Here is a 144,179-nt window from a genome sequence, read left to right on the forward strand (position 1 = left end):
CACCAGTGCTGAGTTGAGTGAGTGAGGGGATATGAGGCCACAAAAGGATCCAGTAAGGCCAAACTTCTGACTTGGGGAACCCACTTAGCTCCCCAGGAATCCCCATTGCATCACTACAGCTTCCACTGAGTATTCCCCAGATGTCTCTGGAGCAGACACTTTCTGTTCTATTTATCCCCAGATTCTAGTAGCCATGGACATCAAGTTCTAGAGAAGTCACTCAAATTTCCTTTGGTCTCTTAGATGGAGAAAAAAACAACTTAGAAAAATCTCCTGTGAAGTGATTAGAACAAGCAGATATGGGCCTTCCCTTTCCTAACCCCATATCTTATCCTTTTGAGGTGAAGATATATGCCAGCAATATTTGGGACTTACTCCTTGCTTTGAAGTCAAGGATCACAAATGACCGGCTTGGGACACTTTTAGGGTTCCAGGAAAAACCTAGGTCAGCTGTGTACAAGGCAATTGTACTCAAGCCCCTCTAAACTTGGTCTTTAATTGTTAGCAGGACATGTGCAATATGACAGGTAAATGAACTTTAAAAAAAAAAAACACTGAGAGGAGTTGCTTTGCTGAGCATTTCTACAATCCTTTTCTTATCAGAAAAATAAAAATGACATACTAATAATTTTAGCTGTAGTTCCAGATATAAGCTTTTCTTTTATTCCTCTAATATAGCATCTTTTCATCAAAATAGGAGAAGTGGCCCTACAGTCAAAACTCGAAGCAAATGCTTATAGTCAACTGAAGATCTGAAAGCTGGAAGCCACAGAAAGTCACATGAGACTTCTAAATATACCCTTGCTACTACCTGCCTTGAAAGCTTATATGAAATAGCAGTCTTGATTAAACACAGATGACAAGATGTCCTGAGTTGATTTTTCTCATTTAACACTAGACTTTCTTGATTTCAGCAGCTCAGTAAGAGATGAGATATAATTAGGTCTTGCTTTTAATTAGATATATATAGAGATATTTATTTATATACTAGTTCCACTGAGAAATGGCTAAATTTTCATTAATGCTGCTAATTTTTTTCTTACCATTAAGCAACATTCTTCGCTCATCTTTCTTGAATGCAATTACCTGGGTGGTATTTATCTTGCTGGCTTTAAAGTTAATTTCGGTGTAGAACAAGTTTATTTATATTTTCCACACTCACAACACCCTTGTTACTGAACATTCACTGACAGTAACACAATTCACATTGTACTCTTATTTTAAAGAGAAGTGAAGGGTTGGTTTGAAGGGAGAAATGAGAGGGAGGTATCTATAAAAGTTTCTCACTTGGTAGCACAGAATGGTAATATTTTTAATAAAGAATCCAAGAGTGCACTTTTTTTAAAATTATAATTTATGATGTGACAGACCTTCTGTATTACTTTTCCCCTCAGAGACAGACGACAGACCAAGCCAAGATGCCAGCATAGTTCATTGCATTACCCTACACCCAGCATGCATAAACAGTGGACTATCTTATAATGGACTGTGACATACTGATTCCATACATATTTCTGGCCAAATGAAGAGCCAGAAGCTAAAACATTGACATAAGATTTCTTTATGCAAAGTAATTAACGTTGTAAGCATTAAAATTTCAGGAGAAAATGAGAGCTTGAAATGAAATTGGGTCCTTTTTTTTTTTATCAATTTCTGCACTCCAATAAAAGGACAGAGGATTGAGAACCCCTTTAACTGCTTCCCTCTTGAACCCTATATCATCTGCCATCATGAGTGTAGGCAGAAAAACAAATAAAAGCTATTAATTTATAGCATGTCTTTAGTAGTCTTTGTTGCTTTTGGAGAGAGATCCTTGGGTAGAAAGCAAAGTCTATTATTTTAGAGAAAAGAAGACAGATTTCAGTATAACTTAAGCCATCCCATAGCTTTCCTTCCACTTTTCAATTATGAAATATGTGCTTATATCTTTGATATGCATCTTCATCCCCATACATTTGGATTTAGTTTATGCTAGTTATTAATCTACAGCCTATTCTAAATTCTTCACTGCGTTCTACCTAGAGTGATCAGAGGGTCTATGCTTAACACCTTTCTATAAGCTTAGAAGAGCAGCCACTGACACAAATAAAGGGATGAAGTGAACATGCAGACAGAACCACCTCATGCTGCAAGAAAGAGCTCCTCTCCTTTCCTTTTCTCAGCATTCTCTGAAAGGGCAACTAGGATTATCCAATTGCTGTCTCTAATGTCACCTCCTGTCCTCTGTTTTTATGAATGAAACCAGACAGCATCCTAACAAGAATATTGTGCCTGGACGGGACTTCTCTGCAGTGTAGCTGTGGCTGTCATATCATTTTATATCCCCGGTCATTTTACATATTACTTGCTTCTTTGGCAATAAACCAACACGAGAAAGCACTTATTCTCATATATATTATGCTCATCTCCAGGCTGTCATGCTAAGTTATTTCCTCCTTAGCCAATGTTTAATGAAAGGAAAGAGAGAAATAGCTTCCATTTCCTGGATGTTTCTATCAGCCAGGCACTGTGCTAAGTACTCCACATGCATTAGGTCATTTAATCGTCACATTTAATCTTCATTTTCACAGATGGAGACTTAGAAACAGGATAGAGTTAAACAGCAAGCATGGGGTACCACCTCAGGATGGAGCGGCTGAAGAGGGCACTGTCTGTGCAGAGTGATCTGTGTTCAGCACTAAGAGCCTGAACCATGGACTGACGGCTGATCCCCAGGTTACCAGGGGCTCAGAGGAAATGACATGAGGAAATACAGGAGGCATCTTCCTCCAGGGGAAAAGAAATTTAGAAAAAACACAGGGGCCAGAGTGATGGTGCAAGTGGTAGGGCATCCAATATGGTCTCCCAAGCCAGGAGCAACCCCGAGCCTCACTGATGTGGCCCCAAGGCAAACAAACAAAGAAAGAAAATACTGATCCCATTGTGGCCTTCTCTGACTGTGAGAAAAATGTGTGGAACTGGCCTTTCAGACACTAATGACTGGGCTACTGAACATGGTTATTACTGTTTTCCAGACTGACACTTGGCCAATTCTTCATCTTCTTTACTTCCAGGCTAATGATTAGATTGCAATCCCTGACAGGCTTCTAATCATCAGCCCTGAAGGGTTCTAGGTTTCTTTACTATTGCTTGCAAAGATTTCACTTTTAAAAAGCCCTTTGAAACTCTAAATAAGTAACACTCAGCCACAGCTTAAAAAAAAAAAAATCTATTATCCTGCCGAGATTTTTGAAGAATGCATGCTGCTCTTTCTCCTCACCTTGAGCACACAACCCTTATTTTTATCTCTCATTTGAAAAAATAAAAATACCCAGGAGGGTCAAAGAAGGTAGACACCGAAAATGTTTTCTTCAACCATGATGCCACTCACTGCCAGGTTCATTTGGATGATATCCAGGTTCGAGGACTGTATCGACTCAGATTTTATTAAACATACATCTATTTTCTAGGGACCGGAGCGATAGAGCAGCGGTAGGGTGTTTGTCTTGCAAGTGGCTGACCCAGGAGAGACCTGGGTTGGATCCCCGGCATCCCATGTGGTCCCCCAAGACGGGAATGATTTCTGAGTACATAGCCAGGAGTAACCCATGAATGTCACAGGGTGTGGCCCAAAAACTAAAAAAAAAAAAAATCAATCCATAAATCTATTTTCTACCTATTGTAGCCATTACTGGGATGGTTTTGCTTGTGTATGTGTGTGTGGGGGGCATATAGAATTATTCTTTAGCTGAATAAATTAACCATTTTTTTTTATCCTTATTTTGTTTTGTTTTGTATCTGGGCCACACCCAGCAGTACTCAGACTCTGAGCTCAGAAATCGCTCCTGTTCAGGCTCAGGTGACCATATGGGAAGCTGGGGATCGAACCTGGGTCTGTCCAGGGTCAGCTGCAAATGCCCTACCGCTGTGCTATCACTCCAGCCCCTGAATAAATTAATCTTTACACCCTTAAATAGGTTTCTGTGAGCAAGCTGTGATCTTAGAGGTCACTTATCCACCTTTGTTCCATTCTCCTTGGACACACTTGCTGGTGAGTGGTAGGCAGAGAAAACTCTCTGGTGAAGGAGACCTTTTTCAAACAGGGGACTTGAAATCCTTTGAGGAAGTAAATGGAGTTATATAAATAAGTAGCTAGCTCAGGTGGCTATCACTGGCCTCATTAACAAGTAAAAGCCTCCCACGGGATCCAGTCACTCAAGGAAAAAATATGCTTTGAGATCTTCCCGTCACTTGCCATTACTCCTTTAGAGAATTCCAGTTGCCTTTGACGAGGAAAGCAAAGTTGGTCTGGCCACTGTCTCTGAGGGCTAACCATTCATTAAAGAAAAATTATTCTAGGGCCCAACATGGTGGTGCAAGCAGTAGGGCGTTTGCCTTGCACATGCTGTCCTAGGATGGACCTCGGTTTAATCCTCTAGCATCCCATATGGTCCCCAAGCCAGGAGCGATTTCTGGGCGCATAGCCAGGAGTAACCCCTGAGCATCGCCGTCATGGGGTATTGCCCAAAAAAACCATAAAAAAAATGAGAAAAAAAAGAAAAAGAAAAATTATTCTAGCTGGGAGGTCCAAGGCTGAGATTTAGTAACTATTTCTTTGATCTTTTTTTTGGGGGGGTGGTGGTGGCATATCTGGTGGCACTCGGGTTACTCCTGGCTCTGCACTCAGAAATTGCTCATGGATCGGGGGTCTTTTTTCTTTTTTTTTTTGTTTTATGGGCCACACCCATTTGATGCTCAGGGGTTACTCCTGGCTAAGCGCTCAGAAATTGCCCCTGGCTTGGGGGGACCATATGGGATGCCGGGGGACCGAACCGCGGTCCTGATCCTTGGCTAGCACTTGCAAGGCAGACACCTTACCTCTAGCGCCACCTTGCCAGCCCCTAAGATCGGGGGTCTTATGGGATGCCAGGGATCAAACCTGTGTCCGTCCTGAGTCAGCCACATACAAGGCAAGTGCCCTACAGCTGTGCCCCTTAGTAACTATTTCTGTCACAATCTTTGGCTAAAAGTTTTCTAGGAAACTATTTTGATTGGGGTAAGGGGGGACAGTGGCATATCTGGGGTGCTCAGGAATGATCCTGGCAGTGCTGCGGATTTCATGTACAGGGCTGGGGATTGAATCAAGGTAGGGAGGAAGCAAGACAAATGTCTTTCTAGCCTTAGAAAACTATACTGACTACTTACCCAGACACAAAATATAAGACAAAAATTTTTACTCAAGACATAAAAACAGAATCAAATAATGCTTAATTTTACATAATGTGTTTGAAAAGTTAAATTTGAGGGTTATCCTTTCAAAAACAATTCTTGTTGGCAATTAATAAATACCTTACACTATAGCAATTATAAAAGATAGAGACTCTATACTTTTCTGACAGCTTAGTATGGAAAAGAGAACACAAAGATAGATAAGACTTTTGGCATACATATTCCTACATTAGCTCCAGGGTTAATTTTTATTTTATTTACTGTTATCAGTACAATCTTTGTTGACATCTAGGTAGGTAGGTACATATATGAGGTTACATGGACTTTAGAGAATCCAGGAGAACAACATTTTAAAAATTCCAAGAGCTATATCTAAGCAATTCAACAGTGACAATTTAGTACTTGATAACAAGCCACAAAAATTTCATTGGGTAACCAAATATATGCATTCTGTAACTTGCAAAAATGAAGCTTATGATCATTACATTCTAAAAATGTCTGGTTGAGCAGGGGGAGGAAACTTCTCAGTGAGAGAGAAGTATTCCTGGAATGAGCTGCCTGGGAGGTGGGTTGGAGGCTAGCCACCTGCACTGGGGGGGTGGGGGGGACCTATTCATATAGCTGCTGAAAAAAAAAAAGGTTTAGCAAGGGATGACAGAGGTTCTAGAACTTTCCATTGCCCTGAATTGATTTATTTTTTTTGCACAAAACCTATTGCATCCACGATGAATACTATGAATAGTTTCACTTTAACCGGAATAAAGCTTATGACACCTTCTTTGAATCCTTAAAAAAAAAAAATCAAGAAAAGCATAATGAGTTGAACTAAACAGCTAAATTACTATTTACTTAAAAAATAAGTAGGGCACGTTCATGGACAGCTGTATGTGCTAAACAAATATGCTTAAGCTTTGCATTAAATCCACTGATCTAATGTCGACCAGTTTATAGTTGTCAGCCTAACTTAAAGGAATTTCACAGGCAACCCAAAGAAAATGAGAAAGCATAACAATAGCTGTCTTTTTTTGGAAAGCAGGCTTGTGCTCCAGATCATTATTATTTTTTCCCCGTGCCCCCCATTATTATTATTTCTACTAGATAAACTGATTCACAAGCCACCCCCTATTTTTATGGATCTCTCATAGGGAAAGGAACATCAACATTCAATATAGTATTTCCATAACATTTACAGTGCAAAAGTAACATGAATAAGTTTCACATGAGAGGAAACTCAGGTGAAGTAAGCAACATCATTATTTTAATGGGAGGCTCCTAGCACCTTAGTGCCATGCCAGTATTGCAAATTCTATGAGAAATAAAGCAACAGTTCTGCAAGTCTGCAAAACGAGCATCAAAATGGAGTTGATGGTAGTTTCCAGCTTTGTCCATCATTTCTCTTCAAATTGGATTACGAAGCATTTCTCTTCATCCAAGCTGGAAACATAGATCTGTTCTTCCCCAAGTGGCTAGCATCAAAGCTGCAAAGCTGTTGGCTTCGAGTTCAATCAGTAAATTAATAATTGCTAAATAGAGTTCTAATCATTAAATCACTATCATGTCTGTGTAGTCTTTAGTGCTATCTGTGGCACTGAATAACCAAGCCAGTTATCCAGGACTTAAAATATTTCATTTTCCTTTAATGCGATGGATGGGTACTTGAGTAAGAAGCTTATTACATAAACAAAACCACCCCGTCCAAAACCCAAATACGAGATGTAGAATTCAGCCAGACTTCCTTGTTAGCATGGTTTTAATCCCCGAGCTACTGGTGAAATCTGTGTCCTACACAGAGTGTTACCTTATTCCTTGAGTTACAGTAGTGCTTGAGTTACAGTAGTGTTGTACAAAAAAAAAATGGAGCTCCTGTTGCATTTTGGAAGCCTACACCTCTGTGGGGGTTCTAATCAGGTTCAGTACAGTTCTGTGCTACAGAGTAGCTTTCAGTGCAGGAGGTAGGCCATTAAATGCTTTCTGAACTCCATTAGTTATTCCTGCTGAGAATGAAAAAGTCCTCATAAATGCATAAAAATTAAATGGCCTATGAGGTAAGGAATGAGATGGTATTTTGCTGCCAAATATTATTTGCTGCTCAAATGCTGTACGGCCACACATATAATAGAGACCTAGAGTACATACCTGCAAGGAACAGAGCTCTGACAAGGTATCCAGTGCCTAAAAGTCTAATCACACCATCTCAATAATCCTGATTTTGCTTCAGGAAAATTTGCCCCATTCTCTCTCAGGCCCTCATTCCCCATCCCAGAGGGAGCAATACAATCTCTGTTTCAGGCTCTATAAGGATCTCAAATATTTGATGATATCAACCTCAGTGTGGCTGGGTCTCTATGCTACTGTCTGGTGTCCAGAAATTCAATTTTTCTTAGATTCAAGTTTTCCTTTGGGGGGCCACACCCGTTGACACTCAGGGGTTACTCCTGGCTATGCACTCAGAAATTGCTCCTAGCTTGGGGGACCATATGGGATGCTGAGGTTGGAACACAGGTCCATCCAGGGTCAGCCGTGTACAAGAAAAACACCCTACTGCGGCGCCCTACCCATCACCGGGCTCCAGATTCAGGTTTTCTTTCTTTGTAATCAAAATAGTCCTGATTGATACTCCATTCAAATGGAGAGATAGTTCAAAAAGATGCAACACATGTTTTGACTACGGCAGCCCAGAATGTGATCCTTGGCATCACATGTTCTGTTTCCATCCTAGTCCCAAAGGAGCACCGTTGGGGGAGTTACGCTGTATTAGTGTGCTCAGAATAGATCTAGAGCACTGCTGAGGGTGACCCAAATCCCCACCCAAATAAAACACCTACCAAAATAGGAACATTTATAATTGGCATTTCAGTGGTAGAAGATGCTCTTCTCATTCTACAGCTAGAAGGAAACACCGACTGAGCCACATTAAGAGGCTGGAGGCCAGAGCAGTGGTGCAAGCGGTAAGGTCAGCCTAGGACAGACTGCGGTTCGATTCCTGGCGTCCCATATGGTCCCCCAAGCCAGGAGCGATTTCTGAGCGCAGAGCCAGGAGTAACCCCTGAGCGTCACCGGGTGTGGCCCCAAAAACAAAACAAACAAAACAAAACACAAAAAGAGGCTTGTTAATGTGCCCTACCAGTGATGAGTCTATGAGGATGAAAGGCCAGTCTGGCTTCTTCAGCTGATCTTAGCCGAAAGGTTGAGAAGCGATCAGACAAGATTCTTATATGCTGTTTTCATTATATCGCAGAAAAAAATGGACACATTAAATTTATCAAAAAATAACTGAGGCTGTGGTAAATTGGGCCACACCTGGCTGTGCTCTGGGCTTATTCCTGGCTGTGGCTCAGATCACAAGGCTAAAAGGACCATATGAGGGATCCGGGGTCAAATCCGAACCTGCTGCATGTAATACAAGTCCCCTACTAGCAATACAATCTCTAATCCCCTTGGCTGAAAATTTATTATTTATTTTGTTTTTTGTTTTTGGGCCACACCCAGCGGTGCTCAGGTGTTATTCCTGGCTCTGCACTCAGAAATCACTCCTGGTTCAGGGGACCATATGGGATGCCGGGGATTGAACCTGCGTCTGTCCTGGGTCAGCTGCGGGGAAGGCAAATAAATGCCTCCTACCACTGTGCTATCACTTTGGTCCCTCTTTAGCTGAAAATTTTAATTAAAGTTTTGCTCCAATGAAAAGCTTTCTTAGTATTATAATTAAAAACAACAACAACAACAACAACAGCAAATTAGTACTAAAGTCAACTTCTGCATTATTGCCTAGAATATAATCTGAAAATTTACTAATACAATTTCTCAAAAATCTGCTTGTGGTGTGCAGATACAGCAATAGAAATAGCGCAACAAATTAGCTTAAAATGTTTTATTAAGTATATATAATATTACAGGGTATATTTACAAAGTTATTTTTTTAAATAAAAAAAGTACCTTGGCAAAGATTGCAGATATTCAAAGCTTCAAACAGTGATAAATTGATTTAATACATATAAAATAAACCTTTAACGGTAACACAGCTGTAAAACAACTTTGGTCTTTAAATCACTGCAAAAAATGGCTACTGACAAATAGCACACCTTTAATTGCTATGGAAAAAAGCCCCCAAGAGAGGATCCTGCACATAGCAACATTGGAGTTTCCTTTATTTAGAATGGTTAATGGATATTTATACGACATGGGATCTAATAATCAACAATGGCTTGCTGTAAATAATGCTCCGTCTAATAAAAACAAAAACGTTTCACCTCTCTCACCGACCACAATAACAACATTTTTAAGATTGCACGGACGTTGCCTTGCGAAGAATCTTATCAGAAGTGCTCTTTTTTTCCAAAAGGCAAAATTTAATGAGGAAAGCTGGTTTTAAAATGTTAAGTAAGAGCTGTTAAAAGCCAAAGGCAAGATAACTTCCTGTTTACTGCTTTTTCAAAGTTACCTGGATTATCTCCTACCAGCCATTTTAAATGGCAGAACAAAGGACACTCAGCGGGTAGACAGTGATTTTCAGAATGACTTACATCTAAAATCATTTTTTTCTAAAAACAAACTTGCAAATAAAACACAATAAAAAGATAAAGGATGCCATGAAAGAACAATCATTTCTCAGTTTCCAAGGACAGGTCAATAAACAGTATTTATTTCTGTACATACACTACAGTATGAACACTCATTTTAGACAAGAGAAATCTAGAAGGTGATACTCAAATTATTACTAATGAGATGGAATCATAAAAAACTTATCACTTTTTGAACTTTATAAACTTAAACTACAATTTGATGGTCACTTAGTAAACTGACTACAGCATTCTGGAAAGAGCAATAATCTCAAACAAGTAATAGTCCCATTATTTTATTTCTGACATTCTCAGAAATTGAAGCAGAATGGATCTGAACTTTCCAGGTCAAAATTATCACCTGTTAACCTTTTCAGAGCTTATGAGGTAAGAAGGAAGGAAGGAAGGAAGGAAGGAAGGAAGGAAGGAAGGAAGGAAGGAAGGAAGGAAGGAAGGAAGGAAGGAAGGAAGGAGGAGGAAGGGAGGGAGGGAGGGAGGGAGGGAGGGAGGGAGGGAGGGAGGGAGGGAGGGAGGGAGGGAGGGAGGGAGGGAGGGAGGGAGGGAAGAAAGGAGGGAACTCTAGCTCACCTTATTAAAAAACAGTGGGCAATTTACAAAGCTCTCAATCTTCCAACTTATGTACTCAGTGGTTAATGTATGTAAAACACTGAAGAGAAAAATAGGGATTAAAACTCTTGCAAAAAAGTTTTAAAAATAAAAGAGAAGAAAACAAAAAAAAATTTTTTTAAGCAGAGACAAAAGTTCTAGGAAAGGTAAGAGATGAAAGGGAGCTAGCAGATAGAGTTAGGTTACAAAAGAGAGCCATTGAGGGATCAAGGGCTGAAGGATGTTCTGAACGACTGGAAAATTTTGATCTTCTGGAGAAAGGATTAGAAAGGTGGCTGTAAACACAGGCATCACTCTAAGAATGAAATCATGAGTCATGGGAAAAACAGGAGTTAGTGTTAACAAAAAAAAAAAAAAGGGAGACTGGGAAATCAAATATATAATGCTCAAAAAGTCGTTAGCGATTCAAATTTGTTGTGTTAGAAAATTGGTGGCCTCTACAAGTTAGATTTCAAGAGAATGAAATGGCCCCAAGGAGGCTCAAGCAAGAGGGCTCCTGGCGCTGTGGTCCCTATTTTCAGAGGAGCTGACAGCTTTTAAGAGCAAGAGAGCAAGAGTGGATTTAATTTGGCATTTCTCCTGCTACCTCAAAGCATTGTCTGGGGCAGTGAATGGCCTCTGAAGACAGGCAGCATTAATGCTGAGAATGCAAGGGATGAAGAAGTCCCAAGACTGAACCTTAAAGAAATGAATTGACTACCTACAAGAAAAGGTATGCTTTTTCAGTTCATATAAAAGTTGGTACTAGAAAGATTTTTCAGACCTGACTTTCCCCTAATAAGAGAATAGAAATCTGGGATTTTTCAAATGCATCTGCTTTTTTTAATTTTTCCTCCTTTCATCAAAATTGATTTCTAAAGTAACAAATGATATTAGTAAAATAGAAATACTTTCAGAAAAAAAAAAGAGCAACAGAAATCATCACTTTGTAATAAAGGAACACAAGCTCCCTCTACACCTACTATGCTTTTTTTTGGACAGCAACACACTTAGGGAAGAAAACAGTTTTTCCTATTTTTCATTTTTCAAAGAAGAGCTGTCTTCGTAAGCGTGTGCAGTTTTCTGAGAGGCATCAGCAGGTCATAAATTGAGGTTTGACCTTGGCAAAACTCTTGGTCCCAACATGAAATGTGACGGTTAATTTGGCATAAAGGAGGCACATGAGAACATTCTGCGGACTACGCACTAACTATCAGTAATGCAACGACAAATGTGAATGTCTTCTAGTTACAGAACAGGAAGAATAATTAGTATTTTTAGAGGGTATAGCGAGCAGTCAAAAAGCTTGGCAAGTTACCTAGAAGTTTTAAGTGATCAAATATTTGCATCAAGTATAATTCCACCCAATCAAGATCTTTGTTTTTCAACGTTTTTACTAAAAGTATGAAATTAATATTTTGCTCTCCTGTAGGTAGGTACCCCACTTTTGTCCATACAGAAGAGGCATGTGCCTATCTTATACATGTGCACATATGAACACACACCCACAAAGGAGGAAAACGAGTGCTAACAATCTAAAAGTACTCCAGATGTTCACAACTGTCAGAATGTTATTTTTCTTCTAATGGGGAGAAGGAAACATGTGGATTTGTTTTACTTTTCAATCTTAGAATAAGGGGAGTACGAGGCAGGACTACAGAAGGAAGGTGATGAGTGTTTATCATGCAACATAGATACAACAGTAAGAAAACCACCCTTGCAAGGGCTTGGCCTGTTGGCCTGACGGTGACACACATCATGTTGCCATGCAGGAGACTTATAATTCAATTCTCAATCTTGTTTTTTTTTTTTTTTTTTTTTTTCATGCCCCAAATCAGAAAAGAAGTGAAGAAACACTGTAGATTGTGCCTTCAAATCAGAGGAAGGGAATACTTATGTTACATCCATCCTATTTTGTTGAAAAAATGTGAACAACATAGTTCTCTGGCTCCTTTCTGAGACAATGCTACCGTGTCGTTGGATCATGTTCAAAGAGGAGAAAAGGTGCTACATCTTGTACAGCAGAAGCAAATAACCGGAGGACAAGACAGGGTTTAAAGTCGCGTGGAATAAAAAATAAAAAAAAAAATCCATCAATAAAATTACCCTAAATCTGGACAGGATCTCTTACATTGTAAGTTGAAGGAAGAATGGGTGAATAGCAACCCCCAAGAATGAAGATCATGGTCTCCACTAGTATCATATTGCAAGTAGGTGGCAGACAACATTATTTCCATCTGATTAACTGTTCGTGCTTAAACCTGTAGTTCTTTGACCCAGTGGTGCCAGACATCTTATTCCATGAACACAAATGCCAAAGTCGCTGCAAACCTGCATTTGCTAAGGTTCAGTGGAAGCCACTGTTTTCATAGATATCTTTGGGAAGCCACCAGGTTAGTGCTAGGTCACTGTCACCTTAAACCAGTTTCAAATAATGAACCTAGAGTCTAGTGACTCTAGGCTGTAAAAGGCCAAGAAGCTACCTTCATTCTTGGAAGTTGCCTACTACTCCATTTTGACCCTAATTGAGGAAAAAAAATAATAACAAAAACTGAATCTCAATTGGGTACACACTACAGGTCAGAGTTCTTTTTATTAACTAAATTACAGATTCTTTGAATAAAAACTTAACGGTAACAAACATGTCAGGGTCAATGATATATTTCTCCCACACTCAAAAAAGTCAGTTATGTTTCTTGTTGTCTTCTCTCAAACAGTGACTCTTGGCCATGATGCTTAAACACAAGTGTATTCCTTTCACATCTTACTCATCTCCAATAAGAGTTCATCACTTCAGTTACTCTGGAAAATTGAAAAAAAGAAAAAAGAGAAAGAGAGCATGCAGTCACTATTCAGGTCTACTTTTTATGCATTTACAAGTTGACATACTACAACCTTTTCTTGTTTCAAGATACAACATTTAAAATAAAACCTTTAATTGTACATTTATAAAAGTGAGTCTTTTTAGTTTCAGTAAAGATATAACGGCAAATGAAAACCCAATGAGAAGAGAAATCAGTGAGGTCCAAGGCTCCAATTGCTGAAGTATCTCAGGAAAAGCCAAGTGTATTTTTCAAAGCAAAAATAAATATTCCCTCATCTTCACTTGATATCTACCACATTCATTTCATGAAGTGCAATAAACAGATGATGAGATTTCAGTGCAAGGGGCAAAGGTTTTACTGCTCCTAGAAAGGGAATTTGAATCCAGGCAGACGCCCTGTGCATTTTGAGCAGTTGTCAGCGAGAAACTATCTCCACACAAACATTTACATGATAATCTACACTTTTGAGTTATTAGCAAAATTGTGAAAATTTCACAGGTCAACTCAGGCTTCAGGTAGTCCGAATACAAAAATATTATATCTATACATACATACACTGATACAGTGATTCCAAAAGATATACCAGAAGGGAAATTAATGAAAGAAGAAGAACTTAAGATGCTTAGATTTGTTTTCTGAAAATTTCTGAAAATTGTTTTTCTGAAAAGTATGTTATCTTCATATCATACAAAAGAATGACACCACAAAAGAAAAGGGAATTAAAAAAAACAACAACAACAAGTGCCAGAGGGTAGACATGGAAGAACCATATTGTAATTTCAGGTACAAATTATTTTAATATATTTATTTTTCCCCTTTGTAATACATTTTTATAACCAATTAAAATTATTTCTCTAGAGGGAGGTGCTAGTTTGAGAAAACATGCATTTCTGAAATAAAGACTAAACTCATTTTATATCTTCTTGTTAAATACAAACTTAGGCATGCTTTAAACTTACTCCAGCAACACACAACTAACATGTTTTTAATCTTACAAAAAAATTAATTATACTCAGAGGAATACAGTCTCTTGAGTTACATGCTGCACTTTGCTGGAAAGGGAAACAGGTAGGATAGGGACTTTAAAACAGTAAAATAAAAAGTGAACAATTTACATGATCAAAGAATGACTGTACAGGAAAAGGTATAAAGAAAATTTTGTTAAGATAAAAACATGGCTATTAACATGTTGACAGAACTAAGAATTACAACATGTTAAACTATGGATAAAATAAAAATAAATGAATCAGAATGAAAGTTATGGTCACTAAATATCTCAGACTAACTTATCTTTACGAGATCACAAATCCCTTTGAAATCTTTGATAAATATTAAAAGCTATAAGCCCTGAATCCAAAATAAAGAACCATAAGTAGGAGTAACTAACCATTCTTCTCTTTAACAATAATAGCCTTTCTTAAAAGGTTAGAACCTAGTTTCTTATTTGAGAAAGCAGAAAATGCAAAGTCCCTTTGGATTGACTAGAACAAAATCAACCAATATAAACACAAAAGAAACTGTCAACATGATAAAGATTTGCACAAGATTACCTAAGAACCTTATAAAAAGAATTGGAAAGTTACAGTCAGCAGCCAATGCAGCTAGAAAATATTTTTTAGAAAGCAGTCATTTCTTTTTGCTATGACTAGTATGACTGAGGATTCTGATTAACGATACCTCTACAGCTTGTATATGACCAGTTTTGCAAGTTTTAAGACCAGATTTGTATTTATAAGTTCAGTGCAAACCTTTATGACTTGACAGAGTCCTTTCTATATAAAAAGTCCTTTGTATTAAAATATTTTTATTTATAAATTTATTTATAAATTCAAGGACCCATTTTCGCTTTACAATGCCCATAGTCTAACAAATCTACAATTATAAGTACAGTTTAGACTTACCATCATTCATTATTCCTTTTGGTTCTTTAAATGCTAAGAATTAGTTACAAGCCAAGCAGAGAGTTAGTAAGGTCACATAATTAGAAATTGCACTTAAGTAAACAAATATGCATGGATATCACGACAACTAGTCTATCATTATAAAGCCAAATTAAAATCTAAGATTAGAAATTGACCACAAAAGCTTGCTGTATATGTCTACAGAAGAAACAAAGTCAGCTGAAATTAGAGGCCAAGATTCATTGACAGTGAGAAGTTTAGGTACTATGGGTATTAATTTGTGGCAACAGCTTGCTTTAGAAATTGATAAATCAGAATAAGAAATTGTTTTAGATCCTTCTCTGTTATACTTCATCACGGCCATTATAAAAGGCAATGGGCCCCTCACCCAAATATCGCTTGGCTGAGTGTAAGTTACTTCGGTAACACAGTACATTTTTCTCAGCGGTGAAATAAATTATAAATAAATATAAATTATAAAAGACATTATAATTCTCAATCAACAATCAAGACAAGCTTGATGAAGGTATACAAGAAAGCCAAGATTTTCCCAAGGCATTCTCACTTCTTTGGGGCCCAGTTCAAATTATGATCTGGTACTGAATTTCTAAGAATATGCAAATGTATAACAGCCACATACCATTAAGGGGTTCCTCTACAGCTTTCTGGAAAACATTTAAGACATATTTACACAATAGAAATTTTTATCATAGACTTTTACATTCAAATTTATAAAACACTAATATTTTAAGGATATAGCAAGCGGTAAGCCTTGCACTCTAAAAAATATGACAGCAAAGGTTAAAAAAACAAAGCTTGCCAAATCTACCTAATAGTTTAATCATTACTATTATTGTCTCACTAGACTTTTCTCTAAGAACTTCCTGTACCATGCTGCCTTTCAGTTCAAGTAATTCTAAGTTTTCATAAAACTTAGTTTGTTGGGACAAACGTAAATATATCCACAAACTAAAAATTAATCCACAGTTCAACAAGAGGAAAGCAAAGCAGAATCATTTTAAGTCATGCAAACTGAACTTAGTTACAGGGAAAGAAAAGGTGTTAGGATTAAAAGGCACAATGGTTAGATAATCTGTAAAAGAGGCATTATGAAGATTGCTGGCTCTTTGTGATTAATGTAGCAAAAGCACCAATCTTTCCAGAATAAACACCAGTGGCAAGTCACTGTCCTCCCAAGCCCCTTCACTGGTTTTGCCACTGGATTTCTATCCTATCTGTTGAGGCTTATGTGACTTAGGACATATGTAATCTTCACTTCTTGCTAGAGACAGGTGTCTTGTTTCTTGTTTCGTTTTTTTTTTTTTTTTTTTTTTGGTTTATTATTGTTGCCGTTGCTGGTTTTTTTTTGGGGGCCATGCCCAGCGGTGTTCAGGGGTTACTTCTGGCTCTGCACTCAGAAATAACTCCTGGTTGGGGAACCATATGGGATGCTGGGGATCAAACCTGCATCCGTCCGGGGTCAGCTGCATGCAAGGCAAATGCCCTACCATTATGCAATCACTCTGGCCCCAGGAGTCTTGTTTCTGATATTCAGAATAGAGCCATCATTAATCCTTTTTAGGGAGATGAGTACAATATTGTTCCTTGTAGATATCGTTACCATAAAATAGCTCATGGGCCTGTCACCATAAGTTTCTATTTATAAAGGGTTTATTTTTTAATTATTTTTTTAAAACATTTGCCTCATCAATTCCTCTTAGTTTATCTTTAAAATAGGCTTTCTTGTTTTGGAATGTTCTCAGATGACTTAGGAAGACACTCAAGAGACAGTAGTCCTTCCTATTCAAACTTATGGTTTGACCACACTGTGGTCATTTACAATACAAAATTTTAAGTACAGTAAGATATTTTTGGAGCAACAATAGTCACCTAAGTTTAATTATAGTATGCTGTTACATCTGTTCTGTTATACTGATGTTGCTATCTCTTGCCAAACCTAACTTATAAGTTAACATTTCTAAGAAAATGCATATATGAGAAAAACATTTTGTGAATAAGGTTCACATGATAAGCAGTTTTAGGCAGCCACTAGTGTTCTTGTAAAATATCTTCACCCCATGTAATGAAAAAGCCAATCAAATGGGAGATGAGTACTATTCAACATGGGAGTTGAACTGAGACAATTAAAGGTCCCATGTCCTATGTATGTTACACTGGTCTGCCTACTCCAGAAGCCAGCCAAGAGCAAATTTCTGAGACAAATGTATTGCTAGACAATGTAGAGGACAGATGTGATTAAACCCAGTAAAAACATCCCCCTGAGTGTTTAGGATTTGAGGGGCAATAAACAGCCCCACATTTGTCTTGTAAGTTTCCAAAACAGTCGCTTGGAATATGTAATGGTCTATCTTTGTGTCATCAGTCACTCTTTGCCCTCTGTGTATGGGGACCCGTTTCAGATTCCCCCCTAGGTTATGACTAATTATAGAAGAGCCAGCCAGGAGGCTGAAAAACTAGTCTTTGGTAAAGAGACATCAATGGAGGATCTCTATGCTGGTTATCAACCAATCAACAAGTTCATTGGGTAGCGAAGTCCCTTGGCTTTGGATCAGAGGCACTAAAGGAGACAATCTCATATTGGCCATCAGCCTTGTGTAGAATGGAATACCTTGTATGTCAAATGCTAATGAGCAGTTGCAAGTGTGGACCTTCCTTTCTGTACTCACTTGAGAAGCTGTACATAGTGTCTGTGGTAAATGAAAGGAATGTTTGCTGCAGTAGATTGGCTGTAGCCATTGGCAGTTATGCTGAATACTAGTAGCCAGCTGAGAGTATAACAGTTTAAGCAGGGAGACGAGCCCAAGGATATGGATGGTTCACTTGGTATAGCTTCAATTCACTCTCTGCTACTGCAGAGCCCTGAAGACCAGTGGGTATGCCCCTATTAAAGGGGGAAAAAAAGGCTCGAGCACTTAAAGACCTTAGTGTACTGTTTCACAAGTGAGAAAAAAATTGCAATAAATTATGGTTCAAGCAGTTAAGACAAAGCCCAGTTAGGATGCTCAGAAATAGCTTGCCTGGGAACTTAGTGAAAAATTTCTTTTTTCTTTAAATAGCAATTACCCTGAAGCCCTCAGGACAAAACTTGCATTCTGCTGCTGCTTTAAATGGTAAATCTAATAGGTCGCTGAAAAGTGATATCCAGGAGAGATAAAGAGAAGCCACTGCACTGAAACTGAGAGGACCAGAGTCTGAGTCCAGATTACTGGAGCCTTCTTGGGATGGATAAAGCCCAAGCTCTGCCCTGTTGGAGGGCCCAAAATTCTACCCACCCGCATCTACTTTGGCCACTCTCCTTATGATTTGATTTCAAAGAAAAGCCTCTGCATGGAACCTGGTAGGCCTGGGATGCCACGGTGCTTAATCATCCAGTAATACAACTGTGTGTGGGTGTGAGTATACATACAAGCGTGCTAATCAGCTATGAAAAAGATTAAATACTCCATTGACTTTCTACATGCTCATTCTGGTGTATTAAAGTCCTTGAATAAGTTTTCTGCTTTTAATATTTTAGCTTAGTTTTCATACAATGAAAGAAAGAAAGCCTGCCATTATTGTACTCCTCATGCCCTTCCCTTTTGGAAAAATGTTAGGTCTTCTGTCAATACCCCAAACCCATAGGTTTATTTATTTATTTATTTATTTATTTATTTATTTATTTATTTATTTATTTCTGATTTTAGGCCATACCTGGTGGTGCTCAGGGGTTACCCCTGGCTCTGCGATCAGATTTTGTTCCTGGCAGGTACGGGGGACCAGATAGGATGCCAGGAATTGAACCTGGGGTTCATCCTGGGTTGGCTGCATGCAAGGCTGGCCCCAAGGTTTATTTTTATATTGTCTATTTATCAACTTTATATCCTATTCAGAACATATAGGTGAAACCATAAAATAACTTCTTTATTTTATTTATTTGGAGGTTGTTGGGCCAAACCTGGCAGCAGCCATGGGTTACTTCTTGGCTCAGAAATCACTCCTGTCAGGCTTGGAGGACTTTATGGGATGCTGGGGATTGAACCCAGGTTGGCCATGTGCAAGGCAAATGCCCTACTTACTATTATTGATCTGGGCCCCAATATATATAACCTTTTACTTATTAAGTTTACCTCACATGATCCCCTCAAGTTCTCTTTTTTGATGTCGAATAACCAACAACATGAAGATATGGAAGTCACTGGGAAACAGACATTGCCTCAGCTTTGACCAAGGACTATTATCCTATCCTGCTGAAAGCACCAAGCTCCATCACATTTTAGAAAGGGATGATCTACTGGAATTCATAATGATATGCCAAGGAAGGGGGCATTACTTTATACCTTGGACACAATGCTCATTGTGAACTTGTCATGCCTCCAAGGGGACCCACTTGAAACATATACAAAGACTTTAGCCTTTGAGACTTAGAAAAAAAAAAACATTATATGAGGAACGTTTACAGTTCAAGAAACGAGGAAAATGAATAAATAAGGCACACATTCAGTAGAAAGAAAAAAATAATAAAAGTCTAAAAATATTATTTAAAAAAGCCCTAAATGCCAATAAAAATAATTAGCCAAAAATCTGGGGTTTTTGTTTTTTTCTGTTTTTTTGAGCCACACCTCACAGCCTTCAGGGATCACTCCTGGCAGGCTCAGAATACTGGGATGCTGGGGACTGAACTCAGATTGGCTGTGTGCAAAGCAAATACCCTACCTTCTGTGCTATCACTCTGGCCCCCAAAGAGCTATTTTAAAAAGTCAACAAAATTTTAAAAATTTAGCTAAACTTGTTAAGATAAAGAGAAAAGAAATAGTAGAAATAGTACAGGATCTAAGGTCCTTGTCTTGCATGCAATCAATCCTGGTTAAATCTCTGGCTCTTCATAGGATCCCCAAAAGAATTCTATGAGGCACACATGATCACAGAGCCAAAAAGAGGACCCTAAATACTGCTAGGCATACATGCCCCTCTTCCCCCAAAAGAAAAAGAATCAAATAAAATTATCATAAATGAGGGCTAGAGAAATAGTATAGAAAATAGGGTGTTTGCCTTGCACACAACCCAGGTTCAATTCATTCTCCCCATCATCCCATATTGTTTCCTAAGCATCACCAGGAATAACCTCTGAATCCAGGGCAAAGAATAAGCCTAGAAAACCACTGGGTGTGGTCCCTAAACAGAACAAAATAAAACATTAAAAATTATACCCTTGATCTCTAACTACAGAAACTAAGATTGACAAAGGGCTAAGGGGTGAATTATGAAAGGTTTACTGGATGGCTGTGGAGGGATTTTAGCATTTAGAATTGGGTATGGAAGGATAACTAGCATATATTTCGAAGAGGTGTGAAACTCAACCACTTAAACATATACAATTAGGCAAGTCAATATTAACATAAACACACACAACTATATTTGTACACCAAAAATTAGAAAGCCAAGATTAAATAGTTAAGTATATATAAACATTACACATATAAACCCTTCTTTAACTCTGAAAAATTTTTTAAAAGAATAAAGAATAAACCTGAATTCCTGAAGAATAAACCTGAATTCCTTTTAGATATCACAAGTCTGACACCAAAAGAAAATTTGCACCACGAAAGCAAACAACTCCACCCCACAACCAATATACACCCATAAAATTACTAGTTAATCCCCCTCAAAATTACTAGTGAACATTTGGTAAATACTTATACAAAAATCTCCAACAAAATAACAGTAAATTAAATTCAACAACATTAAGGGATCATACACCATGATCAAGTAGGACTCATTCCATTGATACAAGTATGGTCCAGCCTATGTTAAAAAATAAAATTCTTCACATAAAAGACAAAACTATCAAATCAATAGATGCATAAAATATTTGGTAAGATTCAGCATCATTTATAACAAGTCAATAAAATGGGCATAAAATAGAAAGAATATAGTTAAATGTAATTAATGTCTTGAATTACAAACCCACAACTAAAATTATACTAACCATGAAAAATAGGTCTTTTCCTCTAAGATAAGTTAAGAAAAAAAAGCCCTCTCTCACCACAATTACTTAGCAAAGTATTGGAAGTTCTGATAAAAGATATTAAGTAAGAAAAAAAATATGTAAAATGTATTAAAATGGAATGAAGAAATAAAAATGTTACAATATGTAGGTGATATATAATACATTAATTCTAAGGACTACTAAAACATACAAGATATAACAAACAAATCTAGAAAGGTTTCATGCTAGAAAATCAATATACAAAATTATGTCATGCCTCAAGATACAATGAGCTAGCAGAACAAAAATAAAAATAAAATATAGTTTATAATTGCACCAAAATAAATAGTCATAGGCATAAATTCAGCAAAGTAAAAGACCTTTTCATTGTAAAGACATAAAATACATTTTACCAAACATAAATTCAATGCAGCCCTATCAAAACCACAGACACTCTCTACAAAAAAAAGAAAAAAATAGAACAAAAAATTCTAAACTTTGTACAGAACCATAAAAATGCTTTAAGATTAAAATATTGGGAGTAAAAAAGGCCAACATGCTTTCTGACTTCAAATTGTACAAAGCTATAGCAAAACTAATCAAAATAACACAATGCTGAAATATCAACAGTCAGAGAGATTATGGAATAGAATCATGAGCCCAGAAAAAAAAAAACACCCAGAAAAAATATCCTGCATAAGTATGGACAACTAATTTACAACAAAGTGGCCAAGAACACACAATGAAGAAAATCTTTTTAAAACATAATGACTAAAACCTGGTTAGTCACAATGCAAAAGGATGAAAATAGCTAAAATCTCACACTACCTAGAAAAATTAATTCAGGAATTCTAGTGACTAGCTCAGTGGTCTACAATATTTGCTTTAAAAACAAAATCTGAAGTTAAATTCCCGGTGTTGTCACATATGCCAAGTTTGATCCAGGTACCATTGCTCTTTTGAGCCTGGTAGTTTTGTGACTCCTGTCTGGCACCGAAAATGATGCAACAACCTGATGTTTGACTCCCTAGGAGTAGCAAAGTTCAGTGGGTATGTGACCCCTAATCATGACTCATGACAACAACTGAGGGAAACAAATATCAATGAGGGAAGGGGGGAATACATTTCTAAAAATTCAAAATTTAAAATGGACGAATGACTTGAGCATAAGACTTGAAACTATGAAATACATAGAAGAAAACATGGGTGACAAGCTGTGGGCATCAGACTTGATGTCTTTGTGGGCTGATTTCCACCAGCAAGGTAAAAACAATAAAAAAAAATAAACAAACAGGAGTCTACGAAACTAAATAGCTCTGCAATGAAAGGAACCATCATTAAGACAAAAAGCCTACTGAATGGGAGATGATATTTACAAACTGTATTATCAGGAAGGGGGTTAATATCCAAAATATATAAATAATTAAAAATCAGCAACCCAATTTAAAAATAGGTAGAGGATCTCAATAAGTATTTCAACAAAGAAAACATGCCAATTCTCAAAGAGACACATGTAAAAATTTCTTCATTGCTTATCCTTTGGAAATAAAATTAAAAAATAGCATGATTTCACCTCCCCCTATTAGAATGGATAAAGAAGCTGTAGCATATATGAACAAAGGAATAATGTTCAATGACTAAAAAATTAAAACTTGCCATTTTCAACAACATGATAGATCCTGAGATTAGATAAACACAGAAGAAAGGTAAAAACAGTAGGAGTTCATTTGTGTGCACTATAAAGAAACAGAACCAATGGACAAATCAAATAAACCCTGAGACACTGACAACAAAATGGTGGTATCAAAAGATAGATTAGATTCAGTGTAGCAGCAGAATAAAGAAAAAGGGTAGACTGCTGATGAATAGCAACAAGATCTCTGGCTGTGAATATCCAAAGCTGCATACCTGAAATTTATTATTGTTATAAATAAACAATATCTCAAGGGAAAAAAAAAAAGAAAAGACAAAACTTCCAGTTAAACCCTTTTTTGTAAATCTTTAAAATTTAGGAGGTGGAGGTATGTAACAATATTATGTATGTTGTTAGGTATGAACGTTGTCATATAGCCTAATGCTTCACTGATGTTATCTAATGTTACAATAGGTATATAGCATTGTTATTGGCCTCTATGTAACCTCCTTAATTTAAATGACAACCTATAATATGAAGTGGCTTTCCATTTTCTCTTGGTCTCTCTTTTCCCTAATATTATGGAGCCAAGTTCATACTCTGCCTGTATATAGTGATTCAGCACCAACCATAAATAAGGACTACTCTATAATGAAAAATACAGTATACTTTGCAGAAATAAAAAGTGCTTATAAAAAAATCAGGGACAAAGGGAAATTAATCAGGATTCATAACTATGCAGAACTATATTTTTAATCAATCTTTATATTTCTTAATGTAAAGAGATCAATGTAATATAAACCTCTCCATTACTTTTAAGCCTGAAATATAATTTTATATAGCACATCAAATTAACAGATGAGGCAATATGTAAGAACCAGCTTCCTTTGGCAGAGAAAATAACCATCATTCCTACACATAAACTTTCCTGTTACAGTTGTTAGAAGCTAATACAATCTTAAGTAATCATTTATTCTATCTCATTGCTATTTAGAAAACAAACACCAATTTTAAAATAGAACCGAATCTATTCATTTGGAGGTCAAGAAATAACTTCAATGCAAATTAATAGTACAGTAAACAAAACAGTTCAGTTTTTCAATTAGCATTTCTCAGTCTACACAGTCAAATGATCATACACAATTCATTAAGAGATTTTAACTTACCCTAGGAGGTTGTAAAGTTTTCTGATTGGAAGCTGATACAATAAAACAAAAGTATTAATAAATAAAAAAAATTAAGGCAGTATAATATGCAATTTTAAGATAAAATGACCAGGGCTAATGCTAGAGCTAAAAATTTCAAAATCTCCCCTGAAAAAGTTCCAGCTTAGTCTATAAAAATATAGAAATTCTTGATTACATGCGTTGACCGTATAAAAGGCAAATAACCCACCAACATTAAAAAATATGCTGCTCTTTCATTTTTGCATGCAATGGACTCCCTCTCAAATCACTCACTCCTTATTTACTTTGTAAGGGTGTGGGAGGAGGACAGGGAGAACACTATTATCTACTCACTCCCACCAGAGTCTTCATCTCTGCCACTTCAACCTAGAGACCCATTTCTACTTCATCAACCAAACTTAGCTCATTACTCTCATTTTGTAGCATGATTTTCTTTTGTGGGATAAGGGGAGGAAGTTTGTGCCACACCTGATCATGTGGCTCTGTGCTTAGGTGTTAATCCTCACAGTACACAGGGAATCATGCAAGTCTGGGGTGGGGGTTGAAGGTGGAACCTGGGCCTCCCACATTCAGAGCTCTTTAGCCTCAGTCTATTTTACTTCTTTCATTGTGCTAGTTTTCAAAGCCCAAGACAGACAAACTAAAGAAAATATTTCAGAGATCACTCCAAAAAAATTTTTTTTAAATATGGAACGCTTCACAAATTTGCGTGTCATCCTTGCACAGGGGCCATGCTAATCTTCTCTGTATCGTTCCAATTTTAGTGTATGTGCTGCCGAAGCGAACGCATGAGATCACTCCAAATTTAAAGAATCATTTTAAGCACCTAGATTTAGCCACAGTGGTCCTTAGCTTTCAGAGTTACTGCTTATAAATAAACAAGTTATAGAAGATAAAGGAATATAGGTAGAAAGAAAGTGACAAAAGGGAAAAGAGTTGTTCTAGCTGTGTAGGAAAGAGACCTTTTTTTCTCAAAAACCAAAAGAAGGAAAGACAAATGATAGTTCCAGAGTGCAAAAGAGGGAAAAAAAGTCCTAAATACAGAATCAGACTTTTATACCTAAACAACTATCAAGCAGTAACTATGGATCAATATGGAGGGGGTTGATGCTACTGGACAGTGTAGAGGATTTCACTGGTCTTTGGACTGGAAGAGAACTCTGGATGTTCTTCCTCAAAGATTAAGTCAACCTCCAGAGCTGCTCTGGTAATTTGGGCTATTTTTCTCACGTCTAGTTTATTCTATCCAGTTTCCAAAGATAATGAGAACCTGAGATGAGATCTAAAGCAACGGCTTCCTCAAATGGAAAATTGTGGTGACTAGCTCATAACATTTTCTCTTCCTCGAGAGTATGAAGAGTTGAGACAAAAGAATTGGGAAAGTTGGTGATGTTGTAAAGAAAGGTGAGGAAGTAAGCAAAGGGAAGCTTTAAGCTTAGAGTTACAGGCTAAGACAAGCTAACACATAAAAAAAAAACATAAATGGAGTGAACATTAATGATGTGCAAGAGAGACTAAGTTAGCAGGCTGAGGGAGAATGCAACTGTTAACAGGAAAAGTTGATTCTAGTTACTGAGAGGGCAACATGATGATTCAGTGCTTAAAAATATACTGTGTCCTTCCAGTTCCTAAAACAACTGACTCTTCTACTTTCTGAGGGCCCAGTTATGTTGCTCTTAGGAGGCATCCATCACTATTAGTGTCTGTTGCTCTAAGGTAAACTTCCCTTCCTGGAGACACCTGAGGAGTGCTTGGTCCTTAAAATCAAATGAAAAGGAGACCTTTTCTATTAAGTGTGATGAATAAAATGGGTAGGGAATATGAGTGATCCCATTTAGAATTCTTTCAAATAAATGAAGCGAAATAGTAGCAGCTAATTGGGGACCATCATAAAAGTTTTATGTGTATACAACTCCACTAAGTTACAGCCTGTATCAATTTTTCTAAGAGAACTGACTAGGTATCTACATTTCTGATCCCTAATGGGGAAGGTCAGAGGTATGATTTTATCTCTTTATTTAATTTAGGAATTGAAGAGCTCCCAAGTATACTCAGGAGGCCTGGGTCCCTCCCTAGTGATCGGACAGACAGATTGATGGCTCAAAACATAGCCCCCCCAAGCATATCTTGGGCCCTGCAGTGCCAAGGAGATAAAGTGGGTCTAAGGAGCATCCAGAGCAGAATCTTCCAGAGATACAGGGGGATCACATGGTGCTGGAAATAGATCCCATTTATGCACTCATGCTATACTATGTTTTGGTTCCAGAAGTTAAGACTTTAGAGTTATGCATTTGATTTCCTAAAAACATTAGTAAGGGTGAGTATTCAAGACTGCTAAGCCACTCCCCTTTTCTATGCTCAGTATCTTGTTTAAGGAATTAGTTTTAGGTTCCAATTCTCAGCTCCAAGAAATGTCAATTTGACTAGCTCATTCTGAAAGGGTTAAAAAAGAGATCTATAAAGACCAGTGATTCAAAAGGGCACCAGTCAGCTATGATCCTCTAATGTTATAAAACTAAACAATATAGAAGTTAATTTCACTTGAGTTATTCCTTTTCTATGGGCCTATGACCTACGTGACCAAAAAGGGATTGTGATTTATCTGCTGCTACTTCGGGCTTAAAGCACTGTCGGCCAAACTCGCTCACTTTCAGTCCTGCTTCTCAATTTGTTCTCTCCCGGAAATTCTTGCCCATATGACAGGAATATATTTCAAGGTTTTGAATTTTCAGTATTACTTTTCTATTGGTACCACAATTCATCTGTCCACATCACGGAGCAAGAACATATCACTGAATAAAATGATATATTCAAAGTCATTCTAAAATATACCTGAAATATAGTAAATGTGGTTTCTGACTACTATTAGATTGATTTGTGATCAAAACCTGATTCTACATTCTTTATTTTGTTGTTGTTGTTGTTGTTTTGTTTTGTTTTGGGGTCACATCCAGAGGCGCTCAGGGGTTACTCTGGGCTCTGCGCTCAGAAGTGGCTCCTGGCAGCCAAGGGGGACCATTTGGGATGGCAGGATTTGAACTACCATCCCTCTTGGATCAGCTGTATGCAAGGCAAACGCCCTACCACTGTGCTATCTCTCTGGCCCCGATTCTACATTCTTATGCTGAACAGGTAACAATGGATTGAAAAACAAACAAGTTACAGATATACTGTATAAGACGAAAGCACAATATGGTGCGTTTAATTATAGTTGGTACCAACTGCCCCCATTGTGTCTTTTTCTTTCCCTACATTCAGCAGTGCTTAGGGATCTGTGCTTGGGTATCCAGCTCTGGGCTTTTGAGTTACCCACATGCAAGGCAAGTGTCTTAATTGTTGTACTATTGTCTCCTCATGAGTGATAATCCCATTTCATCACTTGTCATGTTTTCACTTACTGTCCCAAATCTCTGATTTCATTTTGTAAAATTTAGATGTTTCTGGCAAAAAAATAAATTACAAAGAAATCTAATAGCTTTTATATAAAGGCCATAAAAAAGAAAAAAATCTAACTTTCTACAATAACAATTAAGGCTACAAATTTATAACTGGAAATAATAAAAACTTCCATTGGGATAGATAGTAATGGACTCATCAAGAGACAGTTTGAATATTAATTATTACTTTTTTAACACATGAGAACTTTATTGCAGTTACGTCAAGTCAATCATTAACAGTTTCCAAAACAAAATATTTGCAATGGAATAAAAATGACTTTGGAAACACAATTATCACCTCCTATACAAAATCTCAAATTTGCAACCTTAATGTTACATTTACTCAATATATACATTCCACTTATCTAAGAGAAACACATTAATTTTCCTAGTCTACCACATTATCTACAGAGCAACTTTCCTGTACCTTTTCTCTTCTTGCCTTTCAACTGACCGAAGGTGTGCCTCTGAACTCTGACAAGTTGATTTGAAAAGTTAATTTAGAATATTCTTTAAATGTCAACAAAATTGGAATAATAACTTCTTAACTTACATATAGTATACTTATATGTTAAACTATTAAAAAAAAAGGAAAATAACTTGGAGTGCATTTCAGAATTTCACTTTCGGCTTGATTTGATTTAATGTGAGGACGTTTTAATTCACCAATTTGATAAGCTTCTTAGAGATGTAAGCAGTGAAGAAGGGAGGGCAAGGTCAAAGGGGTGTACGAATGTCTATTTCCACATGAGTCAGCAACTCTAGACCCACTGGCGACTGTAGTAACATCATGATTTGTTAGATGTGAAGGCATGCGAAGCATGGAAGTACACAGAGGAGGATAATCCAGATAATGAGGGGATTAAAAAGAAGCAAGAGGTGGCCATCAGTCAAAGACACCTATTACTGCATTGCATTGTCTGGCTACTGAAGGTCACATACTGTTCTCACGTACTCAAAGGGAGCAACGTAATCTTAAGTGCCATCTTCAAAAACCAAGCAATGGTGATTAGATGATTAGACAAAAATAGAATATGTATCAGCATTCATAATGCGATACCCACGGTTGCTACTAACGGAATATTATTCTACTTGAAAGCCTTAAAATTGCATTTCATGGGCTTATGAAGTATGAACTAAGAAAAAAATTATTGAGAAAACTGATTTGTGAGCGCATAAACTGAGAGGTGATTTTAAGAGTTTTAATGATTTATTTCATGAGAATAATTAATTAGGGACAAAATAGATAACAGAATTAAACTCATGATTAGTCAGCAAAAATTGAACTTAAAAAATAAAAGTAAAACTTTGAAGAATGGAAAATTGTTTAACTTATAATAACTAAAATTTTATATTCATTTTCAGAAACACATTTTCCTCCTTACAGCAAAGCAAAAAGACTGTATTTTTAAAACTGCATCAACTTGAGGGTGTTAACTATCAATGCTTAAGAGTTTGTTTTTCTTTTAAAGAGAGACTAAGGAGACAAAATTGTAGCTTAAATACTAGGAAACATCTTTAACTTAACTCCAACAAAACATTAGTTTTAAGCACTATGATAGTTTAGATATTTTTAAAATATTTGTAAGTATGCGTTAGAAATAAAAATGTATACAGAAAACTTTGATCTGAAAATCTGTAATATAACACTCAAGTTTTACAAGAAATAAATACATTTTACGCTTATTTTTAGTAAAAGACTAAATCTTAAAAATAAACACATTGATTACATTGGTTTTCACCAAAAATATCTTGAAATGTGAGAGGATACTGTTTAATAAAATTGACAGTTCTGGATTTTACTATTTGTTTAATTAGAGGAGTCAAGAGTTGTAAAGACTACTACAAGAAGAGCAGGAGACAAGTTTCTCAATGAAAGTTCGATTAAAGAAACATTGGTCTAATAAAAATTGTGTTAATTAAAATTAATCCTCTTAGTACAAAAACCTCCATACATATTAAAATATAAAACTCAATATTCTAGTGAGTGATCTCATTTTTCATTGATCATGACTACTATCTTTTTATTACCCTCAAATCATGCTAACTTAATTATTTTAAAAATACAGTAGCATTAACTATACTTTCTCATTTTGGAGTTAACAATATATTTCTTTGCTTCTAAACTATAAGAATCATCCAAAAGTATTTTCAAAGTTATATATTTAAAACTTTTAGACTAGGTTAATAAAATATAAGGTTGACTTACCAACAAATTTCATATATACTAATCCAAGCAACTCTGCTAGAGCTATAATACCCAAACCTGCAATCAGAAGTGGGCCATGAACTGGAGTGCACTCTGTGAAAACAGGTGAAATTGTATGTTAGAAATCTCTGCGATACAACTGTTTTCCAAAATCACTGCCAAGAATATAAGAATATAAAAATAATCTACTTGTAAAGAAAGCTATTTTCTAAAGACCAATAAACAGGGCCCGGAGAGATAGCACAGCGGCGTTTGCCTTGCAAGCAGCCGATCCAGGACCAAAGGTGGTTGGTTCAAATCCCGGTGTCCCATATGGTCCCCCGTGCCTGCCAGGAGCTATTTCTGAGCAGACAGCCAGGAGTAACCCCTGAGCACCGCTGGGTGTGACCCAAAAAACAAAAAAAAACAAAAAACAAACAAACAAACAAACAAAAAAGACCAATAAACAAAAACTACCCTGCTTATGTATGCCATTAGATCAGCAAAATGACTTATTAAAAGAAAAAAGCCTTCATTTGCATATCACCAATCACATCATGACATCCTATATGAAGAATAATGGATGAGGGTGTCTACAGTCTAAGCACTAATCACTGGAGTGTGATGATTGTTTTTGGGGTGTGTGTTTGTTTGAAGCATATCCAACAGTGTTCGAGGCTTACTCCTGGCTCTGTACTGAGGGAACCCCCCCTCATTATGCTTGAGGGACCATATATGGTACTGAAAATCCTATCAGAGTCGACCTCATGCAAGGCAAGTACCCTAACACCTATTCTATTTCTCTGGTCAAATAATCTATGGTTTTAAAAACGTGTGCAAAATTAGAAATAGCAGTTTGGCACCTGGGAAAATTTATGTATGTAAAATACTCTCACAATAATGTAGAAAGTACTATTCTCAATAGAGATATACTAAAGTTAGAAAGAATAGCTCATAATAACAAAAGCTGGCAAGGATGAGAACTTCCACTCAACTGCTGCTGGGAAATAAGAAATGGTAGAAATACTGTAAAAAAGTTTAGAAATTTATTATAAAGCTAGATGTATATTTCATATAAAGCCCATCAATAGCTCTTGTGACCACACAAAAACATGCACATGGATGTTTATAATAGTTATATTCAAAATACAAATGTCAAAAACAACCAAGATACCCCTCAATTGGTAAAAGAATAAAAAAACTGTAGTGCCATCATACAACATTGTATTAATCAGTGATTAAAATAAGAAGCCATAAAAAGACAAAAAATAACCTTGACCTCATTTTTCTAAGTAAAAAAAGTTCATAGGAAAAGATAGTATAATTCCAAATACAAGGCATTCTGGAAATGAAAAAAAAATTTCTGGAGATTTTAAACTGATCAGGAGCTTAAAGGAAATGTAGACGAATAGGCAACACACAGTATTTTTAGGCACACAATATTTTGTATAATACATGCGTATGATCCATGTAATTATAGATGTGCAATAATCCAGAAGGTATAGCACCAAGTGAACAGTAAGGTAAATTATGGGCTCTGAATGATAATGTCAATACTGGTTCAACACTGTAATATATGTTCTCATCTTACCGAGGATGCGGACAGTTGAGAGGATTTTGAGTAGGTGTGGGGACACAGACTTCCCAATCAATTTTGCTATGAACCTAAGGCAGCTCTAAAAATAATGAAGTCAAGGTATTTAAAATGAGAGAAAGAATGTTCTGTCCTTGAGAGGTATATGACCTTTACCTGAGACGCAGAGGCTTAGTCCAACCAAAGAGAGCACATAGCCCAGCACCTGAAGGATCAATATAGCGATGGTAAAGGAGGACATGCCGATAGCTGGAGAAAGGACAAGCATGGTGAGAATATTTAAGAAGCAATCATTCCCAACTTATCTCCTACAATGGAGAATAATATCCTATGGCCATAAGTGACTCAATAATTCATTGTCAGGCAGTAGATATTTCCCCCAATGATCTAAATCTTGCCTTTCTATACTACTCAGTGCCAGATTTGTACATTCAGCCATCCTTGATTTTTATAGTGATGAATTGGACTGAAGTTTCAAGCCCAAACCTTGGAACCATGTTATTTTGCCAGGTTTTGTACTTTATAATGTAAGTGACCTTCAGGCAAGGCTTTTTTGTACCACACAAAACTACTCATGGAGAGAGTCAATATGCAAGCATGCCATTGTAAACATAATAATCTCTATCTTGTATTTTCAGATTTGTGATCTAATAATGAATGAACAATTTTTCAATGAACAGTAATCAGATACAGGCTCTAACGTCATAAGAAACATATGCAAACAGAAAAACAATGGTCTTAAATAAAAGATGTTAATAATTTACTCCCAAAATACTTTAAAAGTGCTACTAATTACATACTAGATGTTTATACTGATGTTAAAACTGATATAATAAGATTTATCAACACTGATATAGCATTTCTATTAATTGATTTTTTTTTTTTGTGGTTTTTGGGTCACACCCGGCAGTGCTCAGGGGTTATTCCTGGCTCTAGGCTCAGAAATTGCTCCTGGCAGGCACGGGGGACCATATGGGACGCCGGGATTTGAACCGATGACCTCCTGTATGTAAGGCAAACGCCTTACCTCCATGCTAACTCTCCAGCCCCGATTAATTGTGATTTATAACTCTATGTAGAACTAATATTTCTTGTTTTTGATTTTCAACTGAGGCTTAGCATATTCAGACAAAGTGTATTTTAATTTATAACTTAAAAAAGTAAAATAAGCAACTGAAGTAATAGTGGAGAATGCAGGCCATTTGCCATGTGTGCAGCTATCCCAGGTTCCATCCAACCACCACAGACAGGCCCCCAATCTCTGAGTTGCAATGCCAGATATAAGCCCTGAGCACTGCTGGATGGAGACTAACAGCAAACCCAAAATAAAAAGTAAAATAAGATATGAAAATAATAGATCATACCAAGAATTCTAAAATCTACTAATAATGTAAAATATGCATGAAGATTATTTAAAAAAACTGACAACCAGGGGCTGGAACAATAGCACAGTGGTAGGACATTTGCCTTGCACACTGCTAACCAGAGACAGACCAGGGTTCGATCCCCAGCATTCTACATGGACCCCCAGGCCTGCCAGGAGCGAGTTCTGATCATAGAGTCAGAAATAACCCTTGAGCACCACAGGGTGTGGCCCAAAAAACTAAAAACAGAAGAAGAAGAAGAAAAAAAAAAAGAAAACCAACCTGACAACCAGTTTAATTCCTTGTGTTAAGGTTTGACTGCATGATACTTTACTATCAGGAATGAGACACATTAATAAACAATCATTTCTCAAGGCTGCCATAATGAAATGTATGAGTCAACCTCCTAGCCCACAGGTACATTTTTTTTTTTACTTTGAGAATGAAAATGATTGATTTCCAAAATCCTTTCAAAAGAATTTGGGTCTTTCCTTCTTAGTATGTTCCCAGATCTTGGAAACCAAAGTGGATATGATCAATGGGATACACATAAAGACATTAAATTTTGGTGAATTCTAACAACTTTTAAAATATTTTTCTCTAAATATTTAAAACTTACTTTGTAGTATTGACTTTTTTTGTTTTTTGGGCCACCCTCGTTTGACACTCAGGTGTTACTCCTGGCTATGCGCTCAGAAATCACCCCTGGCTTGGGGGGACCATATGGGATGCCGGGGGAAAGAACCGCGGTCCTTCCTTGGCTAGCGCTTGCAAGGCAGACACCTTACCTCTAGCGCCATCTTCCCAGCCCCAGTATTGACTTTTTAATCTATTTATTTAAATTACTTATAAAAATGTATACATAGTTGACTTTCAAACAATTTCCTAGCATTGATCCTACCACCATTGTCAACTTCCCTCCCTCAGGGTTACCAGGTTCCCTCCCATACCATGATCCTTCTCTTCCACACAAGAGTGCCATCTTGACAGGTACCTTTTCAAATACGGTTATAAAAGTACGGTTCTCAGGATTTCAGGGATATTTACTCCGTGGTTTACATATTTAGCTCTTTCATTCCTTAACATCACCTGAATACCTTTGACTCCTGCTCCCATTACTTTTTTTTTTTTAACCCCTCTCCCCATTACTTTTTCATCTGTCTCTTCTTCTACCTCTCCTCTACACTATACTTATTTCCTTCTTCTCCCTCTAGTCTGGGATCAAGGTTGAGCTAAGCATCCCAAATCATTGCATTCCTTCATCCAGTTCCTATAAATACCACATGTATTTGATATCATCCTGTGTTTATCCTCCTCCTTCTGGCTTACTTCATTTAACATGGTATGTTCCAGTTCCAATAATGTTGCAGTGAATTGCTTTCATTGTTCTTAATAGCTGTATAATATTCCATTGTATACATATATCTATCTATCTTTCTTTCTTACCTCAATAGCTAAGTTTTGCAATGAATAGCAGTGTGCTCAAATCCTTTTGAATGGTTTTATATCCAGGGGATAGATACCCAAAAGTAGAATTGCTGGCAGCAAAATTCTGAGTTTACTGACAACCCTTCATACTGTTGTTGTTTTTTCTTTATTGAGGTTGGACCAAACAACATTCTCACCAGCAGTAGATGAGAGTTCGTTTTCACCACATCTCCGCCAAAAGATTGTTCCCACTACTTTTAATATGTGCCATTCTCACTGGTGTTAAGATGATGTCTCATTGTAGTCTTGATTTGTAGTTCCCTAATAGAAGTGGCAACAAGCAGTTTTTCATGTGCTGTTGGCCATCCAAAAGTTTCCATCAGAGAAGTGTTTTTCATTTCCTCTCTCCAGTTTTAGATTTTGTGGAGGGCTGTTCTTGGCAAGTACTTTATGAATTCTGGGTATCAACCCTTTATATGATGTATTGAGTACAAACTATTTTTTCCTACTCAGTTGTCTTTTAGTCTTCACGGTGTTTCTTTTGCCATTGATAAACATTTTACTTCGATGGAGTCACACTTGTTTAGCTTTGATTCTGTAGCCTTTATCATTGTCATTAATCATTGAAGATTCCTTTTGAGGTCTGGATCTTTAGAGTTCTGCATAATTTTCCTCAATGAACTTTATAGATATTCAGGGCTTATCCACAGATCTTCTTATCCACTTTGAGTTGACCTTTTTTAAGGTGTAAAATATGGATCCAGCTTTAATTTCTTACAAGGAATTATCAATTGTCCCAAAATAATTTGTTGAAGATGCTGCCTTTATTCCATTTCAGGTGCTCAATTCCTTTGTACAAAAATTAATTGACCATTCATAAGGGTGTATGATCTATCACTGCAACACCAAAATGCTATTTTTAAATGAAAAACAAAACTTGTATAAAATCATACTATTATCATAGATACTCACCTATCATGAACACACAGTACTGAAGTAATATTAATATCGCTGTAGGAATTACAATTAAGCCAAGTCCAGCAGCATTTTTTACTGAGTATTCACCTGTTAGTGAGTAAAAACATAGTATTTCTCTCTGTATTTCTGATTCCATAGGAAGTGAAAGTACTTAATTATATAAATATGTTAAGGTTACTTTTAAACTGTGAACATATTAGAGATAATCCCTCATTTTACCGCACTCCATAGATATTGCAGATCTCACTACCTGAAGATCTGCAGCAACCCTGTGTCAATCAAATCTATCAGTGCCTTTTCTCCAACAGCATGTGATGATGGTTAGCAAAAATAGTTCTTAATTAGGGCAACTACATTATTTTACTCAAATATGTTATCACACACTTACAAACATAATTTTGTGTGCACTTGCATAACAGTGCCCATAACTGACCTGCTATGATAACTTTTTTGTGACAGTGGGGAATTGACAGTGGGGAATAAAAATTACAGTATTTCAGAGGTATGCCTGTCATTTTTTCTCAAAAGTATCCAAAATAAGTGAAGAAAATTTATGATTCAATATTAAACTTAAAACCTTGAAATGTCAACATCTAAATCTCCACATGCTGAAACTCAATTGGCTTTCCTTCTTTTTAGCTTTATTACTATAGGTTTCCAGATGAGGAATTATGGCATCTCCCATGTCTCTTCATTTGCTCTATGAAGAGTCAAAACAGTTGTTCTTTAGTATATGTGCTGCCATGTACAGTTGTTCTTTAAAGTCATCTTCTAAACAGGCATTCTATTTCTCTCTCTCACTACCATTGTGATGGTTGGGGGGGGAGGAGAGAGATGGAGGGCATTGGTGGTGGGAATGTTGCACTGGTGAAGGGAGTTGTTCTTTTATATATATATATATATATATATATATATATATATATATATAAATAACTAAATCCCAACTATAAACATGCTTGTAATTATACTTAAGTAAAGATACTAAATAATAAATAAGTAAATAATAAAGTCATCTTCTACATACATGTCCTATACTGTTCATGTCCTTACTAATTCCAGCTACAGACAGAGCTGCTAATGTATGCTCCTAAACATGACGCTGTACTCTGCAAAATTTGTCATGTGCTAAATATTAATGTCATTCTATGGCCTGCACTTGGAATCCAGCTTATCTTTGCTGATCCTTTCATGTGGTCCCCTAATGTCCCTTCTCTCAATGCAAATTCTGTTTTAAATAGTTTTATTTTCCTATCAGTCCCATTTCCATGTATATGTATGTGTGTGTGTGAATGTGTGTGTATAGTATTGTGCAACTTGGTTTATAATGTTGTTAGTCAGAGAAGTGACTCAGCAGAAGGGGATATGCTTTATATGTGTGAGGCTCTGGGTTCTATTCTAAGCACCATAAAAGGAAAAAACAAAACTACAGTGGTGTTAATATTTATGCATTAGCCATACAATGCTACATCCCATCCATCACACTACAGGGTCCATATCCTCCATCCCCCAATTCCATTTCCTAATGGAGGTCACCTCCAGAATGGATTGGATAATATCCTAAAGATCTAACTCCTAATCCCGGTAATCTGAATATCAATTTATATGAAGAGAGTACCATATTATGTTAAACACCAAAAATATAAGTTAATATCTTGGGGTTTGTTTTTGTTTTTATTTTTTATTTTTGCTTTTTCAATCATAATCAGTGATCTTCAGGGTTGACTCCTGCATGTAAGGATCCCTCCTCGAAAGTTCATGTGGTGCTGAGGGTAAGGGGTTGAGTTAGGGTTATCTGCGGGTAATGCAAACACTTTTCCCATTATGCCATATCTTTGGCTTAAAATCAATTAGGATATGAAAGGTGCACTTATCCTGCATTGTTCAGGTGGGTCCCTACATACAGTGACAAGTACCTCTGTAAAAGAGAGGGAGTGAGAGATCAGACCCACACACAGAGGGAAAGAAAGGGCAATGCGACTATGCAAGAAAATAAAGTTACACTATCACAAATCAAGTAATTGCTGAAAAGGTCAGCACAGAGCAGAAGTTACAAGAGGCAGGGAATTGATTCACCCAAGAATCTCAGGAGAGGATGGCCCTGCTAGCAACTCAATTGCAGACTTAAGCCCTCCAGAACCGTAGAAAAATTTCTATTGTTCTAGAGAACCCAGTTTACAGCTATTTGTTACAGTAACACTAGCACATTAATAATATCTCCCCACCTTCCACTTAGCCAAACTCTATAACTCATCCATCTTCCCCCAAGGTAACTGGACATCTTACCTGGGACAAAAAGAATAGCTCCAATGACGACGACTGCAGTGAGCACTAGGCCAGCAACAAATAAAAGAATGGTTTTTTCCTTTGTATTACTGGATTTATATTTAAGTGCTGGAAGGAAACAACAACAAAGAATTTATGAACTCAAGCATTAGAACTCAAGCATATTTCTGTAACTTATAAAGTATAGCAGTAAACTTATACTTAGTAGAACTAAATAAGCTTTGAAGAGACACTCTTTTATTATCAGGTTAAGGCATCTAAAATCTTTGTAGTAGGGGCTGGAGTGGTAGCACAGTGGTAGGGCATTTGCTTTTCATGCGGCTAACCCCAGTTTGGACAGGGGTTAGATCCCCAGCATTTCATATGGTCCTCAGAGCCTGCCAGGAGTAATTTCTGAGTGTGCAGAGCCAGGAGTAACCCCTGAGCGCCGCTGGCTGTCGCCCCCCAAATAAACAAACCACAAAAGAAAAAATCAACAATGATTGTAGTAATATCAGTGCTAAATAATGCCACAAGACTGCAAACATGGATGTTAAACATCTTAGAGGAGTTGGGTTCCTTCACACCTTTTTATTTTTAAATTTAGTTTGTTTGTATGTCAGAGTAAAATTACAAAGCTACTCATGACTGTGTTTCAGTATAGCTTTAGCCCCAATCCCTTCACCAGGAGGGAATTACCCATTTCTATCAGTCAATTTGCCTCCCCCAATTTGCCTCCCACCAGTCTGCTACTATAGAAGGTGTTTTTATTTTTAATATAAAATTTGCACTGTGGTTTACAGTACTATTGTTGACAATGTTCCATACAAAATTTTACTACCTTTAAGCCTCATTTCCTTTTCTTGCTGAACACTTTCTTCCATGTAGGCCTTTCCCCACCCTGTCCTGTACTATAGTCTTTTCCAGGGGCTTGATTTCTACTGAATACCAGTTTTACATTCTCTGCTTCCATTTTCTTTGGGTATTCATTATTCCATCATTATTTTTCTTTATATCCCACATAGGAGAGAGATCATTCTGTCGGTCACTTTCCAACTAACTTCACTCAGAATTATACTTTTCAGGTCCCTCCATGTATCAGTAAATTGCATGACTTCAAATTTTCTTATGGCTGAGTAATATTCCATTGTGTTTGTGTACCATATTGTCTTCATCCAATTATCTATTCTTGGATAGTTGGGGTTGTTTCCAAATTTTGACTATTGTGAATAGTGCTACAGGAAACACAGGAGCACAAGTGTCTTTTGGGCCTTTGGGATATATTCTAAGAAGTAGAGTAGCTGGGTCAAAGGGAATCTCAGTTTCTGGGGGTTTTAGGAAGGTCCAGATTGTGTCCAGAAAGGCTGGACTAATCAACATTCTCAACACCAGTGAATGAGAATCCCTTTCTCCCCTTTCATCCAAGCCAGTCCTGGTAGTTCTTTTCTTTTTATGTCACATGTGTTTTTATTTACTCATTTCTAATATTTTTTATTTAATTTCTCTAAGATACAGTTACAAAGTTGTTTATGATGCAATTTTAGTCATAAAACATTCAACACTCATTCAGTGCACATTTCCTACCAGCCATGACCCCAGTTGTCCCGCCCCACTATCCTCCCCACTGCCTGCCTCTATGATAGACATTTTCCATCTCTCTTTTGCTTTTCCTTTTAAGATACTATAGTTAGCAATATTGTTATTGAAGAGGTACCATGCCTATCACTCTACCTCCTTTCAGCACCCAGTCCTTGTCCAGAGTGATTATTTTCAACTATCATTGTCATAGTGGTCCCTTCTCTGCCCTAACTCCACTCACCCACTCTTTTATTTTTTTAGGTTTGGTTTATTTTATTTTCACAATTACAGATTTGCACATGGTTTGAGTTTCTGTCCTACAAAGTTGGAGTCACTTCCCTCCCCAGGGTTCCCAGTTTTCTTCCCACCTTTCCTCTGCCTCTGAACAAGAAATTTTGCGCTCTCTCTCTCTCTCTCTCTCTCTCTCTCTCTCTCTCTCTCTCTCTCTCTCTCTCTCTCTCTCTCTCTCCTCTCTCCTCTCTCTCCTCTTCTCTCTCTCCTGTCTCCTTTCTGTTTCTCCCTGTGTCTCTCTCTTTTCTCTGTCTCTGTCCATCTCTATCTCTCTTTTTTATAATTTTTATTTTTATCTTTATTTATACACCTTGATTACAAATATGATTGTAGTTGGGTTTCAGTCATGTAAAGAACACCCCCCTTCACCAGTGCAACATTCCCACCACCAATGTCCCAAATCACTCACTCATTGTAGCAAGCTTGCTACCAAGGACCACTTCTCTTGGTCCTTGCCTGTCCTTTACACCTGTTTTCAAATCTCCCTTCCTCCCTCTTTTTTATTGTTATTACATTTACCAAATACTCCCACCATCACTTGTGATGTTCACATAGTTTTTTGTGCTCACCAAGGGGCATACAGTTGATTATGGGGTTTTCATACTTTTAGTTTTGGACTCCAAATGGCTGTACTGCTGAGATTATGCTTAGCATATATGGATGATTCTGGGGATCAACCTCATGGTATCACATTTGCAAAGCAGGCCAATTACCACTGAGCTATTATCTTTGAATATGTCATACCTTTCTCAATTGAGGCATTATTAAAATGTGAGGCCAGATAAAACATTCTTGGTAGTGGGGAGTAGATTTCTTATGTACAGAATGTCTGGTAGCTTTAGGATCCCTACATTAGTTTTCAATAAATGTTCACTGGTTGCACCAGTCAAAAATGTCTCCAGACCATGTCAAATGTCTGGAGGAAACAAAACTACCTCTAGTTTACAACTACCATGCAGAGTGATGAAATTCTTTTGAAATAAATGGCTATCAGTAACATCTACAAAGATATAACCTCTCTCTGCTTCATATAAAATCTGTAAGGCATCATAAATATATGTGTATTTTTTTTTTTTGGTGGGTGGCACAGAGCTCTGTATTCAGGGGTTGATTCTAGTGGTGCTCAGCAGACCATGTGGTGTAGGGATTCAAACCTGATCCTTCTGTATGTAAAGAACATGCTCAAGTCCATTTGAATAAATCAGACTCTCTTTCAAACCTAATGAGTTCAAATGCATACCATGCCTACTAACATAATTTCATGAAAGTAAACTCTAAACATTCAATGGAGGGGCCGGAGCCATAGCAGAGCAGTAGGGAACTTGCCTTACATGCAGCTGACCCAGGACGAACCTCAGTTCAATTCCCCAGCTCCCATATGGTCCCTTCCCCTCAACCCCCGCCCAAGCCAGGAGCAAATTTTTAGCACATAGGCAGGAGTAACCTTTGAGCATCACCAGGTGTGGCCCCAAACCAAAACAAACAAACAAAAATCCACAAACATTCAATGGAACTCATCAGACATGCTACTTATTTGAATGTTTGGGGGCATCACATACTCTCCTCATTTACTCAAAGTATATGGTGGTGCTCACATACTTGGTTGTTAAATGCACTCAAGGCCACACAATTAGTCTCAGGGATCATTCCTGGCAATACTAAAAGAAACATACAGTGTGCCATGGGTCAAATACTGGGCTGGCTGCATGCAAAACAAGTGACCAGCTGTTGTATTATTTATTTTGAGATAACTCCTATTTCCAAGTGTCTGGTTCCTACTCTGAAAGAATAATGTAATATAGAATTTAATATGGGTACCAGTAACAGATGACCTCCTGTTGGGTCCCAGGAGATCCAAGAGTACACAAATTAAAATGATGTACATGGAGGCTATAGCATGAAACTAGGAGTCCAACTTGTAAATTAGGGTGAGGGGGTTTGGTCACAAGAAAGAAACAAATTTGGAAGAGAAGCACTGTGGCATGAAAAAAGATGAGAAATATTGATGCAGTAAATAAGCATAAAACATGTATCTCTCTGGGGCCAGAGAGATAGCACGGCGGTAGGGCATTTGTCTTACACACAGCCGACCCAAGACGGACAGTGGTTTGAATCCTGGCATCCCATATGGTCCCCTGTGTCTGCCAGGAGTGATTTCTAGTGCAGATCCATGAGTAACCCCTGAGCACTGCCGGGTGTGACCCAAAAATGCAATAATAATAATAATAATAATAATAATAAAAACAAATGTATCTTCCTATAGTATATTCATATTAGAGGTTTTATCTTAGCTGATATCAAACTAAATTTTTCCAAGGAAGTTGTTAAAAAGTAAACCTAAAAGCAGTGAGCAGCAGAAGCAGAATGCATAATCAAAATTCTGTGTTTCATTCTCATGATAAAATTTGCGTGGCAGAGTTCAATAGAGATTGTCTTCAATTTTATTTTACTGAAAAAAATGTTTTTTAAGCATATTTCTAAATAATGATGAAATTATACTTAGGATTTATTGCATTCCACAAAACAAAAAGTAAAAGGGGTGTTGGGGATATGGTTCTTAAGTTACACAGCACATGGGCAGACCTTCGAGGTTCTATCCCAGGCACTGTATCGCTAAAGCACCATCCAGTACGGCACTACTGCTCCCTCAGCATGACCAGGTAGCCTCTATAATAATAAAACTTCTTAAGATTTTTGTTTGTTTGTTTTGTTGTTGTTTGGTTTTTTGGGGCCACATCCGGTGATGCTCAGGGGTGACTCCTGGCTATGCACTCAGAAATTGCTCCTGGCTTGGGGGACCCTATGGGACACCTGAGAATCAAACTGCTGTCTGTCCTAGGTCAGCTGCATGCAAGGCTAATACCCTACTATTGTGCCACCACAAAACTTTATAAGATTTTTAAATAAAACTATTTTCTTGGGGCTAGACTAGAGGATGGTTCATTGGCTTTAAATGTTTTCTCTTATGTGAGGTTGTGAGTTCAGTAAGAGCACCATTGTACAGACCACAATACCTGAGGCTCTGTAGTGTCTGTGAATCTAGGGCTATGCAACAGAGTTGGAGAGGGTGGGTGGGTGTGAGCCCCATAACAAAGTCAGGGATGGGATGTGTGAATGCCATATAGGTGTGTAGGAGAACACTGGCAAGCACTACAACTAAAGATGTCTGTACAGTATGGCCAGAAAGTAACACCCTTGGGTGAGCATTTTGTGAGCCCTACAATAATTGCAAGTAGAATGTGTGAAAGCACCACAATGGAGTGCTTTGTAAATCTGCTGCAAGCACCACAAACAAATACATGTGAGCCCTGGTTATCAGAGCAACATGAACGAGAAGAAAGAGGGGAAAAGAGGTAGTTAAAATAAGTAAAGCAAAATAAGTGATGATGTTAATTGTATGCCTAAAGGAATACAATCACGGTTTACATTACATTCTATAGATATGGTGTTCAGTGCTATAATACAGGCATCAGAAGATCTTTAAAACCTTCACTTTCTCATGTATAAGACTACAATCTCACTTTGTTTTCTTTTAATGGAAATGGAAGGTTAAGCAATAATCAATATGGAAGCTAAGTAAATCAAAATTTTATGTATTAGAAAAGAGTAAGTCTTCCAAGCTGTCAATCAGTACCCCCAATCTTGGAACTGACTGTGACTGAGTCAAGTCTCTGCCTTCTTATATGGCACAGCTTTCCTATTTTCTAAGCTCAAAACTGAGCAGAATAAAAAGCAGTGTGTGTGTGACAAAAGGTAGAGACACAAATAGAAAAAGAAAACTTTCTTGAGACATGTCAGGTTTTCCATTTTAATCCCAGGTATATTGTTATCTAAATAGAACTTGAGAGTTCTGCAAAAGGATTATAAAATAGAAGCTGTTTCAAATGTACCTCGCAATCAATCAAACATTCATAAGAGACTCTTTTTGGTTTAATTCAATACCTAAAAGCACTACCAAGATTAGGCAGAAAGAATTCACCTTAGAATACAGTAGAAGTTCATGCCAAAAAGCTGTCTTATACCGTGTTTTTTTTTTTTTTTAACAAAAGAAAGAATTTGCACCTGATACAAAATTCAACCCCTTCAGGACTTTAGAAGGGATTATAGGAGAAAAATAGTGCCTGCAGTAGCAAAAATTAAATCACCACAAAATACTATGGCTGACACTGTTTTAACCAAAGAATGGCCTACTTGAAACCATTGCAAATAAATACATTGCTGTTGAAAGTTCAACTACAACATCTTTTCAAAGCTATACAAACTCTTCCTTAAATTAAGCCAATAACTCTAACAAATAAAATACTGGAATCTATTGAGACTTCAAGCAAAAAGAATATTTTTGTGTGTTTATTGAACATTTAAAAATCTTTAGATTTATTTTCTTTGCTTGCAAGTTTGCAGGTCCCAACAAAGTGGAGAGAGGGAGCTTATTGGTGGCAAACCAGCATAAAATTGGTTTTGTTTTTTTTTTGGCGGTACGCATGGTGGTACTCAACACTTACTTGTGGCTCTGTGTTCAGGAATCTCTTTTGACGGGACTTGAGCACTATGTACAGTGCCAGGGTCAACTACATGTATGGTTAACACCTGAACTGTAAGCATGCTGTACTAAATCTCCAGCCCCAACTACCATTTTAAAAAAATGTAGCTGAAGGGTTAAGAAATAAAATATCGGGCCTGGAGAGATAGCACAGTGGTGTTTGCCTTGCAAGCAGCCGATCCAGGACCAAAGGTGGTTGGTTCCAGTCCTGGTGTCCCATATGTCCCCCGTTCCTGCCAGGAGCTATTTCTGAGCAGACAGCCAGGAGTAACCCCTGAGCAACGCCGGGTGTGGCCCAAAAAACAAAACAAAAAAAAAAAAGAAAAAAGAAAAAAAAGAAATAAAATATCTTCAATAATCTCAAAGATCCTTTATTGGTCACTTTTTGTTCTTCAATAAGAACATTTTAAACTTATTAAATCTATCAAAACTTTCCAAGAATTTTCTGGTAAGATAATTTAAAATGTTCTTAATGATAGACTCAACATATTTCCTGGCCTAATTTTCTGTTTTCTTGCCAAATAATCTATATACCTTTAAAAATACTGATGCTTTAACAGAATTCTTTAGCTAAAATTATTGAAATCAATACACAAAATCAGAGAAAGCAGTATTTATATTAAAAATATTTAAAGACCATTTTAGGTTCACCACTAAATTGAGAGGAAGAAAAGAGAACTCATATAGACTTTGCAAGTGCCTTCCTTGCTTTTCCAACTACCAACATCAGTCAATAAATGGTAATTTTTTTTCACTAAGAATGAATCCATATTGCAGGCCATAATTATGCACAGTTCATAGTTTATCTTAAGGCTTAGAAGTGTACATTCAGTGGGTTTGAACAAAGGTACAAAGACAAATATCCATCATTATATCATACAGCATATTTCCAGTGCCCCAAATACCCCATGTTCTGTCTATTTATCTCTTGTCCCACTCCACCCTTAAGTACCACTCAACTTTTTATTTTATACACAGTTCTTCCTTTTACACAATTTTTAAATTATTTTTAATTAATTTATTTTTTGGTTTTGGGGCCACACTCGGTGATGCTCAGAGGTTACTCCTGACTATGCGCTCAGAAATTGCTCCTGGCTTGGGGGGACCATATGGGATGCAGGGGGATCGAACCAGGGTCTGTCCTAGGCTAGCGAAGGCAAGGCAGAGACCTTACTAGTTGTGCCACTGCTCTGGCCCCAATTTTTTAATTTTTATTGAGACCAATGTGAATTACAAGTCTTTCACAGTTATAGTTAAGGTACATAGTGAGAGTGAATTAAGGCAATTCCCACCACCAGTGTTGACCTCTCTCCGCCACTGTTCCCAGCATCATCTCATATCTCCGCCTTAGTCCACCTGGACTGCTAATGTAACAGGCCCCTTTAGTGTAAAACTTTTTGTTTCCACACTTTCTTATAGGTGGGATTATAGAGTATGAATTCATATATTTAGAATTATGCAACTGATTCAGATAGGATTCTCTCACTTAGTATTAGTGAGATCCTCTTTTTTGGGTTTCTGGGCACACCCACCAGCACTTAGGGGTCATACCTGGCTCTCTGCTCAGAAATTACTCTTGGCAGGCTCTTTCATGTTTTAATATGCAATACTTAATATGTAATATGTAGATCTTTTAAACACGGAATGATATTTCATCGTTTACACGTATAACATTTTATCCATTCAGATATTAAAAACCTGTTTTTGTTGCTTCTAAGTTGGACAATACAAAATCGTACTCTGGAAGACTGTTTGGCAATTTGCTGCAATATTAAATAAGATCAAACAGTATAAGACCTTTTTATCAGTCCAAATTACGCAACCATATCAAAGCACAAGCCAATTACTTCATCCAACGATATCGGAGCACTCGTTATATGACACTTTCTTTTAAGTTTTGTCAGTGAACAAACACAAATGCTCCTGCTGTCTCAATCCCCTCATATTTCAATGTGTGTGTACAACGTGTGTTTTAGGGAGAAGTCAGGAGATACAGAATGTATTACTCCCTCCCAGATCCTCTTCCCCATTATGTAAAAGACCTCGATGTCCTCTAGCCTAAGAGAGTTATTTATGTATTTCACTTTTCATATTCATGTGATGAAGACATAATGAGGACCTTTAGCCACTAGTAAAAACAACTACTATTATGAACTGATACTCCAGGTATCTCTTGCGATTGATCAACAGCATGGAACAGATAGAATGTAGGTTGTGGCTGATGAAATCTTGTGAAGTCGGAAACTTCCATGTTCAACTTGGAAATAAAATGTATACTATTAGTTTTCATAATAATTCAATGAGGAGGCTGATAAACTGATGTAGGCCAATATAGACTATAATTAATTCAACATAAATCAATTTAAGTAAGAATGTACTGCCTGTCCAAAGACAAAACATTTAAATAGACATTTACTAAGTATTCTGCAAGTGAGCAGTGAAATAGAAGGGCTACCCAGTGAGGTAGAATGCATAACAAATCAAGAATAAATCAAAGTGAGAAATTTTATTTTATTTGATTATCATAGTGCTATTTTTGGAAAATTTTAGGAAATTAATTTTGAACTATTTTGGTATCTGCTGAGATGTAATTCAGCATTGTCTTTGATACACAGTAAAGCACATCTGCACACTTTTAAAATGAAATTGTAATTTCAAGTTCTTAATTACTTAAATTTAAATTTCTATTTAAAAATATTTACCGCCCCATTAAAAAACAGTAACAAAACCTTTCTGAGACTTATCCTGGAGAAAAGAAATGAATATTAAATCCAATTATTAATTGAATACTTGCCAGGCAGCAAGTAAAATAATGTTATTAAAATCTTTATGTTCTATCCGACTCGCTTTGATGAAAAACTTTGTCAAAATGAGTATCAGCTAGAAATCACAATGTCATTCTAAAGGACCCAGAAATAAAAGAGCACAGTCTTTGTTCAGCAAGGGCTTTGAATATAAAAGATTAAAGAATGAACTTCCTCTCCTTGGTTCCCTGGTCTTATGGTCTTAACTTCAGAGTATATGCAGGAAGTTGGAATGGATAAATATGGAAAGGGTCAAAGGAACAGTCGCTACATCTCTACAAAAGGTATATTGCTGAGTAATAGTTTTGTTCAGTTACTCAAAATAAAATTAGTCATACAAATATTAAATAATAATAAAAGATGAACAATCAAGAGTAAATACTGAGAATTCCAGATTATAAGATAAAATTCAGAGTAAACTAAACAGCAACACCCTATTAATATAGGCCATTGACCAGTCACAGGTTGATTTAATAATAGTTACTATATTTTACTTCTTGGAATAGAAATTTTCCGACTTTGGTAGAATACTTTTTCTGCCTTATAAAGATATTCCCCCTTAATTTCCTTCCTTCCTTCCTTCCTTCCTTCCTTCCTTCCTTTTCCGTCCTTCCTTCCTTCCTTCCTTCCTTTTCCTTCCTTCCTTTTCCTTCCTTCCTTCCTTCCTTCCTTCCTTCCTTCCTTCCTTCCTTCCTTCCTTCCTTCCTTTCCTTCTTTCCTTCCTTCCGTCCGTCCGTCTTTCCTTCCTTCCTTCCTAAATAGCAGCTTCTCCTGTCTTAATTATTGTAAAAGTCAGTCAGTCCTCATGTCTGGACTAATGAACTCATTAGGATCTCAAGGCTGTTGTGATTGAAGAGTCTTTTTTTTCAATTACCAAAAAATACCTTCTATAGGTATTACTAATCCCCAGACTAAATTGTTGTATTGCAATTGGTTACCATCCTATAAAAGGTCATGGAACTATTTTAAAATCTTTCTTCAGATAGGGGCTGGAGTGATGACGTAGTGGTAGGGCATTTGCCTTGCACATGGTTGTCCCAGGATGGACCGTGGTTCAATCCCCCTGGGTACCATATGGTCCTCCAAGCCAGGAGCGATTTCTGAGCACATAGCCAGGAGTAAATCATGAGCCTTATCAGGTGTGGCTCAAAATTAAAAAAAAAAAAAAAAAAAAAAAAAAAAAACCTTCCTTCAGATAAATTTCTTTAATTTATAATCAGTGCATGTTTTCTGTTTAAACCTAAATAGCCAGAATCATAAAAATTATTGGGGTGGTAGTGGTCTGGGCCTCAGGAGTTGCTTTCTGTGACTCTGTAAATGGAAAATATAATAAAGTCCTGATATAATCAAATACCTAAGTAGCTATCAAAAACAGTTCTGCTATAATCTTGAATGGAGATTAGAATTAAAAGAAAATGAGAGGCCGGAAAGATAGCATGGAGGTAGGGCATTTGCCTTGCACACAGAAGGACGGTGGTTCAAATCCCCATATCCCATATGGTCTCCCAAGCCTGCCAGGAGCAATTTCTGAGTGTAGAGCCAGGAGTAAGCCCTGAGCGCTGCCGGGTGTGATCCAAACAACAACAACAACAACAACAACAAAGAAAGGAAAATGAAAGATGGGGCCAGAGAAATAGTAGAGCAGTCAAGGCACATGCCTTGCACCTATATTCGACCTGGTATCACTTATGGTCCCCTGAGCACAACCATATGTGATCCTTAACCACAGAGGCAGAAGTAAGCCTTGAGCACCACCAGGTATAGCCCTAAAAAACGAGAGAGAAAGAGAGAGACAGAGAGAGAAAGAAAGAGAGAGAGAGAGAAAGAGAGAGAGAAAGAGAGAGAGAGAGAGAGAGAGAGAGAGAGAGAGAGAGAGAGAGAGAGAGAGAGAGAGAGAATAGCACATAGGGCACTTGCCTTGTATGACACCAACCTGGATTGAATCTCTGGCATTCCATATGGTTCCCCCCACCCCTACAAGCAATGCCAGGATTTATTCCTGTGTGCATAGCCGTAGGAACCCCTGAACATCAATTAATGTTGCCCAGCCCCCTCAAAAAAGAAGGAATAAAAGATGCTTGAGTATGTACATATTGAAAATAAATTACAATTTTCTTGACTGTTATACATGAATCTCAGTTATCATAATTTAGTTCATTATACAAGACCCTCCAAAACACAAATCAAATTTTAGTTACCTGCCATATCATATGACCTAAGCAATTGCCTAAAGTACAAACTTCACTCCTCTCTCATTGGTCTAGAAATAATCAGATAACTAATCAATAAACATCACAGTCAGTGACCAATCAAATTACTTCTTCAATGACTGTTGGTGATTGGTGACTGCCTCCATCATTCATTCATTCACACAAGGACAACTATGCAGAGGTTGAACCTTAATCTTCTCCAGGAACTACAAATTTTTGTGGGCAGCACTTAAAATTATATTTCACTGATCTAAATAATAAAGAGTACCTCTTGTATAGAAAGAACCCTGAAACTCATGAAATAACTGAATAAACAGAGTTGGTATCATTTACTTAACAAAACAGGTCATAGAGATTAGTTAGTTGGCTGGTTAAGGATAAGTGATCACAAAGCATAAGATTCTGCTTAGAAGTTGCTACATCATAGGCAAAGGTCTTTTGTAAGGGCACCCATCTTTAAAATTAGACAAGTGAGTCCGACCGATAACACAGGGGTAGGGTGTTTGCCTTGCATTGATGCCAAACTAGGATGAACCCAGGTTTGATCCCCAGCATCCCATATGGTCCCCGAAGCCTGCCAGGAGTGATTTCTGAGCAAAGAGCTAGGAGTAACCCCTGAGTGCTGCTGGGTATATCCCCCCCCCCAAAAAAAAAAACCACAAAACAATAACAACAAAATAAAAATAAAATGTGGATTTGGTAAATCCCTGGGCTTCTTCTTCAGTAGGATAAATGGCATCCTGAGACTCTGTTCAGCCTATGGTATAAGGGAAGTTCCTTAAAGGGAAGGCATAACTTATTATTTTGACTTAATTTCAGCAGAGAGAAGGTTCAAGTTTTATCAAGGACCACAAAAAAGACTGATATGCATAACCAGAATACCTCACCCCATGCAAACACCTCTGGTCCAATATAGGTAGTAAGTAGTGATAAACAAAAGCTTAAAAGAAGTAGAAATCTAGAAAACAAGTCATTAGTCTGAGTTATTAACATTTTGGAGCCTAGAAAAAAACCACACTCTAAAGAACAGATAATTAAACAAGGAAACAACAGAAATATTCTCCTACTTGATGGAAAACCCCAAGATAGGCAGACTTCACATAAAGGGTACCAAAGGAAAGTAGATTTAGGTCCATATCTATGTCAAAGGTAAAGCAGAAGGAACACAACATGACTACTTACATGTCTCAGTAGAAATATGTCTGCCACAAAGCCAGGGTCAATATTAATTTCACTTGCACATCTATAGCTTATATACAGACCAATACCCAGTTCTTAGTAATCAGTCAAAACCCTTCCAATAGGTATTTATTGAATAAACAAAGTAGTTCAACTTTCTGCTCTATCAGTAACAGTTTAATCTACAGTGTGTGTACCCAGATACAGTTTTACTTTAATAAATGTTTATAGCTTTTATGGAAGATAATTCTCAAAATTCACTTAGATTTAGAGTGCTTTGCATAGGGCCCATCACAGAAAGCATGAGTTGCACAAATATTTAGCTACCATTATCATAAATGCTTTAAATGTCAGCCTAGACTGAGTGAATCAAATCTATAAGCAAAATCTACAAACATACACACAATATACATATACACATAAAAGTATGCATATTTTTCCAAGAGCTTAAATTAAGAAACTGCCATCAAATTGATTCTTTAGGTTCAGAAGCATGACCTTTAGAATGGGACCAATCCAACAAATACAAAAAAGAGCATTCACTAATACTTCACTACACAGGAATAAAAATTAAAAGATGAATTTTTTTCAACCATCAAATTAGCCAAGATTTTAGAATTACAGTGATGCCAGGATTGGAAAGTGAAAGAAATTCTCATCTGCAGTAATTGGTACAATGTTTTTGGAAAACATTTTGGCACTATGTATCAAGAACCTTAAAATATCTCTGCAATTTCCAGTCTTTCATATCTTTAGAAATGACTGTTCATAGTATCAAAAAAATTGAAAACAACCTTAACGACATATCAATAAAAATGTTAAATAAATTACAGTGCATTTGCACAAATAAAGCACAAAGAGCTATAAAAAGATTTCTGAAAACATAATGATAAAATCAGAAAGTAAAAGTATATAAGCTATGTGAATCTATTATGGCTTTCTTTTTAAGACAGAAAACAAAATGCACAGAATAAAACAAAAGAAAGAGGCATAAAATTTACTAGAATAGAATAATTTCATTTCTAGGCTGTGTGGGACTTGATAGTTTTATTTTTTTATCCTTTATAATTTTATACATTATAGAAAATACAACCTTTATAAGGCAGAAAACATCCATAAAGTTTATTTTGTAGGAATATCTGAAGTTGAACAAACTCACTTCTGCTTTTTTCCACTAGAAAAATAGGTCAAAAGTAATGCCATGATTTGCAAATTTCAATCATTCATATGCAATATAAATGCTACCAAGAAATAATTTCATGATCTTAAAAATAAAAGGCTATTTTCTGGACAAATCACTTAATGTAGATTTTAAGGCTCAGATGTGGTTAATGGCTTTTAATAGTACTAGTGAAGACTGAAATGTCTTGCTGCTATATACCAGATATTCTTGAAAAATGTTTATTAAAATTCTAGGAAAATGTATCCCAAGGAGTAATGAATACTCTGAGTTCTGGAATGTCTTGACAATTATCCTCATTAGCCTCCCCCACTTTTTTTTAACCTTTCAGAGAAAAGCTTGAAAATCATAAAAATGCATAAAAATCACAGAGCAAGTCCAGAGTGAGAAGAGCCCAGATAAAGTCCTAGTTCTTCCACAATTATATGTTTCTTTATTTTTGTTTTTAAAGTTGATTGATTGATTGGTTACTCCTGGCTCTGCACTCAGAAACTGCCCCTGGCAGGCTGGGGAAACCACTTGGGATGCTGGGAATAGAACTGGTCCCTCCTGGGTTGACGCATGAAAGGCAAATGCCCTACTGTTGTGCTATCTTCTTTAGCCCCAGACTCCTATCCTATCTTAACATTGAGACCAACTCTTTACCAAAGAAATGCTGTGTGTTTAAGTATTCTATATACATTAAAATCCACATGAGTTTAAGACACTATTATAATTAGAATTTTTATTCTTTATTCTTTTTTTTTTTTTTTTTTTTTTTGGTTTTTGGGCCACACCCGGTGATGCTCAGAGGTTACTCCTGGCTATGCACTCAGAAATCACTCCTGCGCTCCTGGCTTGGGGGACCATATGGGATGCCAGGGGATTAAACCGCAGTCCATCCAAAGCTAGCGCAGGCAAGGCAGGCACCTTACCTCTAGCGCCACTGCCCAGCCCCTATTCTTTATTCTTATAAGGCTAAACACAATGCTTTTTAGAATAAAAGTGGAATATAGCAAATTTTAAGAGGATATTTTATATTTCAGGAACTATTTTAATACCATATGTCTTATTTAGCACATTGTCATACTTAAAATATTATAAATTTAAAGTATTTTAACAATATTACTTTCAGGAAGCAATCATTTAATCATTAAAATGGAAATTAAAAAAAATAGAAATACTTACTCACAATACCAAACTGTCCCCAGGATAGAAGTATGGCCAAAATTGGGAAAATCACAACTAGAATATTTTCATTTGGAGAAAACCATGACACTGGAAGAAAACAAAATCACAATTAATATTTATGAAAACATTTTAGGTACTAATCTAAAATGAAAGATCCACAATATATTATGGAGATAAAATATTAAAAAAATAATAAAGCTGTCACTGTTAAATAAGTAACATGGATAATAAAGTTAGCAATATGCAAAGGGATTTAAAATCAAACTGAATTCTTGTGAAAGGGTATAAGGAAGGGTCTACTAGCCTGGTAGCTAGGAAGAGCTGGGGATCTTGCCAGGGAAAGGTAATAGGTACTTTCTACAGAGGTCCCAACCTGGGGTTGATGTGGTGGCTTCTAAGTACAGTATCCTAGTTACATTTCAGTAAGTAGTAGTTTGGGGGAAATGGGTGGAAGTAGGGGTGCAACTTAGTTGGGTGGGGCCTTGCATGAGTGTTTCAGAGAAGTCCTGAACTGGGTGATATGGCAACTTAACTCTCAATAGAATAAAAATCAATGGAACTGTCCTCAACATAGTGAAAGCCATTCACCACAAGCACACAGCAAGTATTGTACTCAATAGAAAAAACAAAAATTTTCCCTCTAAGATCAGGCACAAGACAAGATTGTCTTCTCTTACTATTCCTATTCAATATAGAACTGGAAGTACTTGTCATTATCAATTAGGCAAGAAAATACTATATTAAGGTCATCCGGATAGAAAAAAAAGTCAAGCTTGTACTATTTGTGAATGATGTGATAATATGTAAAAAAGAGGTGAAATACCTATAGAAAAATACCTATAGACAAAACAATGAAAGAAATAAGAGGACATGAAGAAATAGAAATATCCCCAGCTCATAGACTGAAAGAATTCACATCATCAAAATGGCAATACTTCCCAAAACATCATACAGATGAAATGCAATCCCTATAAGGATATTCATGACAACTTTTCAAAGTAATAGATCAAACACTACTGAAATTCATATTCATATGGAACAATAACCCCCGCTTAATTAGACAAAGCAATCCTTCAGGTTAAAAAAAAAAAAAAGACTGGAGGTAACATTTTCCCAAACATCAAACTGTACTACAGAGTGATAATAATTAAAATAGAGTTGTACTGGAATAAAGACAGACTCACAGATCAATGAAATAGAATTGAAAATTCAGACACACAGCCTCAGGTATATAGTCATTTAATCTTTGATAAAGAAGCAAAAAATATAAAATGAAGCAAGGAAAAGCCTTTTAAATAGTGGTAATGGGAAAACTGGTCAGCCACAAGCAATAAAATGAACTCAGGACCTCTTTCTAATGCCATGTACATAAGTCAAATAAAAATGGATTAAAGACTTTGATATCAAATATAAATCCACAAGATACAGAGAGGAAAACATAGGCAGAATTCTCAAGACAATGAAGCCAGAGGCATCTTGAAGAAGGAAATGCCACTTCTGACACAATTGGAAGCAAAGGTAAACAAATGGCACTCCATTAAATTAAGAAGCTTCTGCATCTCAAAGGAAATGATGACTAGAATACAAAGACAACCTGCAGACTGGAAAAAAATTATTTGCTCACCAATCACCTGGTAAAGGGATAATACTCAAAATATATAAAACATTTGTAAAACTACAAGAAAAAAAATCCAATATCAAAAATGGGGAGAAAAGACGAATAAGAACTTCTTCAGAGAAATACAAATGGTCAAAATGCATAGGAGACAGAATGCTCTATGATCTGAGATCTCACCGCACACCACAGAGACTGGCCCTCACCAAAAGTAAGTGTAACAACCAGTTAGGCTAACATACAGTTAGTAAGGATACAGAGTAATCGGGGACACAGAGATGCTCCTTTACTGCTGGCAATGTCAACTGATTTAGCCTTTTTTGGAAGATAATATGGACATTCCTCAAAAAACTAGAAAATTAGCTTCCTTATCACCAAGCAATTACACTCCTGAGAATTACCCCAGGGCCCATAAATACAATGTAGAAAAACATTTACACGCTTATGTTCATTTTAGCACTATTCACAATAACCAAATCATGAATAAAACAACCCATATGCTGAAGAGCAGATGATTAGATAAAGAAGCCATAGCACATGTACATAAAGGAATATTACTTGGCCCTACAAAAAAGATGAAGTTGTGTAATTTGCTACTATATGAATAAATCTGGAGAGTATTATGCTGAATAAAAATGATCAAAATAAGTGATACATAACTTTTCTTAAAATATTGACTCTGGGTGTAATAAAAAAAAATGATCAGACCTAAATACTCAACCCAAAGTCAATGACAATAAAATCCAGAGACCCAAACAAGCTCTAAGCAAATGGGACCTATTACACTAGTAGTCTAAAGGGCTAATGGGAGGCATGCTGGGAACAGTAGCAGTGGGAGGTCAACAGGAGTGGTGGGAATGGCCCTAATTCACTGTCACTATGTACCTTAAATATAATGGTGAAAGACCTGTAATTAACACTGGTCTCAATAAAAATTAAAAAAAAAAATCGACTAGGGGAACCAAGTGAGAAAGTTGATTGCCGAAGGCCCCAACTATCTCCTTAATTTGGATGAGATCAATGAGTTCTATTTTACCTATTCTCAAACTTACTTTGAACAGAAAACAAACAAAATAAATGCACAAAAAGCACTTCATAATCTACTTATATTTGACCTTCAAAAATCAATTCTAAACACTATCCAAAGCAAGAAATAATGTTCCACTGCTCTGAAAAATCCCTATGCATTCAATTTCTTCACCACTCTGATTTTTTGTTGTCAATCTCAAGAATCTAGTAGTAATTGTAACCAAAAATTTCTTAGGCTAAACTTACAAAGTTATGCCCTCATCAACAGTCATAATAATCCCCAGTAATTCCCAGAATATAACTACATAAAATATGGCAAGAATAAATTAGATATCTGACAGAATTATAAACTTGAAATCAAAAGGTTTTTTGTTGAAGGTTCCAATAGTCATAACATAATTTAGTGAGTGAATGAAAGGGCATTTTTTTGATGCTAAGATGGTTACAAATCTCCACCAAGAGATAAATATTTTCAGTTTTCCTGATAAATACCAAATTTGTCAGTTATTCTGATGTATTTCTAACTATATTACTAATCATTTCCTTATACCAAAGACAACCCATTTCAATTCAATTCAAAATTCTAACAGAAAAAAGCTTTATGAATTATACCTGGATTTTCACATCTAATGTCTCAAGGTTCTGGCAAAAGTTTCATGATCTAATGATTATTCTTAAACTTTCCTTACCCATTTCTTAATTATTTTGTTCTGACGTAAACATATTCACTTCTCAAATTCCCACAATTACTACAAGATTAATTATTAACCCCTCCCTAAAAGCAAGAAAACAATGGACCATGATTGAAATTATTCTTAAATTTTCCTTACCCATTTCTTCATTATTTTGTTTTGACGTGAACATTCATTTCTCAAATTCCCACAATTACTACAAGATTAATTATTAACCCTGCCCTAAAATCAAGAAAGCAATGGACCATAATTTAAGTATTTCGATGTTCATGTCCAAATTGACTCCTGATACCCCGTCTTCCTCCCTTTTAGGTCTCCCCTCCTGACTATTCATTTCAATAGTAGTGGCTCTTTTTCCTGGTGCTCAGGCCTAATATCTTAGAGTCATTCTTGACTCCTTGGTTCCTCTCAGACTTTATATATGGTCTGGTAACAAATCCAATGAACACTGATAAAAGGATGGATGTTCCAATATTGTATGACAAAAATTCAACTATCAACAACTTTTTAACTCTGTATCTCATGATTTAATAGAAAAAAGAAAGACCAAATCTTATTGACTCATGGAAACATAACTAGTATCTTATCATAACAAGAAGAGCTGACAGAAAATTGCAGATCTAGCTCAATGGTGAAGCACTTGCTCTGTATGTGTGAGACGTTGGATTTGATCCCCAGCATCACCAAAAACATAAATCAAATTCAAAATGAGCTGACAATAAACTGTGTTTCACTGTCAACTTCTCTATACAGCAAGACAATCTTAAGTTATATAATATTTGCCTCAAGCCTGTCTGTTCATTTTTCACTTATTCTATAACATTTGTTCAAAAACAGCATGAGTGTACTTTTTGTTATTTTTTTATTAGGTTTGTGTGTGTGTGTGTGTGTGTGTCAGTGTTTGTGTGTGTTTGTGTGTAGTCCAAGAGTGAATAAGGCAGGTGAGGCCTTAAATTTCAGGAGGGAAGAAGCTGAACCAATACTCTTGTGGGTACTAAGGAAAGGTATCTAGGAATATGGATCTTATCCTTGCATGAAAAAAACAAAAAACAAAACAAAACAAACAAACAAAAAAAAACAGGCCAATAATTTAGGAAGATGTCAACGGAACAATAAGTTTAAGTTCAAGCAACCCAACAAGGCCTCTATGGCTAAAATTTACTGCTATGAGATGAAAGAGTATATATACTGGGGCAAGATTATATTGGATGTTAACAATTGCTAAAATAAAAGTCTGTGTTTTATTTAAAAACAGTAATGAGGGATTATTTAAAATCTCTGACAGCCATGTGGAGAATAGATCATAGGCAAGGCCTTACAAAAAAGTTACAGTAGCAATGGTGGGGGGGTAGCGGGAAGGTCCACCAATGCAATCTAGAATTATTTTTACTCAAAAGAAACAATAGTGGGGGCCAGAGAGATACCATGGAGATAAGGTGTTTGCCTTACATGCAGAAAGACAGTGGTTCAAATCTCGATATCCCAAATGGTCCCCCAAGCCTGCCGGGGCGATTTCTGAGCGTAGAGCCAGGAGTGGCCCCTGAGCACTGCTGGACGTGACCCAAAAACAAAAACAAAAGAAACAATAGTGAATAATTCCAAAATATGGTGACTGGAATAGGGATATTGAAACCATGAGTAATGTTTAACAGAGTTGAGAATTTATATCCTGGAGAAAACTAAACCTGAAAGAAACATCCACATGTACCTCCTACCAAAGAATGAAAACAGATCCAAGTTTTGGCCTGACTTAAGGAAAAACTGAAAGTGCCTGACAACAACTTAAGATCCTCTGAGAAGTTAGTGCCTCACAGTGTCAAGTGTTGAGGTAAAATAAATTTCTGTCTGAATGGCCTAAGGGGGTGATAGAAATAGCTTATATACAAGATGCTGAGAGACTAGATCACTACTGGATGACTTCAATTGTCTATGCAGAAGTAATGAGTCACATTAGTATCAGGAAGTGGTTGGGATTACAGAAAAAAAAATGATTTCTGTCTAAGTGATTCTTTACTGGCGCTTATGAGAATCATCTAGGAAATTTATTCACTCACCACAACTCTCCATTCTCAGCTCCCACTTCAAGATTTTTATAAACTCCTATTCTAAGTATGAGTATATATTTGGGATAAGGTGGTTGGATCCATGATTCTCTTGGTTTAAAATCACCCCTGAAGAAGCTGTAGAGAACATCCAAATGGCTGGAACTCATAAATAGCATACTTAAGACCTGAACATTTTATTTCATTTTATTTATTTTTTTTATTTCATTTTCTTCTATTTTTAATATTTTTTATTTAAGCACCATGGTTACAAACATGTTGGTAATTGGGCTTCAGCCATAAAATGCATACACCCTTCACCAGTACAACTTTCCTACTACCATTGTTCCCCCATTTCCTAACCCCCAGAAATAACTCTTGATTCTACGTCCCACATCAATTTCCTTCTTGTTTCCTCCATTTTCAGTAATAGTTGTTCAAAACAAAAATATAGTTGTGATTCCTATTTTCTGCTTTCTCCCTTCTTAACTAATGTCGCCTTTTTGATTTTGATTTTTTTAAATATCTTTATTTAAGCACCATGATTACAAATACGTTTGTGGTTGGATTTGAGTTTGTTGTATTACATAGTTAAAGATGGGGCTGGATGGCAATGGATGGCGATGGATCTCTTTCTGCCATCCCAGGCCACGTGGCTCAGCAACCCCCAGGAAGCCGGCGGGTTCCAAGTTAGGCGAACTGGCGGAATCAGACTCACAAGCAGGCAGGCCTCAGGAAGCATTATCTTTATTCATGCCCTAGCCACCACAGTGTGTGTGGCCTACATCATAACCTTTCAAGCATTCAGCCATTCTAGGCTTGCCCTGCATCTTATCCTCTTTTCAGCCATCTTCCCTTTGGGCTCCATGCGGCCCAAAGAGCCAAAGGGCCAAGGTCCAAAAGCCAGGGAGCCCAGCCGGGCAAAAAGAGGAACGGCAAAAGGCCCGAATCCCCTGGCTCAGAGGTTTATCTATTCTTTCCAAGACCCCTCCCAGGAACCTCCCAGGAATGGGCCGGGTCTTGCAAGTAGGGTTACACCTACTATCCGGTTCCCAAGACCCCTCCCAGAAATGGGTGGGTCTTGGGTACACTACATTTCCCCCCTTTCTGAAATATAAAGACCCTTTTTGTAATTCTGACTCCACCTTTAGCCAAAGGTGTGTTTATTTTCATACAACAACGTAATAAAGTGAAAATTAATATACCAGCCCTTTTCAAAAACATAACATTTTTGCAAAATATACTATACACTTGTAACCTAAAATTCTATTAATGCTTTTTTACCAAGCACTATTCCGGAACTTTCATGTTCCTATACTTTTAAACTATATTGGGGGAACTTTTTGTTCCTAAAAACCTTTCCTATACACAAGTACTACAGCATAAATGCTTAACATACATTTTAAAAGCAGGCTAAGTACATTAAAATACACAGTAAAACATTTTGCAATTGAAATTATTAACTATGAAAGACAACAAAACACATTTAAATTATAAAGAAAATGACTAAGACAAAGATGCAGGTGGTTAGAAATCAGATGTTTAAATGGGCTAAACTGTATTACCTCCCTTTTATTTTTATTTTTTAACCACTAACTAACTAAAACTTATCCCATTACCAACTATGAGTAAAATATAAGACTACCCGCTTAGTTCCTATACTTAAAATGATTAATTTGTTCCACGCTGATCTCACCACGTGGCTTTTGTAAACTTTTAAAGTTCAGATGCTGGTTTGTCCCACGCTGATCTCACCACGTGGCTTCTGTAAACTTTCTGCAGGCCGGTTCGCTCGAGCCACTTCACCTTTGTAATTTGGAGGGTGGAGCCGAGCCACCGCTTGGAGCTTTTCACTGCTTTTTTTGATGCTGGACGGGCTTCACCGCTGCCTTTTCTTTCCTCCGGGTGCACTTTGGAAGCAGCTTATGGCCCACATCTTCACAGGGCGCTTTTGGATGTCCAGAGTTGTAAAAGTCCAGTTCGAAGTTTTCAAAGTTGAAATCCAAATTCAAGCCAAAGGTCATTTTCAGAAAATCAGTCCATTTTCAATAGTCTTTTTTCTCCTCCTTTTCCAATTTAGACTTTTAATAAGTCTTTGAAGAGGCCGAGGTTTTTGTTTATTGTAACAAAGTTTCAGTTCTGGGCCTTGGATGGGAGTGATACAAGTTTTCAACTCCCCTGTATTACTGAAATTTGTGCCCCTAGAAGGGGTTGTGGCCATCTTTGAACATGGCTTCACATGGTCAAACCCTTTGGGCTGAGTTCATGTGAAAAGAGCCAAAATCAAACAGAAGAGCAGGAATATCCATATTGTTTTCCATAAGGGCTGGACTAGACGGCATTGCCACTAGCAGTGAATGAGAGTTCCTTTCTCTCCACATCCCAGCCAGCACTGATTGTCTTGTTCTTTGTGATGTGTGCCAGTCTCTGTGGCATGGGATGGTACCTAATTGTTGTTTTGATTTGCATCTCCTTGATGATTAGTGATGTGGAACATTTTTTCATGTGCCTCTTGGCCATTTGTATTTCTTCTTTGAGAAATTGTCTGTAGAAAGGTTTGAAATAATTTGTTAATGAATCTATCTGGGCTTGGACTTTTGTTTTTGGGAAGACTTTGATTACTCTTTTAATTTCCTCAATAGTGATGGGTCTCTTTAGATATGCTAGATCATCCTTGTTTAACCTGGGAAGATTGTAGGAGTCCAAGAATTTATCCATTTCTTCCAGGTTCACATGTTTCATAGCATAGAGTTTCTCAAAGTAGTCTCTGATTATTTTTTGAATCTCTGCAGTATATGTAGTGATCTCCCCCTTTTGATTTCTGATTCAGTTTATTAAGTTTCTCTCTCTCTCCATTTCTTTGTGAGTTTTGACAGTGGTTTATCAATCTTGTTTATTTTCTCAAAGAACCAACTTCTACTTTCGTTGATCTTTCTAAAATTTTTTTTATTCCCATTCCATTGATTCTGCTCTAAGCTTTATTATTTCCTTCTGCCTACCTATTTTTGGCTCATTTGTTGATCATTTTCTAATTTTAAAAGCTGTTATTAAGCTATTTATGTAGACCCCTTCTTCTTTTCTGATGTGTGCTTGCAAAGCTATAAATTTTCATCTTAATACTGCTTTTACTGTGTCCCAAAAATTCTGATAGTTTGTGTCTTCATTGTCATTTGTTCCCAGAAATGTTTTGATTTAATCTCTGAACCACTGGCTGTTTAGCAGTGAGTTGTTTAATTTCCAGTTTTTGATTTTTTCTTCTGTGACCCTTTGTAGTTCATTTCTAATTTTACTTGTGATTTGAGAAGTTAGTCTGTAAAATTTCTATCCTCTTGACTTTATGGAGCTATGTTTTATAGTACAGCTTGTTGTCTATCCTGGAAAATGACCCAATGGAAAAGAATGTGTATCCAGTTTTCTGGGGATGGAGTGCCATATATGTGTGTGTGTGTGTGTGTGTGTGTGTGTGTGTGTGTGTGTGTGTGTGTGTGTGCATGTGTGTGTGTGTGTGTGTGTATACGTATATACTAGTAGTCCATTTTCTTCCATTTCTCTTTTCAGAGATAGTATATTCTTTTTGGGTTTCAGTCTGGTTGGCCTATTAAGGGGTGACAGGGCAGTGTGAGGTCTTCCACTATTATTATGCTGCTATTGATATCTTCTTTCAGATTGTCAACAACTGTATTAAATATTTTGCTGGTTCCTCAATGGGTGCACATATATTTAGGAGAGTGATTTCTTCCTGCTGTATATATCCTTAAATTAGTATGAAATGACCTTCTTTGTCCCTTGTAACTTTTCTGAGTATAAAGTTTGTGTCAACTGATGTTAATATGGCCACTCTAGGTTTTTTAAGGAAGTTGTTTTTTTTTTTGGATGATTTTTTTCCAGCCTTTATTTTAAGTCTATGTTTGTTCTGACTACTTAGATGTGTTTCTTATAGGCAGCAGAATGCTGGCATCAGCTTTTTGATCAATTTTGCCACTCTGTGTCTGTTAACTGGTGCATTTAGTCCATTGACATTGAGAGAAATCATTGTCATGGGATTTAGTGTCATCTTTGTGTAGAAGTTTTTGTGTCTGTTGGTCTTTCTTGTCTTAAAGTAGACCTTTCAGTTTTTCTTTTAAGGCTGGTTTTGAGTCTGTAATGTTTCTGAGCTGCTGTTTATCTGTGAAGCTATGGAGACTTCCTTCAAACCTGAAAGTGAGTCTGGCTGGGTGCAGTATTCTAGGCAAAGCATTCATTTTGTTGAGTTTTGTCATATATCCCACCACTGCCTTCTGGCTTTGAGGGTTTCTTGTGACAGGTCTGTTGTAAATCTTAAGAATGCTCCTTTGAATGTAATTTCTCTTTTTTGATCTTGCTGCTCTCAGTATTATATTCCTATCTGTGGCATTTGTCATTGTGACTAGGGTGTGTCTTTGGGTGCTTTTCTTTGGATCTCTTTTAGCTGGTACTCTTCAGGCATGCAGGATTTGGTTGCATGCCATCTTTAGCTCTTATAGTTTCTCTGTAATGATGTCCTTGACTATTGATTCTTCCTGGGTCTCTGGGACTCCAATGATTCTTATATTGTTTCTGTTAAACTTGTTAAGGACTTCTATATTTTTTGGGGGGGGGGTTGGTTTAGGGGCCACACTCGGTGATGGTCAGGCATTACTCCTGGCTATGAGCTCAGAAATTGCTCATAGCTTGGGGGACCATATGGGAAGCTGGGGGATCAACTGTGGTTCATCCTATGTCAGCTGCGTGCAAGGCAAACACCTTACTGCTGCACCACCGCTCCGGCCCCAAGGATTTCTATTTTCATCTGTTCACATTCTTTGAGTATTTTTTCCATTGTTTGATCATTTGCTTTAAGGTTCTTTTCCAGTCTCTTCTGCTGTATGGAGTTGCTCTGCATCTCATTTTCCAGTTCCCTGAATCTGTCCTCAGCTGCTGTTACTCTGTTGGAGAGGCTTTTAATTTCATCCACTGAGTTTTTTAGTCCTTTTAATACAGTTTGGAGTTTTCCAATTTTTATCTTTGTGTTTTGTTCAGCTTGATCTATGCTTTCTTTGAGTTCTATAAACATCCTCCTTACTTCTACTCTAAACTCCTTATCTGAGTGGCAAACTATGTGGTTGGTACTTTTCAAGTCATCAGAGCTGCCATCTTCATTCTCTAGACATGCTGTTGTCCTGTGTTGTTTCCCCACTGACATGCTTATAGTGTGGCTTTTGCTGTATGTTGTGGTGGGGTTCATGGGCTAGAGAATGCGCTCAGTTGAGAAGTAAAGTGGCAGTGCTCCTCCCTGCTTAGCCGTTTCTATTTCACTTCCACTTACACAGCTTCAGCAAGGGCTCCTGGAAGGGAGTTGGTCTCAGCACCCACAGCGATGATCAGCAGCAAGTTTTTGGAGTGGTGATGGGTGGTGGCAGGCAGGCTCTTCCCTGCTTTGCCATTTCTATATCACTGCAATTTAATGCCTGAGGATCACTGGACATTTTAGAAACCAAATAGGATGTGGGGGGTGGGAAAGGTAGTGCGTTGACTTCTCATTAAGCTGCTGATTAATTAAGGCAGTATTGTCAGGTGACTTTAATTCTTTAATTTAAAGATGTTTTTCCAACCTGAATCTTGATGGTTTAAGAAAATTAATTAATGAGCCAAAGTGACAATGCAACAGGTAGGGCGCTTGCTTTCAACGTAGCAGACAAGGATTCAATCCACCATACCCTATTCAGTTCCCCAAGCCTTTGTAGGGGTGATTCCTGAAATCAGAGCCAGGAGTAAGATCTGTGTACCACGAGGTGTAGACCCAAAATAAATGAACAAAGATTAAGCTTAAAATGAAAATGAATTGAGAATAATATCAAATATTTTTCCACTTCTAGATTGCAAAAATATTTTTCCACTTTTGGAGTTGGTTTGAATTCCAATTGTATTCACAATCTTATTCATCTAAGCTATGGTGCATAGGCTGCCAATTCTTGGTTTAGTACAGTTTCTAAAAAAATTAATTCTTTAGTGGTAAGATAGAGAGATGATGTTGAGTGTATGGTCTATGAATAAGTTTAAAATTTGTTTCCATCCTGGAGGCTGGAGCAGTGGCACAAGGGTTAAGGCATCTGCCTTGCCCATGCTAGACTAGGACAGACCATGGCTCAATCCCCCAGCGTCCCATATGGTCCCCTAAGCCAGGAGCAATTTCTGAATGCATAGCCAGGAATAACCCCTGAGTGTCACTGGGTGTGGCCCAAAAACCAAAAAAGAAAAAATTTGTTTCCATCCTAAATGTGATTAAAATTTAGAATGTCATCTATCTTGTATAAAATGGGACAAAACAGAATAAAATAAAGAAGTATAAGATAGGCGGGTAAAAAAGGCTGGTAAGATAGTACTGTGGGTAAGACACTTGACTTGTATACTTGCCTGGCAGGTTCCAGTTAGAGTCCTGATACCACATAGAGCCCACTTGAACATTTGCAGTAGTAATCCCTGAGCACTGCCAGCTGTAGCACCAACTCCCCCCTCCCAAAATAAAGTGGAGAATATCATCCTTGTCAATAAGGATGCCTTTCATTCCAACACATGTATGGGAAACCTTCACAGACACAGAGAATAAAAATTTTCACAAAAGATCACCACAATGTTTACAATACTAAATTCAAACCAGATTTTAATTTGATATTTCAGAATTGTAATAGCTTTTTGATGTGCCAACTTGGCCAGTCTATAATCCTCAGTTACTTAATGAAAAACAATATTACACTCGCCTCTCAAATCCCTTCCCATTGCATCAATCCTTTTATATTTCTTCCTTAGGGGGATGGGTCTACAAATAAGATGTATTTCATTCCTAAGACTATGTTGTGATGTGAGGTTAAAGGGTTTCTGCTGATGTAATTAAGCCAATCAGTTGACGTTAAGAAAGTGAGATTGTCCTAAGAAGAACAGGACTGATCTAATAATCAAGTAAACTCTGAAAAGAATTGAGGATCTTCTGGGCAAAATAAATTCAACATGTGAACTGATTAAGAGAAAGATTCTCTTTGATGACTTTCAATATAGAAGAGTCTTTGTAGCAAGAAATGGAAGAAACCACTAGGAGTTGAGAGAAGCCCTTACCAGACATCCAGCAAAGAAATAGGGAGCTCAATCTTTCCATCCCAAGTAATTGAGTTTGGCCACAATCATGTGAACTTGGAACAGAACCACAAAATCTTGATGAGAACACAGGGTGGCCAAAGCCTTGATATGTAAAAACTGAGAAAAGAGGGACCGAAGTGGTAGCACAATGATAGGGCATTTGCCTTGTGTGCGGTTGACCCAGACAACTTTGTTTGATCCTCAGTGTCCCATATGGTCTCCCAAGCCAGAAGTGATTTCTGAGCATATAGCCAGGAGTAACCCCTGAGAGTCACCAAAAAAAAAATTATTTAAAAATTTTTAATTATTATTATTACATTTGGTATTTAGTTGTTTAAGAGATTTTTTTCACAGAACCCGTTATTATTGTGGCAAAAATAGATTTAAAGATAGATTTAAATTAAAGTTTTATTATGACTCTGGCATCAAACAAATATCCTAAATATCTCTTGTTTTCTCATCTGTGTATAAGTATTTGGTATGTGCTCAAACATATGTTAGGTTATTCTACTAGTATTATTTTTAATGTAATAAGTTCCCTGAAAGTACATAACATTTTAGTCATTATGAAACCAATAATGCTTAGCATAGTTCCTGGTACTTACACAATAAGTACCCAATTCACACTGTACGTGAATATGTGTGTGTTTTACAGGAGCTCCAACCAAGGGCCTTAAAACATACAACACAAGGGGTCGGAAAGATATCATAGTAGTAGAGCGTTTGCCTTGCATGTGACCGACCTGGGATAGACCTGGGTTCAATTCCCGGCATCCCATACGTCCCCCAAGCCTGCTAGGAGCAATTTCTGAGCTCAGGGCCAGAAGTAATCCCTGAGCACTGATGGGTGTGACCTGAACCCCCCCCCCCAAAAAAAAAGAAAAACTAAGAAAGAACATGCAACACAGGTGCTCTGTTGCTAAGATGCATCCTTGGTAAGAGCAGTACTATTTACATCTCAAACAATTCTGTGATCAAAGATAGTATTCCTATTTTAAAGATATAAAATTTGGGAACTTGTGTTAATATATCCAGGTTTTCTTAAAGTAGAAACATAGTGATGCACAGAAAAGTCTCTTAAAATTCAAGCCCATGCTCCTGATAGAGTAGGCTGTTAGTCATACATGAGCAAGAATGGGAGGTTTATGTAATCAAAGGGGATTTCCCAGGGCTGTCCAGAATGCTGACACTGACAGGAAAACTGCCTAGTACCAGTACACCCTGGGGTGTGAAATCTCAAGGTATAAGAAGGAATTAAAAAAATGGAAAAGAAAAAGGAAAAAACATCAAAACCCAAGACCTTTACAGATGAGTACATCAGTGGAAAATGGCAGGAACACTTAAGATTGGAAACAAAGAAAGCAATGGTCAGATCAAACCTCTGCATTGTGGTTCAATGGGGCTACCTCGTCTTAAGCTAGCCCACTTTGAACAACTCTCAGGTCTTATGGTTTTATTTTCCTTAATGAAATTTCTGTCATCATTCTGCTGTGTGTCTCCTGAGTAATTGAATCTTTCTCAGAGACACAAGGACTGAGGAACAAGTCATCACATTTCCTGGAAACAACAGAATCAGAGGTATAGAAAACTGGAACTCATAGATAGTATTTCCACTTATTAGATCCTAGAGCTCCAAAGAAGCACCATATATGGCCAACTTTTTTCAATATCTACTAAGGGGAATTCTCTACGAAGCCATTTTTATTCTTCGTGTATATTTACATTTGAATATTAAAAGGTGCAAAATAATAAAAAAATAGTTTTGTTTTTGTTTTTTAATTTTTATTTTGACCAAAGTGGATTACAAATCTTTCACAGTAATATTTTAGGTACATAGCGACATTGAATCAGGGGCATTTCCACCACCAATGTTGTCCTCCCTCCACCCCTGTTCCCAGCATGCATCCTCCTTTACCCCCTGAGCTGCTAGTATAAGTGTCCCCTCTGTGTCTAACTTGTTGTAGATTGAGTAATACGGGCTTTGTACTTGGTGTTTATTTAAGTCTGATCATTGTTTTAATTTCTACTTAATGTTCATGTGACTGTTTGGTCTTAGTGCCCTCCATTATTTCCCCCTCAATTTGTGAGGTGGAAAAAGATGGTTCAATTTATGTGGTTCTGTTTGAAGGAAAGAAGAAAAAAAAAATGGGGCAAAAATCAAACAAGTAAAAAATGGGAGGAGTCCTTCTAGAGGCTATAAATATCAATTTAAGAGAAGAGAAAAAGGAAAAAAACCATAACAATCCTAAAAAAATGAAACGAACAACTGATTCTTTAAAATAAGAAAAATACATAAATTACTTAGGCTCACAATAGTGATTAAAAGACAAAGGTATAATAATCATATATGAAAGAGAAACTACAACAATAACTTAGATAATCTAGAAGAAACAGCCAAATTATTAGAATCATACAACATTCTAAAACTGAATCAAGTGGAAACAGAAAACCCAAGCAAACCAATTATAAACAAGGAAACTGAAATAGTAATAATATTTTCTACAAAGCCCAGGACTAAACCAGTATCACTAGTGAGTTTCCTTAAACCTCCAAAGATGACTTACTATTGATTCTTGAACTTTCAAAAAGTTGAAAAAGAAAGAATACTTCCAAACCCATTTTATAAGGTAAAAATTACTCTGGTAGCAAAAGAAGATAAGGACAGCAATGAAATAGAAAACCACAGATTTCTATCTCTATTGAACAACAATGCAAAGATTCTCACAGTCTTAGCAAAGCGAAACTAACAGTAAGTACATTGAAAGGATCATACAGCAGTATAAAGTGAAATTTATTCCAAGGATACAAGACTAGCTCAACATACAGTATCAATCAGTGTAATGTAGTACATGAACAAAAGGAAAGATAAAAATCATATGATAGCATTAGATGCAGAATAAAACTGATATTTCACATCCATTTATGACAAAAATGGAATAAAATGGAAATAGAAAGAGCATAACATAATAAAAGCCATCTATGACAAACCTACAGCAAAATCACACTCAATAGTGGAAAAAAAAAGTCAATTTTTCCTTTAAGATCAAGTATGAGACAAGGAAATCTAGTTTTACCACTATAATTCAACAGAGCACTTAAAGTCCTTACTAGAGATTCAGCAATGAAAAGAAATAAAAATCTGAAAATAATTAAAATCAGCATTACATGCTGGTGACAAATATCCTAAAATTTCTACTAAAAAAAATCTTGACATGAATATCAGTCTTGGATGTGTCCAAGAACTGCCAGGGCCAATCTGGTGGCTTCCAGCACTGCTGTGTCTGTTCAGTGCCAAATCAACAGGCCTTACCACTGAACCATGCAGTGTGATTGGCTCAGTATCGCAAAAATGGTCTTCAGGCCCTCGGACCACTTTGGGGGAGTTCCCCCAAAGATTCTTTAATTAAAAAGAATAAATAATTTAGATAAGTCACAGGCTACCAAATCATTCTACAAAATGTAATGCATTTCTATATGCAAACAACAAGAAGAAAACAATCACAATCTCATCCAAAATAATTGAATACTGAAAATAACATTAACAAACGGGAAAAAGATCTACACCTGAAAAACCATAAGAAGTTGATAGTAAAATAGAATACATAAAAAAATGGAAATATATTGTGCTCATAGATCGGAAGTATTAACATTTTTAAAATAACTACCTTATCCAAAGTAATAGTCAGATACAATGCAATAAATCCATATCAAAATTCCAAAGGTGGAAAACTGGCAAGGCTTTGCAAAAGCCGGCTCCCTGTGTGTGACACCAGGCGGGGAAAATCTGCGAAAGTACACCGGCCCAGTGGGGCCCAACTGTGAAAAACTGTGAGTGTGACCTGTCTATGTCTGTCTACTGTCCTCTTGCGTGAAACTCTTGCGAGTGGGGCAAAAAGAGGCTCCAGAAACCTCACTCGCCCAGACGCCATTTTCAGGGAGGGAATATAGAGCATGAAAACCGGCAAGGCTTTGCAAAAGCCGGCTCCCTGTGTGTGACACCAGGCGGGGAAAATCCGCAAAAGTACACCGGCCCAGTGGGGCCCAACTGTGAAAAACTGTGAGTGTGACCTGTCTATGTCTGTCTACTGTCTTCTTGCGTGAAACTCTTGCGAGGGGGGCAAAAAGAGGCTCCAGTGGAGCACGGCCGCACTGCTTCACTACGCGGCCGTGCACTCTTTCTAAGGAAAGAACACCATTGCAACAAGAAGGAAAAATTACACTAAGAACGGTGCAATATCACAGAAGCAAACATTACTCTCCGGACCGTCTTCTCTGTTGCATGCTCGGGCCTAAGATTTGACCCAGTGTGAGGCTTCATCCACGGAGGACTCCCCTCCCTTAGAGGCAAGTCAGCCCATCCAGAAAGGGAGGAGCCAGAGGAGTGAGCTGCCTGCATCATATAGACAATGAATAACACCACAACACGTAGAAAAACAAACAATACAAGTGTGACAATGGGGAAACAACGCAGGCCAGCATCAGACATAGAGAATGAAGATGACAATTCTGAGGACCAGATAATGACCAACCAAATAATCAACCTCTCAGATAAGGACTTTAGACAAGCAATATGGAAGATGCTCAAAGACCTCCAAGAAACCATGGATCGAGTTGAACAGAACACTAATAAGAACCAAGAAAATATGAAGACAGAAATCACAAAACTCCAAACTGAAATAACATGTCAACTAACAGGACTGAAAAAGTCAGTAAACGAAGTGAATGACAAAATGGATAAGCTCTGGGACAGGGTATCAGAAGCTGAGAATAGACTTGGTGCTGTGGAAGATGAGATACATAACAATTCCATACAGCAGGAGAGATTGGACAAAAAACTTAAAGCAAATGAGCAGACAATAGAAAAATTACTCAAAGAATGGGAACAGATGAAAATAGAAGTCTATGATAAGATCAACAGAAACAACTTAAGAATCATTGGAGTCCCAGAGACCCAGGAAGAAAATTTCCAGGAAGAATCAATGGTCAAGAACATCATTAAAGAGAAACTTCCAGAGCTAAAGAATATATGTGATCAAATCCTGCATGCCCAAAGAGTTCCAACCAAAAGAGACCCCAGAAAAACCACCCCAAGACACATCCTAGTCAAAATGACAAATCCCACAGATAGAGACAGAATTCTGAAAACAGCAAGATCAAAAGGGGAAATCATGTTCAAGCAAGCTTCCCTGAGATTTACAGCAGACCTGTCACCAGAAATACTCAATGCCAGAAAGCAGTGGTGGGATATTGTGACAAGACTGAATGAAATGAATGCTTCACCCAGAATACTATACCCAGCAAAACTCACTTTCCGGTTTGACGGAAGAATACATGGTTTCACAGACAAAAAACAGCTCAGAAACTTCACAGACACAAAACCAGTCTTAAGAGAAAAACTGAAAGACCTAATCTAAGACAAGACTACCCAAAAGACACACCAAATTTTGAAATAAAGATGGCGTTAAATCCCAGGACAATTCTTTCTCTCAAGGTCAATGGACTAAATGCACCAGTTAAGAGACACAGAGTGGCTAAATGGATCAAAAAACTCAATCCAACCTTCTGCTGCCTACAAGAAACGCACCTGAATAGTAAGAACAAACATAGACTCAAAATAAAAGGCTGGAGAAAAATTATCCAAGCAAACAACACACATAAAAAAGCTGGAGTGGCCATACTAATATCAGATAATGCAAACTTTATACTCAGGAAGGTTGTAAGGGACAAAGACGGACATTTTATATTAATCAAGGGGTACGTAGAGCAGGAAGAATTCACTCTCCTAAACATATATGCACCGAATGAGGGGCCAGCAAAATATTTAATACAACTGTTGACAAATCTGAAAAATAATATCAACAACAACACAATAATTGTGGGGGACCTTAACATGGCTTTGTCAACACTGGACAGGTCAACCAGACTGAAACCCAACAAGAATATACTAGACCTGAGGAGAGAAATGGAACAAAGAGACCTAGTGGATATATATAGGACACTCCATCCCCAGAAACCTGGATACACATTCTTCTCCAATGTACATGGGACATTCTCCAGGATAGACTACATGCTGGCACATAAAACATACCTCCATAAGATCAAGAGGATAGAAATTTTGCAGACTACCTTCGCTGACCACAAGGCTCTGAAATTATTTGTGAACTCCAAAGGGACTCAGAAGAAACACTTTAACACCTGGAAGTTAAACAGCCTCATGCTCAATAACCAGTGGGTCCGAGATGAAATCAAGGAGGAAATAAAAAGGTTCCTGGAAACAAATGACAATAAAGACACAAACTATCAGAACTTATGGGACACAGCAAAAGCAGTACTGAGAGGAAAATTTATAGCTTTGCAAGCACACATCAGGAAGGAAGAAGGAGCTTACCTGAGTAGCTTAATGACACAGCTAATAGAACTAGAAAATGCTCAACAAAAGGACCCAAGAATAGGAAGACAGAAGGAAATAACAAAGCTGAGAGCAGAAATCAACGAAGTGGAAACCCAAAAAACAATCCAAAAGATTAACGAAAGCAGAAGTTGGTTCTTTGAAAAAATAAACAAGATTGATAGACCACTGGCAAACCTAACAAAGAAAGAGAGAGAGAGAAACTTGATAACTCATATCAGGAATGAAAAAGGAGAGATCACTACTGATATGACAGAGATTCAAAGGGTAATCAGAAACTACTTTGAAAAACTCTACGCCACTAAAAATGAGAACCTGGAAGAAATGGATACATTCTTGGACTCTTATAATCTTCCACGGTTGAAGGAAGAGGATGTAGCATATCTAAACACCCCCATCACCATTGATGAAATTAAAACAGTAATCAAATGTCTGCCGAAAAACAAAAGCCCAGGTCCAGATGGATTCACTAATGAATTCTATCAAACTTTCCAAGAGGAACTACTGCCAATCTTGGCAAGACTCTTTCATGAAATTGAACAAGCAGAAACACTTCCAAATAGCTTTTATGAAGCCAACATCACCTTGATACCTAAACCAGACAGAGATGCTACAAAAAAAGAAAATTACAGACCAATATCGCTGATGAATGCAGATGCAAAGATCCTCAACAAAATCCTGGCAAATAGGATTCAATGCCTCGTTAAGAAGATCATCCACTACGATCAAGTAGGTTTCATCCCAGGAATGCAAGGCTGGTTTAACATCCGTAAATCTATCAACATAATACACAACATCAATACCAAGAAAAATAAAAACCACATGATCATATCAATAGATGCAGAGAAAGCATTTGATAAGGTCCAACACCCATTCTTGATCAAAACTCTCAGCAAGATGGGAATGGAGGGAACCTTTCTCAATATAGTGAAGGCCATCTACCACAAGCCAGTGGCAAACATTATCCTCAATGGAGAAAAACTAAAAGCCTTCCCTCTAAATTCTGGCACAAGACAAGGCTGTCCTCTCTCACCACTCCTATTCAACATAGCACTGGAAGTACTTGCTATAGCGATTAGGCAAGAAAAGGATATCAAGGAAATCCAGATAGGAAAGGAAGAAGTCAAGCTCTCACTGTTTGCAGATGACATGATACTCTACTTAGAAAACCCTAAAGACTCTATCAAAAAGCTTCTAGAAACAATAGACTCATATAGCAAGTTGGCAGGCTACAAAATTAACATACAAAAATCAATGGCCTTTCTATACACCAATAGTAATAAGGATGAAATGGACATTAAGAAAACAACCCCATTCACAATAGTGCCACACAAACTCAAATATCTTGGAATCAACTTGACTAAATATGTGAAGGACCTATACAAGGAAAACTATAAAACTCTGCTCCAAGAAATAAGAGAGGACACACGGAAATGGAAACACATACCCTGCTCATGGATCGGCAGGATTAACATCATTAAAATGGCAATACTCCCCAAGGCATTATACAGATTTAATGACATCCCTCTAAAGATACCCATGACATTCTTCAAAGAAGTGGATCAGACACTTTTGAAATTCATTTGGAACAAAAAACACCCTCGAATAGCTAAAGCAATCATTGGGAAAAAGAATATGGGAGGAATTACTTTCCCCAACTTTAAACTGTACTACAAAGCAATAGTTATCAAAACAGCATGGTATTGGAATAAGGACAGGTCCTCAGATCAGTGGAATAGGCTTGAATACTCAGAAAATGTTCCCCAGACATACAATCACCTAATTTTTGATAAAGGAGCAGGAAATCCTAAATGGAGCAGGGAAAGCCTCTTCAACAAGTGGTGTTGGCACAATTGGATAGCCACTTGCAAAAAATTGAACTTAGACCCCCAGCTAACATCATGTACGAAGGTAAAATCCAAATGGATTAAAGACCTCGATATCAGCCCCAAAACCATAAGATATATAGAACAGCACATAGGCAAAACACTCCAGGACATTACAGGCATATTCAAGGAGGAAACTGTGTTCTCCAAGCAAGTGAAAGCAGAGATTAACAGATGGGAATATATTAAGCTGAGAAGCTTCTGCACCTCAAAGGAAATAGTGCCCAGGATACAAGAGCCACCCACTGAGTGGAAGAAACTATTCACCCAATACCCATCAGATAAGGGGCTAATCTCCAAAATATACAAGGCACTGACAGAACTTTACAAGAAAAAAACATCTAACCCCATCAAAAAATGGGGAGAAGAAATGAACAGACACTTTGACAAAGAAGAAATACACATGGCCAAAAGATACATGAAAAAATGTTCCACATCACACATCATCAGGGAGATGCAAATCAAAACAACGATGAGATACCACCTCACACCCCAGAGAATGGCACACATCACAAAGAATGAGAATAAACAGTGTTGGCGGGGATGTGGAGAGAAAGGAACTCTTATCCACTGCTGGTGGGAATGCCGTCTAGTTCAACCTTTATGGAAAGCGATATGGAGATTCCTCCAAAAACTGGAAATCAAGCTCCCATACGATCCAGCTATATCACTCCTAGGAATATACCCTAGGAACACAAAAATACAATATAAAAACCCCTTCCTTACACCTATATTCATTGCAGCACTATTTACCATAGCAAGACTCTGGAAACAACCAAGATACCCTTCAACAGACGAATGGCTAAAGAAACTGTGGTACATATACACAATGGAATATTTTGCAGCTGTCAGGAGAGATGAAGTCATGAAATTTTCCTATACATGGATGTACACGGAATCTATTATGCTGAGTGAAATAAGTCAGAGAGAGAGAGAGAAAAATGCAGAATGGTCTCACTCATCTATGGGTTTTAAGAAAAATGAAAGACACCCTTGTAATAATAATTTTCAGACACAAAAGAGAAAAGAGCTGGAAGTTCCAGCTCACCTCAGGAAGCTCACCACAAAGAGTGATGAGTTTAGTTAGGGAAATAACTACATTTTGAACTGTCCTAATAACGAGAATGTATGAGGAAAATGGAGAGCCTGTCTAGAGTACAGGCAGGGGACGGGTGGGGAGAAGGGAGACTTGGGACATTGGTGATGGGAATGTTGCACTGGTGATGGGTGGTGTTCTTTACATGACTGAAACCCAAACACAATCATGTATGTAATTAAGGTGTTTAAATAAATTTAAAAAAAAATTCCAAAGGTAATGTTTAAGGAAACAGTACAATTATGGAATTTGTACAGAACATAAGAGATAAATAGCCAAAGCAATTCTGAAAAATAAAAAAAAAAAAAGAGAGAGAACAGGTATTACACTTCCAAACTTCAAACTACATTATAAAATTACAGTATTTAGAATTGCTTGGTGTTGAAATATGTTGGGATTCACAAGCCATAATCCAACCCTGGGAAAACAGGTCTGGAGCAAGGTCACTCCGAAGAAGTAGCAATTCAAGTCAACATTCAAGTGAAAAGCCCGGGTTCAGGGAGTTTTCAATCTCCATGAACTAGGTTGGAGACCACCAAATCAACAACCTTTATTTCCCTTAGATCCACGCCCAGGCCAGAGAAGGGTCCAGGAACAGACAAAAGTACCAAAATGGAACTAATGAAGTCTAGGTGGGTTTTTACATTTCAAAAGCCTTAAGTGAAGGGCAGAAGGAGGGAGGGAAGGAGTCTTTGTATTGTAATAAAATAAAGTGTGACCTAACAGAAATAAAAATATGTATAAAAATAAAAATAAAAATATAATAAAATATGAATCTGGATAGGAATTGGAGTAGAGAAAGAAAGCCATGCAAATACAGTTAATATACCAAAAAAGTCAACTGGAAAACTGGATGGTCACATACAAAAAAAATAACATGAAACCATTATCTTGTGCCATCTACAAAAATTAATTCAATGAGTTAAAGACTTGGAAGTCAGATCTGTAACAGTAAAATATATAGAAGAAAACAGGTAATATATTCAACAATTATGGATTAAGTAGTGTCCTTGGGAAATCACTCCAAAAGTATGGAAACAAAAGCAAAATTAAATAAATGAAACTATAGCCAGCTGAAAGTTTCTGCACAGTGAAAGACATGATCAGTAAAATGAAAATCTAAACATTTGGCTAAATGGGGGAAAATATTTTCATCTCATACATGACAAAACTCATCCAACTGACTTAAAAAAAATAAAATATGCAAGAGCACATCAGTAAGGCATTTGCCTTGCAAGAGGCAAGAGGCAGACCCAGGTTCGAGCCCTGGCATCCCATATATGGTCCCCTGAGCCTGCCAGGAATGATTGCTGAGCACAAATCCAGAAATATTCCAACCACTGCTGGGTGTGGCCCAAAAACAAACAAACCGAAGAAAACAATCAAAAACACACAAAAAAATATGTAAGAGCTGAACAATCTTTAAATAAGACATATACATGTCCAACAGGCACATGAAAATTTCCCCATCACCACAATGTTGATATGACATGAAAGCAAATAAGAGATAACAATGGGAAACCACCTCACACTTGAGAATGACATATATCAAAAATGCAGCAAATTCAAGCAAAAAGGAGCCTCATCAACCCTTGGTAGGAATGTAAGTTGATTCAACGACTATGAAAACCAGTATTTAGATCAAAATAAAACAAAACAAACTAAAAATGGATATTAACATATGATCTAGCAATTCCATTCCTAGGCATCTATTTGAAGAACATTAATCCATAAAGATAATACACATCTGCGCTCAATGCTTGAATATTACAATAGGCAAACTACTGAAATAACCCATGTGGGCAGTGACAAATGAGAGAGCAGATAGGATATATGTTATATATGATTCATATGTGTATCTATGTAAAATAGAATACCATTCAACTGGGGCCAGTGAGGTGGCGCTAGAGGTAAGGTGTCTGCCTTGCAAGTGCTAGCCAAGGAAGGACCATGGTTCAATCCCCCGCGTCCCATATGGTCCCCCCAAGCCAGGGGCAATTTCTGAGCGCTTAGCCAGGAGTAACCCCTGAGCATCAAATGGGTGTGGCCCAAAAAACAAAACAAAACGAAAAAATAGAATACCATTCAACTATTAAAAACATAAAAAGGATGAAGTCTTGCCATTGCTAACAAGATGAATAGAATGGGTGAGAATTATATTGAGCAAAATAAGTCAGTATAAGAAAGATAAACATTAGTTTGTTTCACTCATATGTAAAATATAAAGAAGTCAAGCACAGAAACAGACCAAACCAAACCTAAGTAAATAATTTTGATCCTGAGTTTATAAGATTTGGGGTTAAGGGCTAGGATCAAATGACAATTAGGGTCCACTGGAGAACTGTGAGGGTTGTAAAGATATTGACACTTTGTGGATATGGTATGTATGGTAGCATACACTTTTCATTTGAAATATAACCAAAATGAAGTACAAGTGAAAATATCCGTAACAGGTGAATAGTCATACACCCATACCACTGAATACTGCTCAGTTGAGAAGCAAGAATGAGAGAGCTCTTAAGATAAGTAACAACTTAGATTTCAGAAAAATTGTGCTAAATTAAAAAATAAACCTCGGGGACCAGAGTGATAGCGCAGCAGTAGGGTGTTTGCCTTGCATGCGGCTGACCCAGGATGGAGCCGGTTCGATCCCCTGGCATCCCATATGGTTCCCCAAGCTAGGAGCGACTCTGAGCACAAAGCCAGGAGTAACCCTGAGTGTTACCAGGTGTGGCCCAAAAACAAAAGAAAAAAATAAACCTCAAAAAGGTATATACTCACTTATATAACATTAGAAAAATAACAAGATTCTGTATATGGAATAGAAGTACAATTTTACAGGTTAGGGATTGGAGCTATAACTAACTGGGTAAAGCATAAGATCAACATATAATAAAAATTCACACTTTTTGATTGTGGTGGCAATTATGTACATAAAATATATTTACCATCGGCAAACTATCCATTTGGATAATGTATTAGAGTTACATAAGAAGTAATCATGGGGGGGGTGAGTAAAAAGTACACACAACATGCCTCTCTGTTCTTTCTCTGAGTATTTTATTGCTTCAAAAAAATAGAAGTGAGGGGTCGTGCAATAGCAGAACAGGCAGGGTGCTTCCTTTACATGCAGCTGACCTGGATTCGATCGTGACATCCCACATGGTCACTTGAGCACCACCAACAGTCACTCCTGAGTGTAGATTCAGGAGGAACCTCTGAACATTGCCAGATATGGCCCCAAAACAAAAAAATAAGTAAATAAAAGTGGTGCAAAAGGTAAAAAGCCAATGTCTAAAACTTTTGGTACAGTTTTCTACAGCAAACTACTACTTTTAAATTTTCCTGGATAAAAGGCTAGCAAAGCTCTTATTTTTTACCTGCTCCTTTAAAAAATATGAAGACAAAACAACAATACATGAAATTAGGAGCTCTGTCTTCCATCTTTAGTCAATCTTCTGATGTTATCTCATATATTGAGTTTACTACTTTACCTTTCAGTGATCTACACCTTACTCCAAAATTACTGTGCTCTCATATCTTGTTTTTCATTCCTATGAAACTGTACCTTCCCCCTCAGAGAGATTTTAGCTAAGAACTATAATCAACAATTAAATAATTTTATTCCAGTCACTCAGTGCATATGACTACATGATTAGACCCCTGCTGAAAGGTATACTAAATAAAAAGTTCCTAATTCCCAATTAATATCAAATTAACAAAAGATATGTATGAAAGAGTTCAGAGCAAATTAGCGTTAAAATTCTTTTCGTTTACATCAATTCATCTCTCCTCACACTCCACTAATCAAAAGTCCTTTGTACAATACCCCTAGTCAGTTTCTGCAAATTTATATTGTATTTCATTAAATAAAATCAAACGAACACAACTACCATTTGCAAAGAACTTGAGTTTACAGAGAACTTGTTCACAAGGGATCTCATTTGATACTCATTAGGCAGTTGAACACATAAATGAAGAGATCTATTTTCATCCCCATTTTAGAGAAGTAGTAGCTTGGACTCAAAAGAAGCAGCTTCTCAAGATCATATCAGTGAATACTTAAATTGCGGAATGAGGGATGTAACTTAGACCTCCTGATTCCTAGGCCCAAGCAATGTCAAAATATTCCACCAAACTAAACACTATATTTTCTATCCAGTAACAAACTTTCCATAACACTAAGAACTACAAGGATAGAAGGCTCGTAGTCAGTTCAATTTAATTTTTCTGGTCTCATCTAAAGTGGAGTATCTGAAAGTATGGTCTAATCTGGAGATCAGTAATATGTCTGGTGCTTCTAAATAGAGTTTTCAAATTAGAAAATCACAGTGCAAATGCATGCGTTGAAGAGTTTATCTGAAGAAGGAAGGAAGGAAGGGAGGGAGGGAGGGAGGGAGGGAGGGAGGGAGGGAGGGAAGGAAGGAAGGAAGGAAGGAAGGAAGGAAGGAAGGAAGGAAGGAAGGAAGGAAGGGGAAGGAAGGAAGGAAGGAAGGAAGGAAGGAAGGAAGGAAGGAAGGAAGGAAGGTGGGAGGAGAGGAAAGGGAAGAAAAGGGTATTAAGTGAACTACTTTAAGCAATTCACCAACTCATGAAAAAAAGGGCAGAATCATTCTGCTATAAGAAAGTGAAATTCAAATTTAACTTTATCCCCAGCTCCTCTAGCCATGGAAAAGCACACCCCAGATAATAAGCACAAGAAATCTCAACAAATCATCCATGATGACCTGGTTTTTAATCTCTTGATTCTCCTTCTCTATCTATTCTTCCCAGGGGGAGCAAGGCACTGACTTACCAGCCCTTGTTCAAAGCATAAGGTTAAACAAGAGAGAGAAAAGCTGAAAAAAATAACATCAAAGAATACTTTTTATAGCAGCAAACAAATGCAGAGTAGGCGATCCTAAGTGATTCACATGACCCCATTTATTCCCCAAGAATTCTCCTTGGACCAAAACTTTTAGAACTACCTGATATAAAATTAAAACAACAAAGAGGGCGAAGTGTGAGCATTAGAAAAACAAACAAGGTAAAGTTTGTCATCTTAAAGCTGCTACGCAACACACAAACTTTTATTAGCAAGAGCCTATGATTTTTGGGTTGTTTTTTTTTTTTTTTTTTTTTTTTTTGATTCAAAGAAGTTCCTAGCTCCATTTTGTTTCCTTTCTAATAAACTTAGGGTGTTGCATGGCAAAAGGGAAGGGAAGTTGTTATGGAAAACTTACCAACACGGTATTTTAATTCTATGACGGTTTCGCCTTCTCGGGTTAATTCCGTCACTTCACAAGTGTAGTTTCCCACAACGGCGTCCCTTCTATCCATCTTCAAGGAGGCAATACCCTTCAGCAGATGTGGTTGTGAGATCCTTGCACTCGGAAATTTAGAGCTGATATTAAACTCCTGCTTGGCTCCATCAAAGTTCAAAACGCGCGTGCCATTGAATTTCCACTTGACATACATCTCAGAAATGTCCTTTCCCCCCACATTAATAACAATGCAGGGGATGACAACAGTTTCATTGCAAATGGTGTAGTCTACAGATTTGGTCGTATTAAAGATTAGCTGAGCTGAACCTGGAAAAGCAAAGAAAAATAGTTTATTATAGAGATCTGTAAGATTTTTTTTAATGTGTGTTTAAAGAAATCTTTGGAAGCTATAGAGTAGAGCTTTGATTAATTTAGCCAGGCCACTATAAATAAAGCTGGCAAGATGAAAAAGAGCAGCAAATGACTTTAATATTAACCTGCACAGCTGATAAACAATATAGCTTTTCCTTACTCATCCTCAGCAGACAAAGCATACATCGCCAAACATCTTGGGAATAAATTCAGCAACCTTGCTGGAACACGACGGTTTAGTACCTGGCTTTGAAAGCTTTGAAGTAATTACCTTTATATTAAATTTATACAAAATTCATATTGTCCTTGCCATGGGAAATTTTGAACAAGAAATCAAGCCAAAAATCCTACTTAGACTCAGCCTCCATACATTTTCCCCTTAGAGAAATTACTAAACTGATACAGAGTTTATCTCTATCTTCACAAGTTGCATTACCAAAATGTTGGTTCCACTGTACATTAACACAGAAGTAAGTCTAGAGAAACACGTTACATCTTCCCATAAGGATGCAAAGTCTTAAGACAAAGACAGAGAAGGGAAGAGGCTCAGTGGCTAACATTTTTCATTATACAGACAAGAATATACATTTGTATGGGAGAATTATGAAGGATTATATACACTTGAAAGGTCTTCTCCACTTCCATGTTTTATAAAAACTACTGAACAATCTCCAAATTGTAATGTTCCAAATTCTGAAGAAATACAAGTAGTTTGTTCTCCTATGAGCTCTACACTGCTCAACGTAGACCTAAGCAATAAGTCGCAACAATGAGCAGTTACTGCTAATAGTATGGTATATTCTCTAAAATTCCTCTCAGTAAGAAAAACTATTGCCTTCTAATGAAAAGGTTAGGAAAACAATTTCAGTCACTCATCTATCACTTAAAATGGGCAAGAATATGAGAAAAAATTAATAGCCATCTTCCATTTTCTCCAGCTCAAAAACCTAGACACTAGTGTAAACACTAATAAAACAGAAAGATTCATATCCACTTTAAGATATGTTCCTTCTCTATAAATGGAGAAAGAAATTGCTCAGAGGCACAGAATGTTATTATTAAAGGAACTTAATTCTTATTCAGTAAATGACTATTAAATGGAATGCTGGGATGGTTAGCAGAATTTGATACCAAAGTCCTAATTCTGCCTTTGACTTTTCAGAATGCAACCTTAAGCGATTTATTTAGTTGTTCTATGCTTTGGTTTGCTCTCTGTTAAGAGGATCAAAAATAAACACTAGGCAACTTTATGGAACTGTGGTGAGCATCGAAAGGGGGGGGGTAATATGGGCCAATGCTCTCTCATATACTATAAATTTTCAGGATGATACAATTAAAAACTAGGTAATGCATGTTATTTTTTATCATCTGTACAGGCAGGCCCAAATTCTTATATTCCTGAGAAAATGCTGTGTGAAGCAACCTGTAGTTAACCAAAGTTTACCTGTTTCCCAGTCTCTAAATATTAGGAAGACCTATGCAAAACTAAGATTTGCAATTGTAGTCTTCAAAACCTTGAAGTTGTAAATTATTTCCCCTGAGAAAAAGGTACAGAGTGGATACAAAGAAAGAAGAAAGTACTAGAAGGCTGGGATTAAAAAAAAATAAAAGAACACATTAGAAATATGATGAACCACTTCCAAGTGGACAGAGATTACAGAATGCCCTTGTAATGTAGTAGGCATTGTCTCACAGATGTTTGGGGAATATTTGATGCTACAGGGCCCTGTGGTTTCTTGTATACTTTATAATTTTGTAAGTTATAGAAAAATAGATGGTAATACAAATTATTCATGTCCAAAGAAACACAAATACGTTTTGTTCTCCAATTGATTTCTACCAGGTAGAAGAGAGGATTTAAAAAATTTACATTTTATTGCCCTGAGGATTCTAACCAATTTGCATCTATTAAGAAATTCATTTCAGCATTTTTATTGCCTACAAATAAGCCTACTCTTCTGACTTTCCTTTAAAACCAAGAGAGTTTTACCAACTTGCTAGCTTGCTTGCAAATTAGTGAATGAAATGAAACCTTTTAAATGCATTCATTTCACAATTGTGTCAAAATCATCTCGTAAGCCCAGAGCAACAATGCAGTCAGTGAGGTGCTTGCCTTCAAGACAGCCCACCTAGGTTCAACCCCCAAGCACCACAAGGAATAATTCCTGAATGTAGAGACAGGAATAAACACTGAGCATCACTGGTATGATGATTCTGGTATGGTCCCAAGACAAAAGGATCTCTTAAAATACATATGTGGGACCAGAGAAACAGCTTAGGAGTTAAGGCATTGCCGAGGATAAGGCTGACCCTGATTCAATTCCTGCATTGCCCCCTGAACACTGCCAGGAATGATCCTTAAGCACAAAACCAGGAATAAATTCTGTTCAGTACGTTGCCCCCAACTCTTTTTACAAATAAAAAGTAAAGATAGTCAAAAAAAAAAAAAACAAACAAAAAGCCACCCTCCCACTCTTAACTACAATTTTACTAAAAACTGCCAAAAATATTTTTCCCCAAGGACTGGAGAGACAGTACAATGAGTAGGGCATTTGCCTGGCATGTGGTTCATCTAGGTTCAATCCCTGGCATCCCATATGATCCCCAAAGCACTCTCAGGAGTAAATTCCTGAATGCAGAGCCAGGAGTTAAGTCCTAAGCACAACTGGTTTGGCTGTGGCCCCAAACCAAAATAAAATTCTTGTTAACCAGAAAAGCTATCTGATTTGGGTGTTCTCTCTTTTGCATACTACTACTCCCTCTAAAAGAGTAAAATGAATGAAAGATGAACAGAGGACAAGTAAGGAATGCAGATGAAGAAAGAAATTTAGACAGTAGTCTAAATCTGGTAAGAATAGACAAATATTGGTTTGGATAGAAAAACTATTGGTTATTCTAGAGTTACAATACATAAATCAAGCAAATTAAAAAATCATTTTATATCAATATTGACCCTAATTCCAAATTAAAGCATTTTATACCAGAGTCCTGAATGTAGCTAGCTACATACAGCATAATAAGTCCAACTTAAAATTCTTAGAATGCAACAGACTTGTATTGCATATTACCTGATCTCAAGCACTACAAAATGATATGGGGAATACAACGATAAGAAATGGACAACTTGGGCCCGGAGAGATGTTTTGCCATGTTAAGAGCTAACATGGCAAACAGTGGTGTTTGCCACGCAAGCAGCCAATCCAGAACCAAAGGTGGTTGGTTCGAATCCCGGTGTCCCATATGGTCCCCCGTGCCTGCCAGGAGCTATTTCTGAGCAGACAGCCAGGAGTAACCCCTGAGCAACACTGGGTGTGGCCCAAAAACAAAAAAAAAAAAAAAAAAAAGAAATGGACAACTTATTCTTGAAGTTTAGGATCTTCACTTAGGAGAGTGATGCCCATTGCTGGAGAGGAATAAGCCATACCCCAAAGGGGTTCTCCTAGTTCTCTGTTTGGGGGTAGTTCTGGGTTGTGCTCAAGAAATCATGGGATGTCATGGACCAAATCAAACCACGCAAGGCAACTGCCACATGCTTGTACTATTTATCTAGTCCCTTACTTTTATCTTCCTATATGAACAAATAATGTGCAACAATCACTCCTTTAGACATCTAAGCAATTTTCCACTGCTACTAGGAAAAAAATGGTAAAGTATAAGAGTCCCATACATCTAGACATTCATTCTTAGCTTTTTCGTATATTTCATTTAAATATTCTCTCCTTTGTAAGAACTTAGATCAGTACCCTGCAAGAGTTTGTCTAGTACTCCCCAAAGATCTTTCCCTTAATTTAGAGAAGTGAGAAGTGTACAATAGTTTCAGCCTACACTCTTAATTGCAAGTCCAGCTATATGAACTTCCTTCACCCTCATTTCCTCTTCTTCACAATCCCTTAACTGAAGAAAGTTTCCCTTTCTGTCTCCACATCCACCAATTTCTCTCTTTTTTTTTTTTTTGGTTTTGTTTTGGTTTTGGTTTTTGAGTCACACCAAGCGGTGCTCAGGGGTTACTCCTGGCTCTGAGTTCAGAAATCGCTCCTGGTAGCCACGGGGGACCATTTGGGATGGCGGGATTTGAACTACCATCCCTCCTGGATCTGCTGCATGCAAGGCAAAAGCCCTACCGCTGTGCTATCTCTCCAGCCCTACATCCACCACTTTTAAGAGCATCTGATCTCTGAAAATCACTCTATTTATTCATATAGGTTTGGTTTTGTTTCCTATTTTATGGGCTTACTCCTGGCTCTGTGCCCAGGGATTATTTATGGAAGTTGCTTAGGGGACCCTAAGTGGTGCTGGAGATCTAACAGTGATATGCAAGTCAAGCACCTTAATTTGTTTTTAAAAAAAAAATATTTTTTAGACGTTAGTCTTTCCCTGGTTAAGGGAAAAATAAAAATGCATTTGTTCACTCCTATTCAGTATTTATATCTCTGCCATCTGGCCTCCACTTCTCTCCCTCTATCTCTTTATTGCCTTAGCTCTCATCAAAGTCACCAACAATCTCTGGTGATAAGCAATGTGCCTGGTTTACTTTCTGTCTTTACTTTAGGTTAAGTCTACAGTTCTTAAGTCAAGGGATAGCTCATTTCTGCTCTTGTGCCTTGCCCTCTATGATATCTCCTGATTTTAAAATTTTTCCAACTGCTTTTGCATTCCATTTCAACTATCTTTCTTTATTGAAATTTATTACTGACTCACAATCAGTATTAGTGTTCCTAAGGGCTTCAAGCCCAGTACAACCTTTCTTGCCCAGCTCTACCCCAAAGAAATTATTTTCCCGAATTCGATGCTTTTAACTACCTACACACGTTTTTATTTAAATGGGGATCCATCTTTCTCCTTAACTGCAAACTTGGAAAGTCAACAGTCTGTGGTGCATTTCCATTTGAATGTTTTATAATTACCTAAAATGAAGATGTCCAAAAACCTCTTTACCTGATCCTCTACCAATCAGATCTGGAGCAGGAATGAGGTAGTTAGCCAGAGAGAAATCTTGGTAAGCTTAACCTACTGGTTCTTATATCTATTTTATGAATGAATTAGATATTCATCTTTTCTCCCTTGAAATATGTGATACCTTCCTAAAGAGCTCCAGGCCTTCAGACTCAACATTTCCTCCTCTAAGTACCAATGTATTTTACAGTTCCCAAAATAACTGTTCTAAATTCAAGTGTGTACTACTTTCACACTCCTCTCCCTTTTTCAGGTTAAAATCCAAGTGGATTTAGTAGGCAATACAAAGATAGTCCTTCAGGATCCTGTCCAATCCCAGTTTTTAGACTCAGTTCGAATCCTAATAACCTTCTTGGACTTTCATGACTACCAAAATGAACCTTTAATGCCAAGTTTTTGCATATGCGGTTCCCCACTCTGAAGATGTACATGCGACATCAATGATTCTACGTGCCCTGGAGACAGACCCCATAATAAAAAGCTTAGTTTCCAGGTTAGAACCTTTGGCATGACTTCAGTTGACTTGTTAGTAAAATGTAAACAGTGATAGTATAGATCTCAGAGATGGATTAGAATTTAGTAAAAATAATGAACTTGCTTTTATTACAATAATTTTTACATGCAAAAGTTCAAAAATGGGGGCATACCCCATGATAAAAGGCTTAGTTTACAGGTTAGAACCTTTGGCATGACTTCAGTTGACTTGTTAGTAAAATGTAAACAGTGATAGTATAGATCTCAGAGATGTATTAGAATTTAGTAAAAATAATGAACTTGCTTTTATTACAATACTTTTTACATACATAAGAAGTTCAAAAATGGTGTTGATGGTATTTGCTAACATTTACTTCCTCCTAAAGCACACCTGAGCTATGCATACTGTTTCCTTTCTTATCTACCACCACTGAGTTGCACGCACAATGGACTGATTGCTTCCACTGCCCCATTCAATCCTGTGTTTTGACTGTGTTTACTTTCAATCTCTGCAACTGTTCTATTTACCAAATAATCGTTCCTTTGGAGTCAAAGAGTAGAAATACAGGCCAATATACAATGGTCAAACATATGGTATAACTAGTAGGACTGAATATACTTTTAGGACTATAAAATATAAAATAAAAATTTTCATGGAATTAAAATGTTTCCGGCCAGTCCTAGATAGCAAATTCTGTCACCACCTGGACCATTCCACCATGTCTGGAGAAATCAATGAAGTATGAGTTCCTGGGCACTGTCACCCTCTTAAATGTGACACACAGGTGCCTCTGAGTACTATCCTGAATCCCATTACATTGCAGGCCTATTTAAACACTAACTCCATCACTGGTCTAAGTTGATAGGGTACACTGCATACAAATAATGGAGATACAAACAGACTCCTCCACACCAATGGCTAAAGATGACTAAACATAGAAATTACTCACAGAGCTATGCGAGCCACCTAAAGAAAACTTCATAGCAGCAATCCTAGTAATAATTGCTAAAATGAAGAGATCCATAAAAAGAACTTGAACAAAGACATTGTCAGAGAAAAACAAAATTGAGGAAAGTCCAAATGGAAATCATAAAGCAGAACATACAACAGAGTGGCTTAATAGCAGATGAGAGCAGCCAAAAATTTAATCAGAGCGCTCTAAATTAATGGAAACCACTCAAAAAGATAAAAAAGAGATAAAAAGAATTAAAAACAATAAAGATAAGAGCTAAATTAGACAGTATTAAATGCTACAACATTACAGGGTTCCCAGAAAAAGAAAGAAACCATATTTTTCTCCAACCTCTCCCACCCTTCGTACTGAGGTATCATAATTTACAATAGTATTAATATTTTGGGCATATAATTTTTGCTACTCCACCACATTTACCAACCAAAGTGATAAGATCCCCCTCTACTGCCCCTAAATGTGGTCTAGTCCATCTTTCCCTTCCCCATTGGCCAACTATTCTGTTGAAAAAAATCCCGAGGTTTCTTTTCATTGACTACTGTATATTCCCACGGGTAGAATTCTTACTTGAATAAATAACAACTAAGAACTTCCCCAGGGCCAGAGTAATAACACAGTGGTAGGGCGTTTGCCTTACACGGGGCTGACCCAGGATGGACCTAGACTCGATCCCCTGAGTCCCATATGATCAGGAGCGATTTCTGAGTGCAGAGCCAGGAGCAAACCCTGAGTGTCACCAGGTGTGCCCCCCCCCAAAAAAAAAACTTCCCCAATATGAGAAAAGAGTTAGAAACCAGATCCAAGTATCTCAAAGATGTTCAAACAAAATACTCCTAAAAAGGGACACAATTTATAAGACACAAATTAATATAAAAAGAAAGAAAAGGAGGCTGGAGAGACAGTATAGTACATAAAGCACTTGCCTTGCATATAGCCAAGAGTTCAGTCCCTAATAATCTCATATAGTCCCCAAAGCCCTCCAGTAGTGATCTCTGAGTGCAGAACAAAAAATAAGTCCTAAGACTGCCAAATGTGGTCCAATAACCAAAAATATTTTTTTAAAAAGTAACATTATGAAAATAAAAGAGCAGTCAAGATAAAATCAGAGGCACAAGTAAGTCACTCCATAGGACTATCAGATATTTATTTCTTCACAGAAACTCTATCATTCAGAAGAAGTGACATGGAACACACAAAGTACAGAATAGGAAAGACCTCCAACTAGGAATACTATACCCAGCAATATTATCATACATATGAAGGCAAAAGGGGCATTTTTCCAACAGTTAAGTTAAAGGAATTCACCACCAAACCAAGCCAATCCTCTGGGAAAAAATAAAGGCACTCTATAAAAGAAAAAGAAGCCATACTTATAAATAGTCATATAATGAATAAATGTAAAATGTGAGCAGAAATAATAATAAGGATGATTTTCCCCCTGATTTTGGGGCCCCATCTGGTGATATTCAGTGCTTACCACTGGTGATTCTCAGAGGACTATGGGAAGTGCCAGAGATCAAACTAGAGTTGACCACATACAAGGCCTTACCCTTGTATGATCTTACCACCCCCATAATAGGGACTCTTGATTTTCAAGTTTACTGATTCATCCTTTATTATTCCCATTCTGGTAAATTTGGAAACATTTATGTCAGATTCTGTATTGTTCTAGTTCTACAACTTACACATTCTTTAAATAAATATTTTTATTTCTTTTTTAATTTCTAAACAGTGAAAGATAAATCAGATGAATAAACTCCAGGAAACATGGTTAGAAAAGATGATTTAGAATACTATAAAGACTTCCTTGAAAATCTTAAGGCATTTGGATTTGACAACAAAAGCAATAATAGCAAAATATCCAGCCTTTTTTACATCTTAAAAAATATTAAAGTCTAGGGGCCGGAAAGATAGCATGAGGTAAGGCGTTTGCCTTTCATGCAGAAGGATAGTGGTTCAAATCCCAGCATCCCATATGGTCCCCTCTGCCTGCCAGGGGCGATTTCTGAGCCTAGAGCCAGGAGTAACCCCTGAGCACTGCCAGATTTGACCAAAGAACTAAAAAAAAATAAATAAAATAAAATAAAGTCTAAAGGGTAAACTATGGGCAGGGAAGGAGATGAATAAAGAAAATTCATTAAAAGATCACTCTATGTAAATTAAAACAAAAAAATGCCTCAAAATTACAGTAATTTAAAAACCAAAGAAGTAAAACCAACCTGTATCAGGTCTGGACCTAGTTGCTACTGGTCTACATGTACATATGACTTATTTTACTACGGATTATCTATAATAAATAGATATTTAGTAAAGGACTTCAGTAGGCTGAATACTCAAGCCCATGGTACAATGAAATGGAGATGTCCAGTGAATCTCAAGGATAAATGGATCAATATTTTCTAAAAAAGGTCAGAATACAAAAATGCCATCTGCACTCTTATATTCACCGAAGTACTATTTACAAAAGCCAGAAACTGAAAACAGCCCAAGTGCCTGAGAACAGATAAGTGGCTAACGAAACTATGGTATATCTACATAATGGAATACTATGTAGCTGATAGAAAAAATAAAGTCATGATTTTTGCTTATACATAGATGATATTCTGCTGAAATGTGTCAGGGGAGAGGAACAAACATAGAATAATCTCACTCATTCTGAGATATAAGAAAAAAATAAAAGGTAATATGATAATAATATCCAAACAATAAAGAGAAAGGTCAGGAGGATCAGTCCATGGAAGCTTGCCACAAATAGTGGAACAGTGCATTTAGTGCAGAGAATGGACCGTTATGACAATGATAGTAGGAACTGATCACTCAGGACAATTACTGAGTGTTGAATGCAGATAAAGTGATATACATGGTACCCCTTCATTAGCAATAGTGCAAACTATACTGTTTAAAAAGGGAAATAAAGGGAGAAGAGAGAGAGGGAGAGAGGGAGAGAGGGAGAGAGAGAGAGAGAGAGAGAGAGAGAGGGAGAGAGAGAGAGAGAGAGAGAGAGAGAGAGAGAGAGAGAGAGAGAGAGAGAGAGAGAGAGAGAGAGAGAGAGAGAGAGAGAGATGCAAAATGCCTGCCCTCAGAAGCAGGCAGGGGGAAGAGTAGAAGGGAAAACAGGGACATTGGTAGAGAGAATTGTTCACGAGTGAAGGGTAAAACTCAATCATGAACAACTTTATAAAATGGCACTTAAATAAACTTTTAGAAAAGTAAAGAAAAATAAAATGCCTTCATATGACTTTATAAGTCTATAAATGTTGTTTACAAGTTGTTTTACAACTTATATATTCTAATTTCCCCCCATTAGCAACATATATGAGTTTCCTACTATAAATATTTGCCAGATTTGATATTGAAAGATTCCTATATTTTGGCATCTTAGAATAAAATGGTATCCCTTGTGCATTTTTCTAATTGTCATAGAAGATCTGAATCTCGTGATTTAATGTTAGTTTTAACTTCATGGCTTTAATTGATACCCATTAATTTCTGAACTATTAATAAAAATGAAAAAGAAAAAAGAATGTGAGAGTTTCAACTACTTTGAAATAACCAATAACACACACACACACACACACACACACACACACACACACACAGAACTGGTCGCTGAAATTGTGAATATAAATAAGTTTACACAAAGAAGGCTTGCAAAGCAAATAGAATAGTTCCAGAGGAAAATATATTGAAGAACACAATTATTTATGAAGCAAATTTTAAAGAGCAGCAAGCAATGGAAATGAGAAAAGTGAGAGAAGGAGGTGGGACAATAAAGAACATGGCTAACACTATGTTCTTACTATGAACAATAGATGGTAAGCAGTATAAATAGTATATATGACATAACTTCCAAATTAAAAATTACAACATTAGTTTTCATTGCTGCAGCAATGTCAATAGACTAATGGGATCAAAAGTCAGGTTGCTTAGGGGTAGTGATGGAAGGGAAGAAAGAAAAGACAGTAATTCTTTTATAATAAATTTGGCAGTGTAAAAAAACAGTAGAGGCAAAGACAAGGGCAAGAATTTTGTTGCTGTCGTTATTACTTGCTTGTTTTTAACTATAGGAAAAAACGTAAGTATATCTGCAATTTAAGTTAAAGGATCCTATAGAAAAAGATCCAAGTTTTAAGATCACCAAAAAACGTTAATTGGGCAAGCCCCCAAAGTTATGAAAGTGAAAGAGCTTTAGGCAAGTGGTTCTTTCCTTACAAAGATGAATGGGCATTCTCTTAAAATGAGGTGAAGAAGAGGAAGGTTGCCTATGGTTTATAGATGAGTTTAGCAATAGTGGGAGGAAGTTTGATAAAAGTCCACACTTCACATTACTATTTTTTGCAGTACAGTAGGAAGTTAATTATCTGCTTGGAATGGATGTTCCAGAAAGGTGTAAGAAACCCATCTGCACTAAGGTAAATGAAGCAAAGCTCATGAGTAAAGACAGCTGCCAGAAATGAATTTTGTCAGCTTCTGCCATCAGACCTAGGCCCTGATATAAAGAAGTGCAATCTCAAACTGGATTGAATTGCTTGGATTATATGGTCAGCTGTCTCCCCAATAGCCAAATAAACTCTGGGAGGTGTAAATGGAATGGTCACATGTCATTTAGTTTGGATTCAGAGTAACTAACCCTCCTTCCCCACTAGATTGAAAAATAGTCCTCTAAGAATGGAACTAATTGTTCCAGAACTACAGGGTCAAAGCAGTCTCAAAGTCAATCATAATTTTATATTAACGATTATAATTATAATCAAAGAATTATGGTCTTGTCAAGTTTTTAGACTGTACTAAGTACTACCAAGGGATTGGAAAAAAATCTATATTCTCTATATATTTTAAGCTATATATCGTCTAAAATCTGTCCATATGCCCAAGAGGGTTTATAAAGTTCAGAGCATTCATATAGACTCACACTTGCTTGAAACAGAAAAAGTAATTTTGAAAGACCCTGCCCTTGCCAAACCCTTTGCCTTGCCTTTAAACCTGAATATGTGATATGTTTTCAAATATACATATTTATTCTAATCTAAAACTCAAGTCTCTAAGTTGACCAAATTCTGAATCTTATTCCACTACTTCATTGGTATGGAATAAAATATTCAGGGAAAGACATATTTTTTTAATTATGTCTTACCTCCTTGCAGCCAGAGAAAAAGGGAATAGTCACCCATCAGCTTTGCTGTCTGAGGCTAGGTATATCTAAATCAAATTTCTGAGTCTTTTGATTTTTTTTTTTTTTTTTTTTGGTTTTTGGGCCACACCCTGTGACGCTCAGGGGTTACTCCTGGCTATGCGCTCAGAAGTTGCTCCTGGCTTCTTGGGAGACCATATGGGACACCGGGGGATCGAACCGCGGTCCGTCCTAGGCTAGCGCAGGCAAGGCAGGCACCTTACCTCCAGCGCCACCGCCCGGCCCCGAGTCTTTTGATTTTTACTTTCACTAATACACCAAGTAAATTCTCTTTACTAGTAGACAAAGTGAAAGTAGTTCTGTCAACCCAAATACCTTATAGGAAGCTGAGAAGATACACAAATACAGATATTTATTTATCTTAAAGAGCTATGACAGTAAAAATATGGGCAAAATGATTGCCTGAAAATTATGTCACATAAGGACACCTCATATTATAAACACTACCTAGTGCTGAATAACATTAAGGACTCACATTTTAAGATTATTTTGAACTTGGAAGTCATAAAATTGGTGAAAAGCACCAATTTTTTCATCTCTAGAACCTGCCCTTTCAAATCTCTATTAACAACTCGGTGATAAAGATAAAACATCTGCCAAAATCCAGATGATAGCATGAGCAAGTGTCCTAATGGCAGACTTTGAGAATAGTGTTCTAAAATTCTGCCTCTACACTGCTGGGTTAGCCCATAAATTAGCACTTTCAAGTAGCCATTTACTCCCTTAAAATGGCAACTTGGGTTGAAAAGCCAGGCTTTCTTTAGGAGAAAATCCAATATATTTATTGAAGTAAGCACAAATATTTTTATTTCATCATCTGTCCCCTTGATCCTTAAAGCTCACTTTGAACAAAGAAACAACCATTTAGCCCCTGAAAAGGTGGTTCATATCACTCGCAGTCATGATTTGAGCAAGGTTTCATTTAGCAGTTAGTGAAACATTGATGGGCTTTTAAACAAGGTATAATTAGACGTGTTGGGGGAAGGGGGCTGGAAGGAGCAGAGTAATCCATTCTCATATCTTGTAAACCAATACAGGAGGCAGTTTCGAGACAAGTATTTATTAGATGAAAGGAGGATTTTAGATATCCACTTTTTAACTACAGAGGGCAGTGGAAATTGTCGTGGTTTCACAGTACGTGGATTCTTTTTAAATCATGTGTCATTTACAATTCAACTGAAGCTAAATGAAACTCCAGTACAAATAATAAACAGGCAGATCCACAACTCAGTTTCTTATTCCAGATTCTAACTGGAGTCTGCCAAACATCTTCGTTGAAAATTACTTGTGTTCTGAGACTGTTGTTCATACATGTCCTTGTAAATTTACAAACTAAGACGACCAAAAATGATGACATATCTCTTGGCACAGACACAATATTCGACACTTGACAGTATTCAACTATAAAATGCTTCTATTTGCTTTTGTTTTCTTCAGGTTATTACTAAACACAAGAAAATGCTATAAATTCTGAATGGCTCTGTAGGGACTGGAGCCCATTAATATTTTATGTAAATGAATGCTAATTATGCATGATCCTAACTCTTACTAAAGAAGACCTAATAGAATTCCTATCCCCTATCGTGCCATTCCAACAGTTCTTTCTCATCTACTTCAAAATAGACTCCCTGTTTTTTGTTCTGTTGGGTTTTTTTTTTTGAAACACTTTTCTACAGTTCAGATTCAATTTAATACCAGTGGTGTGAATTAGTGATATTTTTAATTACAAAATTATAATTTAGTCCAGTAAGCAGGCTTTCTGACTCCACAACAGGTTTCTGAAAGCATTGCCTTTCATTTATTTATTTTTTTAATCTATAATGACAGTAATGGATCCAAGCTGTTAAAAACAATGACAGAAAACAGGACCTTATCTATTACCAGCCCTTTAGATAACAGAGATAATGACTATTAACAGCTCCGACAACCACCCAGATATTTCAGTGGAAAAAGCGACTTTCAGGGCCTCTAGGAAAAATAGCTGAAGTCGAAGAACCACAGTAAGACGAAATCAACGGTTGCAAACCTCATTAATTTACAATGCTAGCTTTCAGGAGGACCCGAACAGCCTGTTAACTGAAAATCCTGAACGTAAGAAAAAGTTCAAAAGGGCACTGGAAAGAGGCTGTTATCACAAGTGCCTTAAATGCTGCAGTTCCTATCCCATTTTTTTTAAAAACAGATAACGCACATTTAAAACAAGCGAAATGGATTCCCAAAGCTGGGGTGGGGTGTTGGGAGTGGTGGTGGTAGGGTACACAAAAACGACTTTGGCATGCAAAAAAAAAAAGACCTCAAATCCTCTGCTTGCCTTGTCTTCAATTTTTTTGCACAGGAAAATTGTTTTTTTCTTTTCAAACCGGTTTCTCCAAATAAAGTGTGTGTGTGTGTGTGTGTGTGTGTGTGTGTGTGTGTGTGTGTGTGTGTGTGTGTGTGCTTGCTTAATCTTTGCAATAAGGAATTAAAGTGGTGGATACGTGGAGATCTGGAGAGAGTTTCTAGGAAGCTTATTTTGGGGAAGGGGTTCAAAGAGAAGGGCGGGGGGGGGGAGGCCCAAAGAGTCTTTGCTACAATGTGGCGTTGGAAATAATAATAAGAATAAAAATAAAACTTAAAATGTATCCATAACTTCTATCTATCTAGAAGCCCTGTCTTTGCAGACTTCATTCCCCCCAAAAAATACAAATTGCGCACTTTCATCACGAAGAGGCCTGGGGGGGGGGGGCCTTCCACTCTCCATTCTTTCTTTCTTTATCCATCCCCCCCGAAAAATGCACATTTAGATAAAAAAAAGAGGGGTGCAAAAAAATAAAAGGAGGTCCCCGACAACTGTCATTTCATCTCTTCCCTTGCAGTCGCGCCTTGGGGGGGGGTCGGTCCCGACGGTTCGTGGGTGCGCAGAGAGGTATAGCAGATGCGAACCTTATTTTTCTGGGTGCGCATTTTTGGGGTGACTCCAAGTGGGGGTTTGAGGAGATGAACTCCATTTTTTGCACCTCAGGAGAAGGAAAAGAGGATGCCCGGGGGCTCTCCCGCGTTTCATCTCGGGGCTCTAGGGGAGGAAGAAAAAAAAGGGGAACCCCAATTCTGATCACCCCTGGGGGAGGAAGGAAACCAGCCAAGGGTGCATTTGGGGGTGCACAGTCAGCCAGCCCCGCAGTGCCTGGAGCTGAAGGTTTTTTTCGGGGGGGGGGGGACACTCACCGCAGCAAGCAGAGCCCAGCAGCAGCAGCAAGGCCACCTGCGGCCGCATCTCCGCGCCCCAAAGAGGGGTCCCCCAACGTCGCCGCCACCGCCGCCTGTTACAAGCAGCAGCAGCAGAAGAAGCAGCAGCAGAAGCAGAAGCCCGGGCAGCACGGCCGCGCGCACGCGCGTTCCCGTCGCTGAAGCCGCCTCCTCCCCCTCTTCCGCCCGTCCTTGGCCCCCCACGCACGCGCACTCGCGCCCGCCTCTCCATCCCCATCCCCGTCCCTATCCCCGGGCTCCTCCGGCTCCGCCGTGTGGCCAAAGTCGCTTTGCGCGCGCTTGGGACTGACTTCTCAGCGGGGCGGGGCACGCCTGGCTCGCTCTGTCTGTCTGTCTGTCTGTCTGTCTGTCTGTCTGTCTGTCTGTCTGTCTGTCTGTCTGTCTGTCTGTCTGTCTGTCTAGGGAGCAGCTTGTGTTTGCACCCTGTATACCTGGGAGACTTGCTAAGAACTCATGGCCTGTCTGTCTGTCTGTCTGTCTGTCTGTCTGTCTGACCCACTCGGCTCTCCCGAAAGGTGGAAAGTGTGTGTGTGTGTGTGTGTGTGTGTGTGTGTGTGTGTGCGAAAGGTGGAAAGTGTGTGTGTGTGTGTGTGTGTGTTCACCTTTTACCTTGCACCTTCTTCTTTCTCCACAGGAGGATTCGCCTGTTTACACACACACACACACACACACACACACACACACACACACACACACACACCTCCGCTCTCCACGCTTTTGCAAAATTTTGGCACGCACCTTGCAAGCGCCCGGCTTGCACCCAATCGCGGGATTTCTGCCCCGTTGCAGCTCCCCCATATTCTTCTCATCTTCTTCACCAGAACCCCAGTTATGCATCGCATTGCATTGCATTGCATGCATGACCTCGCTCCTCCTCTTCGGACCCAGCTCTCTCTCTCTCTCTCTCTCTCTCTCTCTCTCTCTCTCTCTCTCTCTCTCTCTCTCTCTCTCTCTCTCTCTGTCTCTCTCTCTCTCTGTCTCTCTCTCTCCTCTCTCTCTCTCTGTCTCTCTCTCTCCTCTCTCTCTCTCTGTCTCTCTCTCCTCTCTCTCTCTCTCTCTCTCTCTCTCTCTCTCTCTCTCTCTCCTCTCTCTCTCTGCCACTGGCCCCAGCTCTCTCTATTTCTCTTATTTCTCCTCTTCTCTCTCTCCCTCTGCCACTAGCCCCCAGCTCTCTCTATTTCTCTTATTTCTCCTCTTCTCTCTCTCTCTGATCTCTCTCTCTGCCACTGGCCCCCAGCTCTCTCTATTTCTCTTCTCTTATTTCTCCTCTTCTCTCTCTCATCTCTCTCTCTGCCACTGGCCCCCAGCTCTCTCTATTTCTCTTCTCTTATTTCTCCTCTCTCTCTCTCTCTCTCTCTCTCTCTGTCTCTCTCTCTCTCTCTCTCTCTCTGTCTCTCTCTCTCTCTCTCTCTCTCTCTCTCTCTCTCTCTCTCTCTCTCTCTCTCTCTCTCTCTCTCTCTCTCTCTCTCTCTCTCCTCCCTCCCTCTCTTTCTCCTCCACCCTACATCTGAGCGCATGGGGGCGACTCTTGCCTTCTTCCCGCCTACTGCTTCTAGCTTCCACCTCTTGTGCTAATTAATTCTAAAAAATAAATATCTTTATTTAAGCACCGTGATTAGAAACATATTTGCAGTTGGGTTTTAGTTATATGTATATAAAAAAAATAAAAGAACACCCCCCCCCCTTCTTCACCAGTGCAACATTTTAATGAATGAATGTTGAGTTCCTTTTTCCCTTTCTGGCTTCTGGCTTTTCGAGTTTGGGTTCTTTTGATGGGGGTAAAATAGCAAATTAGTTCCACCCCAGAAAGGCACCCTTTGGAGAAGGCTTGGGCTGGATCTGGATGGAGATGGCTTGCCCTGATGTAGGTGCAAAGGATTCCTTCTAGCAAAGCCTTCCTGTGTTTGCAACCCTAGGAGCTAGCTGTTTGGGGGTTAGCCTATTGAAAATATAAAGCAGAACTGAAATGCAGCTCCAAGCCCCCCCCCCCCACATAGATAGACAAGGTCTTTGAATATCTCACTCCATCACACAGGTCACATCATTCATTCTTCTCGCTGCAAAAAAAGCCCTTTGAAAACCGCCTTTAACATTTATCCTGAATGATGGACTCTCTTGTCAGAGTCAGGCTCTGCTGACCACAGCAACGGAGTGTGCATTCTGTCCACCCTCTCTGTTGTTTTTCTGTTCCTCTCTACAGAAAAAAATAAAAAATCCAGTTTCTAGCTACAATTTCTCACACACTCACTCTTCCAAATCTTTTTTCCCATGGTGTCTCTTTTATTGCACCCCCATTCCCACAGTCATAAAATCCAGGATGTAAAATTGCCACTCTGTGACATTTGAAGCAATGCTTTACATACTACGAAACTTTCCCCCCTATAATTGTTTTCCTTGTAAAGCTCTTCCCCAAAGTGCCACCAATTCCTGAAAATCAGAGAGTTGTCTTAAGCAGTCCCTCTTCCAAAACTTCCCACGGAATTGAAGGGAACTAATAAATATGTTGATGTGATTTGAGGCAACTATTGCTCGAGTGTGAAACCTGATTGTTTTTTAATGATTAAAAAAAAAGAAAGAAAGAAAAGCAATTGCCTTGCAGATATATACACTAAAACAATGGTTCATCATTATGGTGGCAACGATTTGAATGGCAGCCTTGACACCCCCAGGCTACCAAAGGAACTGATCGATTCTCCTCCAACTGCTGCTTCTATAGATACAAAAGAATCATCCACCAGACTTTGAGCATTTGGGACATTGTGTGTCACTGAGCAGCTGGTTGTCTAAATAAGGCTGTCAGCTGTCCCTGTGACCAACCGACCCCCCAAAAGCTGAAGAGTGATTGGGAAGGACTGTCCCCATCTTGAAAGAGAGAGATGAGAGAGGGAGAGAGTGGGAGAAGAGGATAGAGGAAAGTGGAAAGAGGAGAGAGAGGGAGAGAGGGAGCCATCTAGTAGGGCTCTAGTAGAATTTATTCTTTGAGCTTCTGAGGCTGCAAGCTTAAGTAGCTTTGTGTAGAAAATGGACCAGGCTTAAATAAGGTGATAAGTTCTGTCTGGGTGACCACCTCTGCTTCTGGGGATCTGACCGGACTATGTTTTGATTTTGGTAGAGGAGGAAACTTATTACAGGGACTAGAAGCCAATGGAAACGTCTGAGCTTTGATTATTCTATCTTTGAGATAACCTTGGCTGCCTTCTTTTACTAACCACTTTATATCTCTGTTTCTCTTTTAGAATTTCCAAAAGTTTTTATTTGGAGTTTTGAGCTCATCTTACCCTTATGTTTCAGGGTTGGACAGTGAGGGAGTGATGTGTATTAAAAAAAAGACAATATGAATTGGAAAAGGAGAATGAGTACTCTGTCTATGGTTATATGTGATGTCCACTTCTTTCTTCCTATTAGTATCTTGTTTATATTTTTTTCTTTCTCCTGATTTTTCTTTTCACCCCATTATACAATGTTTTATATATATAATGCTATTATATATATTTATAATGTTGTAATCATATATATATATTGTAAAACATTATACCAATGTTTTAGTTTCCCTTCTGCAAATGAATACACTTATAATCCCAAATAATCATTATTTATTACCCTTTATTGATGGCAAAAGGATTACTTGGTCACAAGTTCACTTCATGACTGGACAAAATGTATGTGACTCTGGAAATATTCAGAAACTTCCATTCTCAATCCATAACCACTTCCTCTCTCTCTCTGTCTCTGTCTGTCTGTCTGTCTGTCTCTCTCTCTCTCTCTCTTTACCACTTAATCTTAAGGAAACATATACTTTGATCTTTCTCCTTAAATTACATGTACATCCTAGCACAAAGTTGCTATCAATATCTAGAAACTTTCACTAATAGTGTTGTTTTCATTCAACAGACACTTTTTGAAAGCATTGCATTTTTCTCTCTTTTATGTTAGTAGACCATTATTAAAAGTTTCCACAGCTGAAGCCCAGAGGAACTCCAGTAGAAGATAAGTGCCATTTTCACATTTTTTCAGTTCTACATCATTCCTATCACTAATCATATAACATTAAAATTATTTGTTTAGGTGACTATCTTCTTTATTTTAATTGTGACTTTCCCTGGAGTCATAAAATGTTCCTATTACTTGATAAATACCAGGTAGTCAACAAGTGATTATTAATAGAATAAAAGGAAAAGTAAATAAACCTGTCAAGGGTACTGTATTTCATCAAAGACAGAGAAAACTTCACATTTGAGAAAAATACCCAGGAGTTAGGGCCACTAAACTAGGAAGGTAAGAACTGAACTATTATTGAACTTGACCATGAAATGTAACCTGCCTGACATGTCAATCAGTGTTTCTTAGCATCACTGAATTAAAAGTTTGAGGGGCCAGAGCTGTGGCACGGAGTGGTAAGGAGTCTGCCTTGCTGGCGCTAGCCTAGAACAGATCTCGGTTCTATCCCCAGGGTCCCATATAGTCCTCCAAGCCAGGGGCGATTTCTAAGCGCATAGCCAGGAGCAACCCCTGAGTGTAACTGGGTGTGGCCCAAAAATTTAAAAAAAGTTTGGCTTTATTATTTTCAACTTGATTGTCATAAAAGAGTATTTTCTCTTTTCTTGATGTCTCTAAATATTCTCTTTGTCAACTTGATTGTCATAAAAGAGTATTTTTCTCTTTTCTTCATGTCTCTAAATATTCTCTCTCTCTCTCTCTCTCTCTGTCTCTCTCTCTCTCTCTCTGGTTAGTCCTGGCTCTATGCTCAGAAATCGCTTCTGGCAGGCTCGGGGAACCATATGGGACATCAGGATTCAAACCACTGACCTTCTGCATGCAAGGCAGACACATTACCTTCATGCTATCTCTCCAGCCCCTATTTTTTTTTTTCATTTTAATAAAGATTCTTGTGTGTTTGTTTGTATGTGTGGGATTTGGTTCACATCTGGTGGCTACTCCTGGCTCTGCACTCAGGAAACCACATGGGATGCCAGGGAATGAAACCCAGGTTGGCTGCATGCAAGGCAAACACTCTACCTGCTCTGGACCTAGATTCTTATATTTTTAACACCATGACTTAAGTGATATGAGGTAACTTCTGGTGCAAGGTCAGGCACTTTGCATTAGCATTACTGGACTCCAAATAGGCCTAGTTCTACTCCCAGACCTCCATGCTTCAGGGTACAGAGTTCCCTCAGAGTTCAGTTCCCTCTGCCTGATATGATCTTCTCCCATTTTCTTTTTCTCCTCAACCCAGACAATTCTAATTCTTCCTTCAAGGCCAAGATAAAAATTAACCTCCTCCAAGAAGCTTTTTGAACCCTACTTCTTTATTATAACCCTCTACTACATGGCTCGTCTAATTACCTTTTCTATTACACTTTGTTCATGCTGCTAACAAAATATATCATTTTCTTTCTACAAAGTTGTCTTCCCTTCTTGTCATGTTATCTAAGAGAAAATGAATTTTTCCCTGGGTATATTTGTATCTCCAGGAGTTATCACAGTGTTAAGGGCTTAATATATATTGAATCAATCACGAGAATGTACAGTGTGGAAATGTAGAATACAGGAACACTTTGGCCTAAATGCCAGTTATTGCTTCAGTCACTTATAATACCAGCTCGTCTTAAGCAAGTAACTAACATTCTAAGCCTGTATTTTCACAATAGTTAAAAAAAAAAGAATAAGACAAATGGAAATCAATTCCACGTTGCCTGATAATTTAATTACTTGCACTCTTATCGTTACATAGAGAAGTGTGTATGCTGCACAGTAAATAAACAAATATTATTCCTTATTATTATTATTATTATTGTTACAATCTGTTCATAGAAGAGATGAGCAATAGCATTTAATAAAATGTTATTGAAGTAATTTTTATTTAGGCTAGGGATGCGGCACAATGATATGACACATGCTTTGAATGCATGAAACCTGGGTTCAGACTGTCGTACTGTCGTTTGCTGGTCTAGGGCCTTAAAGGAGCATTGAGTTGTCAAAATGCCTACAATCTTAAAAATCAAACTAGAGGTACAATTCTGTGCCAGGTGGCTAGGTCTTAATTCTTTTGCTTTCTTTTTGTTTTGTTTTGGTTTGGTTTGGTTTTGGTTTTGCTTGTTTTGGGCCACACCCAGCGGCATTCAGGGGATACACTTAGCTCTATGCTCAGATATCTCTTCTGGAAGGCCCAGGGGAATATAGGGGCTGCCTGGTTTCCAACCACCATTTGTCCTGGATCAGCTACGTGCAATTGAAATGCCCTACCACTGTGATATCTTTCAGGCCCCTCTTTTGTTTTCTTGCAACCCACAACTCTGATCCCTGGCTGAGGGCCAAAGTTCTAGACTTTTTTCTTACTGACACAAGTATGAAAGTTCATGTGACCCATGTGTCAAATATGGCACTATAGCAGTGAGGATTATGCTCTTTGGTCCATGACAAGTTTTGGACGGTTCAGCAATTGGGTGGAATTAATGTTCAGTTGAAGAGATGAATCTGGCTTAGGGAAACACAAGGCAGGCCACAGTGACAGGAAATAATCTTGCTATCCAGGTTAATATTGGAGACAGAATCTGCCTCCTAGTAGGACATATGGTAGGACAATAAGTTTCAGATAAGGGTTATCCTGCCAAAATAAAAACAGTCTGAGTTGGCATGAATTTTTCCTTCTGGGTGCCTGAAAGGCCAGGAATCTTTTACTTAGGTCAGGGGAAAGTCTAGAGCAAAGGTCTCAAACTCGCGGGCCCTTTGTTTGCGGCCCTCTGTACAACATTTTGTGGCCCGCGGCCGGCATTCGAATATTGCAGTATTCGCGATTATTCGCTTACCAAATAATCGCAATAAAAATCGCATTAGTAAGAAAAAAATCGCATGAAACATTCGCATACTCCGAGCAGTTCCAATCGGGGTATGCAAATGTTTAATGCGATTTTTTTTCTTACTAATACGAATTTTTATTGCAAATATTCGGTAAGCGAAATCCCTTATGCGGCCCAGCCTCACCCTGACTTTGCCTACTGCAGCCCCTGGGTAAATTGAGTTTGAGACCCCTGGTCTAGAGTTTTCTCTTCCTTCCTCTAATGACTATTGTTGCCACTGCTGCTGGTGCTGGAGGCTACTCACGTAGGAGTCCACACTCAAGCCAGCTTGAAAGCACAAGATGCTGCAAAATCACAGCAGGCTTATTTCTTTGAGAGCTCCTAATACTTGAGGTATTGGGAAGGTCCCTTCATAAATTGTCTCATCTCTTCTTTGAGGTCAATTCCTAATATGCATTGGGAACATACCAAGTGCCAAGATCTTGTCATGATTATTTCTTTTCTATTACTGTCGTGCCAAATTGTCACACATTTAAAGGTTTAGTACAGTGCCCATAATTATCTCACAATTGTGTGGAAATTTAGGAATCTCTGATGGTTTCTTTGGTCCTGGTCTCAAGAAACCAAAAAGTGGAGGAATTGTCTGGCTGCTTAGCCCTCTGCAGTCTTGAGATGAGGGTACTGGGAGGAGCAGAAGGAGGGAAATCCTTTTGCAGATTCATTCAGGCCATTAGTAGAAGTCAGTATCTATAGGACTGAGGTCACTCTCCTTGCTGACTGAAATCTGGAAGGGCTCCCTGGCTCACAAATACCCTTTTGGGCTATTGTATGAAGTTTACAGTAGACCCTTCACACCTCAGAATTAGCAATGGTATCTTAAATCATTTTTATGATGACAAGCATTTCTGCGCCCTTTCCTACATTTCTATCTCTTCTGCCTTTTTCTTTTGCTTGAGTGATTAAGTCACGATTTGGTGGGGGGGGGGAATCTAAAGGAATCTTCCCTTTCTTAAGATCTATAACTTTAATTACATGCCCAAATTACTCTTTTATCTGCAAGTTGTAATATATTTACCGATTCTCCGGGATAAACCCAAGGCAATCTTTAGGAGCCATTATTCTGCCTACCACAATAAGGTTCTTTTCTTTTGTATCTCCCTACATCCTTATAACAGTTCAATAAGGGAAGTATTGCTAATCATGCCCGTGGCCCATCTGAAGGAAATAGGGTTGGAGTGGGGTTTAAATTACAGCTGATGAGTGGGAAGCATGAGTTCTAATCTTGCTTCAGATCTCATGCTCTCTTGTCTGTCAGAAAGAGGACCGAGTGGAAGCAAAACAATTGTGTGCTTACACTACAGTTCTTCCCCTGGTTTCATTTGTTCTGCTTCTATTTTTGAGGAAGTCACCACCATGTCAACGCAATTTCCAATTCCCCTAGATGAATGATATGTGCATTCACCAGTCTCAGCACAAAACAGATGGCATGCTCAGATGAAGTTATTTGGAGGAAATTACTAAAGGGACTGCTTAGGAAGGTTAAGTGAAACCAACTAGGAATGATGGAGCTCTGTTAGCTAACAACAGCTGGTACCACTCCATCCCCAGACCTGCAGGTGCAAAGGGAAGAAATGGCTACCACTGTCCCAAGAAAAAGAGAAAATGAAAGCAGGGGCTACTCAGCAGGAACATTTCCTTACCCATCTGATGGAGAGAAGGTGACAATATAGATACCAGTATTATACTTTCCTCCTACCTCAAAATTCTCACTACAGGTAAATCCCAACCAGAAGTCAGAGAGAAAGGATCTATCTGCACAGTCTTTGGTGTTGGTTTGGCAGGTTCAGAGCAGAAAGCAGAGAATTGACCATGGATCTAAGGGCAATGACCCAGCACTTTATGACTGTTCCTCCCTTTCTGATCCAATGTACTAATTTCCTACAATATCTTCTAATAGATTACCACAGGCAGAGATGCTTATAAGAGAAAATATCCTTACTAAATTCTAGAGACTTAAATATATGAGCCTAAGATGTTAATGAAGCTATGCTCCCTCTGCATACCTGGTGGCATTTATGGGACCATATGGGATGCCAGGAATCAAACCTGGGCCTTCTGCAAGAAAACCTGGAGAAAAGACTGTTGATCTAGTTCTTCAACTGGAAACAAATAGATTTTAAGACTTTCTTTTGTATTCTTATATTTTTCTAGGAAAAAAGAAGAAATTGTAGAGTATATGATTTTTCTCTAAATTAGCTGCACAATATCTGCCCGCATCTCTCCTTTCAAAAGATTTTCCCATCTGCATCAGCCAGGCATGTCTACTGAGAAATCTTTATTCTCTGTGGAACTCAGGATTCTCTAGATGTTCTCTACCATGCCCTGGATATGGTCACTTGGGCAAAATGACTCAAGATACCATGCTTCATAAAGTTTATCGATGCCATATGAGTTCTCTGGGTACAGCAGCCAACCTACTTTGCTCTAATATTGGTTTAATTACTGTGGTGTGGGTGAGCAGACTCAAACTATCATCAGATGGACTTTAAAAGTGGAGTGCACAATCTGAGATCGCACTGCCAGACAAGGAAGATCCAACTATTTTTGGAATCATAAAAAGTAGTTGCATTACTCCAGTTTTTCCATGTATCTTTGACTTCACTTCTCTATTTTAATGACATCCTGGACTCAAAGGCTCCCCTGTGTCAACGGCTGCTACTATAAGCCCTCTCTTCACCAACTATGGACCTCATGAACTACAAAATGACACAATCACTGGGCTGAGAGGAGTTGCACCTAGACCAAACGAAATTGATAAAGATAAAAAATTCTTCTGCTCCAGCCCATTCAACTCACTCAGAAACTGAAGGGAGGCCTGGCACTCTTCGCTCCTCCAGGGGACTCTGATGTATGTCAGAGAATCACAGCTTAAGATATGGCATGAGAAGTCAAGTGGCGTATTTAGAGGGTGATGCATCTTGGTAATAAATTCTTTAGTTGCTCAGATAAAAGGAAATAATAATTCTGTTTCCTTTGATATACTGTGAAGTCCCCATCTAAACGTCAGTGAAAATAGCTTGCAACTCTGGTCATGCCCCTGGGCCTTGGAATTCTGGATTAGTTGTGGTACACAATATGGCCACTTGTGGCAGTTCCCAGAGCATAGAATCATGTCAGCTACCAGATAATCTCCACACAAGAGAGGAGACATCTTCAAAAGCCTCGTGGTGTTGAAGCTTCTATCCTCTCCTTCATTTTGATAGAAACCAATGTGTTCTTCAAAACGACTAGAGGCTCTTTTTAGCTATATGTTTCGTGCATGTAGGTGTTTGAGAATGGATGTTGCTTCAATTTACATATGGCATTTTTCCCCCATGTGAAAAACAAGATATTTAGCATCTTAAGCCTATCTAATCTACTGTGAGTTTTCACTTACAAGATGTCATTTTCATAAAGTAGGAGTTTTCTGTGTGGTCCTAGAAATATGTCTCTTTGCCTAAGAAATGAAATAAACAAAAGGAAACCAGATTATATCCCATCCCAGAAAAAAAAGGATAGATCATTGTCTATTTCCCAGATGAGGGACTCACAGGTACCTAGATGGCAGTTGTGAAAAAGGGGAAAACTCAGTCATACTCTATAGAATTCAAAAGAAGGTGTCTAATTTATTTGCTCTGCTTGTCTATCTGGAGAAATTTCTGGGAAACTAAGGTAAATCCTCTGTCATAACTGCTCTATCTTGCGAGGTATATAGCATTCTTGTCCATGCCATAGATACATGGCTACATACAAGGGCTCAGGATAAACCAGTCTGGTTTGCTAAAGGAATAATTGCTCAGTTGTTCAGATAATGGGAGTATTATTATAATTGTGGCAGAGAATTCAGTCATTTTGCCTATTTTATCATTTTGGGTCCACACAAGGCAGTGCTCAGGGGTTGACTTGTGGCTCACTCCTGGGGTTCTGGGGGACCATCTATCGGTGAAGACAAAAGTCAGATAATATTCTTTTAATTTTATCTGGCAGGTTAGGTTGACTGAAAATCTGCTGGTCTCGTTACATCAATGATTTCTTGTAAATCAGACATTTTTGCTGGTTCTTATTTTTGTGAGAAGCGTTAATTGGTCCCGTTCTCTGAACTTTCAAAATTTTCAGTGTCTTTTGGAGCATGTTAAGACTGGCCCCCAAAGGCCAATGAAACAAGATGTGTTTTGTGCTCCAATTGGCGAAGCCCTTCCCCCCCACCTCTATCTCTCCTCTCTTTGGAAACTGAATTTGATGCCTCCATAGCTTCTTCTCCTTCCCAAGAAGTGACTTATCCCAGTGGGGCTGTGAGCAAGATTAAAAGTTATCAAATCACTAAAGGAAGGATCAATAGTAATATATATATGTGTGTATATATATATTACAAATGACAGGCTCATTTCCATGTGAGTCAAGATAGTTCTGGTATCTTTTACTGTCACCCTGCTTATCTGTGTGCATAACATTCTTATGGAGTCCTACATAGCTGACCCCAAGGTTCAAAGGCCAAGAAGACCATTTCCCATTGGCTGGGATCAGATTTTGCTGCAGGAGCCATTTGTGATGACTCCACCCAACACAGCCTTTTGCTTTTGGGGAATTACTAAATCAATGGCCTTTTGGGAATCAGGCACTCCAAGTTGTTTAAATGCAAATTATTTTCTAGGAGGTAGAGGCATTATTATTCATTAATATTTGAACCTTAATGAGTTTATTAGCTTAGAAGAGAATGGGCCTGAGTCTTTATAATAGGAGAGAAGAATAGGGGACAAGGCCAGAATATCATGACTTCATGATAGGTTTATAAAGGTTCAAGGCCTTTATGCAAGGGTCTATATGCATGGGTTTTGAGGAGGCCTGTCATTTTACCCAAATTTCTTTTTAATAAGTCATTGCAGACTATGGCCTGAAAAAGAATTGTTTTTGTAGCCTATCAGTTCTCTGAGGTCACTTCACAAAACCTCAGGTGGCATGGTAGCACTAGGTAGAAACATAGGTTTGACTTATTTTCTAAAATAAAAATTCTGACTGGCAAAACAGGTGGGGAGGCCAGAAGTGGCTCTTGCTGACTGCTGGGCTGTTACAGTATTCCAGAAAAGCAATGAAGGTGTCTCACTCCAGGATTGTTACAGAGGAGACAGCATGAAAGGTTAAGATACTGGCTCTATTTAGAGGGTATGTGCTGTCACATCAGATGCCATGTGAGGGAACGGAGAGAAAAAGCCAAGGAGCTGAAAAGGACTTCAAGATTTCAGTTCCAGCACCTGGAGAAATGAGTCCTCATTGCAGAAATAGGAGGGACAAATATAAGCTGTCATTTTGGGGACATGAACAATCTGAGATGCTTTTTAAATAAAGAGGTTGGATCAGAAATGCTCTAGTCTGCTCTAGTTTTAATAGTCTGATTTTAAAAAGGCCAGATAGGAGGCATCCCCATGTGGTGGTATCTGCTAGGCTCCAGTTCTGCAAGGGGACCTCCACGTTTGTCTTTTCCAAAGGCAGTCAGTGACAGTGCTGGCTGGAGATCAGTTGCTAAGAGGAAGAAATGCTGCGAAGGAGGCAACTGCCAGCTGAAACTAGCTGAGGGACTTGGAAGAGGGGCGTAGATGGTTGTGTGCGCCTGAGGAAGCTTTGAGAGCTGGAGGCAAATTCCTGTGTATTGTAGTTTCCTGGAGGTTATTCATAATGGAGGGTTGTCAGCAGACCAAACTAAGAATGTTGAGCTTGTCTTCAGAGGGAAGGAAAAAAAAAAAAAAAAAAGCAAAGCAACTTTCATTTTATTTTACCTCATTGCCACTCTCAGGAAGTTCCCCCTTCAGATCAGCTCACCACCTGTACAGATGTTTTGGTGGCAGGTTCGAATCCTGGTGGTCCCCAGAGACCTGCACAGGACACACTCTTGGGCATAAACATTCGCTTCTTCAAGGCTTTTTCTCCTTCTTGGCTCTCAACCCTGGGAGATTCATGTCCTTTGTTTGCCCAAATGCTCTCCACCCTATACAAATGGCTCTGTGCCAGTGGGCTTGTTTGCTGTGGAGAGAGGCAGCAAACACCCTTGGGAGGAAGCTGATAGTAATATATTTAAAATATGAGCATTTATCAGAAGCAGCAGATGGAGGCAGCAGAGTGGAGCTCCCACAACTGAGGGCAGGGACTGTTTCATCCCGTATAAAATGCACACTATCCAGACTTAGCTGCCACTGGCTAGGGAAACCAGTGAAGAGGAGGAAGACTCAAAAAGAATGGCACCTTTGTGCTGGCTTCTGGAGGTGGTCTTATTCCCCGACTGAGCATCCTCATGTTTCAAAGCCTGTATTTGCTCCAGAATGGGAAGAAATTCTTTGCATTGCTTTCCCTGAACACTTTATTTTCACTTCCCTGAAGCTTAGAGTCATTTTCATAAAAATGCTGTAGCTGAGAATCCATGGAAATACAGATCATTTCATTTATAGCTTGATTCATTAATTCATTTCCCAAATTTTTGTAAAATGCTTTAGACATGCTAGGAGCAGTCTAGTACAAGACAGAAATCCAGGCAGACTTATACAATAAAATATTTTTTGGGGGGGCCACAACTGACAGTGCTCGAGACTTCATCTTGACTTTATGCTCAGGGGTCAATCCTGGCAGGGCTTAAAAAACCAAATAGTGTCCTGGGAATTGAACCCAGGTTCAGCAGCACACAAGGCTGCTGTACTATCATCCCATCCCCTATAATGGCATTTTTAACTATTAAAGGTATCAAATATATCTTACTTATAATTTTTTTACTATTGCCCTCCAAAACTGCCCTTGTACAATATTCAAAACCTATGCCATTTACTGTTGGAACTAAGGGATTGTATATGTGTGTACATGTATATGTAAATATTTTACACATAATTATTGTATCTGTTATTTTTGGATGTTTGACTTTCCAGTAGTACTGGACGCACCAGAGCGAATCTGGCAGTGCTCAGGAGGCCAGGCACTGCCAGTAATAAAAATCTGGGGCTTTTTGCATGTATGTGTGCCAGGCATGTGTTCCAGCCCTTTCTTGGTCCAAGTACGTAGTATATTGTTTTTGTAGCCATAATGGAGGTATTTGGGGTTTGATTCCTACTCAATATTAGGAACTTGCTCCCTAATATGTTTGAGGCCAATGCCATGCCAGTAATAAAGCTTATGGGTTTTGCACGAGAAAATTTTATTTTATTTCATTTTATTTTATTTTATTTTATAGAGATCTCATCACACCTGGAAGAATATATATATATATATATATATATATACATATACATATACATATGCAAATGTGGTGTGTGTGTGTGGTCTTCATATGAAATTCCCAAAATAATGAGCTTGCATTTTTATATATGGATTTTAACCCCCCTGGTCAGACAGAATTAATCACATTCAATCTTGGAGACACCATATCACATTTAAATGCAGCAAGATATGCACTTAGCTGTATTATAATTTTCTCAAAGGAATATAGAGCTTGGTGCCTGGTATGCACCTAATATTGAACACATTGAATGAAAGAATAGACTATGGAAATATTTGAGGTTAAAAGAAGAAAAAAGATTATAAATGTTCATTTTAAACATTGTTTTATCTCAAGGGTAAAGCATGTCATAAAATACTCACATATGAATGACAGTATCTCTAGATTATTTATCTCACAGTTGATTTTTTGACTTGATGTTTGTTAATCTCTGTTTTTAGGCCAAGCTATGCTGCAGGCTTACCCCTGGCTTTAAGCTCAGGGATCACTTTTTGTAGTTTTCCGGGGACATGTGTCACTGGGAATTAAACCTGGGTTGTTCACATTCAAGATAAGCACTCACACTAAGAACTTACTGTCTCTCCAGTACCAAGTGAATTAATTTTTTAAAGTCACTTATTCAACAAACTGTGTTGAATATTCACTTGAGATTGTTTAATTACCACAAGGGATATGAAGATGATGATAAAGAGACAGAAAGAAAGTAGATGGGATAGACCAACAATTCTTTAAGGAAATTATTGTCACTTTTGGAAGTTTGGAGAACTTAGGCGACATTATGGTGGTCATCTGTGAGAGGACATTGTGTGTGTGCTTAGTGGCTGAAGGTCAGAGTTGCTAGATTTTTCTGCTCTGTTGGTTTATTGCTTTATAGCAAAAGTTCACAGTGAATCAACATGACTTCTGGGGACCCTGTAAACATTTATGTACCTACAAATCTGATCATGATGATCTGAGCCTGAAACACAAGTTATTTCACATATAAATAGAATGCATTCTTTGCAAAAATGAATAAAAACTGCACTTCCAAGAATCTGATGTCCTTATAAATCGAAAGAAGATAGTGCTTTTCTGTCTTTGGAACATTTCCAAGAGCCATCCACTGCCTTGAAAAGTCACATCACTGCTTGTCTTGTATCTCATGGTATTTGTGTCATCGATACAATACACCAGAATTGGTCTTCATTTGTATCTGTCAATCCCCAGTGATTCTAGGCAAACGTTTCATAACCTTGGTATAACTTTGAATGTACCTAAACCCAAGTATTTTCATGCAGAAATACATATTTTATAGCATATTATTTTCTTTTTGAATACTATAAAGTGTATATTAGAATTTAAAAAATTATAAGTATAGATGTTCCCAAGATATTTACTTCAAAGTAGTCAATGACAGGTTTTTAAAATAAAAAGGACAGCCATAGGAGGTTGGGAGGCAATATATGCTTAACATATGCCTGACCTAGGTTTGATTCTTTCAAGTATTGCCAAATTCAGCTGTGGATGCCAATAGCACAATGGGGATAGCCAGACAACCCTTGTCACTGTGGGGTCTGAGCAAATGATGCCCTTGCATTAAACTTCCTGCTTAGTTGCTGGTAGGTTACATGGGGCCTCCTGCATGCTGCTTGGAAGATTCCTTCCCAGAATCCTTTGCCCAAAAGAACAACATTAGGCTTCTAATGCTGAGTACCAATGAAGAGAGGAAAGTAGATGAAAGAGCATTGTAGGGAGGACTCCTAAGTTTAATGTGTATAAGACCTGTAACCTTATTAAACTGTTCCTGATTTAATCCATCTTGAGTGAAGCCTGAGGGTCACCATTTCTGTAAAGCTCTCATGTGCCACAGTTGCTTTGAACTATGAGTTCCACACAAAGGGAATTGTAGGTGTGAGACTTGGAAGAATTACCAATAATTCTGAGAAATTTCTCAGTAATTCTGAGAAACCAGTAACAGTATAATTAAAGGACAAAATGCAAAAGATTACATGGTGGACTGTATGAATATAAGAAGAGGACACAGCTTAAAGTCCCCAAAGCATACTAAATAGAGCTATGTATGATTAGATCTCTTGGTTAATGTAAGGAAGAAGAAATCTGTTGGATGTAATGAGACCAATGAGGAGACCTTTGCAAGCATGTTATCGGAACAGAGGCAACAGGAGGATCTGTGCAGAAGAGGCCATAGGAGAAGTTAGAGGGAGAGAAAAGGTTTGGTTATTTGGATTTAGATTTATTGGGACTTGGTAACTGATCGAGCATGAGTCTTCAAAAGAAGAAACTCAGGGATGACTTGCATATCCCACGTGAGAACACTGACTGGCTGTACAGAGATGCTATTTACCAGTACAGAAAGTAGAGAAGTGGCTTGAAACAGAACAGAACACTTTAGAGAATTTAGCTTTCAGTTAAGTGAATTCAAGATGCCAACAGCTGCCTAGATGATAACAAACAAGGAAAGATATCTAACTTGAGAAAACCTTTGTGTGCTGTTAGTGGGAATGTAATCTTGCGCAAATTTGTGGAAAATAGTACAGAAGTTCTCCCCAAATTTAAATTAGAACTCTCAGATGATCTAGCAATCTGTGTACATTCTAAAAGACAGTAAGCTCAGGATCTCAAAGAAAGAGTCCCAAGCCCCCATTGTAGCAATAACACAACATCCTTGGAATGAAAATTGTTGTATTAATTATAAATTATAAAGTCCTAGTAGTGAATGGGTGGATGAATGGTGAGACTTTCTTGGTTCGACGTAGTGCCTGCCTGCCCCTGTTGGTGCAGGGTGAAGGTGAAGAAATGATCCACAGGCAGTCAGATGAAGTTTCAGGAGAAATCTAGCTTTATTACAAGGCCCTAACTGCTACGTGTATATTCCTCATATGGCCTCTAAGCTAAGCAGCTTCTCTGCGGCCTCTGCCACCATTCTGTGTATTATCTCTCTTCTAGGAGCATCTGCCTCCCCCTCTTCCCCCAGGCAACACCATTTTTTACTACCCACAGACCCCTCCCAGCTGTGGGAGGGTTTCACCATCCAGGTGAGGTAGGCAGGAAATTGGGGAAGAGTAATAAAAATAACACAACTCATATCCTTCATTTACAGTATTGACCAAGTATGGCTGTAAATCACCTCTTGGCCACTGGAGCACAACTTTTACTCTCCCTCCACCACATGGCTTCCAACCACCACTGGAACCAATTAAAAATTGGACTCAAGTGACAGGGCAGACTATTTTTATTAACTTTAGACAGAAAAAAAAAACACACAACAAATCAACAATTGTGAAAAACAATTGACAAAATAGAGAAGTTTGGACTTGAGGTAATAAATTGGATAATAATAGGGTGGCCGTATAACATCACCTGGGAGCAATCCATTACCACTGAAGACCCTACCACTGCTCAGACATCGACCTGATCAAAAGAGACTTCCCTTAACACTGAGAAGACTTAACAACAATGACCTGCTTACAGGACAGGGCTCCCTGCATTGCCCTTTAATTATGAGGTGAAACTAGAGGACGTTCCACATCCTGACTTCAATGTAGGATATGCAGATTCCAGGATCTTTAATACAAAAACATACCAACAACAGACACTATGTGAAAAATAAAAGTGTGTTGGCACTGCAGACAATGTCTTGGATTGGACGATCTAGCTTGCCTGGAGCCTAGAGTTGGTCTTATGCCAGGAAACTTCAGGGGTAGGGTCTCTTTGTATTTAGGCCAAGGTTATTCCTTCCATGCCCCTCATATTTTGGTGGGCCTATGCAAACAACAATTGCCACTCTAACACCGTTTTTACAGTGCTCCTTTGACTCTAATCCTTAAAAAAAATACCCACTTAAACTTTTGAGGTTAACTTAAACTAATATGCATGTACATGGAAATGTAAAAATGACTATGTCTCTAATGTCTAAGGAGTTACATAAGTTTTATGGCTTTAGATTGCCTTGTCTGCTGCTAAGAAATATTATAATGTATTACAATCTGGGGACTTGAGGGACAAAATAATTGTGCATGGGTTCTGTTTTATTTATCTTAATGTTCTTTGGCTGAAAGTTCAAAGTTAAGATATCAGCAAGGGGACTTCTTCTGAGAATTATGTTATGGGTGATTGTCTTTCCACTGTAACTTTACCTTGTACTCTTTCTTTGCATCTTTGTTCTCATAATTAAAAATAAAAAAATTAAAAAAATAATAGGGTGGCCGTATACATGATATACATTCAGTATCAATATTACAAACCACAATATCTAAAGGGAAAAATTGAAAAAAATAGAGGGGGGGACAGAGAAACAGAGAGAGACAGAGGGAGAGGGAGAGAGAGAGAGTGAGAGAGAGAGAGAGAGAGAGAGAGAGAGAGAGAGAGAGAAAGAGAGAGGTGTCTGCCATAGAAGCAAGCAGGGGGGTGGATCTGGGAGGAAACTGGTGACATTGGTAGCAGGAAATCTCAAAGGATAGTTATTGGACATTGAATGACAAAACCCCATCATGAACAATGTTCTAACTGTATCTCATGGTGATTCAACTAAAAAATATTTTTAAAAAAATAGTTCTGTCAACTCATAGTTATCTGTCTCTGATGATAGGTGATCTTTTTCCTTCATACTATTCAGAACATGATTTGTTTTTGTTGTTCTGGGCCACACCTGGTGATGCTCAGGGTTTACTTCTGGCTATGTGCTCAGAAATTGCTCCTAGCTTGGGAGACCATATGGGAAAACTGGGAGTTGAACCATAGCCATCCTAGGTCAGCCTCGGGCAAAGCAAACGCCCTACCCATTGCGTCACTATTCTGGTCCCATGAACATAATTTTCATAGGAGAATTTGTTTTTTATTTTCAGGGGACAAAAAAAACATTGTAATAATTATTTCTCAAGCAACTTTATCTCAAATTACTACATATAGCAAATGGCACATTTTATGGTGGCATATTCCTTATCTTTTCATATTCTTACCTCCAAATTCATTAAGTGGCATACCTTCATTATGTGTAGATTTGAGATTTTGATCATGCCTCTTTAAGGTGACTTAAACAGTATTATATTTTTCTCTAGGAGAAATCACTCTTATGAAAATAAAAGATCATTTAATGTATGAGTTTTGGGGGAATGGCAGAGAAACTTATGCAAACCCCACAAAGTCTTGGGTTGTCTCAGCCTGGTGTTAGAGGGAAAAGAAATGGGGCAGTACTATGGGCCAGAGTGGTAGCACAGTGGTAGGTGTTTTGCCTTTCATGAGGCTGACCCAGGATGCAGGTTCAAAACCTAGCATCCCATATGGTCGCCCAAGCCAGGAGTGAATTCTGAGTGCAGAGCCAGGAGTAACCCTGAGCACTACTGGGTGTGGCCCAACCCCCCCCCCAAATGGGGCATACTAAGAAATATGTTTTATATAGAAGAAGGTTAACTACTATGAACACCTGAATCCTAGAGAGTAGTAGACTACTTTGCAGAGTCAGCTTTACCCCTTCCTCTTCTCTCAAACAAAACAACACAGCACAATACCTCACAACTCACATGGATGCTCTACCATAATGTTCTCATGATTTATACATGTTGGCATGGCTATGAGTTGGAGGTGGTCCACCAAAGTCAGAGCCTGGCTTCTCTACTCCTGAATTTATAAATTCTGTTAAACTCATGAATATTATGGGCAGCTAATCTTCAAGAGTGCTTTGGCCTAGGTCTTGTTCATAAATTTACAGTTTTCTATAATTTTCACAAGAACTATTGGAAAAAGTTTTAGAAATGAAGAGAATCAAGTTAGGTAGACCAGGTAATTGGCCTAAGATTACACAGAGAACATAAGGAAATATCTAAGCTTTTGTTTGTTTTTGTTTTGGGGCCACACCCAGTGATGCTCAGGGGTTACTCCTGGCTATGTGCTCAGAAATCGCTCCTAGCTTGGGGGACCATTTGGGATGCCAGGGATTGAACCGAGGTCTGTCCAGGGTCAGCTGTGTGCAAGGCAAGCGCCCTACCACTGAGCTATTGCTCTAGCCCCTTGACCTCACTTAACTTTTTTTGTCATTCATGTTACAATTCATCCCCTCTAATCTGTCCCAGTATCACTGAAATAATGATCTGTACCTCATCTCTCTTGTACCCCATGAAATTCTACTGTCTACTAATATTCAGCTATCAATGTTCTACCCCTTGTTCTTCCAAAATTATTCCCAAGAACTATATTATCTGTGAAGGCTCTGCTGAGCCTCCAGCTTTGGTGGCCTTTGCATGATTCCCCTGCATAAATATGCCCTTACAAATATATTATGCTGTATTGTAGCTGTATGTTTTTAATATCTCTCCAGGCTTTAAACTCAGAAATGGCACCATATTAATGTTCCTTCCTTGGAGTGTCTGGTACATATTACTGTCCATTAATGGCATTTGAACTCAACCATATGTAGAATCACTAGTGGGTTCTCAGTGAAATTTTAGATTGCACTAGGGTCTGAAAATTGAGTCATATGGGCAAAATGACAGACTTAGAAGATCATCCTCTTTGCACACATTTTATATACTTGTATAGAAGATTTCTTATAAAACATCAGTTTTAGGGGCCAGTGCAATAGTGTAGCAGTAGGGTGTTTGCCTTGCATGCAGCTGACTCAGGACTGACTTGGTTCAATCCCCAGCATCCCATATGGTCCCCCGAGCCAGTAGCAATTTCTGAGCACATACTCCTAGGAGTAACTTCTCGGAGTAATTACTAGGAGTAACTTCTGAGTGCAGAGCCAGGAGTGATCCCTGAGCATTATCGGGTATAGCCCAAAAACCAAAAAAAAGTCAGTTTCAATTTTATGAGCTTCTCTCCATTTATTCTTCATAATTAATATTAGACTTAGTTATTTAAATTTAGTTTATTGGGAGTCAGTATTTAATTAAAATCTAACTCTTACTATGGAGTTAATATATAACATTTAATAAGCAATGATGGTTTGCTATATCAAAGCACTTTCTTTTTTAACATAATTAATTTTAAAGTATAATGGAAATAATTACTTTATATAAAACTTATACCTGGACCATATTTATTTTCAATCCTCCTTTCTGATTCTCTTCTTTTTGCTCATGTTTGCATCTTTCTAAACCTTTTTTCTTTTATTTCTTTGATTTATTTATTTATTTGAAAGAAGATAAACAATAAATGAGTAACCAATGACAAGAAATGCATATGTATATATATATATATATATATGACTTTAGGATTAAAGTAGAAAACATAAAAATGAAAATATACAAGCATATCTTGATTTGTATATTATGTTTATGTGTTTAATTATAAATAACTTGTTAAAAGCAACAGTAGGCTATCTACTGTGTGCTTCATAAGAGAAACTGTTGCAGGATTTTTACACACACATTTATGTAAAGTCGCTGAAGTAGTTAGAATCTCCAGGGAAATTAGGTAGCCTAAAGTAACAAAAGTTTATTGTAAAATCATCTTTCTCAAGCTGATGTGACTATACCTCAAGAGATTTTTATTAGTTATCAGCCAGGAGTTGTGAGAAACAACTGAAAAAAGAGTGAATATATCTCCCTAAGTTGTTCATTTCAACCTGTGGATAAAGCATAATATTTTACATTAAAAGAAGTACAAACCTCTTTTGGTGGGGGAGGTACATACAGTGGTGCTCAGGAGTTATTCCTGGCTCTGCACTCAGAAGTTACTCCTAGAAGGCTCAGAGGACCCTATGGGATGTCAGGGATCCAAACCATGTCAGCTGTGTGCAAGGCAAACACCCTACCCACCGTATTATTGCTTCAGCCCCAAGTACATATCTCTAATGAAAGAGAATGCAAATTTTTTCTGAAAATTTAAAAGTTAAAATAACATGAAACTGCAAAGAAATGTTGGGCTTCTTGGGCTAAGTATGAAGATAATGATAAGCTACTTGGGCTAAGTCCCAAATTGTAAGTAGTATCATATTTTTCTTCAGCTATGTGGTAAAGTTCTAGTACTGTATGGGGTTCCCATAGAAATAAGGATAAAAGAAAGTACTACACATCTATTAATGATTGAAATTGGAATGTTCCAAGAACAGAGATATTATACAATTCAAGATGAATCTGGCAACTTAATTATCACCACAGCAGTTGAATTCTCCATCCCTCAGGTTCCTCTAGTAACAGTTCAGCTGTTTTTGCTTATAATAACGAACCTCCCCACCAATCCTTTCTGTCTTTCATAAATTTTTTTGCCTATGACCAATTTCAATATATTCGATGACCATCCGTAGTCTCTGCAGTATACTTTTTATCTCTTATTCAGCTCCATCTTCCTAATGCCAAAACCAATTTGTGTTTTTAATGTGCTATTCATCAGAAGAAGGAATGTAATTGTCATTGTTCCTATTTTGACATAGATTTTGGGCCACACTGTTATCTGAAACACTGGCCAGTCTATGTGTTTTCACCCTTTAATTCTCTTCCCACTTCTGCTTAGGTGGCTTCTGTGGTCTTAGTGGCATGAACGTTTTCATGATAAAAGCCAAATAAGCTTAAGAAGTCAGCATGGTAGGGTGATCTTCAGAAAACCAGGGAAGTTTGCCACAACCGACTCTTTGCCTTCTTCCAAATAATACAAGTACAAGATTTTATAAATGGGCTTCTTTGGAAGGGTCCGTAATTGATATGAATATGAAGACTGTTCATTGAAGATATGAAGACCTTTTCATATGAAGATATGCAGACTTTTTTTTTTATTAAAACCACATCTAATTTTTAAATTAAGAACAGTTATTTACAAAGTTATTCTTAGTTGAGTTTCAGGCATACAATGTTCTAGTAATAATTCTAGTAATAATAGTAATAATGAGGCATAATAATCAGGCATAAAATGTTCTAGTAATAATAGTAATAATACTTCTAGTAATCATACCATGAGTATTAGCTTCCCTCCACAGTGACCTCAGGTTCCCTTCAACTCCTCAGTCTACTTTCTTAACAGGCCCTTATTTAAGTTTGTTCTTGTAGATCGGATCTCACACATCCAGTGTTGCTGACACTGTGATTTGAATATTAAGTTATATGTTCCTCTCTACCACCATTTCACCTGAGGTCCTTAACATCTGCCCACCATTACTTCCCTTCCACCTCTCTCTGATTTCCCCTCTTTCTTTCTTATACCTTTGTTTGTTTGTTTGTTTGTTTTTTGGGCCACACCTGGTGACACTCAGGAGTTACTCCAGGCTATGTGATCAAAAATCACTCCTGGCTTAGGAGTCCTGATGGAATGCCAGGGGATCTAATTAAGGTCTGTCCTGGGTCAGCACATGCAAGGCAAAAGTCCTACTTCTTGCACCATAGCTCTGTTCTCTCCCTTTTTCATTTCTTTCCTTTTCTATACCTTGCTTCCTAACCTCTGAGAAACCACAATTTTGGACAAACATTTTTATAACTTAAATACATAGCATCTTTGTTTGCACCTATATAACAACCAAACGTATTTATTTTTCTTTTCTTTAAAAATAAGTTTTGTATTTCAGTTGTAGAATATTGAGTCAAACACATTCCTTAGTTTCTAGCCCATCACCACTATTAGTTTATGCAGTACATGTCTTTTGATATATTTATCAATTAGTTGGAAGTTTCTCCACAATATTTCTGGCACAAGCATTAGCATACTTGGACCTAACTACATCAAAAGAACAGACTATATCATTTTAAGGACCTTCACATTCTTAGATAATTTATTCTTGCATTAAACCCAAAATATTTTTCTTATAACATCATTTTTAACACACCTTTTCTGAGAAACCACAGGGGAGAAAAAATCAATTTCTTCCCTAACTATCTAGCCTTGCAATAAAGTAGCTCCCATGACATCTAAATTTTCAGTTTTCCATGTGATCTATGTTTTATTAATTAATTCCTCATATGATGTATAATTAAGAAACTTTTTACCTAGTTGCTTGCCCTTTGAATATACAAATTCAACAGTATCTTTTTAAAAAGTAGGTATTTAAAATTTTTTAACAATTTATGAGCTCTGCCAATGCAAAACATGATCAGTATAACATTGCTCTCTTCCTTAATTTGAGTTCCTAATAGTACATTTTAAAATCTGTATTAATTTTTTTAAATAATAACACATTATTGACTCTCATTGAACTTTAAATCTTCTTCAAGTGACCTGCTGTCAATCCAGAGCTTTCCTACCTTATATTTAAGTAGTTGATCTTTTGACCTTAGATGTAGAATTTAACATTTAACCCTATTAAGTTGTATATTGTTCATTTCATTGCATCTCTCTCCTTTGTCAAGGTCTTTTTCAAGTTTGATTTTTTTAATACCATTCATCTCCAACTTTAAATCATCTATAAATGTTGATAGCAAAATTCATATAAAAATTGATTTGAGTTAATGATGAATAGGCTTCAAATTTCAGGAGAAAGGACATAGAATTATATTCCACAAAAATTCTTAAATTTAAGTATACAGAAAAATCAGTTGGGCTCTTTGTATGAAATGATTAGGCACCCAAATCTTATTTTCAGAAATTTTGCTTTAGTATGACTTCAGAAATGCACTTTTCCAAAAAGTATCACCTGTAATTCTGATGTTTGTCATACTTTAGAAACTTTTAGAAATGTTTTTTAAGAATAAGTGGACACTAAGATGTTTATTCATTTTAATAGGGTGCTTTGGTTGACCATCACACTGCTAGATACACAATTCATATTGAATTAATGACTGAAGAAAAGATAAGAAACAAAGCTTAGCTAATAATGCCAGTTACATGTTTCTGTTTTAATCACATAGCCAAAATGATTGATTTTTCAAATACTTTGCTATAATGAAATTATACCTTAGAAGTTCTGCTCTTGGAAAGGTGAATTTAGCATGACAGGAGTGCATGTTTTCTTCTAGTAATCACTACTTTCCTTTCCAGCTGCTGACACCTCATGTATTCCTGTCTATATATCATTGACAATGATTTATAGAAATTTATAGAAATGTCATTTTATGTACAGTGGGTAGGGTGCTTGCCTCGCACTCTGCTCACCTGGGTTCTACCTCTGGAATCCTATATGATCTGCCTTGAGCAACACCAGCAGTAATTTCTGAGTGCAGAGCCAAGAGTAACCCCCTGAACATCACTAGGTGTAGCAATCCAAAACAATTTTATTTTGTTTTTGAGCCACACCCAGTGACACTCCTGGTTACTCCTGGTTATTCACTCAGAAATTTCTCGTGACTTGGGGTACCATATGGGGATGTCAGGGGATCAAACCGGGATCTGTCCTACGCTAGTGCTTGCAAGGCAAACACCCTACTGCTTACGCTACCTCTTTGGCCTTGAAAACAAAATTTTTAAAGGGTGTCACTTTATTAATTTTATTTTTTGTCATTAATTGACATTTTATTTTTTGTTATGAGAACAAAGATGCAAAGAAAGAGGACAAGGTAAAGTTACAGTGGGAAGACAATCACCCATAAACAGAATTCTCAGAAAGAATCCTCTTGTTGACAGCTTAATTTTGAACTTTCAGCCAAAGAGCATTAAGAAAAATAAAACAGAACCCATAAACAATTACTTTGTCCCTCAAGTCCCCAGACTGTAGTACATTATAACATTTCTTAGCAGTACACAAAGCAATCTAAAGCCACAAAATTTATGTAACTCCTTTAACATTGAAGGCATAGTATTTTTTTAACAGTTCCATGCATATGCATATTAGTTTAAGTTAACCTCAATAGTTTAAGTGGTTTTTTTAAGGATTAGAGTCAAAGGAGCACAGTTAAAATGGTGTTAGAGTGGCAATTGTTGTTTGCATAGGCCCAGCAAAATATGGGGGGCATGGAAAGGAAAATCCTTGGCCTAAATACAAGGAGACTTTACCCCTCTAGGCTCCAGGCATACAAGGTTGTCCAACCCAAGTCATTGTCTGTAGTGCCAATACACTTTTCTTTTTCTCACAATCACTGTTGTTGGTGTCAGGTTTCTGTAGTTAAAGATCCTGGAATCTGTGCATATCCTACATCGAAGTCAGGATATTGTGGAGCATCCTCTAGCTTCACTTCGCAATTAAGAGGGCAATGCAGAGAGCCCTGTCCTGAAAGCAGGTCCTTGTTGTCGTTTTTGTTAAGTCTTCTGGGTGTTAAGGGAAGTCTCTTTTTGAGTAAGTTGATATGAGAGCAGTGGTGGTATTTTCCCTGGTAGAGTATTGCTCCCAGGTGATTTTATAGACAACCTTGGTTGTTTCGTAGATGACTTCCCTAGATCAGGGGTGAATGGAGAATGCCCATTCTTCTGAGGCCTGAGCCAGGTCATTATGACAACGGTCAGGGTGTAAGGTCCCATTGCATCACAAGATTCGTGTGTTCCTATCTCTATTAAATAAGCACTTGTTTGTATGTGTAGTATTTTTCCATTTTAATGTGCCTATGCAAAAGAGGAACAATGCCACATGGCGTTATTGGTGCATATGGGGGCTGCTAAAACAAGTCCAGCACTCCCAGTGACTTGGTTCAAACATAAACTTTAAACTGAGGGACTCTTCTACCAGAATTCCTTATTGAACAGATCACAAAGGGAAGAACAGACAAATAGTGGGGAAAATAGTCACTATATAAGAGAATATTAAGAGTTACACCTGTTAAGGAAATACATATAAAATTTTCAGAAGACATATATTTGTCCCTTTTCTGTCTTTTGAAATAGTTGGGGGGTGTTAAATATGGTGTAACACTTTGGTCAGTGATTTGGCCTGTGCAGCACTAAAGGTAAAATAGGAAATGTAGAGTAATGATGGTTGGAGTTGAGGAAGTGAAGGACTAAAAATGAGCTTGTAGGGGTGTGGGAAAGGGCAATATACAAGATGGACATTCTGCATGTTCAAAAAAAACCCTTAATCATAGGGATTACTATTGATAAATACCGCCCCTGTGCAGTTTTGAAAATGTAGACCGGTGAGGGAAAAAAAGTTGCCCGTGACATACTCAGCACAGTGCAGCAACCCAGCTAGGCCTTCTTAGCCTCCTAGCACCCTTAAGCTAGGGAGAAGGCCATGCCGGCAAGAGCTAGTCTCCAGATCAAGAAAGGATTCGCTGGAGTAATGGAAGCCAGACATCTATCCGCCCTCCTCCCGTTGTCCTCCCAGACCCCAGTGCTGGGGAAAGGCGGGGATAGCCTGGAGACCCCTGTAAAGTAATCCTCCTGGAACCCACCTTTCTGACCATCTATCTGGGTTGGCAAAAGGGTGTCTGTCATTTTAAAACCCAGAAATATCTCTCTATAAATTTCTCTTGATTCAAATACAAGGTATAGTTTTGGGACTCATTTATAGTTCATTTTTGTTTAATTGATTTGTTTGTTTACCTTTTGGCAGTATCAATTGTTTTTATATTTCAATATGTTTATAGTTAAATAAGAACACAAGTGCCACATACTCCATTACTTTTCTCCTGAATTTTTATTTTTTGAAAAATTTTAAATACTCCTTTTAGTGCCACTTTTGCTATGTGTTGCAAGTCAGCCCCTGAAGGGGTTGACTGATGGAGGGATGGAGGATCAGGTCTTTCCCCTCCAGCTCGGAGCACGCATCTGCCACCCTGTCCAGCAGATGGTTCTGAGGTGAAACGGCGGGTAAACAGCTCGCAGACAGTCAGGCTTGTGGAAATATTAGCTTTATTCGGTGGACAAGACTGAAGTCCAAAGACTCAGCATAAGTTCCAGCCAAAAGCCTCTCACCTTCCACAGACCCTTGTTTTTATCTCCCAGAATCAGGTACCAACCAAAGGTGGGATCAGATACCACCCAATGGTAGAAGCAAAATCAGGTACCACCCTAGGGTGGGGGCAGAATGCCAGGTCACACCCTAAGGTAGGGCAGAATCACCGATCAGGGTAGGGTCAGTAACATAATAATCCCCTAAAATATTTACATACACAACACTATGTACCACAAATTCTGATCATTTTTGTCTCATTTGCATTTATTTCCAGAAATATTTTGATTTCCTGTTTGTTTTCATTTCTAACCCCCTAGTTGTTTGAAGTGAGCTGTTTAATTTCCAAGTGTTAAAATTTTTTTTCTGTGTCCTTTTGTAGTTCACTTCTAATTTCAGTGTGTTGTGATCTGAGAAGGTAGTTTGTACAAGTTGTATCCTCTTGATTGTGGCCAATATGTGGTCTATAGTGGAGAATGACCCATGTTCATTGAAGAAGAATGTGTTTCCAGTTTTCTGGAGCTGGTGTGCCATATATATCTGTATGTATATGTATGTTTGTATATATGCATGCATGTATATATGTATAGATATATGTGGATATATATAGCATATATATTAGGCCACTTTCTTCCATTTTTTTTGCAAGCACACATCAGGAATGAAGAAGGGGCCTACACAAATAACTTAATGACACAGCTTTTAAAAATTGAAAATGATTAAAAAAAAGAACCAAAAATAGTTAGACAGAAGGAAATAACGAAGCTTAGAGCAGAAATAAATGAAGTGGAAATCCAAAAACAATCTGAAAGATCAACGAAAGCAAAAGTTGGTTCTTTGAAAAAATAAACAAGATTCATAAACCACTAGAAAACTCATAGCAAAGGGAGAGAGAGAAACTTATAAACTGGATTAGAAATGAAAAGGGGGAGATCACTATAGAAACTACAGTGATTCTAGAGTAATCAGAGACTACTTTGTGAAACTCTATGCCACAAAACATCAGAATATGGAAGAAATGGATAAATTCTTAGATTCAAAATCTTTCATAATCTTTCATGGTTGAATCAGTATGATCTAGCATATTTAAACAGACCCATCACTATTGAGGAAATTAAAATGGTAATGAAAAGTCTTCCCAAAAAGAAAAGCCCAGGCCCAGATGGATTTACTAATAAATTCTTTCAAACCTTTTGAGAGGAACTACTACCAATAATTTTCAGGCTCTTTAAGAAAATTGAAGAAACAGAAACACTTCCAAATAGGTTTTTTTAATATAATTTTTATTTTTATCATAGTGGCTTACATATTGTTGATAATAATATTTTAGGTACATATTTAAACAAAATCAGGGGGGATTCCCATCACCAAGTTGTCCTCCCTACACCTCCGTTTTTGTCCTACCTCCCATTTCCTCTTCCAAATAGTTTTTATAAAGCTAACATCACCCTGATACCAAAGAGATGTTGCAAAAAAGAAAAACAGACAAATATCCCTGATGAACACAGATGCAAAGATTCTCAACAAAATCCTGGCAAATGGGACCCAAAACCTCATCAAGAAGGTCATACCCTATGACCAAGTAGGTTTCATTTTAGGAATGCAAGGATGGTACAGTGGTCCTCAAACTATGGCAGTGTGCATAAGAATTCATTCATAAGTTTTGTTTTTATTATAGCCAGACCCTCCAATGGTCTGAGGGACAGTGAACTGGCCCCTTGTTTAAAAAGTTTGAGGACCCCTGGAAAATATGTAAATAAATCAACATAATACATCATATCAACAAAAAGAAAAATAAGAACCACATGATCATATCAACAGATGCAGAGAAAGAAATAATAAGGTCCAACACTAATTCTTTTTTTTTTTTTGGTGGGGGCCACACCTGGGGGTTACTCCTGGCTAAGCACTCAGAAATTGCCCCTGGCTTGGGGGGACCATATGGGACACTGGGTGATCGAACCACAGTCCTTCCTTGGCTAGTGCTTGCAAGGCAGACACCTTACCTTTAGTGCCACCTTACCGGCCCCCCAACACTAATTCTTGATAAAAAAAACTCTCATCAAGATGGGAATGGAAAGAACTTTACTGAGTATAGTCAAGGCCACCGACCACAATGACAAATATTATTCTCAGTGTAGATAAACTAAAATCCTTTCCTCTAAAATCTGATAAAAGACAAGGCTGCCCCCTCTCACCACTCCTATTCAACATAGTGCTCGAAGTTCTGGCCACAGCAATTAGGCAATAAAGAGATATCAAGGGCATCCATAGGAAAGGAAGAATAAAACTCTCACTTTTTTGCAGTGTGAGTCCATTTAGAGAAATAACTACTCTGACAACTATCATGGCAATGGTAATGAGTGAGAAAAATAGAATGCCTGTCTTGAATACATGCAGGGAATGGGAGGCATTGGTGAAAAGGTTGCACTGGTGAAGGGAGGGTGTTCTTTTTATGACTGAAATCCAACTACAAACATGTTTGTAATCATGGTGTTTAAATAAAGATATTATTTTAAAAAAGAAAAATATTCAAAATAAGAAATGTTTTTCTTTATAGAAATCAACATTTGTAGCATGTTACAGTGTTTGTTTTTTATATCTTTTATTTATTTATTTATTTATTTATTTATTTATTGGTTTTGGGGCCACACCCGGCAGTGCTCAGGGGTTACTCCTAGCTGTCTGCTCAGAAATAGCTCCTGGCAGGCACTGGAGACCATATGGGACACCGGGATTCGAACCAACCACCTTTGGTCCTGGATCGGCTGCTTGAAAGACAAACGCCACTGTGCTATCTCTCCGGGCCCTGTTTTTTTTATATCTAACAGAATTGGATAGCTCCACCTCCAATCTAAGTCGTCATCCCATTGATTTATTACTTGTCTAAAGCATTCTTGTTTTTCTTTCAGAAAGTGCATCTACATTTTGGAATGCTCTTTTTGAGTTTTAGTTGGGCTGTTTAGCATTTTCAGTTTTGGCTTTGAATCACATAATTTTTATTATTTTTTTATTTTGTTAGGTTTCTGGAACATACCCAGCAGCGCTCAGGGGTTAAGCTTGACTCTGCTCAGAAACCATTCTTGGCAGGCTCTGGGGACCATATGGGATGCCTGTATACGAAGCCGGATTGGCTATGTGCAAAGCAAATGTCCTATCCACTGTACTATCACCCTGACCCCCAGGAATCACATAATTTTAAGTGCTTAAAAATTTAAAATAAAAGCAGGTTAAAGAAAGCAAGCAATAACATTTATTGCTGAGGTGGTACATTATAGTGTTTACCACAAATTTCAAAATCAAGCAAGAAGGCTGGGTGGAAGCATTTGAGACTGCTGTGGGGTTTAAGTCACCTTCAACCGGGCAGGGCTTTCCTTGGAAAAAATCAGCTGCCAGATCTACCTTCAACCTCCAAAGAAGGGCTGGCCCTCCGTTAGAATCCCTGTGACAGACAAGCTGTGAGGGGTTTGGGATCTGGCCCCCGATTGTGTGAGAGAGAATTTGGGAGGTGATTCCCATGACTGCCTCAACAAGGTCACACTCCCTTAAATGGGGTGATTCACATCTGATGGTTTGCAGGCTTTCAAGGTCCTGCTCTTCCATTTCATTGCAGGGAAGCTCTGGGGGTCCCTGAGGAGGCTCTGGCAGGACTTCATATTGGCTTGAAAGCTCCCTCTGCTAAATTCTGCTTTCTTTGTTTTCACGGCATCTGGTGCTGACTTGAACACCTAATAAATGGCCTGCGTATGCCTCTTCAAGCATTGCTCCGAGCGTGTATGTAACACTCACCACACTATAAGGCAGTTGTTTTTACCTTACATGTGGGGAAACTGAGGCACAGCAAAGAATGGCAAAGTGACTCTCAAAAAGTATTGCGATGGCTAGGAAATGATAGAAGTTTGCTTTAAGCACAGTTTTCTGACATCCAAATTCTATCACTTTCAGGATGCTTTCTTAAGCAAAGACAGAAAAAAACTTAAAAGATTTTGTATAGGAGATGAGTCCTAATCACATAGAAAAGACAGGTAACAACAAGTTATTTTTTTGTTGTTTGTTTTATTTTTGTTTGTTTGTTTGTTTGGGCCACACCCAATAATGCTCAAGATTTTCTGCTGGCAGTATGTTGAGCAGGGGCAAGCTGTGTGCAGAGCATGTATCCTACTCCTGTGCTATTTCTTTGGTTCAAGGTAACAGTTTTTTGTGGGTATTTTTGTATTTTTTTATTGTAAGAATTTATTCAAGAGACAAAATTGATTAACATAATGAGGTAAACTAACATAATATAGTAACATAACATATAATATAATTGATATAATAATAATACATGTAAGGCAAAGAAAGTTTCTGATTAAAAACACAATTTTTTTTCCATAATGGCTGACATATCTTTCACAGTAGTATTTTAGGTACATATTAACATTGAATCAGGGGAATACCCATCACCAAATATGTCCTCTCTCCATTCCAGTTCCCTTTCTACAACCCATATACCCCACCATCACCCACCCACCCCCCCCCCCGGCTGCTAGAGTAGGTGGACCCTCTTTGTCTGGCTTACTATTAGTGATCACATATCTGTTTGGTCCTGGAACCCTCCTTGTTTCCCCCTCTATTTAAGAGGCAGAGCTAGATAAAACGAGGTATGTGGTTTTGTTTGAAGGAAAGAAAAGCAATAGATTGGGGTACAAAAAGAGGAAAAAAATAAAAAAGAAGTCAAAGTCAAATACTCTGAAAATGGGCGGAGTCCCTCTAGAGGCTTCCAACCTCAGTTTGAGAAAGGATGTGAAAAAGGTAATCGAAACACCACAACAATACAAAAAGAAATATCAAATTAAATAACCAGTGAGCACTACAGCAATAAAGACAGGCACCACACAATAGTCTCGGTTCTGAAATCAAATCATGCTCGAGTACAAAAAAAAAAAACAAAACAAAAAAACAGAAAGACAAGACAAAATAAAATAAAATAATATTGGAGACATCAACCTTAATCTCCACACCAAAATAAAGACATCAAAAAATTGATCAATCGATAAATAAACATGTGGAAAAATAATTGTTTTGTGCTTTTTTTTTTCCTTTTCTTTTCCCCCCTGCATAGGCACAGTAACTATTGGGGATATTGTAGAGGGATTTCCCTTGACCTAGGAGATACAGGGTTTCTCCACCCCTGAAGTATACTGTCATGGGATTAACTCTAGACTCCTTGCATGATCATTTACTCTCCCCTTGTTGCTTTCGTGGTGTGTGGAAGACTTCTGCTTTGTCTTGGATGGTAAAATCAGACCTCTGTATCTAGAGATCTTGATGGCTGTGCAGCTCAGGGAATGGAGCTTATGAAGTCTTTCTTTGTGGTTCTAGCAGTTATGCTTCTTCAGTGTCGTTTTAATCCATCTTCTGTAGTTGGTGTTCTTGGTCGTTATGTTGCTCCTAGAATGGAGCCTGGGATAAGGTCTTTCGTTATGTTTCCGGAAGACCCGTTCAGTTGCGGTTGTCTCAGTCAGACTTCTGGAATTGGAGCTCTTGTTTGTTGAACAGATCGTAGACCAAAAACTAGGCTAGAGCTTTTCGTTGCTGTTGTTGTTGTTGTTGGTCCCTGGATGCGTACTGTCCAGTCTTGGTTGCAACAACCAGTCGTCTGTATATAGCGATCTTGGCTTTTGCACAGATCAAAGGGTGACATGTCTTCTGATTTTGTTTTATCGATAGCTGATGAGGAAGGATAACTTGCTCTTAGATCAAGTTGTTCCCATTTCCTCATTGTCAGGTTATCAATTTAGAACTGGCACATGTTGGTGTCAGAGCAGCATTGTAAATGCCCTGGAGAGGATTTGGTTCCTGGAGCTGTTGTGGAGAACTCAGTCATTTCTGTGTCTGGGATCCAGGAGTTAAGGCTGGACGGTCAGTGTCTAGTTCCCTGGAGCCCAGGTTGTTTCCACATGACATACATTCAGGGTGGGAGATGTCCCTGTGTTGTAAACAAGTATGAGTTTATCTTATCCCTAGTAGATAAGAGCTTGTTTTTATACGTACAATTTCCCCTTTGTTTATGTCTTTGCAGGAGGAAGTGGTGCTACATTATATTGCTGGTGGATTTGGGGGGTGGAGAGGAAAGAAGCCAGAGTCCCGACAAAAACTAAGAATATTTATGCTCACACATATCTAAAGGAAAAAAAAGTTTATTTAAAAAAAAAGAAGATTAAATAAAAGACGTAATTAAAGGGATAAAGTGGGGCCAGGAGAGATAGCATGGAGACCAGGCTGTCTGTCCTTCCTGTAGAAGGGCGGTGGCTCAGAACCAGGCATCCCATATGGTCCCCCGTGCCCACCGGGGACATTCACCGGGGACATTCTCCAAGCATAGAGCCAGGAGCACCCTCCAAGCGCCGCCAGGAGAGACCCAAAAGAAGCAAAAACAAATCAAATCAAATAAAAAAACTAAAACAAGACAAAACAAACAAACAAAAGAAACTAACAAGAATAAAAAAGAAAAGAAACAAAGAAAAAGGGAGAAAGTGATACAGGAGATCACTTTACATTTGGGGAGAAACAGGATAAGAGGTAGTATTATATAGGTCTATACTTATGATGAAGGAATGGGGTTCCCTCTTGTCTTTTGAGATTTCCTGGTGAGGTGTAGAATCCAGGCAGGAAGATCTTGGGTAGAGTTCTTGCAGAGGGGGTCCTTTGGAGCTAGTTCCGGTATCAAGCCACAGTCCACATTAGGGAGAGGTAATTAGGAGGGCCACACTGCATGAGTCTGTCAGGGTGTTGGTTGTATTTTCTTGCCAGGAACAAGGTGAGAGCTTGACTGGGTGTCTCTTCACTTGGGTAGTGGGTACTGACTTGTTATGGTAGGAGGTCTTTCTTGGTGCCTAATGGATTAAGATTATAGTGTGGTGGGAATATGGGGGGTGGGATTGAGGGGTGAAGAAATAGTCAGATTTCTGGAGGAGAGAGAGGGGATAGTATATGGGAGGGGTTATATAGGGTATAGGTATGAGTTGTTTGTGGTTTAGGTTTGTCCCTTAAGGAGAATTCCTATCTCTGTGTGCTCCTGCACACAACATATAGAAGTTATCTTAGGTGTATATTTATGTAGAGAGGTGTGGAGTGCAAGAGGTGCGCTGTGTACTAAGTATAGTACTTGTAAGGAAAGGAAACTAATAGATCAACTTTTGAGTATGTATAGGTTTCGTGTCTCGAGTACTGACCATTATGTTAGTGAGGTCTATCTATATAGGTGTTTACCCTTTTCAGTTTTGTCCACAGCACCCTATATGTCAGCTTTCCTTTCCTATAGAGGAAATTTATTTTGATATTTGGGCCACATCTAATTGTACTCAGGGCTTACTTTTGTCTCTACATTCAGTGGTGGGATTTAGGGTGGGAAGAACCATATGAGTGGTAGGGGTTGAACCCACGTTGACAGCAAGCAGGACTCCTGCTAATAGCAGTTTACTATGGAATCCTTATTCTTCCAGGGAGTTCTAGTCCATCCTGGTGAATTTGCTTCATCCTCTAAGTTGATTTCTCACCACTCCATTTTCCTTGGGTAACATGATATACCTGCTGCTCCCACAGTTGTAAAAGGAAGGAATATGCATAGCCCACGCACAGACACACACAAAGAAATAAGGAATGAGTAGACTTATTTCCCCTAAGAAAAGAGGTAGTTCTTGTTTCCTGACCTATTTGAATACACATTCAGAACTTGTGTAATGTAGCTTAAGCAACCTGCTTAGCATTTATGCAATCTGCTCGGCTTTCGACAAGCTCTTTGAGATGTAACTTATTTTAAACTCATAAATCTTCAAGGTTAAGATAGCCACTTGGAATGGGAGCTGGAAGAAATGATCAAGAATATTATAGATTTGGGGTAGCTTTCCAAGCCATTGATTCTTTCTGGCCAAGCAAAAGGTGACCACATATCCACTTTTATTTATTTATTTTTTTTACTGGGGCTGAAGGGAGGGCTTCTTGGGCATAAGAATTTTGTTTCTTAGACTGAGAGATTTCCAGGTATATTGGGACACTGGATCATCCTGCAATGGGCAATTGCTATTGTGTCATTGTTATAAGATAATTATAGATACTTTCTATAATTTTAAATTAAATTGCATTTTAATATCATCATAGAAATTTTAGGGGCCAGAGAGATAGCACAGTGGTGGGGCATTTGCCTAGTGCATGGCCCACCTGGGAGGGTCCCGGTTCAGTTTCCTGTATCCCATGTGGTTCCCCAGCCTGCCAGGGGAGATTTCTGAGTGCAGAGCCAGAGCTTTGCTGGATGTGGCCCAGAAACCAATCAATGAATCAATCAATAAATAAAGTTTTAAAAAAAGAAATATTAGTAATTATGGAAGAAAACAAAGGAGAAACTATAACCTATATGCAAACTTATAATGAAGAAATCACTATTTAAACCTTCTGATGTCTTCCATGAGCTTTTCATTGTGTACTCATATATTTTAAGTCAACACATACAAATATATACATATATTCTATAAATATAAGATTGTGAAGAACAATCAATTCTGTGTACTGATTTTCACTGAGAGCATTTTCATATATGAGTAAATGACATTTTGAGAACACCATTGATAATGATTGCATAATTTCCCTAGAAAATGTGCTGTACTTTATTTAAACATTCCCTTCTTTTCAGCATTTAGGCTAATTTTTGCTAGTACTGTAATATCTTTGGGATTCTAATTACTTCTTTTAGAAAGGTTTCTAAGACTTTATTGGGCAAAAAGAATGGACTTAGTTAGAACTACTGGATTCTATTTTCATAATGCTTTCAGAGCAGTTAACAGTGCTTCTGCTTCAATGCATCCCTGCCAGCAGTAATTTTTAATATTCATTGACATTATAAGTTCAATAGTTATTCTAGGACTGGAGAGCTACTATAGGGGTAGTGCTTATCTTCAATACAGCCAACCTGATTTGATTCTTAGTACCACATTTGCTTCCTTCAACACTGTCAAGAGTGATTTCTGAACACAGTCAGGGATGAGACCTGGTGGGGTGTGGGCCCCTCTCTAAATAGTCTGTGTTTCTTTGTTTATTAATGAGTTTCAAGCCTTCCTTTATTGATTTTCTTATGAATTTCCTATAAATTATATATTTCTTCATATTATTAGATTGAGTTTTAATGTATTATCTCTAATTTTTATGAACTTTTTACAAGCAACTAAAATAATTCTGCGGCATGCTTGTTTTGCACTGTTTTGACTTACTATTTGATAGATGTTTTAAAAAAGAAAGATCTTAAAAAAATTAAGCTGAAGATCAAGTTGTACAAAAGCACATACAAAAAACACCTCCTGAAGCCTATGCTTTCCTTTAAAAATTTTTAATATAAATCTTTATTTAAGCACCATGATTTACAAGCATGTTTGTAGGTATGTTTCAGTTATAAACAGAATAACCCCCTTTACCAGTGCAACATTCTCACCACCAATGCCCCCTTCCTCCCCCATCCCTGCCTGTATTCATGGCAGGCATTCTACTTTTCTCATTCTTTTTTATGCTCATTCATCCCATCAGACCTAAAATAATTTCTAATAGTTGAAAATAACATGAGTAAAATAAGTACTTTTTTGTTTGCTTGTTTTTGGGCCACACCCAGTGACTCTCAGGGGTTACTCCTGGCTATGTGCTCAGAAATTGCTCCTGGCTTGGGTGACCATATAGGATGCCAACCCTGTTGCCCAAAAACCGAGGTCTGTTCTGGGTCAGACACATGCAAGGCAAGCACCTTACCCCTAGAGTCACCTCTCCGGCCCAACATAAGTACTTTCTAAGAAAAATGATAAAATATAATTATATGGCTCCTCTTACCAACCAATCTATAAATAATAATGTCACTTGCTTCATAATCCTGTTGGTGATGACTAATTTGATGTTAACTTGACTGCTTCACTGGGATCCTCAGGTTGGACATTATTTCTGTTTGTTTGTGATTCTGCTTCTAGATAAGCTTAATATTTGAATCTGAGCTGGGCTGGAGTGATGGCATAGCTGTAGGCATTTGACTGGTACGCGGCTGACCCAGGATGGACTGCGGTTTGATCCCCCAGAGTTCCATATGGTCCCCCAAGCCAGGAGAGATTTCTGAGTGCATAGCCGGGAGTAACCCCTGAGCGTCACCAGGTGTGGCCCCAAAACAAAAAAAGCAAAAACAAACAACAAAAAAAATGGAATCTGTGGAATCTTGAAGTACATTGGCCTCCTGGTATACAGGAGCATTCTCCAGTTCATAGAGGGCTTAGATAGAGCAGACTGGAAGAATGGAATGCTAGGCCCTTTTTTGATTCTTGCTTTCCTGCCTGAGCTGAGACTCCAACTGGTCTCACAGGTCCTTTGGGATTTACACTATCAATTTGCTTTTCAACATTTTCTTGCTTTAAAAAAATATTATCTTCTATATGCCTGTGCCTACAAGCATATGCTCAGTTTTCTAATTTTTAAATCTTGAAAATAGATTTAGCTTTTATTTTCTCTTCTGACTTGCTTTTAAAATTAATTAATATATATATATGTACAGGCACAAACATATGATTTATTCATGTCTTATTTAAATATGCAATTAATTTATTTTCACCCATGAAATGTATTTTGTCTTATGAGTATATTTTATCCCATAAATTTAATGAAGATATTTTCTTTAATATACATATATACATATGTGTATATACATAGAAATAAATGACCTAGTTGAAATGTATAAGCATGTTCAATTTTATAAGTCATCACTAAATTATTTTCTTGAATGGGTGTCCTAATTACATTCCCAAAAACCAAGTATAAGATACCTATCACCCAACTCCCTTGCCAATACTGTGTTATTTTCAAGTTTTTAAATCGGGTTGCCATTTTTCACTTTGTAGATTTGCACTAGCTTCCTGGTTTAAGGCCCAACTTCTTAAAGAGCTGAAAAGTAGTGTTCAAAAACAAATCCACCTCTTTTTGATTTGGGTTTCCAATTTCTCTTTGAGGTCAGTCACTTTGGCATTGGAGCTCTCCAGTAGAACACTTAACAAGCTGTTCACAATGTGTCAGACCAAGCCTAAATGTTCAGCCCTTTGAAGAAGAGGCTACATCAGCTGGGACACGCGAGCAGCAGACTGAGTCAGGCATTGGGATGTTTGGCTCTAACCAGGAATGCCCCAGCAGTTTTGCAACGCCTGCACATAAGTCATGTCACCTCTTGGCATCCCATCTGCTCGCTAGGCATAATAGAGCTGACCTTCCTCCCTTGCCTGCAGTGAGGATAAAACCCTATTATGGAGCACTTTGAAATCTTTGGATGAAAAGCAGGAGAGAAACGCCAAGAGTGATTGTTACCTGTGCCAGCAACACTACAAGACAGCATAAAAATAGGAAGCAAAGAAAATTTGATTTCATAAAAGCTTCAGTGAGAACATTTCACTAGTCAGAATGTCAGTCCCTGTGTTGCATTTATAAAGACATCAATTTGGAGAAAACTTTAAAAAAATGTTTACATTGCTATCTTTGCAGGACAGATACTCTGATCATCATCATACCATGAGTGAGTCTATTGAAGAAGGAAGACGAATGAATGCCATAGGAGACTGTGTTAATCAGTTCTTTGTGGTTGCCACAAATCTTAACTCTCATTCAAAGGTACCAAAGGCCAAAAATCTTATAGGGATGGTTCAGGAAGAGGCTTGGGTGAGGGGCTAAACTTTAACATTGTCACAAAACAAGCAGATTCAGGACAGAAGGTGGTTGGAATCCCGGCATCCCACATGGTCCCCCGTACCTACTAGGAGCAATTTCTGAGCGCAGAGCCAGGATTAAAGCCTGAGTGCCACTGGGTGTGACCCAAAAACCAAAAAAAAACAAAAAACAAAAAAACAAAACAAAAAAAAAAACAAAAAACCAAAACCAAAAACAAAAATAAAATACCCTTTCGTACATGCCTTCTAGTTGAACGTTCTAAAGTCCCCCAACTCACCCTTAACTTAACATGAAGAATAAAAAGTAAAACCCTGAAGGGAGCCATTGTTGGTAGATTAGTTACCCCCAAAGAGAATGAGTCATGGTGATTTCTGGGACAGAAATCAGTCTATAAATAACTGGTTATTTATAGAATAAATATAAGTTATAACCACCTTAATATTAATATTGTAGGTGACTTGTGATGATATGCAATCACTTGCCTTATTATGAACTGGATGGGCTATGAAAACCATTTTCAACCACAGAAAAGATATTTCCACCCAGATCTTGACAATTGATATGACACTTAGCGTACTTAGAATAGGAGCTTTTGATTCTTTTGTCACATTTTACCACCTAGGTTTTTTATACTGGGGTTTTGAAAAGTCAAACCCCTACAGGGTGGTTTGGTTGCTGCACCCCACGGAGAAATTGAGAAAGTAAAAGGCAAGGAGGTGTAGCCAGGGGCGGAAAGGGGATGTGAATGACATGAGTCCACCCACTGCAATTGTTCCATGAAGTTGTGAATCACATTGTACTAACTCCAAATTCCTACCTACAAAGGCAAAAATCACTGAGCACTATTGAAATGGTTTGTTCAGAAGTTTCTCAGAAAGAGGGGTCTCAAAGAATTTTGTGGAATAATTTGCATTCTAATTGGCATAATAAAATTATGGCTATAGAATTGGTATGGTGTAACTCCAATAGGAATATTTTCCATTAGGAATTACTAGGAAAAAATTCCTAGGAAAAAAACTCAATGTAGTATTAAGTCACATGTCATTCTCTATTTATTCTCGTCAGTGACCTCATAAGAATGGTTATTTGCATAGGATTTTCAATTTCTTAACTGATTAAATTAGTGGAAAAGTAGGAATTCATATCATTGCTATTTTCTTTACCTACCCACACCTATAATTTGTTGGGCTGATTTATCTCCTTATTGATTACTTATACCTTTATGAATTATTATGTTTCTAGGGCATTTTCTTATTTTGTCCAAAATATTTATGAATATTATAATGGCTTCTAGACTAAAATTCTAGTCTCGTCTTCCTAATTTTGCCTTGTATAATAATATGTTGAAAATAACAGAGAGATGGTGGATTATCATACAGCCTTAAAATGTCTACTTGAGGGGCCGGGCGGTGGCGCTGGAGGTAAGGTGCCTGCCTTGCCTGCGCTGGCCTAGGACGGACCGCGGTTCGATCCCCCCGGTGTCCCATATGGTCCCCTAAGAAGCCAGGAGCAACTTCTGAGTGCATAGCCGGGAGTAACCCCTGAGCGTCACAGGGTGTGGCCCAAAAACCAAAAAAAAAAAAAAAAAAAAAAAGATAAGAAAAAAAAAAATGTCTACTTGATTAAGGCAATGGAGCTCCACACGGAAATGACAACTTATTAAGTAAAAACAGTAATATCCACATTATGATTCCAGGTACATATGAGTATAAATAGATAAAGAAGGAAAAGAGAAACAAATGATTATTATGATGGTGGGACCATGAAAGTCCCTCTTAACTTTTTTTTTGTTTTTCATTATCAGGATTATAACATCATTTGCATAATGAGCATAAGTTTAGGGCAAGAGAAACAGCATTGTTTATTTTGGGATCACACAGGCAATGCTCAGTATTACTCCTTACTGCACTCAAGTAATACTCCTTGTACTTGTCTTGCACATTGCCAACTCTGGTGTGATCTTGGGCACCTCAGATGTTCACCTGAGCCCTGCCTGCAGTGATTTCTGAGTTCAAAACAAGGGTAACACTGAGACACCAGGTATGTCCCCCAAACCAAAAATTAGAAGGAAAGAAAGAAAGAAAGAAAGAAAGAAAGAAAGAAAGAAAGAAAGAAAGAAAGAAAGAAAGAAAGAAAGAAAGAAAGAAAGAAAGAAAGAAAGAAAGAAAGAAAGAAAGAAAGAAAGAAAGAAAGAAAGAGAGAGAGAAAGAGAGAGAGAAAGAAAGAGAAACAAAGAGAGAGAAAGAAAGAGAGAAAGAAAGAAAGAGAGAGAGAAAAAGAAAGAAAGAAAGAAAGAAAGAAAGAGAGAGAAAGAAAGAAAGAGAAAAAGAAAGAAAGAAAGAAAGAAAGAAAGAAAGAAAGAAAGAAAGAAAGAAAGAGAAGAAAGAAAGAGAAGAAAGAAAGAGAAGAAAGAAAGAAAGGAAGGAAGAAAGAGAGAGAGAAAGAAAGAAAGAAAGAAAGAAAGAAAGAAAGAAAGAAAGAAAGAAAGAAAGAAAGAAAGAAAGAAAGAAAGAAAGAAAGGAAGGAAGAAGGAAGGAAGGAAGGAAGAAAGAGAGAGAGAGAAGGAAAGAAGAAAGAAAGAAAGAAAGAAGAAAGAGAAGAAAGAAAGAAAGAAAGAAAGAAAGAAAGAAAGAAAGAAAGAAAGAAAGAAAGAAAGAAAGAAAGAAAGAAAGAAAGAAAGAAAGAAAGAAAGAAAGAAAGAAAGAAAGAAAGAAAGAAAGAAAGAAAGAAAGAAAGAAAGAAAGAAAGAAAGCCACACTGTATAAGTAACTAGTAACAGGAAAAACTAGACTTTGAAGCTTAGAAAGTGTAAACTTGGGGCCAGAGCAGTGGCACAGAACATAAGGCATCTGCCTTGTATGTTCTAGCCTAGTACGGACTGCTGTTAGATCCTCTTGTGTCCCATATGGTCCCCCAAGCCAGGAGCAATTTCTGAGCACATAGCCAGGACTAACCCCTGAGCATCACCAGGTGTGGCCGAAAAACTAAAAAAAAAAAAAAACTAAAAAAAAAAACTAAAAAAAAAAAAAAGAAAAGAAAAAGAAAGTGTCAACTTTAGGTCATTTCACTGGTATGGATGCAAGTAATGTCTGAGTTGCTAAGAGTTGTAGAGTTCCAGGTAGAAAGATGAACCAGGTTATAATCAGAAATATTTCTATGTCATCTGACTTTGTAAATTGTTTGAAGAGATTTGAGAAGAAAGGGACTTAATTTTCTAGTGCTATTGTAATCTGTCATGATCTATTTCCTAATTCTAAGTGAATATTCACTTTCATGTCCAATTTTGTTTTTGGAAATCAACATTTTTTCTTCAAGGAGGCTTCCCAAATTGTATAAACTTCATGCATTATGAAACTTAAAAGCACCTTTAATTAGGTGGGTCACCAGCACCCGAACTGAGTATTTTAGAGTGGAAAATCTAGCCTTCCATTCCATATCTTACTTTCCCTTAGAACTTTCTGTGGCTCTGTTGGACTGGGTGCCATGCATTTACCACACTTCATATTTTTATTCCTGTCTTTACCAGAGTTGTCTTCAGCTACTAGTTATGGTACAAGACAATTCAAAATACAAGTTCTGAATTTCAGGCTTATAAAAGAGCAGTAGGGCCTGAGTGATAGTAATCAGCATCCCATGTGTTGTCTGTGCATCAATAGTGCAGAGTCAGGAGTAACCCCGAACATTGCCTTTTATGATTCCCAAACAAACACAAAACAATACTTGAGGGTTATTCCCAGCCATTCCTCTGATGCTGGATTCTCCTTTGCAGGGCTTGGGTTTCATCCCCTTGCTTTTAGAAGTCTTGTTTTTGTATTGACTAAAACCTATCTGCTGACAATAAACACTTTTAAACTCAGCTGACCATCTCTAAGTCTAAAATTTTTAAATGTTGATGGCAGACAACATTTGGTGGGGGGGATAAAGAAGTACCTTGAGCTGTTCCTCTACCTTACTACAATTGAGAGGTTAAAGAAAATATTTGTCCTGGGGCTGGAGAGATAGCATGGAGTAGGGCATTTGCCTTGCGTGCAGAAGGATGATGGCTTGAATCCCGGCATCCCATATGGTCCCGCGAGCCTGCCAGGAGCGATTTCTGAGCGTAGAGCCAGGAGGAAACCCTGAGTGCTGCCGGGTGTGACCCAAAAACAAAAAAAAAAAAAAAAACAAAAAAAAAAGATTTGTTTTGCTCATGTAACTCATTGAGGTAGGAATTACTATCGAGGGGGGTAGTGTTACCATTAAGTAGTGTATTGGAGGTTGGGGGGCCTAGTTGGTGATTCTTAACTACTTGACTAACTGGAATGGCAGATCAATGCAAGTGCCCTAGGATTGGATGCTGCTTGGACCCTGTGGTGTTGGGACTACTTGGACCACCCTGGTTGTTCTGGGGCCTCTAGAGTCACATATAGCAGAGCCATCAAGGGCTACGCAGTGATGCTTGGGGGATCGCATGTGTCAGGAACCAAATTCTGGTTGGACATGTACTCTACCCACTGTATAATTTTCCTTTCAAGGTGGATATTATTATCTCGAGAGGGCTTAGCTTCTTTAGTGGTGGGTTGTGGCCCTCTGTGGGGTCATGGTCATTGAGTGTGAGGGTCATGAAAAAATTCAAAAATTATTTTGAAATAAAATGTCTTTATGATTTAGTATTAGTAATTGATGTGTATATCTACTTGATATGCTAGGTGGTATAAAAAGGAGTTGTAAGTAGAAAAAGTCTAAGGAACCCTGTTCTGAGGTACAAGAGTTAGCAAATAAGATAGAGTGAAGTGTGACTATTAGATAAAGTCATGTTTTAAAAATACAAATGTGACCTCTTCCAAATGGGAAATTAAAAGTTTTCCTTGAAGAAGAGCTACGGACATGTGGTGAACTTTATCTGGCACCTCTATTATTGTTATGCTGAGGCAATGAAATCTCAGAGCCTGGGTTGTAGTCAAGGGATATCCAAGCCCACATCTTTAGCTTTAAAGCTCAGATTTTGCTTCCACTCTATAATGCACTTATAAATAACTCCCGCCGTTCTACTCCAAACAAAATGTGGAATTAATTTGTCTCTAGGGAACACTATCAAAGCTATTCAAACAAACAAAACCAAACATATGCTCAGCTAAGAAACAATAGTTCCCTGTTAACCCTGGTTCATTTATTTAACATTGTAGGCAAATTTCCCAATGAGAAACAGTGACATCTTTACCCTAGCATGAGCATAAGGGGAAAAGAAGTGACCCCAAGAAAGAGGCTAATGCAGTGGACTGAGAGTTCTTTCTAGAGCACCACTGTAGATAGCATCCTCTTTGGTGTTGGCTGAGGTTGGGAAGGCGAGAGACACTGTGGTATGGGTGTCTCTAGACCCTGATGTCCTAATCATATTTCCCTGTCACCTCTCTGCATTGATTTACTTTCTTCTCCAATTCTACATGCTGCAGAACTAATTGCCTGCCTAATTGCCAAAACTAATTGCTGTGACATTCATTGTTCATCTGCTCTCTTGTCTGGCTTGAGCTCAGGCAGGTGGCTCAGATGAAAGCCAGGATAGAATTAGTCCTGGGTTGCTTCTGGGATAGGGTGCATCAAAATGATGTCCCATTAATTGTTTTTTTTTTTTTTCTCTTGGAGGCAGCCTAAGGAACCAGCTAAGTCCCTGCAGAAAGAGCAGTTGTTCCTGGTAGAAGTTCAGCTTCTGACTTGAGATGGGCTTGTTTTGATGAGGTTTACATGTGATCAGAGCAAAATGTCCCTCTTATTCTATTTAGAGATTAGTTTTAGAGTTGCTGATATATATATATATATATCATGTTCCAGAGATATAAGTCTGTGTGTCACCCAGTAGAAGCAAAGTGACACTCGGATTTTGCAAATTATAGCCCAAGGTGGTTTTTATTGCACCATACTGCTGTTGCACCAAGTACTCTTACATTTACTTAGAAGCTTTTATAGAGCACTACCAAGCAGCATATTCTTATTGGTAACTAAACTAATAACCATTAATATCTATTGCTTTATGAATGCGAAACTCTTTCCATGCATTGTCTCACTTAATATTCAAAATAACAGCATGAGTAGATGTAATCAGAATTTTATTTTACCTCTGGGAAATAAAATCTAAGTTAACTTTTTAAAATTTTGTTTCAGAGCCCATTTTCTGGCCACTGCAAGGCTTTGTGCAGAGCATGTTGATGATTTCTAGATTCAAAATATAAAGAAATATCTAGATCCTGATGTATGAAAGAACTAGAGATGCACGAAGATTGGTCTCGTAGCAACTGGAATCTAACCAATGGGCTTATGCAAATAACTATAACAATGCATGTCACTGGGCTAGAATCAAGATCTTCCCATTTCACCAAAATAAATACAAATTGATTAAAATATTAGCTTGACATGAACTTTGGGAGTTCACAAGGAGTCCTGGGATTTATTGCCACAGAAGAAGACTGTTGAGTAAGAGGACTGAGTCTGGGTTCTGGATCTGTCTTTCTCTAGCTGATAGAACATAAGGATGACCTGATCACTTTGGTTTTCTCTTCTGTAAAATGAAAAGATTTTGATTTCATGGTCTCAAAACTACTGCTGTTAAATGCAGCATCAGATGGCAGTTCAAGATGTAAGAATATGATGGTAGAAGCTTTTAGTGACCTCTAGGAGAGTTCTAGAGTGGCTGTCCATAAAAGTCTTATTGTTTGGATCTTGGTATTCCCACTCTCAGTGACAGGAAGAATAATAAAAGCAATGGTACTATTGTCTAAAATCAGAGTTTTCTCATCCAGAAGACATACACAAACTTTAGCATCTACAATAGCGAATCATTTGGAAACTGCAAAGATCACTAATTGCATACTTCACTGTGAAGGATAGGAAAAGTGAATTAAGGTAAGAGATAAACAATGAGTGAAACAAATAAAAAAATTTCCGTTTAAAGTATAGATGGTTTTTGCTGACAAAGGAACCATCACAGGGTAATTAGTGTATAGAAAGGACTGTTTCAAACGATTTTTAAAAGATAAGTAAAAGTATGATGAGAGAACAGGAGAGAGAAAGAAAATATTAATTTTAGCAAAAGGGCTAAACTGTCTTTATAAAAAAAATCGAAATAATTGTTTTTTATTTATTGATTTTCTTATTTTTCTGGTAGTTTTGGTTACAGGCTTTTGCCCTGACCTTTCAGCTTTTAAATGCTGTGTTATGAAGGTAGAATACAGCATGTGTAAATCAATTAATTTTCAGGGCCAGAGAGATGACTCATATGCTTTGTGAAAGACCTTGAGTTTGGTTTCTGGCATCACATTGTGCCTTGAGCATTACTGGGTACAGCTGTGGTAGTCTTTGAGTACTGCCAGAACTGCACCACTGACCAAACATCTCAGAGAATAGCATCTGGTCTGCTGCTCCCTACTGCTAGATCTGACCTCTGTTGAAAGTATGGTAGGGGCCGGTAGGGCATTTGCCTTGCATGAAGGACAGTAGTTCAAATCCCGGCATCTCATATGGTCCCCCAAGCCTGCCAGGAGCAATTTAACCTCTGAGCACTGCCAGGTGTGACCAAAAACAAACAAAAAAACAAAAGTATCATAGAGGCTTTTGTCCACTCTAGAGTAGTCCAGGCTCTCTCTTGAACATGTCTTTTTCTCTCCCATCTTATACATCTCGAAATAAATTTTATAAAAACTAAACAGAATAGAGGGCCAGAAAGATGGTACATTATAACAGCCCATCCCATTCATTTACTGGCATTATAAATGTGGTCTGAGCATTGACAGGACAACCCCTGAGTACAGAGCCAGGAGTAAGCCCTGAGCACCATTGGGTGTGGCCCAAATCCTTTCTTCTTCATTTCCAAACTTATCAGTAGATATAACTATAATTTTTCCTTTCCCTTCTTTGTTCATGAGAATGCTTCTCTCTCTTTCTCTCTCTCTCTCTCTCTCTCTCTCTCTCTCTCTTTCTCTTTCTCTCTCATCTCTCTGTGTCAAACTGCAGTTAACAAACTATTTGAGAAAGCATGTGCATAATTTCATATGGAAGAATTTTCCAAGATGTATTTCTAAGATGACCCCTCAATAAACTTCTATGGGTTGGTGTTCAGCAGGGCCACTATGAGCTGCTTGCTGAGAGTGACATCAAAGACATTGACTTATGAGAGGCAGAATCACCTATTGATGAGAAATACCTGCCATAGTAGGTTCTGGGACGCCTGAGAAAAGAAAGATGGAGGGGCTGTTCCAACATGACACTATGCTTATATTAGGGTGAAATGCAATGAATGGATTACAATATGGAGAGGAAAATTAAGAAAGCCACAGTATGAACACTAGCCCACAGAGATAGTGAGTCATGACAATGGTTCTGAGACAAAAGTCACTGGAACTGGAAGCATATGACCATCAGGAAGTGGTACTAGAGAGATAAGAAGGTGGACACTAGGAGTCAGAGACTTTACTCATTTCCTACATGTGATCTCCTGTCTGCATGTGAACATGTGCTCTCGAGCACAAAGATTAGGAAAGCATGTGGAAGGGAAAGGAAAAGAGAGTGTTAAAATCATGACAGGATAATAAGCATCTGAAATATTTAATTACTACAAATGTTCCAAGGCTTTATCTACCACCATATTTTCCAAATTGCAAGTCATGCCTTGGCAGTCAGTTATGAAAGCAATGTAGTCAGCCAAGCATGTTCTCTTAATTTAAGGTCCCTGGGCATGACCTCCCCCTACCCTAAGGCCTAAGGATAAGAATGTATTTCAGTTTAATTTATTTCCTTCGTAAAATTCCTAGGAGTTTTTTTTTTTATTTAAAACCATTACTGCAAGAAAAAAAATCTATAAGCATTGAGTAGAAAAGGGATTTTTTTTTAAAAAAAAAGGTGAAAATTTTCTTAGTCAGACCCAGATTTTTAAAAACTGTATTATGAGGACTGGGAAAGAATCCAAATGACTAGATCACATGCCTTATATTTTTGGGCCTCCAAGTTCAGTTCTCAACACCATAAACCCCTCCTTTCTCTGGCACTGTCAGATACAGCCCTGGAGGCTTTCAACACTGCTGGTCCCAAGCACCATTGCATGACTGGCCTTGAGCACTTTCTAACCCACCTCTCCAGGAATGATTCCTGGACCTCTCGAGCTCTGAGCATTGTTTGAAAATATCCCCTGCCTACCACTACCAACACAAATATTTTATAATAAATTCAATTAAATAGAAATAGAACAATTTGAATGCATGTCATAAGGGTAAGCATTATTTTCTAAAACATTATTTCAGTTATATTAATCTATGTGTAAAATATAGGGTTGCTCGTGTGTGTTTCCACTACACATTTTTATTCTAACTGTTGAACATGTTAACTAGAATTAGTAATATCTGCTGCTTCTAGACATTATAGAAAGAAAAAGAATATATAAAGATTCTTAAAATCACTTGGGTGTGGAATGCAGTGAAACAGTCATTTTTCAGCTGATAGGTTTTTGCTCTTAGGCTGATGTGTAACACAGAAAACCCCTCTGAGGCACATTCCAAGAGCCTCTTCTTGGGTAGAGACAAACTGGCCTTGATTCCCGTGGTGTTCTTAGAGTGTCTTAGAGACATAAGTTGATTCCTGTGGCTATCAGAAATGTATAACTTCCTGTTTCCTCACCAGAAAACTTTTTATTTGTACTTTTCTTTTTGTTTGGGGGCCACACTGAGTGGTGCTAGGGGCTGTTCCCTCCATGCTACTCAAACACCCTGTGGTGCTTGTAGGACTATGCAGAGAGCCCGGGATCGAACCAAGATATTTTGCATGCAAAGCAGGCATGGTTTCCAGTTGAGCTATCTCCCTGACCCCAGGAAATTTGTGCTTTCTTCCAAAACATCACGATCATCTGAAAGAACAAAAGCAAGCAAGCAGAAAAACACAACCTGAACACAGAGATAGCATCTCTTACTGAAGATGACAGTTAAAGGAGAAAAATGAAAGGAAAGAAAGGGTGATAGGGCATGGGGGAGGAGGGTGATGGGGGACAATGGTGGTGGGAATGTTGTACTGGTGAAGGGGGGGTGTTCTTTTTATGATTGAAACAACTACAATCATGTTTGTAATCCTGGTTCTTAAATAAAGATATAAAATTTGTTTAAAAGAAAGAAAGGGTAATAGGGGACAGAGACAAAATGGGGTTGGCAAATTTCAGAAAAGGGAGGTCAAGTCATAAAGAAAGACAAAGAAAGGAATAAAACAGCAGGCATAAAAGGCAAGGGATCTGAGG

The 144,179-nt window shown here is 37.9% G+C and overlaps 1 protein-coding gene and 1 non-coding gene across 3 annotated transcripts; both read right to left on the reverse strand.

Moving 5' to 3' along the window:
- Positions 1 to 12,940: 12,940 nt before the first annotated feature.
- CD47 (CD47 molecule) lies at positions 12,941 to 94,539 on the reverse strand. 2 transcript variants are annotated; one of them, XM_049785686.1, is made up of 11 exons: positions 94,414 to 94,539; positions 79,228 to 79,575; positions 52,106 to 52,195; positions 37,178 to 37,285; positions 34,889 to 34,981; positions 31,281 to 31,373; positions 29,552 to 29,644; positions 23,885 to 23,916; positions 15,740 to 15,764; positions 15,100 to 15,132; positions 12,941 to 13,175 (listed from the first exon to the last, which is right to left on the reverse strand). In XM_049785686.1, the coding sequence occupies exons 1-11, from the start codon at positions 94,460 to 94,462 to the stop codon at positions 13,171 to 13,173; spliced, it is 969 nt and encodes a 322-aa protein (XP_049641643.1). In that variant the 5' UTR covers positions 94,463 to 94,539; the 3' UTR covers positions 12,941 to 13,170. The 2 variants fall into 2 exon arrangements, with proteins under 2 accessions (XP_049641643.1, XP_049641644.1); XM_049785687.1 differs by lacking the exons at positions 15,100 to 15,132; positions 15,740 to 15,764.
- On the reverse strand, positions 24,587 to 24,691 carry LOC126026679 (U6 spliceosomal RNA). The gene has a single exon (XR_007501902.1). It is a non-coding gene; the product is annotated as a U6 spliceosomal RNA (small nuclear RNA).
- Positions 94,540 to 144,179: the final 49,640 nt, after the last annotated feature.

This window comes from Suncus etruscus, chromosome 13 (assembly GCF_024139225.1).
Source record: "Suncus etruscus isolate mSunEtr1 chromosome 13, mSunEtr1.pri.cur, whole genome shotgun sequence".
NCBI classification, from domain to species: Eukaryota; Metazoa; Chordata; class Mammalia; order Eulipotyphla; family Soricidae; genus Suncus; species Suncus etruscus.

What these genes read in the sequence shown, in the direction of transcription:
- CD47 (XM_049785686.1), bottom strand. Translation starts at nt 94,462, where the DNA reads ATGCGGCCGCAGGTGGCCTTGCTGCTGCTGCTGGGCTCTGCTTGCTGC. An exon ending in GCTGGGCTCTGCTTGCTGCG is followed by an intron (nt 79,576 to 94,413) that starts GTGAGTGTCCCC and finishes TTGCTTTTCCAG; the next exon opens with GTTCAGCTCAGCTAATCTTT. An exon ending in TGTAGAGGAACCCCTTAATG is followed by an intron (nt 15,133 to 15,739) that starts GTATGTGGCTGT and finishes ACTAATTCTTAG; the next exon opens with CATTTAAAGAACCAAAAGGA.